At 46.3% G+C, this 144179-nt stretch overlaps 1 protein-coding gene across 6 annotated transcripts; it reads left to right on the forward strand.

Annotated features, from left to right (window-relative positions):
• The first annotated feature begins 30156 nt into the window (after positions 1-30156).
• Positions 30157-115311, forward strand: SPATA2 (spermatogenesis associated 2). Of its 6 annotated transcripts, none has more exons than XM_063958945.1 (4): positions 30158-30314; positions 32513-32633; positions 105113-105489; positions 113832-115311. In XM_063958945.1, exons 3-4 carry the CDS (start codon positions 105172-105174, stop codon positions 115080-115082), a joined length of 1569 nt encoding a protein of 522 aa, XP_063815015.1. In that variant the 5' UTR covers positions 30158-30314; positions 32513-32633; positions 105113-105171; the 3' UTR covers positions 115083-115311. The 6 variants fall into 6 exon arrangements, with proteins under 6 accessions (XP_063815017.1, XP_063815015.1, XP_063815016.1 ...); XM_063958946.1 differs by having other exon boundaries at positions 105117-105489; XM_063958942.1 differs by lacking the exon at positions 32513-32633 and having other exon boundaries at positions 30158-30388.
• Positions 115312-144179: the final 28868 nt, after the last annotated feature.

The raw sequence follows: 144179 nt of genomic DNA on the forward strand, positions 1-144179 counted from the left end.
TACAGCCGCAAACCTGCTGGGTTCACAGAATAGCAAAAGAACCCCAGCAGGTTAAACAACTGACTCCAGTCTTACTGCTAGGTCCGGATTGGCAGAATGAAGTACCGAATCCCAAGGCCTATTCGCAGTAAGCAACAAGTAAATACAAAGTCACACAGTACTAGCTAACTCTCTGGAACTGACTAACAAACAAAGATTCAGCAACATTTGCCTAGCCTGAGAGGATGGTTTATATAGCAGGTGCTGTCCATGCCCCACTCAGACCTCACAGACTGTGAGCACAAAACCAGCGCCGGATTCCCTGCCATGCACAGAGCCTGTAACCACTACACAGTAAAAACCCGGACCGGAGCATCAGCTGCGCTCAGGTTACTTCACTAACACTTGCCTCCCGGTTGCCATGGCGACGTGGCAGTACAGAACAGGAGATCCTAACAGTACCCCCCCTCTGATGAGGGGTCAAAGAACCCCTACCACCGGGTTTATCGGGGAACTGCGAGAAGAAAGAGCGTATCAGTCTGGGGGCATAAAGATCACAACTGCGCACCCACGACCGCTCCTCCGGGCCATACCCCTTCCAGTGCACCAAAAATGACAGCCGACCCCGAACCATCTTGGAGTCAAGAACCCTTTCAACCACAAACTCCCTCTGACCCTGTATCAGAAGAGGAGAAGGTCTTCCACTGGAAGAAGGATTACTAACCGCCAGTTTTAAAAGGGAACAATGAAATGTTTTATTGATACCCAATGAACGGGGCAGATCTAACTGAAATGCCACCGGATTGATAACCCTGGTGATCTTATAAGGGCCGATGAACCGGGGGCCTAACTTATGAGATGGCTGTCTCAACTTTAAATTCTTGGTGGACAACCAGACGAAGTCTCCTAATTTGAAGCTGCAGGGTCTTCTCCGCTTATCAAAAACCCTTTTGGTCACTAATGACACAGACACAAGGGCTTTCTTAACTTTCCTCCAAATACCCCTAAGGGCCGAAACCACAGAGGAACCACCAGGCGTGGAATCCAGGGGGTCAAAAGAATTGGCCTTAGGATGATGCCCATACACACAAAAGAAGGGAGAGATCCCTGTAGCAGAGTGAGCCGCGTTGTTATAGGCAAACTCCGCCATGGACAGATGAGCAACCCAGTCAGTATGACACTTGGAGACATAACACCTGAGGAACTGCTCCAAGGACTGGTTCACCCTCTCCGTCTGCCCATTAGACTGTGGATGGTAGCCTGACGACAAGCTGACAGAAATCTGGAGATCGGAACAAAATGCCCTCCAGAATTTGGCCACAAACTGGGATCCACGGTCAGAGACCACATCAAGTGGCAACCCGTGGAGGCGCACAACATGCTGCATAAATAACTCAGACAGGCGTCTGGCCGATGGCAACCCAACCAGTGGAACGAAATGCGCCATCTTCGAAAACCTGTCAACGACAACCCAAATGGCTGTCATCCCCGAGGATTTGGGCAAGTCCACCACAAAATCCATGGAAATGTGGGTCCATGGCTTAGATGGAATAGAGAGTGGATGTAATGGGCCGAAAAAAGAGAAAAAGGGGGGTCGCACAGACCTATATATGTATTAGACAATGATTATTCAGTAAGTCACATACGGTCCTTTCCCATATATTAAATCTTATTGTTTATCTATCACTTATATTCTATGGGAGGTGCTCCTGGGAATAAATGATACATTGTAGAAACCAGAAGAAGAAAGTATTCCCTATTATGGGCACACTCGGACTTTGTGACACTATACTTAAAGTCAAATATCTGAATGATATTTGACCACTAATGTTAAAATATTACTTTTATTTATTATCTTAAAACATCTGCGAAAATATTGTGCAAGTGAAAACAAGTGCAAAAATAATAAACAAAATGTGAAATGAAGCTAAAAATTCAGTCACTGCTGCCTTTAATTTTTCACTCTCTCAAGTGTTTAGAATGTATCCATTTTTGTTACAGAAATCGTTTCTTTACCATCCTATTGGAAACAAATGTATCCTTTGTAAGTGCTACTGTGAGAGCTGTAAAGGACTAGATTGCCATTCTTAGTTGACAATCTCTAATTCTTGGGAGTGTGCGCACCACTCTTTTCCAAGTTTTATAATCAGGCACTCATGCCCTGTATAATACCTGTAATAAGTCCTTTATTAAAGCTGTCTGTTTTGCAGAATAATCCTTTATAGCCCCCTATTTTTCAATTTCTATTTCTTGATAATATCTTCTACTGTATTAGATTTATAGTTCATCCGATAAAACATTTCAATACAGATGGAATATTAATGTGATGAGACTGAAGATAGTCGTACCATATGACACTACTGAGTTGACAATCTACACGTGCTATTTTTGCCTGCCTGAATTATTGATCTTAGTTCATGTTAAATACATTCAAAGGACAATTGTGTTCCCTGCCAATTGTTCAGGAATATTGCCCGTTTAATTTCCTATAACAAGCACTATGCTAATAGATGATTTGTGCCCCCCGATTGTGGCTTATACTCCCACATCCAAATTGAGGTGTATATCCGTGTTAGCACCTAGATCTTATACCTCGCCCACTAGAAAGGTATGATAATGGTATGTTATAAATACACTATATCGTATGGTATTTGGACAGAGCTAATATATTGTCCTTCTCTTACATACCCCAGCTAATACCTGCTGGTCGTGACGATGATATATTATAGGTAGTATGTTATATCATATACTGTTTTAGGCAAAGCTAAAATATTATCCTTCTGTTACGTGACCCAGCTTATACCTGCTGGTCGTAGCTTGTGCCTGCAGTTCCACACATATGGTCAGGGGTCCACATAGCATTCCCTTTCAGGGTAATAACACTATGTCCCACACGATTGTTAGTGTTTATTACTCAGGTTAAGTTCCTAGTGTAGACAGGTGTGTTAGAAAATACAGAGGTGTCACGGCTACCTGTTTATAATACCTTTCACATCTCCCATTTATAAATCTTGTTAGACAATGCTAATATAATAAAGTAAATAGATATATCTTTCTATGGAGATGTATTGTATTATAACATGCACCCAATTTCCAGCTTATATACAGTGTGATAGGGAGCCGTCTAGAGCACAGCTTGCTAAACCCGCAAGCTGTACTTCCGTGCAGCCGCTGACCCCCGCTTCCCGTTGCCCAGGGTGCGGTCACCAATAGTGGTATCCGTCAGTGCGGGCCGCCGGGTGAGTGTCCCGCTACGGCCGCTGACCGCCGCTTCCCGTCTAACAGGTCACACGCACTGCTGATGATATCCGTCAGTGCGAGGCCGCCGGGTGTATGTCCCGCCTCGGCTGCAGCTGCGGCTTTGCAGTACGCTACAAGATTATGTCACAACTAACAATGTATAAGGAACATTTATATTAAACAATGGATATTTCTATATGCAGTGACTGAACATTTAAAAATGCTATTTGACAGACACACTGCGTGTGAGCTGTCTCCTACAATGTAATGGGCCGACAGGAACCCCTCTAGGAGTTTTATTTCAGGCACAAACGTCACATGCCCGAACCCACTGATCCACATCCCTAGCCACCGAGGGCCACCACACCGCCCTAGACAGCAACTCCCGAGTTCTGGCAATACCCGGATGCCCTGCCGACCTCTTGGCATGGAATTCCAGGAACACTCGATGTCTTAACCTAGGAGGCACAAACAAGAGACCTACCGGAAGGTCTGGAGGAGCCTGCTCCTGTGCTCTAAGGACTAATGACAAGAGGTCCTGGGTAATGCCCACTTTAATACATGATGGGGACACAATGGGCAATGGCTCCTCGGTGGTCTCTTGGACTGGAGCAAAACTCCGCGAGAGCGCATCAGCCTTGATGTTTTTTGACCCAGGGCGATATGTTATCAAAAAATTAAAGCGAGCAAAAAACAAAGCCCATCGTGCTTGCCTGGCATTGAGCCGCTTCGCTGACTCTAAATATGCCAGATTCTTATGGTCGGTGAGATTTGAGACCACAAACTTAGCCCCCTCAAGCCAGTGTCTCCACTCCCCGAGTGCATCCTTTATAGCCAACAATTCCCGGTTACCCACATCATAATTCATCTCGGCAGACGAAAATTTACGGGAAAAGTAAGCACAGGGATGAAGGCGATTATAAGACACCCCCATATGAGAGAGCACTGCCCCAATACCTATCTCAGAGGCATCCACTTCTACCACAAAAGGACGCTCTGGATCTGGGTGTCGCAGCACCTTGGCCGAGACAAATTCCCTTTTGAGACGGGCAAAGGCCGCTTTGGCCTCACAAGACCAGTGAGCAACATCCGCCCCTTTCTTAGTGAGTGCCACCAAGGGGGCCACTATAGACGAAAATCCAGCGATGAACCGTCTATAAAAATTCGCAAAGCCCAGAAAATGCTGAAGCGCCTTCAAACTAGTGGGCTGCACCCAATCCAGGACTGCCTGTACCTTAGAACCCTCCATTTGGAAACCTTCTGAGGAGATAATATACCATAGAAATGCGAATTGCTGGACTTCAAATTCGCACTTCTCCAGCTTCGCCCCAAGCTGGTGGTCTCTGAGTTTCTGGAGGACTAAGCGTACATGCTTCCGATGTTCCTCCAGGGAATGGGAGAAGATTAGGATGTCATGAAGATTAGGATGTCATCTAGATAAACAACTAAAAATCTATCCAAATATTCCCTGAGCACATCGTTCATGAATTCCTGGAAGACTGCCGGGGCATTAGAGAGCCCAAAAGGCATCACCAAATATTCATAATGCCCTGAGTGGGTATTAAAGGCAGTCTTCCATTCATCCCCCTCTCTTATTCGGATTAGATTGTAAGCACCGCGTAGGTCAATCTTAGAAAAAATGGTGGCAGTACGAAGCTGGTCAAACAAGACCGAAATGAGAGGCAGTGGGTATGAGTTTTTAATCGTGATACGGTTCAATTCCCTGAAGTCGATGCAGGGTCGCAACGAACCGTCCTTTTTACCCACGAAGAAGAACCCCGACCCAACTGGAGACTGTGAAGGTCTGATAAATCCTTTAGCCAAGTTCTCCTGAATGTACTCTGCCATAGCCTGAGTCTCAGGACGTGACAGGGAGTACAACCTGCTCTTGGGAAGCTTAGCATTCGGCAACAAATCAATGGCACAGTCATAGGGGCGATGGGGAGGTAGTACCTCTGCAACTCTTTTGGAGAACACGTCCACAAAATCTGCATAACATCCTGGCAATCCTGGCAAACTTAGCTGCGAAAGCCTGACTGGAAGGCTCAAGCAACTCCTGAAACAATCAGTACCCCAACTAAGAATCTCCCCAGAGACCCAGTCAAATTGAGGATTGTGGGCCCTTAACCAGGGTAACCCCAACACCAATGGGGCAAAAGTACAGATAGTCACATAAAAGGACAATTTTTCAGAGTGTGTGGCTCCAATAAACAAAGAAATCTGGCTAGTGCAAGAGGTAATTTTACCCTGGGATAATGGTTCCCCGTTTAACCCACAAATCTCAATTTCCGATGCCAAGGATACTAAGGGAACAGAGTGTCTCAGGGCGAATTGGCGGTCCATAAAAACCCCGTCGGCCCCACTGTCCACAAAGGCCTCAGTCTTGACAGTTTGACCGAGGATCTTCAAGGTCACCGGAATGATAAAAGTCTTCTTGGGAAATTCCGACTTCTGACCTGACAGGATATTTCCCATCACCATCAGGCCCTGAAGTTTTCCGGCTTTTCTGGGCATGATACTACCACATGACCTTTATTCCCACAGTACAAACATAACCCCTGCTGTCTCCTCCGCGTCTTCTCACGCGAGGAGAGGCGGGTAGCCCCAATCTGCATAGGCTCCTCGGAAAATTCCTCAGAGTCTGAGGTTCCCTTGGAAAAGAAGGAAACCTCGGTCTCCCTTTCAAGCTTGCGCTCTCTCAGCCGTCTATCCACCCGAATGGATAACTGCATGAGCTGATCCAAGCTATCAGGCAAGGGATATTGTACCAGTTGGTCTTTTAACTGGTTAGAAAGACCTCTTCGGTACTGGTGTCTCAGGGCTGGGTCATTCCACTGGGTATCATGGGCCAACCTCCGAAACTCCGTACAATAAACCTCAACTGGCCTTCGCCCTTGCTTAAGGATCGAAATCTGAGCCTCGGCTGAGGCCGTCTTGTCAGGGTCATCATACAACATGCCCAGCGCCGTAAAAAAAGCATCAACACTTTTAAGCGACGGACAGTCAGGCTGCAACCCATATGCCCAGACCTGTGGGTCTCCTTGTAGCAAGGAAATCACTATGCCCACCCGCTGAATCTCTGACCCAGAAGACTGAGGCCTAAGCTGGAAATATAGCTTGCAGCTCTCCTTGAAACAAAAGAACTGCGAGTGATCTCCAGAAAAACGATCCGGGAGATTTACTTTCGGCTCCTTAACCCCTGAAGGTACTGCTGCTGCGGGAGCTCCGCCAGCGGCCTGCGAGGTGTGCATTTTAATGGACAAATCATTAAATTATCGTGTCAGGACATGCACCTGATCGACCACCTGTTGCAAAGTATTTTGAGGGGTATGCTCCATATTCCTACAAAATTTCAACAGGAGTATTGGGCTGCTGAATATGTTATGCACACCAATGCCAGCAGAAATGTACTGGTGTCTGAACGGTGAGGGATGCAAAACAAATGAACTCACAGACAGACTGGGGAATATGACATTACATACACAGAAGGTGATAGGGTAACAAAATAAACACAAAGTGAACAGAGAAGCCCAAAGGCTAAGAAACCGGGTGTCTCCCTAGTATTAAGAATGCTCAGATGGAAAGAAGCGAGATGTAGTGATTTAATACGTAGAGAACCCGAAATGCTGTTGCTAAGGGCAACAGCAAAACCCTAAAGAGTTACCAACGGGTGTGGCAGTAAACTCCTTGGTCAGAGATGGAATAATAGACACAAGGAGAGTCTCCACAATCCTAGTCCTCACTTGCAGTGCACTGGTTCAGCTTACTGCCACTAAACTGACACCTGAACACCTTGCACAGTGAGAAAGGATTTTGGCAGGCAAGTCTGAGAATACAGCCGCAAACTTGCTAGGTTCACAGAGTAGCAAAAGAACCCCAGCAGGTTAAACGACTGACTCCAGTCTTACTGCTAGGTCTGGATTGGCAGAGTGTAATACCAAATCCCAAGGCCTATTTGCAGTAAGCAACAAACAAATACAAAGTTTACACAGTACTAGCTAGCTTTCAGGAACTGACTAACCAACAAAGATTCAGCAGCATCTGCCTAACCTGAGAAGAGGGTTTATATGGCAGGTGCTGTCCACGCCCCACTCAGGCCTCACAGACTGTGAGCACAAAAACCAGCACCGGATCCCCTGCCGTGCACAGAGCCTGTAACCATTGCACAGCAAAAGACCCGAACCGGAGTATCAGCTACGCTCAGGTTACTCCGCTAGCACTTGTCTCCCGGTTGCCATGACGACGTGGCAGCACAGAGCAGGAGACCCTAACACTGTGAGGGTCTGATAAATCCCTTAGCCAAGTTCTCCTGAATGTACTCTGCCATAGCCTGAGTCTCAGGACGTGACAGGGAGTACAACCTGCTCTTGGGAAGCTTAGCATCCGGCAACAAATCAATGGCACAGTCATAGGGGCGATGGGGAGGTAGTACCTCCGCAACTTTTTTGGAGAACACATCCGCAAAATCTGCATAACCTCCTGGCAATCCTGGCAAACTTAGCTGCGAGAGCCTGACTGGAAGGCTCAAGCAACTCCTGAAACAATCACTACCCCAACTAAGAATCTCCCCAGAGACCCAGTTAAATTGAGGGTTATGGGCCCTTAACCAGGGTAACCCCAAAACCAATGGGGCAAAAGAACAGACAGTCACATAGAAAGACAATTTTTCAGAGTGTGTGGCTCCAATAAACAAAGGAATTTGGCTGGTGCAGGAGGTAATTTTACCCTGGGACAATGGTTCCCCGTTTAACCCACAGATCTCAATCTCTGATGCCAAAGGTACTGAGGGAACAGAGTGTTCCAGGGCGAATTGACGGTCCATGAAAACCCCATCGGCCCCACTGTCAACAAAGGCCTCAGTCTTGACAGTTTGACCGAGGATCTCCAAAGTCACCGGAATGAGAAAAGTCTTTTTGGGAAAATCTGACTTCTGTCCTGACAGGATATTTCCCATCACCCTCAGGCCCTGAAGTTTTCCAGCTTTTCTGGGCATGATACTACGACATGACCTTTATTCCCACAGTACAAACACAAACCCTGCTGTCTCCTCCGCGTCTTCTCACGCGAGGAGAGGCGGGTAGCCCCAATCTGCATAGGCTCCTCGGAATATTCCTCAGAGTCTGAGGTTCCCTTGGGAAAAAAAGGAAACTGCGGTCTTCCTTTCAAGCCTACGCTCTCTCAGCCGTCTACCCACCCGGATGGATAACTGCATGAGCTGATCTAAGCTATCAGGCGAGGGATATTGTACCAGTTGGTCCTTTATCTGGTCAGAAAGGCCCCTTCGGTACTGGTTTCTCAGGGCTGGGTCATTCCACTGGGTATCATGAGCCAACCTCCGAAACTCCGTACTATAAACCTCAGCTGGCCGTCGCCCTTGCTTTAGGACCGTAATCTGAGCCTCGGCTGAAGCCATCTTGTCAGGGTCATCATACAAAATGCCCAGTGCCGTAAAAAAAGCATCAACACTTTTAAGCGACGGACAGTCAGGCTGCAACCCATATGCCCAGACCTGTGGGTCTCCTTGTAGCAAGGAAATCACCATGCCCACCCGCTGAATCTCCAACCCAGAAGACTGGGGCCTAAGCCTGAAATATAGCTTACAGCTCTCCTTGAAACAAAAGAACTGCGAGCGATCTCCAGAAAAACGATCCGGGAGATTTACTTTCGGCTCCTTAACCCCTAAACTTGCCGCTGCTGCTGCGGGAACTCCGCTAGCGGCCTGCGGGGTGTTCATTTTAATGGACATCTCATTAAATTGTCAAGTCAGGACCTGCACCTGATCGACCACCTGTTGCAAAGTATTTTGAGGGGTATGCTCCATATTCCCACAAAATTTCAACAGGATATGTTACGCACACCAGTGCTAACAGGAGTATACCGGTGTATGAACAGAGAGGGATGCGAGGCAAAACGAACTCACAGACAGTATAACACAACATACACAGGAGGTGATGGAATAACTAATAAACACAAAATGAACGGGGAAGCCCAAAGGCTCAGGAATTGGGTGTCTCCCTAGTGTCAGGAATGCTCAGATGGAATAGAGCGGACAATGAAGCGAGATGTAGTGATTTAACATGTGGAGCACCCAAAATGATGTTGCTAAGAGCAACAGGAAAACCCCCAAAGGGTTACCAACTGGTGTGGGAATAAACTCCTTGGTCAGAGATAGAAATATAGACACAAGGGGGTATATTTACTAAGGTCACGATTTTGACCGAGATGCCGTTCTCGGTAATTTACTAAACTCAAATCACGGCAGTGATGAGGGCATTCGTATTTTTTGGGTAGTCCATGAAAATAATTACGAATGAATACACCATCGGTCAAAACGCGGCTGTTTAAGTATGAATCTCGGTCATTTACTAAGAAGTGCAAAGCAAAAAAAAATAAAACACTGCCGTGAAAAATTACAACTCGTAAAAAAGTGCTAAAAAAAACAGACCTGCTTTTTTAATCCGTGATTGTATAGGCATGCAGGGATCCATGAGATCCGTGCATGTATATCAGTGGGAAGGGGTGGGAAAATGGTTATTTTCTTTAAAAAAATTGTGTGGGGTCCCCCCTCCTAAGCATAACCAGCCTCGGGCTCTTTGAGCCGATCCTGGTTGCAGAAATATGGGGAAAAAATTGACAGGGGTTCCCCCATATTTAAGCAACCAGCATCGGGCTCTGCGCCTGGTCCTGGTTCCAAAAATACGGGGGACAAAAAGAGTAGGGGTCCCCCGTATTTTTAAAACCAGCACCGGGCTCCACTAGCTGGACAGATAATGCCACAGCCGGGGGTCACTTTTATATAGTGCCCTGCGGCCGTGGCATCAAATATCCAACTAGTCACCCCTGGCCGGGGTACCCTGGGGGAGTGGGGACCCCTTCAATCAAGGGGTCCCCCCCCCCAGCCACCCAAGGGCCAGGGGTGAAGCCCGAGGCTGTCCCCCCCATCCAATTGGCTGCGGATGGGGGGCGGATAGCCTTTTGTGAAAATGAAAAGATATTGTTTTTAGTAGCAGTACTACAAGGCCCAGCAAGCCTCCCCCGCATGCTGGTACTTGGAGAACCACAAGTACCAGCATGCAGCGGAAAAACGGGCCCGCTGGTACCTGTAGTACTACTACTAAAAAAATACCCAAAAAAAGACAAGACACACACACCTTGAAAGTAAAGATTTATTACATACATCCACACAAACATACAAACATACTTACCTATGGCCCCACGCAGGTCGGTCCTCTTCTCCAGTAGAATCCAAGGGGTACCTGTTGAATAAATTATACTCACCAGCTCCAGGGTCCCAGGCTCCTCGTAGCATCCATTTGTAATCCACGTACTTGAATAAAATAAAAAAACGGACACCCGAGCCACGCACTGAAAGGGGACCCATGTTTGCACATGGGTCCCCTTTCCCCGACTGCCAGAAACCCACTCTGACTTCTGTCTAAGTGGGTTTCTTCAGCCAATCAGGGAGCGCCACGTTGTAGCACCCTCCTGATCGGCTGTGTGCTCCTGTACTGACTGACAGGCGGCACACGGCAGTGTTACAATGTAGCGCCTATGCGCTCCATTGTAACCAATGGTGGGAACTTTCTGCTCAGCGGTGAGGTCACTTTCGGTCAACCGCAGGGCAGAAAGTTCCCACCATTGGTTGCAATGGAGCACATAGGCGCTACATTGTAACACTGCCGTGTAATACTCCTGTTGGTCATCTCTTCGTTCTTGAGAAGCAGTGTCCTCGCAGAGTTCCATGATAGTAAGGTTGCTGGGCATCCTGGTATTACTTAAACCTTGGAGTTAATCTCTCGCTCGGTGTGGTGGCTGGATCTTTCTATGGATGTTAGGGAATTTGTCCATTCCTGTCAGGATTGTGCTAAGCACAAAGTGTCCCGATCCTTGCCGGTCGGGCAACTCATGCCGCTTGCTATTCCACTCAGGCTATGGTCACACATTTCCATGGATTTCGTGGTGGATCTCCCTCTTTCATCTGGGTTCCAGGTAATTTGGGTAGTTGTGGACCATTTTAGTAAAATGGCCCACTTCATTGCTTTAGCCCGGTTACCCTCCGCTCAAGTTCTGGAAGTTCTGTTCCTCCGCCATGTCTTCAGGCTTCATGGTTTACCCGTGGATATAGTCTCAGACCGGGGACCGCAGTGTACTGCCCGTTTTTGGAAGCGTTTTTGTGCCTCGTTAAACATAAAACTCTGTCTAACGTCTGGATACCATCCACAGTCTAACGGGCAGACTGAACGTGTGAATCAGTCACTAAAACAATATTTACGTCTTTATTCTGCCAAACTTCAGAAAGATTGGTCAGATTTTCTTCCTCTGGCCGAGTTTGCCTACAATAAAGCTTGCCATTCATCCACCAAGGAGTCTCCGTTCTTTTCGTTCCCGGGCTTTCACCCTAGAGCCAATTCCTTTACTCCCCATTATCCAGCTTCTTCTTTAACCTTGACCTCCCGTCTCAGAGTTATTTGGAGGAAGGTACACCTTGCTCTTAAGAAAGCTGCTTTTCGGGAGAAATTTTTTTCTGATAGGTTCCGACGCCCGTGCACATTTAAGGTAGGGGATAAGGTGTGGTTGTCAACCCGCAACATCAAGCTCCGACAACCCTCGGCTAGATTGGGACCCAGATTTAATGGACTGTTCCTTATTGTTAAAAAAGTAAATCCAGTGGCTTTTTTTCCGCTACGCTTGCCTAAGTCACTTAAAATCGGCAACACTTTCCATTGTTCTCTATTGAAGCCATATGTTCTTTCCAGGAGATTCCCTTGGAAAAATTTCCAGGGTAGACCTCCGGTGGATGTTCAGGGTCAACAAGAATTCCTAGTGGAGAAGGTCTTAGATTCTACATTTTCTCATGGTCGGCTCTATTTTTTGGTTCATTGGAAAGGGTACGGGCCAGAGGAAAGGTCTTGGGTCCTGGACAAGGATTTAGGCTTAGGAGGTTGTTCTTTCAGGAATTTCCTCATAAACCCGGATATAGGGGTTCTTTAACCCCTCCTCAAGGGGGGTACTGTCAGGCGCGGTGGCTCGCGCCAGCGCCGACCGTTGCTAAGCAATGGTCCCGGCGTGTCACGTCCGCCGCGCCTCCTCCTGCTCCCCGCTCAGCACCTGGCAACGCCAGGACGCTGAGCACTCTGAGCCGCCGGGTCCTTGGCAACGGGGACGCTGTGTTAGGCGCCGAGGGTCCGCTCGTCAGTGCGGCCCGGCGCCTAGCAACTAGGGACGCCGCATGCGGACAGCCGCCGGCTCCCTAGCAACGCTAGACGCCGGGCGCACGGAGCCGCACAGACCCTAGCAACGGGGACGCCACTGTCGGACCGCGTTCCCCGTTGCTGGGTCTAAGTTAATCACCTCACTGGTTCCTGGCCGTGCAGCATGCAGCTGCACGGCATGTTGTAATTAGCCCTGTCTGGCTCCTGATTGGAGGGCTCCCATTTAAAGGCACTCTCAGGACTTCTCACAGACGCCGGTAATAGCTTCCTGTTTGCTGTGTCAGTTGCAGAGAGTTTTCCAGTCCTGTTCTATCCGGTCGTTCCTGTCCTCAGTGATCCAGTACTCGGAAGTTGTCATCTTTCCTGGAGTCCAGACCGAGCACCTTTAACATCCTGTGGTGTTCGTGAGTCGCGGCGTAGCCGTGTGTTGCGGCTTGACCGCTTACTATTTATTATTTGGTTATATTGTGTTTCGGAGCTTTTTGCGGAGGATTCCGCTCCCACAAATCCACTCTGGTATCCAGCGGTGCTGGATAGGAGTAACGGATTAGTGGATTTTTGGTTGTCCTTTTCCCTGGCGGTTTGTCCGCACATACTTCTGGTTTAAGTTAGTTAGCTTGTAGCCCCTGGCCTGGTTGCTTAGTCAGAGGGCCCCTTGTTATCACCCTGTCTCGGATTTCCCTTTGTCTCCCATTAAGACCTGAGGGGGCATCGGAGTTGGGCAGACATAATCCGCCCTTCAAACGCGGCTGCCATGGGCTCAAGCAACCATAGTCTCGCAGGGGATTTCTGATTACATGGGCGAGACAACGGAGTTAGGGCGCCAGGGGTTACTAGGCTTTCCCGCTCCCGTAACCAGCATTTCCTTCCAGTACTCTGGCCTCTGTCATAAGATCTCCTCTGGTCAGAAGTACTGGAATCATAACATTATTACCGGCCAGACCAAAACTTAAAATTAAACAGGGTTTGATTTTTTCCCTTATTCAGTTTAGAAGATTTGTCGGCCTCATGAATCCCACTGGTTTAGGGCCAAATCCTGGCCAGCTTATAGTTAGCCAGATTCAAGAACTTACTCAGATGGTTCAGGATCTTTCCCTTCGGGTGAGGTCACAGGAAGATCTTTTACGGACTTCCCCGAGGGTCGTTCCTGAACCGAAAATGCATTTGCCTGACCGTTTTTCTGGTGATAGGAAGCAGTTTTTTAATTTTAAAGAGTCTTGTAAACTTTATTTTCGTTTAAGACCAGTCTCCTCAGGTACGGAATCTCAGCGGGTCGGAATTATTATTTCTTTACTTCAGGGGGATCCCCAGACCTGGGCTTTTGGTTTAAGAACAGAGGATCCGGCATTGTTGTCTGTAGACGCCTTTCTGGGGTCTTTAGGGCTATTGTATGATGACCCTGATAGAGAGGCATCCGCCGAGAGTCAGTTACGTGCTCTCAGACAGGGTAGGAATCCCGCAGAGATTTATTGTACGGAGTTTCGCCGTTGGTCGAACGACTGTGGATGGAATGACCCAGCCCTGCGCAGTCAGTTTCGCCTCGGCTTATCTGAGTCTATAAAAGACAGTCTCCTTCAGTATCCCGCTCCTGAGACTCTCGATAAACTCATGGAGCTTTCTATTAAGATTGATCGTCGTCTCAGAGAGCGGAGGGCTGAAAAAGGAGCACCTGTCGGGTCTACCCCTTGTGTTTTTTCCATTCCTGTGGACATAGAGGAGCCCATGCAGATGGGTCTCTCCAAGCTGTCTCCCGAAGAAAGAACCAGAAGGCAAAATTCTGGTCTTTGTTTGTACTGTGGGGGTAAAGGACATTTTGCCCGTAATTGTCCGAGCAAGTCGGGAAACGCCTCGACCAAGTGAATTGTGAGGGGGTTCACTTTGGTCTGCAGCTTATCTCCTCGAATAATTCCCTGTTAGTCCCAGCTAAAGTTTCCTTTGGCAGCCTCTGTTCTTCGGTGTCGGCTTTCGTTGACAGTGGAGCTGCAGGGAACTTTATGGACTTCACATGGGCCAAGGCCTTAGGTATTCCTCAGTTAACCTTGGGTAGGCATATCACCATGCATGGTTTAGATGGGAGTCCCTTATCCAATGGGGTTATTTCTCTCTGTACACCCCCTGTTCTACTTTCGGTAGGAGCTCTTCATTCCGAAAAAATTGAATTTTTCCTTACCCATTGCCCAGCAGTTCCAGTGGTTCTGGGTCACCCTTGGCTGGCCTTTCATAATCCCATCATTGATTGGCAGTCGGGGGAGATCTCACAATGGGGTACCATCTGTAATAAGGAATGTATTACGCTTCCCCTCAGAATTGCTGCTGTCATTCCCGCACCCATTCCTGTGGAATACCAGGATTTTGTTGATGTATTTTCCAAGGGCAATGCGGACATTCTGCCTCCCCATCGGCCTTATGATTGTGCTATTGAGCTAATTCCTGGTGCCACATTGCCAAAGGGAAGGTTATATGCATTGTCCGGACCAGAAACTGTGGCCATGAATGAGTATGTTAAAGAGAGCCTAGGGAAAGGATTTATCAGGCCATCTAAATCCCCTTTAAGTGCAGGCTTCTTCTTTGTGGAGAAGAAAGATGGATCACTCAGACCCTGCATTGACTTTAGAGCCTTGAATAAGATCTCAGTAAAAAATACTTACCCTTTGCCGCTGATTTCTGTCCTCTTTGATCAGCTACGTTCGGCTGTGATTTTTTCTAAGATTGACCTGAGAGGAGCGTATAACCTCATCCGAATCAAGTCAGGAGATGAGTGGAAAACGGCATTCAGTACTCAATCGGGTCACTACGAGTATCTGGTTATGCCATTCGGCCTGTCTAACGCTCCGGCAGTTTTCCAGGATCTCATTAACGATGTGCTCCGTGATTTTCTTGGAAGATTCGTAGTCGTCTACTTAGACGATATCTTGATCTATTCTGACTCTATTGAACAACATGTTACCCAGGTGCGTCAGGTTCTTCAAAAATTACGTGAAAATCACCTATATGCCAAGCTGGAGAAGTGTGAATTTCATGTCACGGAGGTATCCTTTTTAGGGTACATTATTTCCCCTCGGGGATTCTGTATGGAACCAAAGAAGCTCCAAGCCATCCTTAGTTGGGCGCAACCCACCAACTTAAAAGCAATTCAGCGCTTTTTAGGGTTTGCGAATTATTATAGAAGATTTATTAATTCTTTCTCCGACCTGGTTGCTCCCATTGTGGCACTGACTAAGAAGGGAGCGGATCCAACCAACTGGTCACGTGAAGCTGAAGTATCTTTTCAGGCCTTGAAACAAGCCTTCATCTCAGCCCCAGTCCTCAGACATCCCAACCCAGAATTGCCTTTCATTGTTGAGGTTGATGCCTCGGAGGTTGGAGTAGGGGCTATCCTGTCTCAAAAGGATCCGGACTCTCTAGAATTACATCCTTGTGCCTTTATGTCCAGGAAATTCTCTTCTGCTGAATCCAACTACGATGTTGGTAACCGGGAATTACTGGCTATTAAATGGGCTTTCGAGGAGTGGAGGCATTGGCTTGAGGGAGCAACACATACCATTTCAGTTTTGACTGATCACAAAAATCTTCAGTACATCGAATCAGCTAAACGGCTGAATGCCCGGCAGGCTCGTTGGGCTTTATTTTTTACTCGTTTCAAGTTTTTTATCACCTACAGGCCAGGTTCCAAGAATACCAAGGCGGATGCCCTGTCACGCAGTTTTCTTCCAGTTCATGATAACAGTCCTGTTACTCCCATACTTCCGTCTTCAGTCATTCGGGCAGGTCTCACACAAGATTTATTCACCCAGTTAAAGCAGCTTCAACATCAAGCTCCTGGAAATACTCCTGCTGGTCGTCTTTATGTCCCTGAGTTTTTGAGAGCAACTGTTTTGACTGAGTTTCATGATAGCAAAGTTGCCGGGCATCCGGGGATCTCTAAGACTTTGGAATTAGTCTCCCGCTCAGTATGGTGGCCTGGTCTTTCCAAAGACATTAAGGAGTTTGTTTTTTCTTGTCAAGTCTGTGCACAGCATAAAGTTCCCCGTTCCTTGCCTATCGGTCAACTTATGCCCTTAAATGTTCCTCTCAGGCCATGGTCTCATATTTCCATGGATTTTGTGGTAGACCTCCCTCTGTCAGCCGGATGCCGAGTCATATGGGTAGTAGTGGACCGTTTTAGCAAGATGGCCCATTTCATTGCTCTTCCCCGACTGCCATCTGCCCAGGGATTGGCAGTTTTGTTCCTCCGCCATGTTTTCAGACTCCATGGATTACCCACTGATATTGTTTCTGATCGGGGTCCACAATTCATTGCACAATTTTGGAAGTCTTTTTGTGCCTCATTAAAGATGAAATTGTCTTTAACGTCCGGCTACCATCCCCAATCCAACGGGCAGACTGAGCGAGTTAATCAATCATTAAAACAGTATTTGCGTTTGTACTCGGCCAAACTCCAAAATGATTGGTCCGAGTTTCTTCCTTTGGCGGAGTTTGCTTACAACAATGCCTGTCATTCCTCCACCAATGTGTCTCCATTTTTTACAGTTTTTGGTTTTCACCCCAGGGCTAATTCCTTTTTTCAACATTCCTCTGTCTCCTCGCTGACCTTGACCTCTCATCTCAGACTCATTTGGAGAAAAGTGCACCTTGCTCTCAGAAAAGCGGCATTTCGGGAGAAAAATTTTTCTGACAGGCTCCGGCGGCCTTGCACTTTTAAAGTAGGAGATAGGGTATGGTTGTCGACTCGCAACATTAAACTTCGACAAACCTCAGCCAGATTGGGCCCCAAATTTATTGGACCATTTCATATTATAAAAAAAATCAATCCAGTTGCTTTCCGGTTACGTTTACCAAGAACTCTCCGGATCGGAAATACGTTCCATTGCTCCTTGTTGAAACCATACGTTTCTTCCAGTAGATTTCCTCGAAAGGTCTCTCAGGGGAAATCACCAGTAGATGTACAGGGTCAGCAGGAGTTCTTGGTGGAGAAGGTTCTCGATTCCAAGTTGTCCCGGGGTCGGCTTTATTTTCTGGTACATTGGAGAGGTTATGGTCCAGAAGAAAGGTCTTGGGTCCTGGATAAGGATCTCCATGCCCCGAGGCTCAAGAGGGCATTTTTTCGAGAATTTCCTCAGAAACCTGGCCTTAGGGGTTCCTTGACCCCTCCTCAAGGGGGGGGGTACTGTTAGGCGCCGAGGGTCCGCTCGTCAGTGCGGCCCGGCGCCTAGCAACTAGGGACGCCGCATGCGGACAGCCGCCGGCTCCCTAGCAACGCTAGACGCCGGGCGCACGGAGCCGCACAGACCCTAGCAACGGGGACGCCACTGTCGGACCGCGTTCCCCGTTGCTGGGTCTAAGTTAATCACCTCACTGGTTCCTGGCCGTGCAGCATGCAGCTGCACGGCATGTTGTAATTAGCCCTGTCTGGCTCCTGATTGGAGGGCTCCCATTTAAAGGCACTCTCAGGACTTCTCACAGACGCCGGTAATAGCTTCCTGTTTGCTGTGTCAGTTGCAGAGAGTTTTCCAGTCCTGTTCTATCCGGTTGTTCCTGTCCTCAGTGATCCAGTACTCGGAAGTTGTCATCTTTCCTGGAGTCCAGACCGAGCACCTTTAACATCCTGTGGTGTTCGTGAGTCGCGGCGTAGCCGTGTGTTGCGGCTTGACCGCTTACTATTTATTATTTGGTTATATTGTGTTTCGGAGCTTTTTGCGGAGGATTCCGCTCCCACAAATCCACTCTGGTATCCAGCGGTGCTGGATAGGAGTAACGGATTAGTGGATTTTTGGTTGTCCTTTTCCCTGGCGGTTTGTCCGCACATACTTCTGGTTTAAGTTAGTTAGCTTGTAGCCCCTGGCCTGGTTGCTTAGTCAGAGGGCCCCTTGTTATCACCCTGTCTCGGATTTCCCTTTGTCTCCCATTAAGACCTGAGGGGGCATCGGAGTTGGGCAGACATAATCCGCCCTTCAAACGCGGCTGCCATGGGCTCAAGCAACCATAGTCTCGCAGGGGATTTCTGATTACACGGGCGAGACAACGGAGTTAGGGCGCCAGGGGTTACTAGGCTTTCCCGCTCCCGTAACCAGCATTTCCTTCCAGTACTCTGGCCTCTGTCATAAGATCTCCTCTGGTCAGAAGTACTGGAATCATAACACGCTGGGGGCGGACCACATTCCCCGTTGCCAGGTAATTAAGTCCACCTGTCAGCTTTTGGTCGTGCAGCAGGGCAGCTGCACGACATCAGTTAATTAAGGGTCTCTGCTGTGATTGGCGGAGTTCTGGTTATATTCTGCCACACTGCCTGACACAGACGCCGGTGATAGCTTCCTGTGAGCTGTTCCTGCTCTGGAGAATTCCCTGTTCAGTGTTCTACCCTGTTCCAGTGGTCCTGAGTCCTGGTGTTCGGAAGCCGGTCAGAGGAGTCCATCCAGCCCTCCAGTCGATTTTAACCTGTGTTTGTCATCTCGGGGTCTCGTTCACCTGTGGTTACTTCCCCAGTGTTGTGAGTAGCGGCCTCTGCCGCATCTTGTGGCCTAAGCCGTAGTATTCTTTCGTTACATTTGTTGCTGGTGTTTTGCGGGGGTTTCCGCCCTAGCTGTCCTCCCCGGTACAAGATGGTGCCGTGTAGGGTGTGAACAGTATTACCTTTGTTGTCCTTTTCCTTTGGCGGCCGTGCCGCACATACATTTTGTTTGAGTTTAGTAGTAGCCCCTAGCTCTGTGCTTTATTTAGTTAGTAGTCCCCTTGTTACCGCCCCGTCTCAGTTTATGCCTTGTCTCCAATTAAGACCGGGGGGCATCGGAGTTGGGAAGACTTAATCCGCCCTTCAAATGCGGCTGCCGTGGGCCCAAGAACACATAGTCTCGCAGGCGTAGACAGACCACGCGGGTGGAACAACGGAGTTAGGTTCCTAGGGGTTGCTGCTAAACTTCGCTATCATTACAGCGTTACGTTCCTGTGCTCTGGACTAACCCACTCAGTATCTTACATTCTGAGCACAGAGAACGTAACACACGTCCAGTTTGTGATAATTGCCCAATTTGCAATTTTGCAACTGACCCTAAGACCCTAAGTCAGGTAGGAAACCCATTTATCAAAATTGCAAAAGAGTATAGGTACAACAGGAATGAGAGTTGGACTTGGTGACCTCTCTGATAAGCCTCATAACCTTATTCCAGAATCGGGCCACCTCTCTACATTCCCTAAAACAATGAAACAAGGTAGCTCCAGGCTGCCTGCATTTCGGACATAGTCCTTACTCTTCTGGTACAAAATGAAATATATGCTCTATTAATGAACTTAATATGTGTTTCCTCTAGGATAGTACAATAAAGATGCTTTAAGGTGCTGGCATAATGACTGAGAATACAATCCGATGACTCTTGGCCTGCTAAATGTGGGGCCCAGGTTTTAAATGTATTCAACCACACTTTAGACATATCTGTCTCTATTAATTCAGAGTAAGCAAGCGTTTCCCGGACAAAGGGAGCAAGACAATTAAATGCTCAGAGGAACTGCAGTATATACAAAGGTATTCTCGCTATCACCTCAGATGCTCCTCAGAAAGAGGAGACTGATTAATTTGCATAGGCTTCTCTCCAGTTGGTGGTGGACGACTTTTCTCCAAAGCATGCTCTCTGTGAGGTCACGGGAAGCAAGGTCATCTTTAAGCTTGTCGGATAGACCATTCCAGAGCACTGCTTATTAGTGCATCCTCATTCCAATTCAGCTTCCGATGCCAAGTTGCGAAACTGGATAACGTATTGACCAGCAGTCTTGCTGCCTTGATGCAAATGCATGATATCTATTGAAACAGATGCCGTACTTCTGGGTACAATGAATATTCTGTAGAAAGTGGAGATATATTTGGTATAATTCGAGAGGATTGGGTCCGATTTTTCCCACAGCAGTGTGGCCCACTCAAGCGCTTGCTAAGTCCACCTAGCTGTAGGAAAGTTTAGCAGCGTTCAGCTCAAAATGGATATCGCATTGATTAAAGAACCTACGGCACTGTTTAGGCTTTCCATCAGACTTGCTAGGTGGTGAGAGCTGAAGGTGAGAAACTGGCACAGGTGGAGAGACTGGTGCCATAGATGAAGGATTTGGCGAGGGGTGGATGGACCTGCTTGATTGCATGCTGTCCCTATGCAGAAATATCTTGAATGAACCGCACCAACTGTCTCTGCAAGGCTTCTTGTCTCTCCAAATGACTAAACACTTTCGATGCGGTTCTACTCCATAACCCTGACCACTTGCGAGTCCATCTGGCTAGTGCAAACTCTCAGAGCTTGGCTTGTTTGTGTTCCCAGACTGGTGTTGAGCTTTGGAGGATGAGACACGTCTGTATGCTGAAGGCTTGATGTAGTTTCTTTGCATGTATCAATAAGAGTTATATTTGTGCAGAATCTGGATAATAGGGAGGACAGACACTGCCACTGAAATGATAGTAGCACAACTGAACAGTAAGACCAGACTGGAATATTGGCTGGACTGCGGAGTAGATCCTTGACTGGACACCGGAGTGGATTTTGCAAGTCAGTGAACTAGATCTGATGGAATTGTGGCGGGACTGGTGAGAAGACTAACTGAACTCTAGGCAGGACCTGATGAGACTTTGGCTGACACCGAGCTGGTACTGGAGAGATCTTTGCTGCACACCGGGCAGGTACTGGTGAAGCTTTAAATGGACTCCAGACTGGTACTAAATATGCTTTAAATTGACTCTGGGCTGGTACCAGAGAGACTTTAACTCGACTTTGGGCTGGTACCAAAGAAGCTTTAGGTAGACTCCAGGCTAACACCAGACTGACTTTAACTGAAGTCCAGTTTGGCACTGGAAAGACTAACTGGACTCCGGGCTGATACTGGAGAGATCTTTGCTGCACATCGGGTTGGTACCGGTGAAGCTTTACCTGGGACAATATTAGCCGAATGACTAGTATTGATAACTGGATCAAAGGATTCAGAGAGAACACTCTGAGGAGCATAGGGACAGAGCTCATGCTGGGGGCTCCGAGTTTTGTTGCACTGGCAATTTGTAGCCTGCCCAAGAATACCTTTATAGGAGCTGACTGCTGCTGATTGGCTGTGGCTGTGGGAAAACCAGGAACTACCCTTCCATTGGTAGTTCCACATTCAGCTGGCATCCCAGAACATGATATCACCCAGACCCACAAGAAAGCGAAACTTCATTATGTGGAACACCAGGACAGAGCATGAAGAGGCCAGAGTGGAGAGAGAGAGAGACCCAACCTTTGCAGACCGGGTGATAGAAGTCGGAGTAACTTCAGCAAGCATCAGTAACCATGGAAACCAACTGCTCACTGACTCCCAATGCACCATGGAAGGGACCCAACAACGCCGGACAGGTAAGCATTGGGTTCTGATTCTGGGGTCTTTATTTCCTTGTTTTGATCATATTGTTTCTGTTTATGTACTTTCTTTACATTTACATTGTGCCACAAGCATTCCATAGCACTACCTATGGAACGCTTGTGGCACAATGTAAATAAAGGCTAATAATAATAATAATGATCTCCTTTGTAGCTTTTCTTCACTCTTAACCCTTCTCACCCTGTCAATCTGTTATTCTCATTTGCATCAGATTGTGTTTTTATCTTATTTCCAATATTAGTACCTGCCATTCCCTCACACGTTATTTATCTACCCTTCCCAGCTGTTCCACCTAGTCTCTCATACCTTCCCCATCTCAATTTCCCAGCTGTCACTGCTAGCTAACCGCTCATATCTTGTCTAAAAATGTGTGATTTAGGACAGATCTAGAGGCAGTGAAAAAGACCAGCCTACAGAGCATTGTATTTTGGGAAGAAAGGTTATCTGTTATCTAATAATTAAGAATCTATCTTTAACAGCATGGTCTAGCTGCTGATGATGCAGGACACACTCCATTGCAGCTCCTGCATTGGTCTGCTGTTACAAGCTGCAAATGCAGTTTGCATTGTTTATGTTTTTATGTTGTGAGTCTGTTGTATTTCTATTAGCATTCCAGGTTTTCTTATGTACTTGTTTGGGGTACTGTTGCCGGCCGCCTTTGGTGAGTCTGTGTAACTGCAGTCTGTCTCCTGTATGTGTGGCCTGTGCAATCTCACCTGTCAGATAATTTGGACATTACCTTGTGTCTGGTTTTCCAGCCATCCTGATTGGGGCTTTCGTCCTTTATTACCCAGCTTGCCCTTTACCTGAGGCCAGTTATAGCTTTAAGTTCCTGTTTGTACCTGGTCCCTGTTCCTTGGTGGAATCTAGAATCTGTGCAGTTAGTGCTGTCTGTTCCAGTTGCCAAGCCTGCTATCACTGCACACAGTGTAATCCTGCTCTGAAGCCGGTCTCAGTCTCAGTGTCTCTGGATCTCTGCTTCCCTTCAGGGGGTTCTGTTCCAGTTCCAAATTCCGGGCTTCTTCAGAAACCACATCAGACAGTTTAAGCTAAATCCTGGGATTTGTATTGGTTATTTTCAGAGTTTTAGTTACCTCTTGTGTTTCATTATTTCATCCTGTGCATGTTTTATCCATTGATATTTAGTAGAGATGAGCGGGTTCGGTTTTACTCGGATTTACCCGAATCTCATTATTGGCTCATGGACGTCACATGTTTTGGTTAGCCAATAAGAAAAATCCAGAAAAAAAAACTTGCAATAATTCTGGGGTAAAGAACCAAGTAAATCAGAACCGGCTCATCTCAAATATTTAGTTGCTTATATCATCCTGTGTATTGTTGCATTTACATACCATCTGTGTTTGATTATTATACCACCTTGTGCATTGTTGCATTTCATATACATTTAGTGTTTATTATTATTTCACCCTGTGCATTGTTGCACTCACGTGCATTCTGTTATTATCTCTGTGCATTTAGCAGCGTTACTAAGGTTGTTTCCAGTGAACGTCTCACTGTACTGCATTTACTCTTGCTCAGCCTCCAATAGTCGCCTTGTCCTTACATAAGACCTGGGGGCATCTGAGTATGGTGTGGACCTATTCACCCTGGAAAGGCGGCTGCTAAAGGTGAAGCCTAACATCACAGGAGGCTAATAGACTGCTGAGCAAAAGTTAATTGCATGAGCATCACCAACTACTACCTGGTAACCCTCTTAACTGAGTAGTCCACATAACAGCTGCAAATTGGATCATTACAAGTGGCTATCTTTTTCCTCACCTCCCCTATTGTGTCCCCACTACTTCCACATTAACCCAGCAGACAGAGGTGCGGTTTCCTGGATGATTTGTCAAGGTCCAGGAACCAAGCTTGTGGCCCACATAGAAACAGGAAGACTAATTTTGATGACCGTGAAAGCCGAGGAATGAATTCCCACACAATTAAGAAAACATACTTGTCTGGGAAGTTATGTCTAGAGTGAAAACTGTTTCCTTGGTCACCAAAGAGGTCTGCTCCTATCTCTTTCTGGAGGAGTAAGTATTGAGCTACGCACACACTGCACAGAATGGGAAAAACATTAGATGGTGAGTGTAAAGAAAAACACACTCACTACAGGGATATAACCCCCTGTAGTAAATCTGGAGCGCTGTCCGCACTAATTAAAGAAGACAATTAAAAATTAACAATTAAAAATAAGTATCATTTATTAATCTATAATGCTGCAGCATAGATGGCATTCAATCAACACATAATATGCATGTTAAATGTCATAATACAAACAATCCACATAAAACTGATAAATGGCTATACTTTACTATGATTCTGAGGCTTGGACTTTGATATTGCTGTATTTCACAGTGTCCACTCATTTAATGATGAACAGGCTTTTAGTAGCTTTTCAAACACTCAATGTGTTCAGAAGTCCTTAGTTCCTTAGTGTTCCAATTGAACATGTGTGCACACATACAATAAATTAAAATGGGTAATTACCATCCACTAGTAGCATTTGCGTCACCTCCAAAATATATTATACTGAGACAATCCCGATTTCAAGGCTCCCTCTGCTGGTACTCATCCGTTTATTGCAGAATATCTGGAGAAAATGTCATGGGGACTTGTCCACAGTGCTCCGGCTCCCTCTGCTGGTGGTTAGCCGTAATTGCAGATGCACTGATTAATGATCAAACCACAAGACGATGTTCATGTCAGTGAATGGGAGGTGAACGTCCCTGGTATCGGTCACTTCGAAAACGCGTTTCTCCGCCTTCTAGACACACTCAGCGGCTTCCTCAGTTCCTCAGAATCATAGTAAAGTATAGCCATTTATCAGTTTTATGTGGATTGTTTGTATTATGACATTTAACATGCATATTATGTGTTGATTGAATGCCATCTATGCTGCAGCATTATAGATTAATAAATTATACTTATTTTTAATTGTTAATTTTTAATTGTCTTCTTTAATTAGTGCGGACAGCGCTCCTGATTTACTACAGGGGGTTATATCCCTGTAGTGAGTGTGTTTTTCTTTGTCCTATATAAGGATTGCAATTATCCTTAATTAGGAGCAGCAGTCCGCACTATTATTTGATCTCCATCTTTCTGGTAGATACCAGCGCCTAAGGGTATATACACCTGTCCACACACGGTTGGTGTGGGGCGGTTGTGTATACGTACAAAACGGTATTTAGATGGTGAGTGTGATGCGAACGGTTTTGCAGCTGTCCACTGACTGAGGGGAATTTTAGTACACTTGCACAGGGCGAATTTTCACTCCCCCTGGGCGGCGACTATCTGATTGCAGGACAGTGTAATTTGCAGCACAGCGATCAGGTCTAAATCGGGCCCAATGTGCACTGCAGGTGTAGCAAATATAAGTGCAAAGAGAGTAAGATTTGGGTGGGGTTTGTTTAAACTGAAATCTAAATTGCAGTGTAAAAATAAAGCAGCCAGTATTTACCGTGCACAGAAACAAAATAACCCACCCAAATCTAACTCTCTCTGCACGTTACATTGGCCACACCTGCAGTGCACATGGTTTTGCCCATTAGAGAAAGATTTTGCTTTTGCGATCCATGCTGAATTAGGCCCTTTGGTTAATATAAACTGCTTTCACTTTCTCAATGTTCATTAGTCCAGAAACACCAATATGTGACCTCCATTTTTCTTGAGTAGGCCCTTGGTCTGACCTAGATGTAGAACTGTGTCCCTGTCTTGGTAGATGTCAGTTCTGGGTTAGTTTGTGTTCCTGGACAGAGGTCTAGAGTAAGAGTTGGAATGGAGGCTGTGTGCAGAAAACAGGGTGGCCTAATAAAGTTCCTGCATATGGGAGGTGCACCTGAACAGCGAGAATCTTGCAGAAGGCAGGTGCCGGAGAGAAATGTAAGAACAGAAGACTACAGACTCTAGAAGTAAGAGTTAGAACAGAGAGATAATTGTCAGTCTGGGACTGGTAATGAGTGGCTATGGAACCGGACTGGGACCAGTAATGCATAACTCTGGAACCATTAATGTGTATATCTGGAACCAGGCTGGGATCGGTAATGCATATCTCTGGAACCAGGCTGGGACCAGCAATGTTTATATTGGGAACCGTTGTGGGACCGGTAATACGTATCTCTGGGACCGGTAAACGTAATACTAGAGCTGAGTTGGAAGCAATATTTCAAAGGATCAGTGGTATCGGTAGTTTGACTGTAACTGGACTGGAACCGGTGGACTTGCTTACTGGACTGGAACCGCTGATGCTGGTGACCAGACTGAAACTGGTAGACTTGTTAACTGCAATGGAACCAGTGATGCTGTAGACCAGAATGGAACCAGTGGACTTGTTAACCGCTCTGGAACCAGGGACGCTGGAGACAATAATAGAACCGGTGGACTTGTTAACTGGACTCTAACTGGTGACACTGGAACCGGTAGACTGTGATACAGTGAAAGATACAGTGTTAAAACACTGTGAAGCACAGTCTTGAGCCTTCTGGCAAGGAGCGACGTTTATGAAAAGAATATTTAAAACACCTGTGCACCCTGCTTGCGAAAGACTGCTGGAACTGAGTGTGAATATCACCAATCACATGAATATGCATAGGGCCATCCTGGTTCCTCCAATTTTTGTAGGTATCGATACACTCTGGTCAGATGCCTTCACTTTTGTCTATTAGTCCTGAGATTCGGTACATGAAAGAGAAATAGTAGGAGATCATATTGTAGACCATACAAATTTAATGTTAAAAATCACAAGTAGTACATAAACATGCGTACCAGAAAGAACCTTCTAAGGAAGGCACAGTGTAAACATATAGGTTTTTTTTATAAAGCTTCCCCTATTAAGCTGTACCTCCTCCAGGTCCAAGGCAGCAGTTGCAGTAAAACACCTTGCACTGGTAACCAGCCAGCCCTCCAGGAAGTACTGCTGGAGGGCTGCTGGTCGATTATTGGTTGTTTGCACAGGTTTTCTGGAAATTGTGTTCCATTGGTGGTGCAGTAATCACCTCACCACTTTGAATATGGCGGTGCCCAGAGACCGGAGCCAGTGGGAGCGGCAGTGTGAGAGTAGCCTGCAACTTCACTATGCAAGTGTCGCTGCAGACAGCGCTAGAGTGAAGGCGGTGGCCAGAGAACAGCGGACCCCTGGAGAACCCTGCAATCACCCCGACAGGACCCAGAATTGTAAGTATCAGGATTGGGTTCCAGGGCTGTTATGCCAAGCTGTGATAATAGAAACATAGAATTTGATGGCAGAACCTCTTGGGTCATTTAATATAGGTGAGCACTGCCAGGTGGTAGCAGAAAAGTTGGAACAGGTTGCGCCCTTTCCACAGTAAAGGGCAATGTAACTCCATCATGGCCACAGATGTCAACAAACCAGTTTTTTATGAAGGTTTCAGAGTGCACGCTTTCCTCTTTCTCTGGAAGGCCAACAAACAATACATTATTATGACATGAGTGACACTCCAAATTGCCACAGTGAACTATGACTACCAACAACCAGTTTGAGTTCCCCACTGTTACATCACTGATCTTTCTAACTGTAGATAAAACTGAGAGGAAATGGAACACGCCCATCCCTTTAGAGCAGGGATGGGGAACCTTCGGCCCTCCAGCTGTTGTTGAACTACACAGCCCAGCATGCCCTGCAACAGTTTTAGCATGGCCAAATAGCAAAACTGTAGCAAGGCATGCTGGTATGTGTAGTTCAACAACAGCTGGAGGGCCGAAGGTTCCCAATCCCTGCTTTAGAGACTGAGGAAGATGTTGTCATTGAAAAAAGCGTGAGGTTAAAGAATGGAGGTGGAGATATCAAGCATGGGATAACTGCTACCAGACCTGATAAGTGGAAGCTGGGTACCACATGATGTCCCCTAACTTTACCCCCACTCTTAGTGGTGTGCTCCGCACACCTCTTAAAAGGTTTATGAGGGAAATGTACTTGAAACAGGCATAGAGCATGGACATCACTGGCTTTCAACCAACATCTTTCCTCTGGATCATATACTTTCCAGTTGAGCAGGAATTGTAAAGAAAGTTGTGTCTAAATTAGTTTCACCTCATTTTCCTTTTATTGGTGGACACAGTAGCAGGAGAGTATCTACATGCTTCTGTATTTTATGAAAAGCTGTTCTGTACTTAATTTTTTTCTGTACTATATTATGCTATGTACCTGTTAAGTGCCATGAGTCCTATTGGAGAAAGAGCACTATATAAATAAAATTATTATTATTAACATTATTATTATTATTATTATTATTATTAAAAGACGTGAACCTGTTAATGACAAGTAGTTTGAGTATTGAAAGGTGGGATATGCTGAAGTCACTTGTAGAGATGAAGGAAGGTGTAGATGGTATATGACCGGTCTAATGAGTTGTGATATTCTGATGAGTTGGCTGCCCAGTGTCTTTTATTTAAAAAAAAAAAAATATATATATATATTTTTTTTTTGGAGGGGGGGTCGCCAGTAGCCCTAATCCCCAGCTTTCCTTGCTGTTCACTTTTATAATCACGTTTACATTGCGAGATGGGTCTAAAGTTTTCCTTCTGTTATCAATGTTGCTCTTCCAAGGCTTTTGGGTACACAATATGTTTTGTCTTCCCACCTCCATTTGTCAGTTATATTTGTTCATTGATTTATGGTTATTTCAGTCAGTTATTTCAGGTCATTGAATTATGGTTATTTCCTGCAGTTATTACAGTTCATTAACAATTTCATCCAAATGTATCCAGTGGAAGGCCCAGAACAGGCTACCTGTGTCAAAGTTCTATCTGGCATACACCAGTACACCAACGGGAGGTCCAACCAGGACTCATCCCTTTAGTATATCTTCTTGGACCCATTGTTATCTTTCTGTGAAGTTTTCATCCACATCCATCCAGCAGAAGGCCCAAAACAGTCTCACCAGGTCAAAGCTCTGCCTGGTGAACACTAACAGGAGGTCCGACCAGGAACTCAATCCCCTAGTATGTCTTCTGGCATCCAATGTTACCATTCTGTGAAGTTTTCATCCAAATCCATCCATTGGAAGGCTCAGAACAGGCTCCCCTGCCCAGCGTACACCAAGCGGAGGTCCGACCGGGACACTAACCCCCTAAAACCTGGCCAGGATCCAACTGGACCACCTCACATTGGTTTCATCCCAATCAGTGCAAGGGTGTCTGAATGCAGAACAATGAATTTTATATATAAATGTCTAACTCTGGTATTCTATGTGGTTTTACACTCATATTTTGATAAGACTGCATCTGAGAGCTGATGTTTAAAAAATTGTTGCCCCATTTATCCTATAAAATAATTCTGAGATAAGTGGTAAGGGATAGCTGTCTTTGGGCCTAATTTATGTTTGTACGCGAATACATTAGCACATGTGATTTTATAGGCTACAGAACTGCTAATGTTGCAGCTCACACACAAGAACGAAGAACATCGAGGTTAACAGTAGCCCTATGGCTACGCAGACTGGACCCAGCAGTAGCGATTCAGACGCAATGCTTTTGCACATACAAGGTCACAGCTGACAACAGATACATGCCCCGAAAACAGCCCTGACAAACCTGCATTTTCCCAACCATTCCCCATAAACGTCCCCAGTTTGTTTACTGCACAAGTTGAGTTTAACGCCCTGCGCTAGTCAAACTCTACTCACATTCCCCATGTATTAACCCAGATTCCTGTCCCCGGAGGTACCATACCCTCCTACATTTTACACATAAAAATCGGTACAAATTAGAAAAGCGGGCGTGGCCACGAGTAAAGGTACAGTTGGAGGGTATGAGGTACATTTAACATGGACTTTTTTTTTACAGCTCCTGAGAAGGCGTGGAAAACCCGCCTTAAGGGGTGGTATTCATGTGACCGCCGGTCAGCTGACCGACAGTCACATGACCTCCTCCACCAGCCCGACGGGGCACTATCCCGATGGTCGGCATGCCGACCAACAGGGACTATTTCCACTCGTGGGTGTCCACGACACCCATAGAGTGGGAATAGAACCCGTGGCGACCGCAGGTCGCCACCGAGCCCGCAAGGCGCTTGCTGCACTCGCCCCTCCCCGCCGGGATCCCGGCGTTGGTATGCTGCCGGGATCCCGGCGTCGGTAAGCTGACCGGCGGTCTCCTGACCGCCGGTCTGCAGTACTACACCCGCCTTAAGTGCATCCTCTGGAGCTTAACGAGCAGTTATGCGGCAGTCAATTGAAATCCAGCGACTAACTGAATCTGCCCCTTTATTGGATGTCCAGTCTTCAGTGAGAGTCGGGTCGGCAACATGCATAGCAGGTAGGTGAGGAAACCATATTCCCCGTTACCGGCTTCTACATAGCCACAACCTGTTCGTTACCACATGCATTGCTGGATCCCCTCTTGTACTGAGTCTAGCCTAAGCAGCGGCGGGCACGCGCATCCCAGTAGCCAGTAGGAGGGGCCACGCTGACGAGTTCGCTCCCCACATGCTACGTGCTGACGTCGCAAGAAGGAGGAAGTGAAGCGTTCTCTCCCATAATGGCGGAGGTGAGGGCGAATTTGCGGTTCGGGATGTGAAGGGGAGCGCTGTGGCGGGTTCTCCTCCCTTATTCTTGGCTCGGGTGCGTATATCGGGCGGCCTGGGGGAGGTGTGCCATGGACGGTGCGTGTGCCCAGGTACTGCGCACTAGCTGGTGTGTTTCCCCAGCTAGGGGGAGGAGAGTGACAGGGAGCCGGCAGCAGCAGTAGCTCTGCCCCAGTCACCTGTATCCTACAGAAAATGCTCTGGCACTTTCACGCTTAGCCCTTATACGGCTGCTTTATGGCGTGCATTGCTAGGACAGGGCTTGCAGCATAGCTGTTAGATACGTAGCAGTGAGCTGCTGAGCATTGCCCCCTGTACACGGAATACAGGGACAGGGCTGGCTGTATAGCTACTACAGTGGTATACAGTCCCTTGCTGCGCATTGCTCTATACAGTTACAACCACCTGTATACATAATCTGTAAGGGGCCTAATAACTGTTATATGCTTCTTCCATGGCATACAGTCCCAGCTACTAAATTTTGTAATGCCACCTAAATTTCTGATTCTATATTATTTTGAATTGCTTTTGTTTACTGTCATATTTGCCAATTAATATTGTAATGGATTTCCAACATTAAATATCAATGTTCTGCCATTTTATGATAAAAAAAATTAACGGTACAGCTGGACTGTTTCCCTGTAGCTATAAAGATATTGGGGGAGATGGGTTGGGAAAGCGTGACCACCGGTCAGCATACCGATGCTGGTATCCTGGCGGAATGCCGGTGGGGGAAAGCACAACAAGCCCCTTGCGGGATTGCTGCACTCGCCATGCAGCGGGCTTGGTGGCTTGCTGCGCTTGCCACAGGTTCTATTCCCACACTATGGCTGTCGTGGACACACACGAGTGGGAAAAGTCCCTCTTGGTTGGCATGCCGACCATCAGGCTAGTGAGAGGGCGGGATTTAGGGCCGGTTTTGTGACCAGTGGTCTCATAACTGCAACCCATCTAGATGTATTAAGGGGCTGATTCAATTGTTTTGTGGGTGCCCGAATGTTTTCTGTGACCACTGGGGCTATTCAATTCATCGCCCCGTTGGGCACGAATGCCCGACTTAATCCGTCTAAAGTATAGGTTTTAGCGCCAAAACCCTGGTGTTTACACACATTTCAGCCTGTACCTCAGGAGGCTTTGAGCTGAAATCTCTCTCCCCGGCTGCATGCGTGCCTGAACGGAGCAACAATTGAATTGCTGTTAGGCGCCATCTAGTGGTGGCTGGAGAGACAAATAATTAAATCAGCCCCAAAGCAAGAGAAAGTGGAGAGAGTTATAGTACCAGCCATTCAGCTCCTAACCGTCATGTTGTGTTTAAAAAAAAAAAAATGACTGTAGCTGGTTTTTTTGGTTCTTGGTAACTTATCTCTCTCCACTTCATCACTTACCAAGGCTTAGTACATCTGCGTCTTTTTTTGTCACACAATTACAACACTACCTTCAAATGGTGTGTACACACTGAGATATTTTCTTACGATTTTGACTATATAGTCAAAATCATAAGAAAAGTTAGTGGAGATCGCAAGGTGAAGTCACCTTGTGGTTCCGCACTGTCTGCATTGCAAGCCTAGATAGACTGTGCAGGCAAGTCAATTTTGACTATCTCTATAGAAAAGATAGTCAAAATTGACACTTAGCCAAAATCGCACATAGTCAGTATCGCAAGCACAGTCATTATGTGCTTGCGATACCGACCTAGACCCTGTCGCAAAGTGAGAATCGGGGTTAGCCCGAATCTCACCATGTGTACACACCTTAAGTTTGGCATTTAATGGCAGGAGCACTGAATGATACGTATTTACAAATGAGTCTTGGAGCAAGCCATTGTATGTATTTTCAGGGTTTTGGTGTTTTTAAGTGCTTGTGTGACATTACCCTACTGGTGAACTATTTAGCATAGAGTTGTGACATTATTCTTACAAAATAAAATGTTTGCACTAGATTGTAATACATTTTAAAGGTAATGGTTACCTATATACAGTTTATTAATGCACCATGTTTCCTACATGAAAATAGCATTGCAATGTTGTTGTGATCCACTTATGTAGCTTGTCAAATAAACAGGCCTGTAACCCTGAGGCAAGCCTGTCACCAGTGATGTTGGCTTTATTTATTATAAAGTAGTAGCTGATGGAATGTTCTTTGTAATCTCCATACTACCCAGAGTATTGATCAGGTGAGTATACTGGGAAGCTCCAACCAGCAACAGGATCTTGCTTCAATTCACTGCTCTCAGCAATGCAGTCCATTATGGGATGATGACAGCAGCAATGTGAAGTATTAGGGTAAGCAAAGCCCAACTTTAACACGCAGTTCACTTCTTTGTCATGGAAGGCACAGTTATGTCTCCTTAATTCCTTCCTTCATGAAAGTCACCACTCATAGAAACATAGAAACATAGAATTTGTCGGCAGATAAGAACCACTTGGCCCATCTAGTCTGCCCCTTATTTTTTTTTTTTTTAATATTATTTTTTATCACTAACCTTATTTGATCCTTATTTCTTTGTAAGGATATCCTTATGTCTATCCCATGCATGTTTAAATTGCTCTACTGTCTTAGCCTCTACCACCTCTGATGGGAGGCTATTCCACTTGTCCACTACCCTTTCTGTGAAATAATTTTTCCGCAAATTTCCCCTGAACCTCCCCCCCCACCAGTCTCAGTGCATGTCCTCTTGTCCTATTGCTTCTCTTCATTTGGAGAATGTTTCCCTCCTGGACTTTGTTAAAACCCTTCATATATTTGAAAGTTTCTATCATGTCCCCCCTTTCCCTTCTCTGCTCCAAACTATACATATTGAGATTTCTTAGTCTTTCTGGGTATGTTTTGTGATGTAGGCCATGCACCATTTTAGTTGCCCTCCTTTGTACAGTTTCTAATGTATTAATATCCTTTTGAAGATATGGCCTCCAGAACTGAATACAGTATTCTAGATGAGGCCGTACTAATGACCTATACAGTGGCATTATTACTTCTTTCTTTCTGCTGCTGATTCCTCTCCCAATGCAGCCAAGCATCTGACTAGCCTTCCTCATTGCCTTGTTACATTGCTTACCTGCTTTTAAGTCATCTGAAATAGTGACTCCTAGATCCCTTTCCTCCTCAGTAGTTTCCAGTATAGTGCCATTAATACTGTATTTAGCTTTAGGATTTTTGAGACCCAAGTGCATGATTTTGCATTTTTTGGCATTAAACTGTAATTGCCAGACTCTTGACCATTCCTCTAGTCTACCTAGATCCTCAATCATTTGTTTTACCCCACCTGGTGTGTCTACCCTGTTGCATACCTTTGTGTCATCTGCAAAAAGGCATACTTTCCCTTTAATGCCATTTGCAATGTCACCAATAAAGATATTAAAAAGCACTGGTCCAAGTACAGATCCCTGGGGTACTCCACTGGTAACATTTCCCTCCTGTGAATGCACTCCATTTACCACAACTCTCTGTTTTCTATCCTTCAACCAAGATCTTATCCATTCAATAATCCTAATATCCAATCCCAAACTTTCAAGTTTATTTAGCAGTCTGCGATGTGGAACTGTGTCAAAAGCCTTACTAAAGTCTAGATAAGCTATATCCATGGCTCCACCTTTATCCATCACTTTAGTCACACAATCAGAAAAGTCAATAAGATTTGTTTGACATGATCTCCCCCCAGTGAATCCATGCTGTTTGGGATCCAGTAAATTGCCGGATTTGAGATAATTTACAACTCTTTCTTTTAAGAGTGTTTCCATCAATTTCCCTACTACTGATGTAAGACTCACTGGTCTGTAGTTGTTTGCCTCTTCCTTGCTTCCACTTTTGTGCAGTGGGACTACGTTTGCTCTTTTCCAGTCCCCTGGAATTTCTCCTGTAGCTAATGACTGGTTGAATAATTCTGTCAATGGTGCTACCAGCACCTCTTTAAGTTCTTTTAATATCCTTGGATGTATCCCATCTGGCCCCATAGATTTGTCCACTTTCAGCTTTGAGAGTTCTGTTAGGACCTTCCCCTCTGTAAATGTACTTGTTTCATTTTCCTGAATATCCCTGCAACTTAACTGTGGCCCCTTCCCCTCTCTTTCAGTAGTAAATACTGAGCAAAAATAATCAAGATGATCTGCTATTAAATTGTCTCCTTCAACAAGACTCCCAGTGTCCGTCTTTAGTTTTATAATTCCGCCTTTTGTTTTTCTCTTTTCGCTTATATACCTAAAAAAGTTTTGCCTCCTTTACCCACTGACTGGGCCATTTTCTCCTCAGCTTGTGCCTTTGCACATCTGATTACCTTCTTTGTCTCCTTCTGTCTAACAAGATATATCTTTTTGTCTTCATTATTTTGTGTCTGCTTATATTTCCTAAAAGCCATCTTTTTTGCTCTCACAATATTTGCTACTTCTTTTGCAAACCACACTGGCTTCCTTTTCCTTGTGTTTTTCCTAACCGTTTTGATACAAAGGTCTGTTGCCTTCAATATTGCACATTTGAATGTTTCCCACCTCTCCTGCACTGTTTCCAAGTTCCTCCACTCTGCCAAAGAATCGCTTACACATTTTCCCATCCCTACAAAATCAGCCTTCCTAAAATCCAACACCTTTGTTTTTGTATGGGACGAGTCAGTCTCTGTCTTAATGCTGAACCATACTGCTTGATGATCACTGGATCCCAGGTTTTCACCCACTTTTACGTCCGATAATCTGTCTCCATTTGTAAGTATTAAGTCTAATATTGCGTCTTTCCGAGTGGGCTCCCTCACCAATTGGTGGAGGGATGCTCCCTAAAGGGAATTTAAAATGTTCCTACTTCTAGTGGAACTAGCAACAGACACCTCCCAGTTTACATCAGGAAGATTAAAGTCTCCCATGATTATTACCTCTCCTTTTAATGCCATTTTAGTTATGTCCTGCAATAGGTTCTTGTCAAGTTCCTCTTCCTGACCTGGTGGCCTGTATATCACGCCAATACGAATAATCAACTTTTCCCCTGTTTCTATGGTCACCCAAAGGGTCTCAGTTTTTTCTTCAATACTTTGTATTAATGTAGTATTTATGGCATTTTTTACATACATTGCTACCCCTCCTCCGATTTTACCAATTCTGTCCTTCCTAAATAAAGTATATCCCGGTATTGCTATGTCCCAGTCATGATTTTCATTGTACCATGACTCTGTAATTGCCACAATATCTAGATCATCCCTTGTCATTATTGCAGTTAGTTCTGGGATTTTATTTCCTAAGCTCCTAGCATTTTCACACATAGCTTTTAGAGTTTTGTTTGTGCTTTTTCTGTTTCTAGCTATGTTCTTCTCTCTGCCTATTTTTATTTGGTTTTGATCTGAATTATCTTCTGTTGTTGTGGATATGCTTCCTATTCCCTTTGCCTGCAGAAACAATACCTCTGTGTTGGGGGAGCAGATTTCTTTATTCCTATTTGGTTCACTGCCCCCCTTTGTTAGTTCTTGATGAAGCATCCAAACTGTTCAGTTAGTATTCTCGTTCCCCTTGAAGATGGGTGCAGGCCGTCACTTTTGTATAAGCTCCTATCTTGCCAGATGGTGTGATTATGGCCTATAAATCCAAATCTCTCATCATTGCACCATGTCCTTAGCCAAACATTGAAGTTTCTGATGCAATGAGTTCTGTCTTCCCCTCTGTGTACTGGCAATACTTCTGAAAAAGATACAGTGGTTGCCACCTGCTTCAGAGCAGTCCCTAACTTCCTAAATTCATCTTTTACAGCCATGAGTTCAGCATTTGCCAGGTCATTTGTCCCTAGGTGGACAATGACATCCACCTCCCCATCTTTTCTGGCTGCCTTCACAATTCTTAGCATGCGCTCTTTATCCCTTGGAGATGTGGCTCCAGGTAAGCACCTTACTTGTTTCTCTACTTCATTTGCATTTCCCAGATGTATTCCTCTAATAATGGAATCTCCCAAGAGAAGTGCAGTCCTTTTTGGAGATTCAATTTTCCTGTTCCATTTCCTGTTCCTATAGTTGGTAGATGTCCCCATATCCTCCTGTAATGTAGTGCCTCTATTAGTTGTATCTTCCAGCCCTGCAAGAGTAGCATACGAGTTTTGCAGTGTCACCACTCGTCGAATCCCTGCTCATCCTGAAAGATGCAGTAAATGGCACAGTTCAGCAGTTTCATGCTGGGTGTGTTTTTTTTTTCTTAACACTTCCCTGAGGGAAATAAGAATTTATTTTTTTTCATGGTAAAAAAATTCTGCCTCTAACTACTAAAAAGCTGCCAATCATTCTGGTGGCAGGCTCTTTGTAATATATTGTTATTTTTGCTCCGTGTAATAGAAGGTTAGGTTTTTTTTTTTTTGTTAAACAATATTATCAGTAATACCAACATTGTCTTGAAATCCTTTTAAATACAATTACAATTGTCTAAATACAATTGGTAAAGGATGCAGTAGTGTAAGATGACCAGCAGTTAAGCTTGAGCTCTTTCAAATCAATTCAATTGTTTTATCTAGTGGCTACCACTAGGAGGTGCAAAATGGTGCATTTAAATTGTTGCTCCATTTAGATGCCCAGTAGCCGCAGGGATGACATTTCTTCTTGCAGCCTCCTGAGGTGCGAGAAGAAATGTGCTCTAAGTCAGCACTTTGTGCGTCCGAACAGGAGTTTGGACACCCAAAGCAGGACTTTTAACTGGTTTAGCCGTTTTAGGCGACTAAACCCGGTCTGTCTGGGTGCGATATGCTTGTGCGCCCAAACAACAATTGAGTTGTGACAATTGTTTGGTCATCTAAATAGTCCTGCCTAGATGCCCAAAACAATAAAATCTGCCCCATTGAATTTGACGGGAGAAAAGAACCACCACTTGGCCCATCTAGTCTGCCTCTTTATTTAACCTTTAGATAACTTGTACACTATTTTTGTCCCTTGTAAGGATTTTCATATGCCTATCCCAAGCATGTTTTAAATTGCTCTACTGACTTAAGGTGCGTATACACAGTGTGATTTTCTAACTTTTCGTAAGAAAAGTTAGCACAAATTGTATCATGTGTATACACTTGCAATGCCAATGCGCGGTCCTGCCGGATTGGCATCGCAAGGAAATACAGGTTGAGTATCTCATATCCAAATATTCCGAAATACGGAATATTCCGAAATACGGACTTTTTTCAGTGAGACTGAGATAGTGAAACCTTTGTTTTTTGATGGCTCAATGTACACAAACTTTGTTTAATACTCAGTTATTAAAAATATTGTATTAAATGACCTTCAGGCTGTGTGTATAAGGTGTATATGAAACCTAAATGAATTGTGTGAATGTAGACACACTTTGTTTAATGCACAAAGTTATAAAATATATTGGCTAAAATTACCTTCAGGCTGTGTGTATAAGGTGTATATGTGACATAAATGCATTCTGTGCTTAGATTTAGGTCCCATCACCATAATATCTCATTGTGGTATGCAATTATTCCAAAATACGGAAAAATCCCATATCCAAAATTCCTCTGGTCCCAAGCATTTTGGATAAGGGATACTCAACCTGTATAGTGTGTGCAGGCAGGGTCGGTACTAACTAGATCGGAGGTTCATGCCTCCGGGCAGTTTCTAGACGGTATCGGCCGTTAGCCAGAATCACACTGTTTGTATGCACCTTAAGCCTCAATTTACCTTCCAGGGGCTATCCTATTAGCCCCAATGCTGGCACTTATCGAGGGTATTGTTTTGCTTGCCTCGGCCAAGCGAAACCAAATTCGCAATAAGCAGGCTTTTTTCTTTCCCGATCACGAAAACACATAGGTCCCCACATTTTTGCGGATCTTATGTTTTTGTACGAAAAGTGAAGTATATTTGGATGGAAAAACGGGGTAATTGAATAGCCCAAAAAACACAATTTTTTGGCGTCCGAATTTTTTTTGGGTTTTCTTGAATGCCCCCCTAAAACTCCACCATGCTAATGTTCAATCTTGCTCTACTCTTACACTAGATCATCAATGCAGAGTAACCACTCCCTGTGGAAAGTCCCAAAAGATGAAGCAGAATAAAAAACATATAAGGGGGAATTCAAATGTTTGAAAAGTCTGTTGGATGTCTGTTTTTTCCTGTCTATTAGATAGGAAAAAACAGACACCCAACTGACTTTTCAAACAATTGAATATCCCCCATAGCGTAATATGTTTTTGATAAAATGATGATTATACAAATAACACAATAAAATAATTCGTATATAAAAATCAGCAAACACATCCTTGGTCTGGTGCATATCACCAGTAGTAGTAAATGAAAGCAATTTCCAGCTCAGTGAGTACCTGACATAAGTCAGTTCTGAATGCTTTGGGGGGCAATTAAGTTGTGCCGCGTTCCCCCTGCTGGGCGTCTATCGGAGCTACTCAATTGTTTCTTGGATAAGACTCCTTTTAGCATTTAACGAGCCTGGCATCTCCATGGTTACCTGCACAAAGCGGTTAAATACATCTAAAGTTCTTGTTTTGGCGTTTAAAGTTAGTATTTTGGGCTCCCAAAATATGGACTTTTCTCGCACCTCCAGAGGCTGCAAGAAAAATGTGTGTACCGCGGCTATTGGGTGTCTGATCAGAGCAACAGTAGCTATGATAGAAGCCCAGCAGTGGGCAGGTAGCACAATTGAATCACCTCCTTTGTGACTGTGGAGTAAATGTATGAAGCAATGTTAGGAGTAGAGAAGTTGCCCATGGCAACCAATCAACTGCTCTGTATAATTTTATAGTATGCAAATTTATAAATGTTACTTCAATGCTGATTGGTTACCATGCTCAACTTCTCCACTCTTGTCACTGCACCATACATTTACCCCTACGACACTCGGAAAAGAGTCCCGGATTTCTCGCTCCCAATTGTCACACCTGTGCTGGAGAAATCTTTCAGTAACAGCTACTGTTAGTGCACCATCCTCCACCAATGCGTTTCAACTGATATAGGTTTTTCTCAAGGCAAATGTTAGGATGTTTACATACTTCCCCCATACAATCTATAAATAACTGGTCGGCCAATCCCCATTAGCTGACACACCTGCTGTGTATACATAATCAAACTATATCGCAGTGGTGTTCAACATGTGGCCCTTCAGCTGCTGTGAAACTACATGTCCCAGCATGCCCTAATAAAACTGTGGAAGGGCATGCTGGTATTTTGGCTTTCCTGCTGGTGTGGAACTACATGTTTAATACCCCTGATCTATAGTAATTAGGAGGTTGGGCACTCCCAGGTATTCAGTTCTGTAGGTTGCTGCCAGGGGTAAATGTACATAAGTCTTTGAAGACACAGAACTTGCAAGTATTTCAAACACACAAAATGTTTATTTCTCTAACGTCCTAAGTGGATGCTGGGGACTCCGTCAGGACCATGGGGAATAGCGGCTCCGCAGGAGACAGGGCACAAAAATAAAGCTTTAGGATCAGGTGGTGTGTACTGGCTCCTCCCCCTATGACCCTCCTCCAAGCCTCAGTTAGGTTTTTGTGCCCGTCCGAGCAGGGTGCAATCTAGGTGGCTCTCCTAAAGAGCTGCTTAGAAAAAGTTTTTTAGGTTTTGTATTTTCAGTGAATCCTGCTGGCAACAGGCTCACTGCATCGAGGGACTTAGGGGAGAGAATTTCAACTCACCTGCGTGCAGGATGGATTGGATTCTTAGGCTACTGGACACCATTAGCTCCAGAGGGAGTCGGAACACAGGTCTCACCCTGGGGTTCGTCCCGGAGCCGCGCCGCCGACCCCCCTTACAGATGCTGAAGATTGAAGGTCCGGAAACAGGCGGCAGAAGGCTCTTCAGTCTTCATGAAGGTAGCGCACAGCACTGCAGCTGTGCCCCATTGTTGTCACACACTTCACACCAGACGGTCACGGAGGGTGCAGGGCGCTGCTGGGGGCGCCCTGGGCAGCAATATATAATACCTTTTATGGCAAAAGAATACATCACATATAGCCATTGAGGCTATATGTATGTATTTAACCCATGCCAAATGTCTAAAACTCCGGGAGAAAAGCCCGCCGGAATAGGGGGCGGGGCTTATTCTCCTCAGCACACAGCGCCATTTTCCTGCTCAGCTCCGCTGTGAGGAAGGCTCCCAGGACTCTCCCCTGCACTGCACTACAGAAACAGGGTAAAACAGAGAGGGGGGGCATATTTTGGCGATATTTTTATATATTTAAGCGGCTATAAGGAACAACACTTATATAGGGTTGTTCCCATATATATTATAGCGCTTGGGTGTGTGCTGGCAAACTCTCCCTCTGTCTCCCCAAAGGGCTAGTGGGGTCCTGTCTTCGATAAGAGCATTCCCTGTGTGTCTGCTGTGTGTCGGTACGTGTGTGTCGACATGTATGAGGACGATGTTGGCGTGGAGGCAGAGCAATTGCCGATAATGGTGATGTCACCCCCCAGGGAGTCGACACCGGAATGGATGGCTTTGTTTATGGAATTACGTGATAATGTCGGCACATTACAAAAATCAGTTGACGACATGAGACGGCCGGCAAACCAGTTAGTACCTGCCCAGGCGTCTCAGACACCGTCAGGGGCTGTAAAGCGCCCTTTACCTCAGTCGGTCGACACAGACCCAGACACAGACACTGAATCTAGTGTCGACGGTGATGAAACAAACGTATTTTCAAGTAGGGCCACACGTTATATGATCACGGCAATGAAGGAGGCTTTGCATATCTCTGATACTACAAGTACCACAAAAAGGGGTATTATGTGGGGGGTGAAAAAACTACCTGTAGTTTTTCCTGAATCAGAGGAATTAAATGATGTATGTGATGAAGCGTGGGTTAACCCAGATAGAAAAATGCTAATTTCAAAAAAGTTATTAGCATTATACCCTTTCCCGCCAGAGGTTAGGGCGCGCTGGGAAACACCTCCTAGGGTGGATAAGGCGCTCACACGCTTATCAAAACAAGTGGCATTACCGTCTCCTGATACGGCCGCCCTCAAGGATCCAGCAGATAGGAGGCTGGAAACTACCTTAAAAAGTATATACACACATACTGGTGTTATACTGCGACCAGCCATCGCCTCAGCCTGGATGTGCAGTGCTGGGGTCGTCTGGTTGGATTCCCTGACTGAAAATATTGATACCCTGGATAGGGACAGTATTTTATTGACTATAGAGCAATTAAAGGATGCTTTCCTTTATATGCGAGATGCGCAGAGAGATATTTGCACTCTGGCATCGAGAGTAAATGCGATGTCCATATCTGCCAGAAGGAGTTTATGGACGCGACAGTGGTCAGGTGATGCGGATTCCAAACGACATATGGAAGTATTGCCGTATAAAGGGGAGTAATTATTTGGCGTCGGTCTATCGGATCTGGTGGCCACGGCAACTGCCGGAAAATCCACCTTTTTACCTCAGACCCCCTCCCAACAGAAAAAGACACCGTCTTTTCAGCCGCAGTCCTTTCTGTCCTATAAGAACAAGCGGACAAAAGGACAGTCATATCTGCCTAGGGGCAGAGGAAGGGGTAAGAGAGGGCAGCAAGCAGCCCCTGCCCAGGAACAGAAGCCCTCCCAGGGTTCTGCAAAGCCCTCAGCATGACGCTGGGGCCTTACAAGCGGACTCAGGAACGGTGGGGGGTCGACTCAAGAATTTCAGCGCACAGTGGGCTTGCTCACAGGTGGACCCCTGGATTCTGCAGGTAGTATCTCAGGGTTACAGGTTGGAATTCGAGAAGTCTCCCCCTCGCCGGTTCCTAAAGTCTGCTTTGCCAACGTCTCCCTCAGACAGGGAGACGGTATTGGAAGCCATTCACAAGCTGTTTGCTCAGCAGGTGATAGTCAAGGTACCCCTCCTACAACAGGGAAAGGGGTATTACTCCACGCTATTTGTGGTACCGAAGCCGGACGGCTCGGTAAGACCTATTCTAAATCTGAAATCTTTGAACCTGTACATACAAAAATTCAAGTTCAAGATGGAGTCACTCAGAGCAGTGATAGCGAATCTGGAAGAAGGGGACTTTCTGGTGTCCCTGGACATAAAGGATGCTTACCTGCATGTCCCAATTTGCCCTTCACATCAAGGGTACCTCAGGTTCGTGGTGCAAAACTGTCATTATCAGTTTCAGACGCTGCCGTTTGGATTGTCCACGGCACCTCGGGTCTTTACCAAGGTAATGGCCGAAATGATGATTCTTCTGCGAAGAAGAGGCGTATTAATTATCCCTTACTTGGACGATCTCCTGATAAGGGCAAGGTCCAGAGAACAGCTGGAGGACGGAGTAGCACTAACCCAAGTAGTGCTGCAACAACACGGGTGGATTCTGAATTTTCCAAAATCTCAGTTGACCCCGACAACACGTCTGCTGTTCCTGGGAATGATTCTGGACACGGTTCAGAAAAAGGTGTTTCTTCCGGAGGAGAAGGCCAGGGAGTTATCCGAACTTGTCAGGAACCTCCTAAAACCAGGGACAGTGTCTGTACATCAATGCACAAGAGTCCTGGGAAAGATGGTGGCTTCTTACGAAGCGATTCCATTCGGCAGATTCCACGCAGGAACTTTTCAGTGGGATCTGCTGGACAAATGGTCCGGATCGCATCTGCAGATGCATCAGCGAATAACCTTATCGCCACGGACAAGGGTGTCTCTTCTGTGGTGGTTGCAGAGTGCTCATCTGTTAGAGGGCCGCAGATTCGGCATACAGGACTGGGTCCTGGTGACCACGGATGCCAGTCTGAGAGGCTGGGGAGCGGTCACACAAGGAAGAAACTTCCAGGGAGTATGGTCAAGCCTGGAGATGTCTCTTCACATAAATATACTGGAGCTAAGAGCGATTTACAATGCTCTAAGTCTGGCAAAACCCCTGCTTCAGGGTCAGCCGGTGTTGATCCAGTCGGACAACATCACGGCAGTCGCCCGCGTAAACAGACAGGGCGGCACAAGAAGCAGGACAGCAATGGCAGAAACTGCAAGGATTCTTCGCTGGGCGGAAGATCATGTGATAGCACTGTCAGCAGTATTCATTCCGGGAGTGGACAACTGGGAAGCAGACTTCCTCAGCAGACACGATCTACACCCGGGAGAGTGGGGACTTCATCCAGAAGTCTTCCACATGATTGTGAACCGTTGGGAAAAACCAATGGTGGATATGATGGCGTCCCGCCTCAACAAAAAACTGGACAGGTATTGCGCCAGGTCAAGAGATCCTCAGGCAATAGCTGTGGATGCTCTGGTAACACCGTGGGTGTTACAGTCAGTGTATGTGTTCCCTCCTCTGCCTCTCATACCAAAAGTACTGAGAATTATACGGCAGAAGGGAGTAAGAACGATACTAGTGGCTCCGGATTGGCCAAGAAGAACTTTGTACCCGGAACTTTAAGAGATGCTCACGGAGGATCCGTGGCCTCTACCTCTAAGACGGGACCTGCTTCAGCAGGGACCGTGTCTATTCCAAGACTTACCGCGGCTGCGTTTGACGGCATGGCGGTTGAACGCCGAATTCTAAAGGAAAAAGGCATTCCGGAAGAGGTCATTCCTACACTGGTAAAAGCCAGGAAGGAGGTGACTGCACAACATTATCACCGCATTTGGAGAAAATATGTTGCGTGGTGTGAGGCCAGGAAGGCCCCCACGGAGGAATTTCAACTGGGTCGATTCCTACATTTCCTGCAAACAGGATTGTCTATGGGCCTCAAATTGGGGTCCATTAAGGTTCAAATTTCGGCCCTGTCGATTTTCTTCCAGAAAGAATTGGCTTCAGTTCCTGAAGTCCAGACTTTTGTAAAAGGAGTACTACATATACAGCCCCCGGTTGTGCCCCCAGTGGCACCGTGGGATCTTAATGTAGTCTTGGATTTTCTCAAATCCCATTGGTTTGAGCCGCTCAAATCGGTGGAGCTGAAGTATCTCACATGGAAAGTAACCATGCTACTGGCCCTGGCTTCAGCCAGGAGAGTATCAGAATTGGCGGCTTTATCATATAAGAGCCCATATCTGATTTTCCATACGGACAGGGCAGAACTGCGGACGCGTCCTCATTTTCTGCCTAAGGTGGTGTCAGCGTTTCACCTGAACCAGCCTATTGTGGTGCCTGCGGCTACTAACGAGTTGGAGGATTCCAAGTTGTTGGACGTGGTCCGGGCATTGAAAATATATATTTCAAGAACGGCGGGAGTCAGAAAGTCTGACTCACTGCTTATATTGTATGCACCCAACAAGATGGGTGCTCCTGCTTCTAAGCAGACGATTGCTCGTTGGATTTGTAGCACAATTCAACTTGCACATTCTGTGGCAGGCTTGCCACAACCTAAATCTGTCAAGGCCCATTCCACAAGGAAAGTGGGCTCATCCTGGGCGGCTGCCCGGGGAGTCTCGGCATTACAACTCTGCCGAGCTGCTACTTGGTCAGGGGCAAATACGTTTGCAAAATTCTACAAATTTGATACCCTGGCTGAGGAGGACCTTGAGTTCTCTCATTCGGTGCTGCAGAGTCATCCGCACTCTCCCGCCCGTTTGGGAGCTTTGGTATAATCCCCATGGTCCTGACGGAGTCCCCAGCATCCACTTAGGACGTTAGAGAAAATAAGAATTTACTTACCGATAATTCTATTTCTCGTAGTCCGTAGTGGATGCTGGGCGCCCATCCCAAGTGCGGATTGTCTGCAATACTTGTACATAGTTATTGTTACAAAAAAATCGGGTTGTTATTTGTTGTGAGCCGTCTGTTCAGAGGCTCCTACGTTTGTCATACTGTTAACTGGGTTCAGATCACAAGTTATACGGTGTGATTGGTGTGGCTGGTATGAGTCTTACCCGGGGTTCAATATCCTTCCTTATTGTGTACGCTCGTCCGGGCACAGTATCCTAACTGAGGCTTGGAGGAGGGTCATAGGGGGAGGAGCCAGTACACACCACCTGATCCTAAAGCTTTATTTTTGTGCCCTGTCTCCTGCGGAGCCGCTATTCCCCATGGTCCTGATGGAGTCCCCAGCATCCACTACGGACTACGAGAAATAGAATTATCGGTAAGTAAATTCTTATTTTAAACATAATAGGTTTCTATGAGGGCTGCTTTTGCAATTGAAAATGGGAGACTGCAGCAGAGATCTCTGCAACTTGTGGTGTACCCCCACAAAAACCGTAAATGGGCTTCTCTAGCCCTTTTTATAGGCTTGTTTTTTTTCTCCTCCCCTTCAATTGAGGCAAGGGCAGAGGCATCTATATTGGCGATTAACAGAATCCTATGTTATTAGCAGTTTATTGCTTCAGAAATTATACACTCAGCGCTTGACACATTATACAACACCCTATGGCTACGTAGTGTGCTTTAAAATACCCATCCCAGTGTAGCTATTATGAACTATTATAAGAGGCTCCCAAAGTTTGGCACTTTTGAACCTGGCATTCACCTGAGCTGTAATCTTCTCTATAGGAAAGCAGCCACAGATATAGAAACACCTGCACACAGCACTGAACACTATGTTTAGTGGCTGAATGTTTTTAACCAATTTTATTGGTTCCTGCCAGATGCAGTGGAGATTCTACTGTTGTCAGAATTACTCGTCTCTGGTGAATGAGAATGGGGGAATTCAATTTAACGGCAAGTGCTGATCCTAGACTGTGTACATGTCAGGGACTTATGGTTGTGTCGCTGTAGCTAAATTTCCTTGAGTCTCTATCAGGGTGAAGCAAAACTTGTGATGTTGAAAGATGCAACGTGTACTGCAGTTTTGAAATGGGCAGGTCACATCTATATTTGGGAATTGAGTTCCCCAACAAACACTGGAGAAAGTTGGTAGTAATTTTTTTTTTTTTTTTTTTTGCATTATGGTTATTGGGATTTGTCCAGCCTTTGACTAAAAAAAAAAGTACAGAATTGTTAAAATGTGTACTAAAAGTCAAGGTTGTTTTACCCACCGGCAGCCACTAGATGGCGTCCAATGGACAAATTAATTTGTTACTCTATTCGGGCGTGAATGGCTGTGGCGCCAGCATTTAATCACAAATGAGACAAGTATCCTGTTTAGGCCCCCAAACGGCACTTTTCTCGTCGCACCCAACACTTTGGTTGAGTTAAGCCATTTTTGGCGGCTAAATCCGGCTGTCTGGGCACAATCAATGTAATACACCCCCCCCCAATCTCCGGTAACTTTAGACAGGAGATTGTTTATTGTGCCCAATTGAATTTCACCCTCTGTCTGGTGAGAGAGAAAGTGACGTGCAGGGCCATAACTAGGGGTATACAACCAATGGCACTGGCCTGCTCACTAGACCTAGGGGACAGCACCATTGCTGCCCTGGTCCACCTTTATTTGGCTAGTAGTGTGCCTGGAACAGCAGCCTAGGGAGTTTCCGAGAGCAGGAATAATAGCTGTGTACTCATTCACCTAATATATGATACTAGGCGCTCTTCACACCGTCGAAAGGGGCTACGCCCCCTTAACCCCTGCACGCCTTGCTGGGGTTCAATATTTGTATGAGTATTACCTGCATTCCTAGGTTTGTTACTGGTTAAATATTGCACGACGAAAGGGTTTCCAATGGTGAAGTGGGCGTAGCCCCTTGCGACGGCGTGAACAGCGCCTGCAGGGCACGATGTACAGAATGTAGCGGGTGCGGGGGGGACCGCAGATGAGGCTGCGGGTGGAGGGGTGGTGCGGGACCTATAACTATGTGATTGTCTGTGTAACAATATATACGACACGGCTAAGGATGTATGTGGTATAGACATACCCGCATGAAGAGGTATATGGTGTTATTGGACACAGAGGGGAGTGGTGGTACAATGAGGAACAGGGGCAGCTGTGTCCTCTCTACACCGTCTGATACTTCAGGTGTAGCAACGCGGACATGTTGCGCAAGCAAGGTCTCCACACGGCCGCTGGTGCACCAGTCCCTTGTGCTTGCGCTATGTGCGCGGCCCCCTCAGGTGCAGTAGGAGGAGGGTGCGCAGGCTGGCACTGCTCCCAGGGCCAATGGGCATGGGCAGCGCGGTCATCTGCTTGGTGCTGGGCTTGCGCCCTGCGTTTGGTGTGTGAGGGATAGGGAGAAGGCGGCAGAGCGGAGCATCACTGATATACCGGTAACTACGGTGAGCACCGCAGGGGGTTATGGCTCCTGTACTCCTGGTGAGGGTTTGTCAGGGAGGTATCAATGAGCCGGTGATATGGACACAGGAGGGTAGGGAGGGGATACAGAGACGCAGGGCGATAGGGAGGGGATACAGAGACGCGGGGCGGTAGGGAGGGGATACAGAGATGCAGAGTGGTAGGGAGGGGATAGAGAGAGGCGTGGCGGTAGGGAGGGGATACAGAGATGCAGGGCGGTAGGGAGGGGACAGACGCGGGGAGCTAGGGAGGGGATAGAAAGAAGCGGGCGGGATGGTGGGGATACAGAGGCGGGGCGGTAGGGAGGGGACAGAGACGCAGGGCGGTAGGGAGGGGACAGAGACGCGGGGCGGTAGGGAGGGGACAGACGCGGGGCGGTAGGGAGGGGACAGACGAGGGGCGGTAGGGAGGGGATAGAAAGACGCGGGGTGGCAGAGAGGGGATAGAGAGGGGAGGGGATACAGAGAGAGGCGGGGCGGCAGGGAGGGGATACAGAGAGAGGCGAGGCGGCAGGGAGGGTATACAGAGAGGCGGGGCGGTAGGGAGGGGATACAGAGATGCGGGGCGGTAGGGAGGGGATACAGAGATGCGGGGCGGCAGAGAGGGTCCCCAGTGAGGAAGCTGATGAAGAAGGGGGGGGGGGGGGGAGTAGTGGAGGGGGTGGACATGTGTAAAGTGGCGACCAGACATAGATACAGTGGGTTGGATGGCCGGAGGGACTCTCTGTTGGGGCTGTGGGCGGCTGCTGCAGGCTGTGAAATAGTATTCTATCCAGAGGCGTCACCAGGTGTGGGAGAGCAGTCTCTCCTATTACATTTCCCCCCAGTCGCGCGGCGAAAAGAGGCGTGGCCTCACAGTATTTTCTCTCTCGCTCCGGGGGTGTGTCCAGCTTGCCTGAAGAGGCTGGCAGCCCCCGGAGACTGGAGTGTGTGTGGCGGCTCTTCTCTGTGACAGGAGGCGAGTGCTGCAGGAGATGTCACTGCAGCACACTGCTCCTGTCACAGCTGGAGAGCTGACAGCTGGATGTGTGGAGGAGGTGGCGGGTCTGTGTACGCGGGGCAGGGAGGGCTATGAAAGCCTTCTCCTGCGCCACCTGTCCCTCCTAATGTCTATGCCTGTGGCAGCAGCTGTTGCTCCCCCTGCGCTGCGGCCGGGGAGTCGGAGACGCGGGGTTGGGGGGGTGAGATGGACAGGCAGCAGGAGCAGAGACTTGCTGCACATGTGGTGGGTGTGCTCTGTGACTCCACCCAGCGTTACGGCCAGGCACAGAGTCACAGACTTGGGCTAATATATAGGAGATGCTACAGAAAAGGGAGAATCTGAAATTCTTTAATGGCCTTATAATACAATCCATTTCATGCTGATGAGTTCATTGCAGAGGTCTTTTCTACTAGCCATTTGTAAATCACAACCAACAGAATATGCTTTTGCTATATAAGAAACAGTTATTAAATAGATATGTATATAACAGTAAAAAAATAAAATGAATGCTCCTGTCAGAACAATCATAGGTTTTGTTTTTATATATCAAATTGGTGCACTTGATTATCCTTAAAATAACAAAATAAAATTCGTTATGAGCTATTTGACCCAAGATTAAACTACATTTTAGAACTTGATATAGTCTAGATCAGTGGTTCCTAACCTCTGTCCTCAAGTACTCCCAATAGTGCGCGTTTTCCAGGTCACCTAGAGGTGCACAGGAGCATTCATTACTCACTGACAAATTTTAAAAGATCCTCAGGTGGAGCTAATTATTTCACTTGTGATTCTGTGGTAGACCTGGTGAACTGTTGGGGACCGCGTTTTTGAAACCACTTATATGCCAAAAATGTTCAAATGATGGTGTACATCCCTCCCACCCACACACAGATGCTTGTTATGCCCATTCATAAAAAGTAGGAAGCAAAGGAAGAAGCAATAGACCAGTGTTTTCTGCACTGTTAAGGCCCCTACACATTTGGCTATCCGCTGCCGACAGCGGGTACGGCCAACGGGCGACCCGGCGGCGGGGGGGCAGTGACGTGGGGGAGTGAAGTTACTTCACTCCCCCCGTCACCTGTCTCCATAGCAGTGCATGCTAATATGGACAATCTCGTCCATATTGGCCTGCATGCATAAGTGACTGGGCACCAACGATGAACGAGCGCGGGGCCGCGCATCTTTCATCGTTGGTTCCTACACACTAAACGATATGAATGCATTCTCGTTCATTAATGAACGAACGTTCATATCGTTTATTAAAATCTATTAGTGTGTAGGGCCCTTTAATCATCTACAGCAGATCTTCTTACCAATTTAATGGTGCGTGGGGGTCATGTTAATGAGATCTATGGTGACTGGTGAGGCCATTCGGTGGGTGGGAGGTAATTTTTCAGTGGGGGCCTATGGACCCCTAGCAGGTTTGGAAAATAACAGGTTTAGGGGTATATGCAATTCCGGGCGAATTGCGGCAATTTTTCGCCCGTTTTTAAATTCTACACAATTCGACCGTCGAATTCCGGCCGGCGGGTGCCGGAATTCGACATATTCAATAAAAAACGGATTCGACAGTCCCGCTGTCGAAAAACGGACCAATTGACGGATTTTGAAACGACTTTTCAGATGGTAAAAAAAAACGGTAAAAAACCCGAAAAAAAATTGCGTGGGGTCCCCGTCCTAAGCATAACCAGCCTCGGGCTCTTTGAGCCGGTCCTGGTTGCAAAAATACGGGGGGAAAATTGACAGGGGATTCCCCGTATTTTAACAACCAGCACCGGGCTCTGCGCCTGGTCCTGGTGCAAAAAATACGGGGGACAAAAAGAGTAGGGGTCCCCCGTATTTTTTGTACCAGCACCGGGCTCCACTAGCTGGACAGGTAATGCCACAGCCGGGGGACACTTTTATACCGCTCCCTGCGGCCGTGGCATTAAATACCCAACTAGTCACCCCTGGCCGGGGTACCCTGGAGGAGTGGGGACCCCTTAAATCAAGGCCACCCAAGGGCCAGGGGTGAAGCCCGAGGCTGTCCCCCCTCATCCAAGGGCTGCGGATGGGGGGCTGATAGCCTTGTTGAAAATGAAAGAATATTGTTTTTTGCAGAAGAACTACAAGTCCCAGCAAGCCTCCTCCGCAGGCTGGTACTTGGAGAACCACAAGTACCAGCATGCAGGGGGAAACCGGGCCCGCTGGTACCTGTAGTTCTTCTGCAAAAAAACTACCCAAATAAAAACAGGATACGCACACAGTGAAAATACAACTCTATTTCACACATGCCGACACACACATACTTACCTATGTTGACACGCCGACTGCCACATCTCCAATGTCGAAGAATCCGGGGTACCTGAAAATAAAAGTATATACTCGCCTAAATCCAGTGTCCTGTGATATTTGTAATCCACGTACTTGGCAAAAAAAAAAAAAAAACGCATACCCGATCCACACGGACTGAAAGGGGTCCCATGTTTACACATGGGACCCCTTTTCCCGAATGCAGAGACCCCCCCGTGACTGCTGTCACAGAAGGTCCCTTCAGCCAATCAGGGAGCGCCACGTCGTGGCACTCTCCTGATTGGCTGTATGCGCATCTGAGCTGTCAGACGCGCATCGCACAGCCCCCTCCATTATCTTCAATGGTGGGAACTTTACGGTCAGCGGTGAGGTCACCCCACCGCTGACCGCAAAGTTCCTACCATTGAAACTAATGGAGGTGCTGTGCAATGCGCTGTCTGCTGATAAAGCTAAATATTTATCTTATATAAAACCCTTTATGAGGTCTAAGAACACTGTACGCTATTTACGTATGAAGTACCGTAAGGGTACGCTCGTTGCGTAACAATCGCTTAGCCGTAGTCGAGACGCTCAAGCGTCACGTTCGCTCACGGCCAAGAGATCACAGGCAGGCACGCTATTGGCTGCTGACTAACGTAATGATTCGCTATAGCGTAGCGGACGCTCGGGACCACGAGGAGATCACCAGCGGCGCTGACGCTCACAATGTTAAGCCTTTAAATCTAAACCATAAACAATGTAATATGCTGTAAAACCTTAGTGTAGAGATAGGGTGTAGATGCAACACAGTGTAACCTTATTAACTCAAAAGCTGTTTGAGCGTCACCGACGCTCTGAGAATACTTAACACTATAAGAAATACACAGATACCTGGGCTTAGGGTCCAACGCCTAATATATATATATTATGAATGATATACTTGCAAAAGAATTAATACAAATACAAATCATACACTACAATATAACATAGACTACCTAACCAGATAACTACACAGGAAATATAATACAATTACTATTTAAGGGAAAATAAGAGAGAAAGAGGAGAAGAGAGAGAGAGAAATTGGCCCACAATAACAAGAAGATCAATATAGTTGCAGAGAAACACTTACGCACAAGGGGAAACGATCGCATGCGCCTCTGGACATCCAGCTCCCGATTTTCAGCAATGATAACCGTTGAAGAGTGAGAGCTGGATGTGATCGGCTTGTCTATTTATGCCCCACACTCAATACAATTCAATGGTCCCTACAATCTCATTGTTCATTGGACACAGGAATTCCTCCTCGCATCATAACAAAAGGTCATAGGTTGATTCATACAGGTGGGCTGTGACTATTTCCAACAGCTCAGGTGGGAGGGAAACTGGGTTTCCCGCCGCATGGATAAGTAAGTGCAAATACAGTAAATGTTCATAAACTTCTTATGTCCATAACTATTCGCACGAGCGATTAATCCGCTTCAAACCAACACCGGAATATTGCTAATTAAATACTCTTCCGATGGGTACTAAACACCACTGTATTACTCCTGTCTGACCCTTCGTATCAAACAAAGAGGGATTTCTCTGTTCACGAACATTCTATATTAACCAAACTTTCAGAATCTATCAAAGGGACCATGATCTACAAAATACATTATATAGTGAAAATATGTAACGATTGAGTCGCACGCTACGATCACATAAACTCTACCGTAAATACGCATACCGTGCGCCTGCGGGTGCCCGCGACTGTGAGTATGCGCACGTACGGGAGAGCGTACGCATGCGCAGCACGGACCTGTGTGAGGTGCAAATATGGTAGTGTGCATAGAGATATTTTTCTGACTTTGACAGTCCACCCTTTGGCAGTCAACAATAACTGCCACCTTCTAAAACATTTCAAAAAGAGAAAAATATATGTCAGGGGTTAATACATTTACATGGTTGGGTAGGGGAGGAGAGGAGAAGGTAGGAAAAGGGTATGACCTAGTGAGATAGCAGAAGCATGTGTGTATGAATCCGTGCTTGGGGGTCATGTATCATCGTGCCGTACGTGTTTTAAATCAAGCTTCGAGGTATTGCGAAGTATACATGTGAATTCCTTCTTATCCCGTGGTACGGGTCTGTGGATGGGCTGTCAAACTTTACCGAGCTCTTTTCGGCTTTGGTTGTAACAAAATGGGGGAGCACATTTTAGTTGATGATACATGAATGGGGGAGATATGTGATTGCTGATATCTGTGCCTGTATTCCCTATCGACTATGTGTGTCATTACCTGAGGGTTGTAGAAATGAGGAAAAGACATAATTACGGTAAATGCGGTGGTATTCTATGTCAGGTAAATGTACATTCGTCGATTGAGGTCTTGTTTGGTGTCTGTTGAATGCAGTCTTCTTTGTGCTTTTGCCCATAAGGTGCGAGCAAAAGCTGTCAATGTCCATAGATTTACAAAAGTGTTGGGCTAGCGTAATTTTAAAATTTCTCGGGAAACTGGGGATCCATGGCATAGTTCATCAAAAATCTGTGTATCAGGTTGTCAAAACTTCTTCTTTAATCCATCTGTTGTCTGTATATCGGCTCATCAAACTCCTCGTCCAAGTGGGTCTTTTTACCTTGGAGAAAACGGAAAAACAGGTGAAAGAAACGGACCGTAGAAATCGCATTTTCATCACATCATTGTTTCTACCGTTGGGTCATAAATCAAGTCCATTGGAATTACAGTTTCCTCACTCCTTAAACTCATTACCCTAGTACGACGATTGCACTTCATTAAAGCCTGACCGCATCTAAATATCAAACCAATTGATATGACAACACCTAAGATACATAGGAGAAACTTCCCAACATCCATTATGACTCCTTGAGCCCAGTCTCCTAAACCAGAGAACCAATTTCGCGGGTTCAACCATGACACCCAACCAGTCAGCTCATTACCTACAGCAGCAAGAGTGAGATTGTGTCTCCTGCGAAATTCCCACTTCAGTTGGAGAATATCGTCCATCTTTTGGTCTATGACCTCGACCGGGTCCTCGGTGCTATTCGTAATATATGTGCAACATTTCACGCCGTATTGTGTTGCCAGTGTGACACAATATCCGCCTGTCACTGCTGTGAGATAATTAAGAACCATTCTATGCTGTACCAGTTCTGTTTTATAAGCTTGAAGTTCTCTTCCAGTATACCTAAACGTGTCATCATACATTTCAGTGATAATATCTAACAAATTTGCAAGCGCAGATATGTATTTATAATTCAACACTCCTCTGGCGGTGCGAGTGATGTCTAACGTGATTAGAAACTGAATCCCGGTGGATTCATGGATCATGTCAGAGGCCGGATGCTCTGTTCTTTCTATCAGGTGCCGTTTAACTACGTGCTCGTAATGGGTGTGAGTATAAGGAGTTTGGGCAACACGGTGTATGTCTTTCATTTTGTCATGTGATACAGTCATTACCTCAGGCAGTACTTTTCCAATATAACACAATCCTTCAGAGTTTGGGGCAAGCCACTTATACGCCTTTCTCCCGCATATGAAATATGCATCATCGGGGAGAACATATGGGACGGAGTAGGACATAACCATATTACACACCTTCCATGTGAAATCTCCTAACCCTAATTCTTCCATCTGCTTAGTACACGTATCAGGTTGTACGATATGTGCACAGTATCCTGGTGATACCTCTCCAACTCTCGTAATCCTATTTCCTAAGGTATACCTATACCGGAAAGATTTTCCTCTACTGGCTATGTGGCGTATAAGCTATGTATCTGTAGGCATTCTATCTGCTCTATGCGAAAAGGTCATGGTTTGATTACTCCATGACACTTCCCAATTTCCTGGCTTTCGGGGATTGGAGATGTTAAAACATAATAGGGACCTATCCACATGGTATTGGTGGAGCTTCAAACTAGGAGGGCTGGAGATATTAAACCTCCTGTCCACCGGTCTCCCACCACTTAACTCAAGTACCTCCCCTAACGTTAAAGGAAATGGTACTAGCCCTGATTTGCTATGACCTTGAGGTACTTGAGAGCATACCCAACAATCTGTTTTATTTAACACACTACCCACTAAGGAGTGATAGTCACTCAATGGATGCCGGTCCATATGGATATTAAAACTGGATTGGCATTTCTTTATGCACCCATCCTCAATGACATTGTTACAGAGCCGACAGATACAGTTTTCTTCAGCTAACAATCCTTCACAATTCCTTCTATGGTCAATGCTATCGGATCGTTTTCTGATACTCGCCTTTGCTTGTTGATTATGTTGTTCTTGGAAAACTACGCCTCCATCTCTGTCATCATAACCCATTCCAGAACCTCTCTCGACCTCCATGGTACTCTCGCCGGAACAGACTGCTCTGGTCAACATCATGGTCAACAGGAAAATCCGGATCACAGTCTCTTGGGGCAAGTCCATCTTGTAGGAGGAAACGGAGAAGAATGAGAAGGGGGAAAAAAATAATTTGAGGGAGAGGGGATGGGAAGTTGGAGAAAAACAATAAAAGGGAACAGGGGATCGACAACTGCTTTTGGTCTTGTGATTTTCAATGCTCAGGTGCCGCCTCAATCCTCCTGGAACAGACACTCCAGTGATACAACCTCTACCGTCTGTTCCTTATCACGGGGCCTCTCTGGATCAGCAACCTTCTTACAGTGGGACGAATGAACCCAAGTCTCTCTCTCAGCAACCTTCAATGCTGTAGTGCTAGTCAATAAGACCTGGTATGGTCCTTCCCATCTGTCAATAAGGCAACCTGAGCGTAGAAAATTCCGTATCATTACATAATCCCCAGGTTCAATGTCATGACAATTACTATCTGGTAAATCAGGAATCACCAACTTCAGATTATCATTTTGATTCCTTAACTGTTTACTCATGTTAATCAAGTATTTTACAGTCACTTCATTGTTACACTTCAAATCATCCTGAGGGTTAATCATAACATGCGGTTGTCGACCAAACAAGATTTCAAAGGGAGACAGATTAAGAGGGGACCTGGGAGTGGTTCTGATGCTGTACAGTACAATGGGTAAAGCTTCTGGCCATGTCAATCCTGTCTCTGTCATCACTTTACTCAGTTTATTTTTAATAGTGCTGTTCACTCTTTCCACTTTCGCACTCGCCTGTGGACGGTATGGAGTGTGCAGCTTGCTATCAATTCCCATCAATTTACACATTCCTTGAAAGACATCACCTGTAAAATGGGTACCCCTATCACTTTCGATAATTCTAGGGATACCATATCTACATACAAATTCCTGCACAATTTTCTTAGCAGTAAACATAGCGGTATTTGTGGCCGCTGGAAATGCTTCGACCCAATTTGAGAGAACATCTATACAAACAAGTACATATTTCAAATTTCGACAAGGGGGTAATTGAATAAAGTCAATCTGTATTACCTGGAAAGGGCCGCCGGCAGGTGGGATATGAGATGGTTCTGTAGGTATTGCCTTTCCGATGTTCTTTCTCAGACAGGTAAGGCATGACATTGCTCTTTTACTCGCATGAGATGAAAATCCTGGGGCACACCAATATGCTCTTACCAACTTGCACATCCCTTCCTTGCCCAGATGAGTCAGCCCGTGAGCTGCCTCAGCTAAACATGGAAGGTATGCTCTGGGGGCCACTGGTTTACCGTGTCCATCCGTCCAGAGTCCTGAGGACTCCTGGCCATATCCTTTTGCCTTCCAGACTGCCCTTTCCTGTGTGGAACACAAATTTTGCATCTCACACAACTTCTGTGTGTTGATGGTATTAAATACCATCAGTGGTGTCTGTCTGTCTGGGGGTAGCAGCTGCTAATTTAGCAGCTTCGTCTGCTCGGCTGTTACCAAGTGATACTGGGTCTTGGCTATATGTGTGTGCTTTACATTTGATAACAGCCACTCTGTCGGGTTCCTGTATCGCTGTTAGAAGCCTTTTTATGTGAGCTGCATGCGCTACCGGTGTACTAGCTGCCGTCATGAAATTTCTGAGGCGCCATAGGGCTCCGAAATCATGGACTACCCCGAATGCGTATCTAGAATCGGTGTAGATATTGGCTGATTTGCCCTTAGCCAATTCACATGCTCTGGTTAGGGCGACCAGTTCAGCAACCTGGGCTGAGTGAGGTGGGCCTAGCGGTTCCGCTTCTATGGTGCCTTGGTCATCTACGACTGCGTATCCAGTACACAAGTCTCCCGAGTCTGACTGTCTATGACAACTACCGTCCGTGTAGAACGTAAGTTCTACATCTTCCAGTGGGTTGTCACTGATGTCAGGCCTTGCGGTAAAATTTTGGGTCAAATATTCCATACAATCATGTGTCTTCCTTTGTGTTAAATTCTCCTTCCCCACCACTCTCATCCTCCACCCTTTGTGCCTGTCCAGGCACACCTGGGAGATATGTTGCAGGATTTAATGCACTGCATCTCCTTATGGTGATGTTTACGGGGGCCATTAGTGCCAATTCCCATCTTGTAAACCGCGCTGATGAGACGTGTCTGGTTTGGGCAGAATTTAACAAGGCTGACACTGCATGTGGTGTATGAATTGTGAGGTTGTGACCTAGCACGACGTCTTCGCTTTTCGTTACTAGCAATGCTATCGCAGCAACGCTTCGCAAGCATGTGGGGAGGGATCGCGCTACCGTATCTAGCTGAGCGCTGTAATATGCTACTGGCCTGCTGGCATCACCGTGCTTTTGGGTTAGTACGCCTGCCGCGCAACCAGCACTTTCTGTTCCGTATAGTTCAAAGGGTTTCCCATAGTCTGGCATACCTAATGCTGGTGCCTGCGTTAGGCACTGTTTAAGTCTCTCAAATGCTGTCTCAGACTCGTCTGTATGCGAAATCCGATCAGGTTTGTTTGAGGAGACCATCTCCTGCAAGGGTAACGCTAGAATGGAAAACCCTGGGATCCAATTACGGCAATACCCACACATTCCTAAAAATGTTCTGATCTGTTGCTGGGTTTGTGGCAGAGTCATGTCTCTAATTGCTTGAATTCTATCAGCGGTCAGGTGTCTCAGTCCTTGTGTTAGACAGTGTCCCAAATATTTTACCTTAGTCTGGCATAATTGCAACTTGTCTTTGGAAACCTTGTGTCCTGTGTCTGAAAAATGAAACAGGAGCTGTTTCGTATCCTTCAGGGATGCTTCCAATGAATCAGAACACAGTAGTAGATCATCAACGTACTGTATTAATACTGATCCACTCACTGGTTGGAAAGACTGTAAACAATCATGCAAAGCCTGGGAAAATATACTTGGGCTATCTATGAATCCTTGTGGTAACCGAGTCCATGTGTATTGGACTCCTCTATGTAAATGCAAACAAATATTGACTGTCAGGGTGCAGAGGTACCGAAAAGAAAGCGGAGCAGAGGTCAATAACAGTGAAAAATTTCGCAGTGGGAGGGATTTGCATTAGGATGACAGCTGGATTTGGCACTACGGGGAACTGACTCTCAACTATTTTGTTAATCCCCCTTAGATCCTGCACTAGCCGGTAACCCCTCCCCCCACTCTTTTTAACAGGGAAGATGGGACTATTGGCAGTGCTGGACGTTCTTACCAGAATGCCCTGTTGTAGCAAGCGCTCTATTACGGGATACACTCCTAACTCCACCTCTGGCTTCAGAGGGTACTGTGGGATTTTTGGAGCTATCCTACCATCTTTTACTTGTACAACTACCGGAGCTACGTTTGCCATCAATCCAGTGTCTTGTCCATCTTTAGTCCAAAGTGACTCTGGTATCTGAGATGTCATTTCTTCTACTTGGGAGGGAGTCCTATTTGTCATAATGGTATGTGACATTAATTTTGATGGGGAGTCTAACATGTCTCGCACTTCCTGAGCGTGATTCTCAGGTATGTCCAAGAATACACCTTCAGGAGTACAATAAATGACGCACCCCATTTTACACAGTAAGTCTCTTCCCAGGAGATTAGTCGGTGCCGATGCAGCCAGCAAAAAGGAATGCTTGGTATGTAAAGGCCCTACTGTAATCTCGGCTGGTTTGCTAACAGGGTAGTGCTGGACTACTCCCGTTACCCCTATGGCTGGAATTGTCTTACCAGTGGTTCTCATGCCCACTGTCGAATTTATCACTGATTTGGCCGCCCCTGTATCTACAAGAAAGTTTAATGATTTACCAGCTACATTGATTGCAATTTCTGGTTCACTTCCAAGGCTTGCAATCAATTTTACTGGCTGCAGATTACAGGTATGGCCACACCCCTATTGGGTATGGTGACCTCCCTGAATCCCGCTGGCAGCAACTACTTGTGATGGAGTTAATTGGGAGCTACCAGAGGCTTGCCAGTCTCTGTTCGGGGGATATCTTTTTGTTTCCCCTGCATGTGGCTCATAACTCCGTTTCTGCGGACCCTGATCCCAATGTCGTGTGTCGTGTCGTTGTCTAGGGGGTTGATAAGATTTTTGTATATTTCTCGATCTACAGTCTCGTGCAAAGTGTCCCTGTTTGTGACAAGAATAACATGTTACCACATTTGACTTACCCACAGGGTTTGGTGATATTAACACAGGCTGTTTTGTGGTCAAGGCCTGTATACTTACTGCCATTAACTTATCACCTTGTTGTTCCCTGTGTCTGGTGATGTTCCTATCGTAATCAATAGCAGCCTCTCTCAAAGTAGCCACAGACAGACCTCGCCAACATGGTTGTGTGGTCTGTATCCTAGTCTTTAATGATTCTTTTAAACCATCCATCAGTACCGATACTGCTACTTCTCGATGGTTTATGTTTGTTTTAATGTCCTCTATGCCTGTGTATTTTGCCATTTCTAATAATGCCCTGTGAAAATATTCTGCAGCAGTTTCTGACTCTTTCTGTCTAATGGAGAAAATCTTGTTCCATTTAACTACCGCTGGGAAATACTCTTTTAACTGTAAGCTTATTCTTTTTACATTGTCTTTGTTGTACACATCTGTAAGAGGTACATCCTGATCTAATCCACAGTCAGCTAAAAATTGAGTTGCGTCAACATTGGAGGGTAAACATGCTCTCAGCAATATCTGCCAGTCTTTGTTGTTGGGCTCTACCGTGTTACCTAGGTCTCTGATGTATTTTTGGCTGGCAACTAAGTCTTTTCTAGGGTCAGGGAATTCAGACACTATGGTCCTCAATTCCATTCGGGAAAATGGGCTATACATGGCAATGTTCCTAACAGGAGTGACTCCTGAAGTGTCTGTTTTCCCATTTGGAACTACTATTACCTTAACAGGATTAACTCTAACAACCTCATTCTGTGTAGATTCTACAGGCTGTGGTGAAATAGTTTCAGCATAGTGTATGGTGCCGTACTTACCCGTTGATACGACCTCACCTATCCCTCCGCTAGGGGCTTTTGTTACTAATCTCGGGGGTGGAGCTGTGCCTACTGTGGTCTCTGCTATGGTGGCTGCTAGAGAGAGCGCTGAAATTGTTGCCGATTCGTCCTCTTGATCACACTCCTGAGGAAAGTTCAAAACAGGGTACAACTTGCACGGGTTAATACTTGCATTGGTTAATTTGTTAACATTATCTTTAACATTTACACAGTTGCTAAGTGTTTGTTTGTTACACCTTAGTGCGTCATTCTCCGCAACCAATTTCTCTCCTGATATGTATGGTGGCGGTGGGGCCGTGGCTATCTGTTTCCTGATCGAGCCAGATCCCGCCGCCTGAGCCAATCCTCTCTGTATGTCACCCTCCTGTTGCCACAACTGCAAATAATCATAATGCTTGATTCGTCTCTTTGCTGATTTAATGAGACATATCCTTCTCCTTAAATTCGTTAACACTTCTGTGCTGAAGCTACCTACTCTTGGGAATTTCTCCCCGTCATGTACTGTCATTCTCTCCCATTCATCACATAAAGCTTCTGTGTGACTTCCGTACTTTTCACACATTACGTACCTTGCCGACCCGACTGGTCGGTTTATGGAATCAACCCGAACCGAGGTTGATCGCCCCCTTCCTGAACAACTGGCCCCCATAATTTGCAGGTGTTACGGACCCTTACAAAAAACCAAGATATTCACGATAGGTTGACGGTAAGGTTTACCGAGCACCTTACTCACTCTGCCCACGCCGACCAATACGACCTGATCACACCGATATGGTGCTGGCGTACTCGACCCAGGGCACCTATTTAACCTTTGATTACTGGAACATGCGAGGGATATCCGCAGAACACTTACTCTTTCCAGTAAAGGTGAGGTTGTTGGATAATTCCTGAGTGACCAGCGAACTTCCCTTTGTAAAAATAAAAAATTACACAAATCACGTCAGAATGTACAAATAGCGTTTATGACCTTCGTACACAAATAGTACCGGTCAGGTTTACTAATGCACACAATTACGTGCGGTACAATCGTTCAGCACATAAGCAACTAATCTTATGTACGGAGCGACCAGTGGAATCGAAAATTGCGGCTGCGAATTCCTTCAGCAAGAGCTTGTAGGGCCTATATGGGTGTTGCACCAACCCTTTTTTTGGTGTTGTGCCTGTGGACTGTATAGCGGACTTCCTTGTCTGCTGTACCTGAACCTGCTGGTCTGCTATGACCTCCTGGTCTGCTACAGTATGACCTCCTGGTCTGCTATACTCTAATGCTCAAATTTTATGTTTAACCAAGGATGCCTCCCTAGCCACCGTGCATGTCACTTACACGTATGTACCTCACGAGAACTCGATGATTTCTTTTGGTTCAACCTCAAAATTGTATGTAAAAACACTCACTCACCACATGTACACTTTTGTTTCTATTTCTATTTCTGCGCAGAAATTTCTCTTTAGACCAGATGTGTTACAAATTAGGAGAAGGATCTATTAATTTAAATTTTGAATGTTAAAATAAATTTTCGCTATTTATCGCCTGTTGCGTTATTTATCGCGTGTTTGAGTTACGTGGGCGTACCCAGACGCTCCGTTGCGTAATTTACGCTGCGTGCGTCGGCCTTTGCGTACGCGAGTCTCTCTTTGTTAGAGACACGTGTACACCAGTCTTTGTCTACCGTAACACAACTAACACGTTTTATCAATGTAGATGATCCTTGACCATCTACCAAGCACCACACCAATCTCTCTTTATACCTTTAGGTAGAGTTGCGTGTATTTCTATACCTTAACTGTATTACCTTTACTTTTACACTTTAACTATGAAATAGCGACAACTCTCTCTTAGTACGTTTATCAATTATACAATGGCAAACAGGAGAGTGATATATGAAAATACACGAATGAAAAGAAATGCAGATATGCGTGCGTGTGTACGCAAGACAGAAATAAACAGTTTTAAAAGGACACTATCGTTTTGTTCTTACCTCCGGTCCCGGATTCCTTCAGCACCCTTTACTAAGCGAAGCAGACGCTTATCCAAACAGCACTACGAGGAATATGATCTCCCGCCCTTTGCTGCTGGATAATGTCTGCTGAAATTACCTAGTGCAGATATGTGAAGGACGGGCGAGCCGCCAATTGATAAAGCTAAATATTTATCTTATATAAAACCCTTTATGAGGTCTAAGAACACTGTACGCTATTTACGTATGAAGTACCGTAAGGGTACGCTCGTTGCGTAACAATCGCTTAGCCGTAGTCGAGACGCTCAAGCGTCACGTTCGCTCACGGCCAAGAGATCACAGGCAGGCACGCTATTGGCTGCTGACTAACGTAATGATTCGCTATAGCGTAGCGGACGCTCGGGACCACGAGGAGATCACCAGCGGCGCTGACGCTCACAATGTTAAGCCTTTAAATCTAAACCATAAACAATGTAATATGCTGTAAAACCTTAGTGTAGAGATAGGGTGTAGATGCAACACAGTGTAACCTTATTAACTCAAAAGCTGTTTGAGCGTCACCGACGCTCTGAGAATACTTAACACTATAAGAAATACACAGATACCTGGGCTTAGGGTCCAACGCCTAATATATATATATTATGAATGATATACTTGCAAAAGAATTAATACAAATACAAATCATACACTACAATATAACATAGACTACCTAACCAGATAACTACACAGGAAATATAATACAATTACTATTTAAGGGAAAATAAGAGAGAAAGAGGAGAAGAGAGAGAGAGAGAGAGAGAGAGAAATTGGCCCACAATAACAAGAAGATCAATATAGTTGCGGAGAAACACTTACGCACAAGGGGAAACGATCGCATGCGCCTCTGGACATCCAGCTCCCGATTTTCAGCAATGATAACCGTTGAAGAGTGAGAGCTGGATGTGATCGGCTTGTCTATTTATGCCCCACACACAATACAATTCAATGGTCCCTACAATCTCATTGTTCATTGGACACAGGAATTCCTCCTCGCATCATAACAAAAGGTCATAGGTTGATTCATACAGGTGGGCTGTGACTATTTCCAACAGCTCAGGTGGGAGGGAAACTGGGTTTCCCGCCGCATGGATAAGTAAGTGCAAATACAGTAAATGTTCATAAACTTCTTATGTCCATAACTATTCGCACGAGCGATTAATCCGCTTCAAACCAACACCGGAATATTGCTAATTAAATACTCTTCCGATGGGTACTAAACACCACTGTATTACTCCTGTCTGACCCTTCGTATCAAACAAAGAGGGATTTCTCTGTTCACGAACATTCTATATTAACCAAACTTTCAGAATCTATCAAAGGGACCATGATCTACAAAATACATTATATAGTGAAAATATGTAACGATTGAGTCGCACGCTACGATCACATAAACTCTACCGTAAATACGCATACCGTGCGCCTGCGGGTGCCCGCGACTGTGAGTATGCGCACGTACGGGAGAGCGTACGCATGCGCAGCACGGACCTGTGTGAGGTGCAAATATGGTAGTGTGCATAGAGATATTTTTCTGACTTTGACACTGCCAGCTCAGACGCGCATAGGGAATCAGGAGAGTGCCAGGACGTGGCGCTCCCTGATTGCCTGAAGGGACCCTCTGTGACAGGAGTCACAGGGGGTCTCAGCATTCGGGGAAAGGGGTCCCATGTGTAAACATGGGACCCCTTTTCAATCCGTGTGGATCGGGTATGCGGTTTTTTTTTTTTTGCCAAGTACGTGGATTACAAATATTACTGGACACTGGATTTAGGTGAGTATAATTATCTTTTCTTTTCAGGTACCCCATGGATTCTACTTGGAGAAGTGGACCGAACATCGTGTCAACATAGGTAAGTATTGTATGTGTCGGCATGTGTGAAATAAAGTTGTATTTTCACGGTGTGCGTGTCCTGTTTTTATTTGGGTATTTTTTTGCAGAAGAACTACAGGTACCAGCGGGCCGTTTCCCCCCCGCATGCTGGTACTTGTGGTTCTCCAAGTACCAGCTTGCGGAGGAGGCTTGCTGGGACTTGTAGTTCTGCAAAAAACAATATTCTTTCATTTTCAACAAGGCTATCAGACCCCCATCCGCAGCCCTTGGATGAGGGGGGACAGCGTCGGGCTTCACCCCTGGCCCTTGGGTGGCCTTGATTTAAGGGGTTCACCGCTGGCCCTTGGGTGGCTGGGGGGGGGGGCCCCTTGATTTAAGGGGTCCCCACTCCTCCAGGGTATCCCGGCCAGGGGTGACTAGTTGGGTATTTAATGCCACGGCCGCAGGGAGCGGTATAAAAGTGTCCCCCGGCTGTGGAATTATCTGTCCAGCTAGTGGAGCCCGGTGCTGGTACAAAAAATACGGGGGACTCCTACTCTTTTTGTCCCCCGTATTTTTTGCACCAGGACCGGGCGCAGAGCCCGGTGCTGGTTGTTAAAATACGGGGGGTCCCCTGTCATTTTTTTCCCGTATTTTTGCAACCAGGACCGGCTCAAAGAGCCCTAGGCTGGTTATGCTTAGGAGGGGGGACCCCACGCAATTTTTTTTCGGGTTTTTAACCCATTCCATAAAAAAAAAAAAAAATATTTAAAATTATATATAAATAATACTTGTGCCTCCTAAATAGACAAACCAAGTACCTAATCCCTTCTAATATAAATAGATATGCTATTAGCAATAAAAAAAAACACAAAAAAAATGTTTTTAAAATTTTTTATTACATTCCGCCAGCAAAGTGAGGCGGATTGAAAATGACGAATTTACTGTCAAAAAGCACTGTTGTCAAATTTACATTCTTCAATTGAATATACTTTTGTTGAAAAGCCGCATTTGTACCATTGCAGAAATGTCGAATTTGAATAAGTCGAATTTGAAAAGTCCGTTTTTTTTGACGAAAAGTACTGTATTGCATTGTCAAATTTTTTTTTTTTTTGGGCGAAAAAGTCCAGTTTTTCGACATTTTCGGGAATTCGACAGCAATTGCATATACCCCTTAAAGACCAAATGCAAACGTACAAGATAAATGAATTAAAAGAGCTTATCTGTCCACATAGAGCAGTGCTTTTCAACCTTTCTCTAACGTCCTAAGTGGATGCTGGGGACTCCGTCAGGACCATGGGGAATAGCGGCTCCGCAGGAGACAGGGCACAAAAATAAAGCTTTAGGATTAGGTGGTGTGTACTGGCTCCTCCCCCTATGACCCTCCTCCAAGCCTCAGTTAGGTTTTTGTGCCCGTCCGAGCAGGGTGCAATCTAGGTGGCTCTCCTAAAGAGCTGCTTAGAAAAAGTTTTAGGTTTTTTATTTTCAGTGAGTCCTGCTGGCAACAGGCTCACTGCATCGAGGGACTTAGGGGAGAGAATTTCAACTCACTTGCGTGCAGGATGGATTAGATTCTTAGGCTACTGGACACCATTAGCTCCAGAGGGAGTCGGAACACAGGTCTCACCCTGGGGTTCGTCCCGGAGCCGCGCCGCCGACCCCCCTTACAGATGCTGAAGATTGAAGGTCCGGAAACAGGCGGCAGAAGGCTCTTCAGTCTTCATGAAGGTAGCGCACAGCACTGCAGCTGTGCGCCATTGTTGTCACACACTTCACACCAAGCGGTCACGGAGGGTGCAGGGCGCTGCTGGGGGGCGCCTTGGGCAGCAATATTTAATACCTTTATGGCAAAAGAATACATCACATATAGCCATTGAGGCTATATGTATGTATTTAACCCATGCCAGATATCTAAAACTCCGGGAGAAAAGCCCGCCGAAATAGGGGGCGGGGCTTATTCTCCTCAGCACACAGCGCCATTTTCCTGCTCAGCTCCGCTGTGAGGAAGGCTCCCAGGACTCTCCCCTGCACTGCACTACAGAAACAGGGTAAAACAGAGGGGGGGCATTTTTTGGCGATATTTTGATATATTTAAGCTGCTATAAGGAACAACACTTATATAAGGTTGTTCCCATATATATTATAGCGCTTGGGTGTGTGCTGGCAAACTCTCCCTCTGTCTCCCCAAAGGGCTAGTGGGGTCCTGTCTTCGATAAGAGCATTCCCTGTGTGTCTGCTGTGTCGGTACGTGTGTGTCGACATGTATGAGGACGATGTTGGTGTGGAGGCAGAGCAATTGCCGATAATGGTGATGTCACCCCCCAGGGAGTCGACACCGGAATGGATGGCTTTGTTTATGGAATTACGTGATAATGTCAGCACATTACAAAAATCAGTTGACGACATGAGACGGCCGGCAAACCAGTTAGTACCTGCCCAGGCGTCTCAGACACAGTCAGGGGCTGTAAAGCGCCCTTTACCTCAGTCGGTCGACACAGACCCAGACACAGACACTGAATCTAGTGTCGACGGTGATGAAACAAACGTATTTTCAAGTAGGGCCACACGTTATATGATCACGGCAATGAAGGAGGCTTTGCATATCTCTGATACTGCAAGTACCACAAAAAGGGGTATTATGTGGGGGGTGAAAAAACTACCTGTAGTTTTTCCTGAATCAGAGGAATTAAATGATGTATGTGATGAAGCGTGGGTTAACCCAGATAGAAAAGTGCTAATTTCAAAAAAGTTATTAGCATTATACCCTTTCCCGCCAGAGGTTAGGGCGCGCTGGGAAACACCCCCTAGGGTGGATAAGGCGCTCACACGCTTATCAAAACAAGTGGCGTTACCGTCTCCTGATACGGCTGCCCTCAGGGATCCAGCTGATAGGAGACTGGAAACTACCCAAAAAAGTATATACACACATACTGGTGTTATACTGCGACCAGCCATCGCCTCAGCCTGGATGTGCAGTGCTGGGGTCGTCTGGTTGGATTCCCTGACTGAAAATATTGATACCCTGGATAGGGACAGTGTTTTATTGACTATAGAGCAATTAAAGGATGCTTTCCTTTATATGCGAGATGCTCAGAGAGATATTTGCACTCTGGCATCGAGAGTAAATGCGATGTCCATATCTGCCAGAAGGAGTTTATGGACGCGACAGTGGTCAGGTGATGCGGATTCCAAACGACATATGGAAGTATTGCCGTATAAAGGGGAGGAATTATTTGGCGTCGGTCTATCGGATCTGGTGGCCACGGCAACTGCCGGAAAATCCACCTTTTTACCTCAGACCCCCTCCCAACAGAAAAAGACACCGTCTTTTCAGCCGCAGTCCTTTCGGTCCTATAAGAACAAGCGGACAAAAGGACAGTCATATCTGCCTCGGGGCAGAGGAAGGGGTAAGAGAGGGCAGCAAGCAGCCCCTGCCCAGGAACAGAAGCCCTCTCAGGGTTCTGCAAAGCCCTCAGCATGACGCTGGGGCCTTACAAGCGGACTCAGGAGCGGTGGGGGGTCGACTCAAGAATTTCAGCGCACAGTGGGCTTGCTCACAGGTGGACCCCTGGATCCTGCAGGTAGTATCTCAGGGTTACAGGTTGGAATTCGAGATGTCTCCCCCTCACAGGTTCCTAAAGTCTGCTTTGCCAACGTCTCCCTCAGACAGGGCGACGGTATTGGAAGCCATTCACAAGCTGTTTTCTCAGCAGGTGATAGTCAAGGTACCCCTCCTACAACAGGGAAAGGGGTATTACTCCACGCTATTTGTGGTACCGAAGCCGGACGGCTCGGTAAGACCTATTCTAAATCTGAAATCTTTGAACCTGTACATACAAAAATTCAAGTTCAAGATGGAGTCCCTCAGAGCAGTGATAGCGAATCTGGAAGAAGGCGACTTTATGGTGTCCCTGGACATAAAGGATGCTTACCTGCATGTCCCAATTTGCCCTTCACATCAAGGGTACCTCAGGTTCGTGGTGCAAAACTGTCATTATCAGTTTCAGACGCTGCCGTTTGGATTGTCCACGGCACCTCGGGTCTTTACCAAGGTAATGGCCGAAATGATGATTCTTCTGCGAAGAAGAGGCGTATTAATTATCCCTTACTTGGACGATCTCCTGATAAGGGCAAGGTCCAGAGAACAGCTGGAGGACGGAGTAGCACTAACCCGACTAGTGCTGCAACAACACGGGTGGATTCTGAATTTTCCAAAATCTCAGTTGACCCCGACGACACGTCTGCTGTTCCTGGGAATGATTCTGGACACGGTTCAGAAAAAGGTGTTTCTTCCGGAGGAGAAAGCCAGGGAGTTATCCGAACTTGTCAGGAACCTCCTAAAACCAGGGAAAGTGTCTGTGCATCAATGCACAAGAGTCCTGGGAAAGATGGTGGCTTCTTACGAAGCGATTCCATTCGGCAGATTCCACGCACGAACTTTTAAGTGGGATCTGCTGGACAAATGGTCCGGATCACATCTGCAGATGCATCAGCGGATAACCTTATCGCCACGGACAAGGGTGTCTCTTCTGTGGTGGTTGCAGAGTGCTCATCTGTTAGAGGGCCGCAGATTCGGCATACAGGACTGGGTCCTGGTGACCACGGATGCCAGTCTGAGAGGCGGTCACACAGGGAAGAAACTTCCAGGGAGTATGGTCAAGCCTGGAGATGTCTCTTCACATAAATATACTGGAGCTAAGAGCGATTTACAATGCTCTAAGTCTGGCAAAACCCCTGCTTCAGGGTCAGCCGGTGTTGATCCAGTCGGACAACATCACGGCAGTCGCCCACGTAAACAGACAGGGCGGCACAAGAAGCAGGACAGCAATGGCAGAAGCTGCAAGGATTCTTCGCTGGGCGGAAGATCATGTGATATCACTGTCAGCAGTATTCATTCCGGGAGTGGACAACTGGGAAGCAGACTTCCTCAGCAGACACGATCTACACCCGGGAGAGTGGGGACTTCATCCAGAAGTCTTCCACATGATTGTGAACCGTTGGGAAAAACCAATGGTGGATATGATGGCGTCCCGCCTCAACAAAAAACTGGACAGGTATTGCGCCAGGTCAAGAGACCCTCAGGCAATAGCTGTGGATGCTCTGGTAACACCGTGGGTGTTCCAGTCAGTGTATGTGTTCCCTCCTCTGCCTCTCATACCAAAAGTACTGAGAATTATACGGCAAAAGGGAGTAAGAACGATACTAGTGGCTCCGGATTGGCCAAGAAGAACTTGGTACCCGGAACTTCAAGAGATGCTCACGGAGGATCCGTGGCCTCTACCTCTAAGACGGGACCTGCTTCAGCAGGGACCGTGTCTATTCCAAGACTTACCGCGGCTGCGTTTGACGGCATGGCGGTTGAACGCCGAATTCTAAGGGAAAAAGGCATTCCGGAAGAGGTCATTCCTACACTGGTAAAAGCCAGGAAGGAGGTGACTGCACAACATTATCACCGCATTTGGAGGAAATATGTTGCGTGGTGTGAGGCCAGGAAGGCCCCCACGGAGGAATTTCAACTGGGTCGATTCCTACATTTCCTGCAAACAGGATTGTCTATGGGCCTCAAATTGGGGTCCATTAAGGTTCAAATTTCGGCCCTGTCGATTTTCTTCCAGAAAGAATTGGCTTCAGTTCCTGAAGTCCAGACTTTTGTAAAAGGAGTACTACATATACAGCCCCCGGTTGTGCCCCCAGTGGCACCGTGGGATCTTAATGTAGTCTTGGATTTTCTCAAATCCCATTTGGTTTGAGCCGCTCAAATCGGTGGAGTTGAAGTATCTTACATGGAAAGTAACCATGCTACTGGCCCTGGCTTCAGCCAGGAGAGTATCAGAATTGGCGGCTTTATCATATAAGAGCCCATATCTGATTTTCCATACGGACAGGGCAGAACTGCGGACGCGTCCTCATTTTCTGCCTAAGGTGGTGTCAGCGTTTCACCTGAACCAGCCTATTGTGGTGCCTGCGGCTACTAACGATTTGGAGGATTCCAAGTTGTTGGACGTGGTCCGGGCATTGAAAATATATATTTCAAGAACGGCTGGAGTCAGAAAGTCTGACTCACTGTTTATATTGTATGCACCCAACAAGATGGGTGCTCCTGCTTCTAAGCAGACGATTACTCGTTGGATTTGTAGCACAATTCAACTTGCACATTCTGTGGCAGGCTTGCCACAACCTAAATCTGTCAAGGCCCATTCCACAAGGAAAGTGGGCTCATCCTGGGCGGCTGCCCGGGGGGTCTCGGCATTACAACTCTGCCGAGCTGCTACTTGGTCAGGGGTAAACACGTTTGCAAAATTCTACAAATTTGATACCCTGGCTGAGGAGGACCTTGAGTTCTCTCATTCGGTGCTGCAGAGTCATCCGCACTCTCCCGCCCGTTTGGGAGCTTTGGTATAATCCCCATGGTCCTGACGGAGTCCCCAGCATCCACTTAGGACGTTAGAGAAAATAAGAATTTACTTACCGATAATTCTATTTCTCGTAGTCCGTAGTGGATGCTGGGCGCCCATCCCAAGTGCGGATTGTCTGCAATACTTGTACATAGTTATTGTTACAAACAAATTCGGGTTGTTATTGTTGTGAGCCGTCTGTTCAGAGGCTCCTACGTTTGTCATACTGTTAACTGGGTTCAGATCACAAGTTGTACGGTGTGATTGGTGTGGCTGGTATGAGTCTTACCCGGGATTCAATATCCTTCCTTATTGTGTACGCTCGTCCGGGCACAGTATCCTAACTGAGGCTTGGAGGAGGGTCATAGGGGGAGGAGCCAGTACACACCACCTAATCCTAAAGCTTTATTTTTGTGCCCTGTCTCCTGCGGAGCCGCTATTCCCCATGGTCCTGACGGAGTCCCCAGCATCCACTACGGACTACGAGAAATAGAATTATCGGTAAGTAAATTCTTATTTTTTTTACTCGCCGCACACCGAACAATATTTGAAAATTGCCAAGGCACACCATCAGTTCCCCACAGAAAAAAACAAAACACACACATTGGCCCTCACAGTGAAAAAAAAATTTACACATACATTGGCCTACACAGAAAAAACAAACACATTACTCCCCACATAAATCATGTTGCTCCCTACATAAATCCTATTGCTCCACACATAAATTATTCACATTGTTCCCCCCCATAAATCCATAAATTCTTATTCTCCCCACATAAATCCTATTGAAATCCTATTGTACCCCACAGGAGAAATAAAATAACAAATATTATTACCAGCTGTCCTTCTCCCTGTCCCTCAGTGGCGGGGGTTGTTCATAGTGGAGTGCTGCGAATACTGAGCAGGGGACAGGTGTGGATGTGGGTGGGCAAGGATAGCTGTGTATGCAGGAAGGAACTGGAAGATGTGTATGCAGGCGAGTGGGCTGCCTGTCTGGTGAGACGCGGCGGCCGTGACCTATGATATCACACCGTTTTCAAGGCATAGGTCACGGCCGGAGCATGACTGATCCTCTAAGAAAAGCCTGGGCCAACAGTTCACTCTGAAGGTGCAGGAAGCTGCTCTGGCTCCGCGGCACACCTTGCAACTGGTCGCGGCACACTGGTTGAAAAAGCCTGACATAGAGGTTCAGGTACAGCAGTCCCTGAACTGCTGTACCTGAACCTCTATGTGTACAGATAAGCTCTTTTCATTAATTTATCTTGTACGTTTGCATTTTATCCACTGTTTTTAGAAAGAATATTGGAGATAGGATGTATCAAATCTTTTATGTGGACAGATAAGCCTAAATTTCTCTTTTATCTTGTACGCTTTCACTTTTACCATTTGTTTGTTTTGTATTAAAAATTGTGAAAAACCTTTTAATCCCTGACTGTGGATTTTAACTGAAATTTTTGGGAATTTATTTGCCCTTTAAAAAAGGTTGTTTCAAACTCAGAAGTCATTTGATATATACAAACGAGACAGTTTGAGTCAACAATGGTATAAAAACTGTACACGCTATGTTATGTATTTTTTATTTCTCGTTCATGTCATACCTTTAATGGTCATATGACCGAAGAAATTTTGTATCCGATAAGTAGTGTCCATTCATGAATATTGGCTTCCACATTTTCACATTACACACTTGAGACACTAGAAGGCGCCCTTTTCTTCACTATTTCTAAGTATTTTATTTAATTAAAAAATTATTTTGAACTTAAGTAAATGAAAAAAAAAATTGTAAAAATTCAAGGGAGAAAAGGTCAGCTTAATGTTGATAATAAAAAAAGATTATTTGCACTGTTTAGTTTTATCAACCACTATTTTATAAATAAGTCCTGACCACAGGGTGCAGGTAGTTTTAAATTTCTCTGACGTCCTAGTGGATGCTGGGACTCCGTCAGGACCATGGGGAATAGCGGCTCCGCACTAGACAGGGCACAAAATTTAAAAGTTTGACCACTAGGTGGTGTACTGGCTCCTCCCCCTATGACCCTCCTCCAAGCCTCAGTTAGGTTTTTGTGCCCGTCCGAGCAGGGTGCAATCTAGGTGGCTCTCCTAAAGAGCTGCTTAGAAAAAGTTTGTTAGGTTTTTTATTTTCAGTGAGTCCTGCTGGCAACAGGCTCACTGCAACGAGGGACTTAGGGGAGAAGAAGTGAACTCACCTGCGTGCAGGATGGATTTGCTTCTTAGGCTACTGGACACTAGCTCCAGAGGGACGATCACAGGTACAGCCTGGATGGGTCACCGGAGCCGCGCCGCCGACCCCCTTGCAGATGCCGAATAGAGAAGAGGTCCAGAAACCGGCGGCAGAAGACGTCTCAGTCTTCATGAGGTAGCGCACAGCACTGCAGCTGTGCGCCATTGCTCTCGGCACACTTCACACCAGCGGTCACTGAGGGTGCAGGGCGCTGGGGGGGCGCCCTGGGCAGCAATGTAATATACCTATTCTGGCTAAAATATATCACATATAGCCCCTGGGGCTATATGGATGTATTTAACCCCTGCCAGGTTCCAAAAAAACCGGGAGAAGAAGCCCGCCGAAAAGGGGGCGGGGCCTATTCTCCTCAGCACACAGCGCCATTTTCCTGCCCAGCTCCGCTGCGAGAAAGGCTCCCAGGACTCTCCCCTGCACTGCACTACAGAAACAGGGTAAAAACAGAGAGGGGGGGCACTTATTGGCGATATTTATAATATTTGAGCTGCTATAAAGGGAACACACTTTTCTCTGACGTCCTAGTGGATGCTGGGGACTCCGTCAGGACCATGGGGAATAGCGGCTCCGCAGGAGACAGGGCACAAAAGTAAAAGCTTTAGGATCAGGTGGTGTGCACTGGCTCCTCCCCCTATGACCCTCCTCCAAGCCTCAGTTAGATTTTTGTGCCCGGCCGAGAAGGGTGCAATCTAGGTGGCTCTCCTAAAGAGCTGCTTAGAGTAAAAGTTTTTTATTTTCAGTGAGTCCTGCTGGCAACAGGCTCACTGCATCGAGGGACTTAGGGGAGAGAAGTGAACTCACCTGCGTGCAGGATGGATTGGCTTCTTAGGCTACTGGACACCATTAGCTCCAGAGGGAGTCGGAACACAGGTCTCACCCTGGGGTTCGTCCCGGAGCCACGCCGCCGACCCCCTTGCAGATGCCGAAAAGTGAAGAGGTCCAGAAACCGGCGGCAGAAGACTTTTCAGTCTTCATAAGGTAGCGCACAGCACTGCAGCTGTGCGCCATTGTTGTCAGCACACTTCATAGCAGCGGTCACTGAGGGTGCAGGGCGCTGGGGGGGGCGCCCTGGGCAGCAATGATAGTACCTTATTCTGGCTAAAAATACATCACATATAGCCCCTGGGGGCTATATGGATGTATTTAACCCCTGCCAGGTCTCAGAAAAACGGGAGAAGAAGCCCGCCGAAAAGGGGGCGGGGCCATTTCTCCTCAGCACACAGCGCCATTTTCCCTCACAGAAATGCTGGTGGGAAGGCTCCCAGGCTCTCCCCTGCACTGCACTACAGAAACAGGGTTAAAACAGAGAGGGGGGGCACTTATTTGGCGATATGACTATATATATTAAAATGCTATAAGGGAAAAACACTTATATAAAGGTTGTCCCTGTATAATTATAGCGTTTTTGGTGTGTGCTGGCAAACTCTCCCTCTGTCTCCCCAAAGGGCTAGTGGGGTCCTGTCCTCTATCAGAGCATTCCCTGTATGTGTGCTGTGTGTCGGTACGTGTGTGTCGACATGTATGAGGACGATGTTGGTGAGGAGGCGGAGCAATTGCCTGTAATGGTGATGTCACTCTCTAGGGAGTCGACACCGGAATGGATGGCTTATTTAAGGAATTACGTGATAATGTCAACACGCTGCAAGGTCGGTTGACGACATGAGACGGCCGGCAAACCAATTAGTACCTGTCCAGGCGTCTCAAACACCGTCAGGGGCGTTAAAACGTCCTTTTACCTCAGTCGGTCGACACAGACACGGACACTGACTCCAGTGTCGACGGTGAAGAAACAAACGTATTTTCCTTTAGGGCCACACGTTACTTGTTAAGGGCAATGAAGGAGGTGTTACATATTTCTGATACTACAAGTACCACAAAAAAGGGTATTATGTGGAGTGTGAAAAAACTACCTGTAGTTTTTCCTGAATCAGATAAATTAAATGAAGTGTGTGATGATGTGTGGGTTTCCCCCGATAGAAAATTATTGGCGGTATACCCTTTCCCGCCAGAAGTTAGGGCGCGTTGGGAAACACCCCTTAGGGTGGATAAGGCGCTCACACGCTTATCAAAACAAGTGGCGGTACCGTCTCCAGATAGGGCCGCCCTCAAGGAGCCAGCTGATAGGAGGCTGGAGAATATCCTAAAAAGTATATACACACATACTGGTGTTATACTGCGACCAGCGATCGCCTCAGCCTGGATGTGCAGCGCTGGGGTGGCTTGGTCGGATTCCCTGACTGAAAATATTGATACCCTTGACAGGGACAGTATTTTATTGACTATAGAGCATTTAAAGGATGCATTTCTATATATGCGAGATGCACAGAGGGATATTTGCACTCTGGCATCAAGAGTAAGTGCGATGTCCATATCTGCCAGAAGTTGTTTATGGACACGACAGTGGTCAGGTGATGCAGATTCCAAACGGCACATGGAAGTATTGCCGTATAAAGGAGAAAAAGACAACGTCTTTTCAGCCTCAGTCCTTTCGTCCCCATAAGGGCAAGCGGGCAAAAGGCCAGTCATATCTGCCATGGGATAGAGGAAAGGGAAGAAGACTGCAGCAGGCAGCCCATTCCCAGAAACAGAAGCCCTCCACCGCTTCTGCCAAGTCCTCAGCATGACGCTGGGGCCGTACAAGCGGACTCGGGTGCGGTGGGGGGGGTCGTCTCAAGAGTTTCAGCACGCAGTGGGCTCACTCGCAAGTGGACCCCTGGATTCTACAAGTAGTATCCCAGGGGTACAGATTGGAAATTCGAGACGTCTCCCCCTCGCAGGTTCCTGAAGTCTGCTTTACCAACGTCTCCCTCCGACAGGGAGGCAGTAGTGGAAACAATTCACAAGCTGTATTCCCAGCAGGTGATAATCAAAGTACCCCTCCTACAACAAGGAAAGGGGTATTATTCCACACTATATTGTGGTACTGAAGCCAGACGGCTCGGTGAGACCTATTCTAAATCTGAAATAGTTGAACACTTACATACAAAGGTTCAAATCAAGATGGAGTCACTCAGAGCAGTGATAGCGAACCAGGAAGAAGGGGACTATATGGTGTCCCGGGACATCAGGGATGCTTACCTCCATGTCCCAATTTGCCCTTCTCACCAAGGGTACCTCAGGTTCGTGGTACAGAACTGTCACTATCAGTTTCAGACGCTGCCGGTTGAATTGTCCACGGCACCCCGGGTCCTTACCAAGGTAATGGCCGAAATGATGATTCTTCTTCAAAGAAAATGGACGATCTCCTGATAGGGGCAAGGTCCAGAGAACAGTTGGAGGTCGGAGTAGCACTATCTCAAGTAGTTCTACGACAGCACGGGTGGATTCTAAATATTCCAAAACCGCAGCTGTTTCCGACGACACGTCTGCTGTTCCTAGGGATGATTCTGGACACAGTCCAGAAAAAGGTGTTTCTCCCGGAGAAGAAAGCCAGGGAGTTATCCGAGCTAGTCAGGAACCTCCTAAAACCAGGAAAAGTGTCAGTGCATCATTGCACAAGGGTCCTGGGAAAAATGGTGGCTTCTTACGAAGCGATTCCATTCGGTAGATTTCACGCAAGAACTTTTCAGTGGGATCTGCTGGAAAAATGGTCCGGATCGCATCTTCAGATGCATCAGCGGATAACCCTGTCTCCAAGGACAAGGGTGTTTCTTCTGCGGTGGCTGCAGAGTGCTCATCTACTAAAGGGCCGCAGATTCGGCATTCAGGACTGGGTCCTGGTGACCACGGATGCCAGCCTGAGAGGCTGGGGAGCAGTCACAAAGGGAAAAAATTTCCAGGGAGTGTGATCAAGTCTGGAGACTTCTCTCCACATAAATATACTGGAGCTAAGGGCAATTTACAATGTTCTAAGCTTAGCAAGACCTCTGCTTCAAGGTCAGCCGGTATTGATCCAGTGGGACAACATCACGGCAGTCGCCCACGTAAACGGACAGGGCGGCACAAGAAGCAGGAGGGCAATGGCAGAAACTGCAAGGATTCTTCGCTGGGCGAAAAATCATGTGATAGCACTGTCAGCAGTGTTCATTCCGGGAGTGGACAACTGGGAAGCAGACTTCCTCAGCAGGCACGACCTCCACCCGGGAGAGTGGGGACTTCATCGGGAAGTATTCCACATGATTGTGAACCGTTGGGAAAGACCAAAGGTGGACATGATGGCGTCCCGCCTGAACAAAAAACTGGACAGGTATTGCGCCAGGTCAAGAGACCCTCAAGCAATATCTGTGGACGTTCTGGTAACACCGTGGGTGTACCAGTCGGTGTATGTGTTCCCTCCTCTGCTTCTCATAACCAAGGTACTGAGAATTATAAGACGTAGAGGAGTAAGAACTATACTCGTGGCTCCGGATTGGCCAAGAAGGACGTGGCACCCGGAACTTCAAGAAATGCTCACAGAGGACTCATGGCCTCTGCCGCTAAGAAGGGACTTGCTTCAGCAAGTACCAGGTCTGTTCCAAGACTTACCGCGGCTGCGTTTGACGGCATGGCGGTGGAACGCCAGATCCTAAGGGAAAAAGGCATTCCGGAAGAGGTCATTCCTACCCTGGTCAAAGCCAGGAAGGAGGTGACCGCAAAACATTATCACCACATGTGGCGAAAATATGTTGCGTGGTGTGAGGCCAGGAAGGCCCCACGAAGAAATTTCAACTCGGTCGATTCCTGCATTTCCTGCAAACAGGAGTGTCTATGGGCCTCAAATTGGGGTCCATTAAGGTTCAAAATTTCGGCCCTGTCAATTTTCTTCCAGAAAGAATTGGCTTCAGTTCCTGAAGTCCAGAAGTTTGTCAAGGGAGTATTGCATATACAACCCCCTTTTTGTGCCTCCAGTGGCACTGTGGGATCTCAACGTAGTTCTGGGATTCCTCAAATCACATTTTAAACCGCTCAAATCTGTGGATTTGAAATATCTCACATGAAAAGTGACCATGCTGTTGGCCCTGGCCTCGGCCAGGCGAGTGTCAGAATTGGCGGCTTTGTCTCACAAAAGCCATATCTGATTGTCCATTCGGACAGGGCAGAGCTGCGGACTCGTCCCCAGTTTCTTCCTAAGGTGGTGTCAGCGTTTCACCTGAACCAGCTTATTGTGGTACCTGCGGCTACTAGGGACTTGGAGGACTCCAAGTTGCTAGATGTTGTCAGGGCCCTGAAAATATAGGTTTCCAGGACGGCTGGAGTCAGGAAAACTGACTCGCTGTTATCCTGTATGCACCCAACAAACTGGGTGCTCTTGCTTCTAAGCAGACGATTGCTCGTTGGATTTGTAGCACATTTCAACTTGCACATTCTGTGGCAGGCCTGCCACAGCCTAAATCTGTCAAGGCCCATTCCACAAGGAAGGTGGGCTCATCCTGGGCGGCTGCCCGAGGGGTCTCGGCATTACAACTCTGCCGAGCAGCTACGTGGTCGGGGGAGAACACGTTTGTAAAATTCTACAAATTTGATACCCTGGCTAAAGAGGACCTGGAGTTCTCTCATTCGGTGCTGCAGAGTCATCCGCACTCTCCCGCCCGTTTGGGAGCTTTGGTATAATCCCCATGGTCCTGACGGAGTCCCCAGCATCCACTAGGACGTCAGAGAAAATAAGATTTCTCTAACGTCCTAGTGGATGCTGGGACTCCGTCAGGACCATGGGGAATAGCGGGCTCCGCAGGAGACAGGGCACATCTAAAAAAGCTTTTAGGTCACATGGTGCGTACTGGCTCCTCCCCCTATGACCCTCCTCCAAGCCTCAGTTAGGTTTTTGTGCCCGTCCGAGAGGGTGCAATCTAGGTGGCTCTCCTAAAGAGCTGTTTAGAAAAGTTTTTTTTTAGGTTTCAATCTCAGTGATTCCTGCTGGCAACAGGATCACTGCATCGAGGGACTTAGGGGAGAGATTTCCAACTCACCTGCGTGCAGGATGGATTGGAGTCTTAGGCTACTGGACACTTAGCTCCAGAGGGAGTCGGAACACAGGTCAGCCTGGGGTTCGTCCCGGAGCCGCGCCGCCGATCCCCCTTACAGACGCTGAAGAGACGGCAGAACGGAGGTCCGGAAAGCAGGCGGCAGAAGACTCCTCAGTCTTCTTGAAGGTAGCGCACAGCACGGCAGCTGTGCGCCATTGTTGTCACACGGCTCACTGACTCAGTCACGGAGGGTGCAGGGCGCTGCTGGGGGCGCCCTGGGCAGCAATATAATTACCTTTAGTGGCAAAATAAATACATCACATATAGCCATTAAGGCTATATGTATGTATTTTAACCCAGGCCAGTTTCTTAAAAACCGGGGAAAAGCCCGCCGAAAAAGGGGCGGAGCTTATTCTCCTCCGCACTCAGCGCCATTTTCCTGCTCAGCTCCGCTGGTGAGGAAGGCTCCCAGGTCTCTCCCCTGCACTGCACTACAGAAACAGGGTAACAAAGAGAAGGGGGGCATAAATTGGCGATATTTATATATTAAGAGCGCATATATAGTAAACAACACCTTCTAGGGTTGTTTATATACATTTATAGCACTTTTGGTGTGTGCTGGCAAACTCTCCCTCTGTCTCCCCAAAGGGCTAGGGGGTCCTGTCTTCGATTAGAGCATTCCCTGTGTGGCTGCTGTGTGTCGGTACGTGTGTGTCGACATGTATGAGGACGATGTTGGTGTGGAGGCAGAGCAATTGCCGATGATGGTAATGTCACCCCCTAGGGAGTCGACACCGGAATGGATGGCTTTAGTTATGGAATTACGTTATAATGTCAGCACATTACAAAAGTCAGTTGACGAAATAAGACGCCCGGCAAACCAGTTAGTACCGGTTCAGGCGTCTCAGACACCGTCAGGGGCTGTAAAACGTCCTTTACCTCAGTCAGTCGACACGGGTACCGACACAGATGAATCTAGTGTCGACGGTGAAGAAACAAACGTATTTTCCAATAGGGCCACACGTTATATGATCACGGCAATGAAGGAGGCTTTGCAGATCTCTGATACTGCTGGTACCTCAAAAAGGGGTATTATGTGGGGGGTGAAAAAACTACCTGTATTTTTTCCAGAATCAGAGGAATTGAATGACGTGTGTGATGAAGCGTGGGTTAACCCCGATAGAAAACTGCTAATTTCCAAGAAGTTATTGGCATTATACCCTTTCCCACCAGAGGTTAGGGCGCGCTGGGAAACACCCCCTAGGGTGGATAAGGCGCTCACACGTTTATCAAAGCAAGTGGCGTTGCCGTCTCCTGATACGGCCGCCCTCAAGGATCCAGCAGATAGGAGGCTGGAAACTACACTGAAGAGTATATACACACATACTGGTGTTATACTGCGACCGGCAATAGCCTCCGCCTGGATGTGCAGTGCTGGGGTAGTGTGGTTGGATCCTCTGACTGAAAATATTGAGACCCTGGATAGGGACAGTATTTTATTGACTCTAGAGCAATTAAAGGATGCTTTCCTTTATATGCGAGATGCTCAGAGGGATGTTTGTACTCTAGCATCAAGAGTAAGCGCGATGTCCATATCTGCCAGAAGAAGTTTATGGACGCGACAGTGGTCAGGTGATGCGGATTCCAAGAGGCATATGGAAGTATTGCCATATAAAGGAGAGGAATTGTTTGGGGTCGGTCTTTCGGACCTGGTGGCCACGGCAACTGCCGGCAAATCCACTTTTTTACCTCAGACCCCCTCCCAACAGAAAAAGACACCGTCTTTTCAGCCGCAGTCCTTTCGCTCCTATAAAAAGCGACCAAAAGGACAGTCTTATCTGCCGCGAGGCAGAGGAAAGGGTAAGAAAGGGCAGCAAGCAGCCCCTGCCCAGGAACAGAAGCCCGCCCCGGCTTCTACAAAGCCATCAGCATGACGCTGGGGCTTTACAAGCGGACTCGGGAACGGTGGGGGGTCGACTCAAGATTTTCAGCAATCAATGGGTTCACTCACAAGTGGACCCGTGGGTCCTGCAGATAGTATCTCAGGGTTACATGCTGGAGTTCGAAAGGTCTCCCCCTCGCCGGTTCCTAAAGTCTGCTTTACCAACGTCTCCCTCAGAAAGGACGTCGGTTTTGGAAGCCATTCACAAGCTGTATTCTCAGCAGGTGATAGTCAAGGTACCCCTCCTACAACAGGGAAAGGGGTATTATTCCACACTATTTGTGGTACCGAAACCGGACGGTTCGGTAAGGCCTATTCTAAATCTGAAATCCTTGAACCTGTACATAAAGAAATTCAAGTTCAAGATGGAGTCACTCAGAGCAGTGATAGCGAATCTGGAAGAAGGAGACTTCATGGTGTCCTTGGACATAAAAGATGCTTATCTACATGTCCCGATTTACCCCTCACACCAAGGGTATCTCAGGTTCGTGATACAAGACTGTCATTATCAGTTTCAAACGCTGCCGTTTGGGTTGTCCACGGCCCCTCGGGTCTTTACCAAGGTAATGACCGAAATGATGGTTCTTCTACGAAGAAAAGGCGTATTAATTATCCCTTACTTGGACGATCTCCTGATAAGGGCAAAGTCCAGAGAACAGCTGGAAGTCGGTGTAGCGCTAACACAAGTAGTGCTTCAGCAACACGGGTGGATTCTAAATCTTCCAAAATCTCAATTGACCCCGACAACACATCTGCTGTTCCTGGGCATGATTCTGGACACGGTTCAGAAAAAGGTATTTCTCCCGGAAGAGAAAGCAAGGGAGTTATCCGAACTTGTCAAGAACCTCCTAAAACCAGGAACTGTGTCAGTACATCAATGCACAAGAGTCCTGGGAAAGATGGTGGCTTCGTACGAAGCGATTCCATTCGGCAGATTCCATGCACGAACATTTCAGTGGGATCTGCTGGACAAATGGTCCGGATCGCATCTGCACATGCATCAGCGGATAACACTGTCACCGAGAACAAGGTTGTCTCTCCTGTGGTGGTTGCAGACTGCCCATCTGTTAGTGGGCCGCAGATTCGGCATACAGGACTGGGTCCTGGTGACTACGGATGCCAGCCTACGAGGTTGGGGAGCAGTCACAAAGGGAAGAAACTTCCAGGGCGTGTGGTCAAACCTGGAGACGTCTCTTCACATAAATATACTGGAGCTAAGAGCGATCTACAATGCTCTAAGCCTGGCAAAATCGCTGCTTCAGGGTCAGCCGGTGTTGATCCAGTCCGACAACATCACGGCAGTCGCCCACGTAAACCGACAAGGCGGCACGAGAAGCAGGAGTGCAATGGCAGAAGCTGCAAGGATTCTGCGCTGGGCGGAGAATCATGTCGTAGCACTGTCAGCAGTGTTCATCCCGGGAGTGGACAACTGGGAAGCAGATTTCCTCAGCAGACACGACCTTCACCCGGGAGAGTGGGGACTTCATCCAGAAGTTTTCCACATGATTGTGAACCGTTGGGAAAAACCAAAGGTGGACATGATGGCGTCTCGCCTCAACAAAAAATTGGACAGGTATTGCGCCAGGTCAAGAGACCCTCAGGCAATAGCTGTGGACGCTCTGGTAACACCGTGGGTGTACCAGTCAGTGTATGTGTTCCCTCCTCTGCCTCTCATACCAAAGGTACTGAGAATTATACGGAAAAGAGGAGTAAGAACAATACTGGTAGCTCCGGACTGGCCAAGAAGAACTTGGTATCCGGAACTTCAAGAGATGCTCACGGAGGATCCGTGGCCTCTACCTCTAAGAAGGGATCTGCTTCAGCAGGGACCTTGTATGTTCCAAGACTTACCGCGGCTGCGTTTGACGGCATGGCGGTTGAACGCCGGATTCTAAAAGAGAAGGGCATTCCTGAGGAAGTTATTCCTACTTTAATTAAAGCCAGGAAAGAAGTGACCGCACAACATTATCACCGCATTTGGAGAAAATATGTTGCGTGGTGTGAGGCCAAGAAGGCTCCAACGGAAGAATTTCAATTGGGTCGATTCTTACATTTCCTGCAAGCAGGATTGTCTATGGGCCTCAAATTGGGGTCCATTAAAGTTCAAATTTCGGCCTTATCAATTTTCTTCCAGAAGGAATTGGCGTCAGTGCCTGAAGTACAAACTTTTGTCAAAGGTGTACTACATATACAACCCCCAATAGTGCCTCCAGTGGCACCGTGGGATTTGAACGTGGTTCTAAATTTTCTCAAATCTCATTGGTTTGAGCCTTTAAAATCGGTAGATTTAAAATACCTTACATGGAAGGTAACCATGCTGTTGGCCCTGGCTTCAGCCAGGAGAGTTTCGGAGTTGGCAGCTGTGTCATACAAAAGCCCATATCTGATATTCCATTCGGACAGGGCAGAATTGAGGACACGTCCTCAATTTCTCCCTAAGGTGGTTTCGGCATTTCACTTGAACCAGCCTATTGTGGTGCCTGCGGCTACTAGCGACTTGGAGGACTCCAAGTTACTGGACGTTGTCAGAGCATTAAAAATATATATTTCAAGGACAGCTGGAGTCAGAAAATCTGACTCGTTGTTTACATTGTATGCACCCAACAAGTTGGGTGCTCCTGCGTCTAAACAGACGATTGCACGTTGGATATGTAGTACAATCCAACTTGCACATTCTGTGGCAGGCCTGCCACAGCCTAAATCTGTAAAGGCCCATTCCACAAGGAAAGTGGGCTCATCCTGGGCGGCTGCCCGAGGAGTCTCGGCATTACAACTTTGCCGAGCAGCTACGTGGTCAGGGGAGAACACGTTTGTAAAATTTTACAAATTTGATACTCTGGCTAAAGAGGACCTGGAGTTCTCTCATTCGGTGCTGCAGAGTCATCCGCACTCTCCCGCCCGTTTGGGAGCTTTGGTATAATCCCCATGGTCCTGACGGAGTCCCAGCATCCACTAGGACGTTAGAGAAAATAAGAATTTACTTACCGATAATTCTATTTCTCATAGTCCGTAGTGGATGCTGGGCGCCCATCCCAAGTGCGGATTGTCTGCAATGCTTGTACATAGTTATTGTTACAAAAATCGGGTTATTACTGTTGTTGTGAGCCATCTGTTCAGAGGCTACTTCGTTTGTGTTATCATACTGTTAACTGGGTTCAGATCACAAGTTGTACGGTGTGATTGGTGTGGCTGGTATGAGTCTTACCCGGGATTCAAGATCCTTCCTTATTGTGTACGCTCGTCCGGGCACAGTACCTAACTGAGGCTTGGAGGAGGGTCATAGGGGGAGGAGCCAGTACGCACCATGTGACCTAAAAGCTTTTTTAGATGTGCCCTGTCTCCTGCGGAGCCCGCTATTCCCCATGGTCCTGACGGAGTCCCAGCATCCACTACGGACTATGAGAAATAGAATTATCGGTAAGTAAATTCTTATTTTTACTTACCGATAAATCTATTTCTCGTAGTCCGTAGTGGATGCTGGGCGCCCATCCCAAGTGCGGATTGTCTGCAATACTTGTACATAGTTATTGTTACAAAAATCGGGTTATTATTGTTGTGAGCCATCTTTTCAGAGGCTCCGCTGTTATCATGCTGTTAACTGGGTTCAGATCACAGGTTGTACAGTGTGATTGGTGTGGCTGGTATGAGTCTTACCCGGGATTCAAAATCCTTCCTTATTGTGTACGCTCGTCCGGGCACAGTATCCTAACTGAGGCTTGGAGGAGGGTCATAGGGGGAGGAGCCAGTGCACACCACCTGATCCTAAAGCTTTTACTTTTGTGCCCTGTCTCCTGCGGAGCCGCTATTCCCCATGGTCCTGACGGAGTCCCCAGCATCCACTACGGACTACGAGAAATAGATTTATCGGTAAGTAAAATCTTATTATTAAGGTTGTCCCTATATATATTTATAGCGCTTGGGTGTGTGCTGGCAAACTCTCCCTCTGTCTCCCCAAAGGGCTAGTGGGGTCCTGTCTTCTATCAGAGCATTCCCTGTGTGTCTGTTGTGTGTCGGTACGTGTGTGTCGACATGTATGAGGACGATGTTGGCGTGGAGGCGGAGCAATTGCCTGTAATGGTGATGTCACCCCCTAGGGAGTCGACACCAGAATGGATGGCTTTGTTTATGGAATTACGGGATAGTGTCAGCACGCTACAAAAGTCGGTTGACGACATGAGACAGCCGGCAAACCAGTTAGTACCTGTCCAGGCGTCTCAGACACCGTCAGGGGCTGTAAAACGCCCTTTACCTCAGTCGGTCGACACAGACCCAAACACTGACACTGAATCCAGTGTCGACGGTGAAGAAACAAACGTATTTTCCAGTAGGGCCACACGTTATATGATCACGGCAATGAAGGAGGCTTTGCATATCTCTGATACTGCAAGTACCACAAAAAGGGGTATTATGTGGGGTGTGAAAAAACTACCGATAGTTTTTCCTGAATCAGAGGAACTGAATGAAGTGTGTGATGAAGCGTGGGTTACCCCAGATAGAAAACTGCTAATTTCAAAGAAGTTATTGGCATTATACCCTTTCCCGCCAGAGGTTAGGGCGCGCTGGGAAACACCTCCTAGGGTGGATAAGGCGCTCACACGCTTATCAAAGCAAGTGGCGTTACCGTCTCCTGATACGGCCGCCCTCAAGGATCCAGCTGATAGGAGGCTGGAAACTACCCTGAAAAGTATATACACACATACGGGTGTTATACTGAGACCAGCAATCGCCTCAGCCTGGATGTGCAGTGCTGGCGTGGCTTGGTCGGAGTCACTGTCTGAAAATATTGATACCCTGGATAGGGACAGTATTTTACTGACTATAGAGCAGTTAAAGGATGCATTTCTTTATATGCGAGATGCACAGAGAGATATTTGCACTCTGGCATCAAGAGTAAGTGCGATGTCCATATCTGCCAGAAGAAGTTTATGGACGCGCCAGTGGTCAGGTGATCCGGATTCCAAACGACATATGGAAGTATTGCCGTATAAGGGGGAGGAATTATTTGGGGTCGGTCTATCGGATCTGGTGGCCACGGCAACGGTCGGAAAATCCACCTTTTTACCCCAGGTCACCTCCCAGCAGAAAAAGCCGCAGGCTTTTCAGCCGCAGTCCTTTCGTTCCTATAAGAACAAACGAGCAAAAGGACATTCCTATTTGCCCCGAGGCAAAGGAAAGGGTAAGAGACTGCAACAAGCAGCTCCTTCCCAGGAGCAGAAGCCCTCCCCGGCTTCTACAAAGGCGTCAGCATGACGCTGGGACCTTACAAGCAGACTCGGGGGCGGTGGGGGGTCGCCTCAAACATTTCAGCGCACAGTGGGCTCACTCGCAGGTGGACCCCTGGATCCTGCAGGTAGTATCTCAGGGTTACAGGTTGGAATTCGAGAAGTCCCCTCCTCGCCGTTTCCTAAAGTCTGCTTTGCCAACGTCTCCCTCCGACAGGGCGATGGTATTGGAGGCCATTCACAAGCTGTATTCTCAGCAGGTGATAGTCAAGGTACCCCTCCTACAACAGGGACAGGGGTATTACTCCACGCTATTTGTGGTACCGAAGCCGGACGGCTCGGTAAGACCGATTCTAAATCTAAAATCTCTGAACCTGTACATACAAAAATTCAAGTTCAAGATGGAGTCACTCAGAGCAGTGATAGCGAATCTGGAAGAAGGGGATTTTATGGTGTCCTTGGACATCAAGGATGCTTACCTTCATGTTCCAATTTGTCCTTCACACCAAGGGTACCTCAGGTTCGTGGTCCAAAACTGTCATTATCAGTTTCAGACGCTGCCGTTTGGATTGTCCACGGCACCCCGGGTCTTTACCAAGGTAATGGCCGAAATGATGATCCTTCTTCGAAGAGAAGGCGTCTTAATTATCCCTTACTTGGACGATCTCCTGATAAGGGCAAGATCCAGAGAACAGCTGGAGGTCGGAGTAGCACCAACCCAAGTAGTGCTCCAACAACACGGGTGGATTCTGAATTTTCCAAAATCCCAACTGATCCCGACGACACGTCTGTTGTTCCTAGGGATGATTCTGGACACTGTTCAGAAAAAGGTATTTCTTCCGGAGGAGAAAGCCAGGGAGTTATCCGATCTAGTCAGGAACCTCCTAAAACCAGGAAAAGTATCTGTGCATCAATGCACAAGAGTCCTGGGAAAAATGGTAGCTTCTTACGAAGCGATTCCATTCGGCAGATTCCATGCACGAACTTTTCAGTGGGATCTGCTGGACAAATGGTCCGGATCGCATCTGCAGATGCATCAGCGGATAAGATTGTCCACAAGGACAAGGGTGTCTCTGCTATGGTGGTTGCAAAGTGCTCATCTGTTAGTGGGCCGCAGATTCGGCATACAGAACTGGGTCCTAGTGACCACGGATGCCAGCCTGAGAGGCTGGGGAGCGGTCACACAGGGAAGAAACTTCCAGGGCGTGTGGTCAAGCCTGGAGACGTCTCTTCACATAAATATACTGGAGCTAAGAGCAATCTACAATGCTCTAAGCCTGGCAAAACCTCTGCTTCAGGGTCAGCCGGTGTTGATTCAGTCGGACAACATCACGGCAGTCGCCCACGTAAACAGACAGGGCGGCACAAGAAGCAGGAGGGCAATGGCAGAAGCTGCAAGGATTCTCTGCTGGGCAGAAAATCATGTGTTAGCACTGTCAGCTGTGTTCATCCCGGGAGTGGACAACTGGGAAGCAGACTTCCTCAGCAGACACGATCTGCACCCGGGAGAGTGGGGACTTCATCCAGAAGTCTTCCACATGATTGTGGTCCATTGGGAAAGACCAATGGTGGACATGATGGCGTCCCGCCTCAACAAAAAACTGGACAGGTATTGCGCCAGGTCAAGAGACCCTCAGGCAATAGCTGTAGACGCTCTGGTAACACCATGGGTGTACCAGTCAGTGTATGTGTTTCCTCCTCTGCCTCTCATTCCAAAAGTACTGAGAATTATACGGCAAAGGGGAGTAAGAACGATACTCGTGGCTCCGGATTGGCCAAGAAGAACTTGGTACCCGGAACTTCAGGAGATGCTCACGGAAGATCCGTGGCCTCTACCTCTAAGACGGGACCTGCTTCAGCAGGGACCGTGTCTATTCCAAGACTTGCCGCGGCTGCGTTTGACGGCATGGCGGTTGAACGCCGAATCCTAAGGGAAAAAGGCATTCCGGAAGAGGTCATCCCTACCCTGGTAAAAGCCAGGAAGGAGGTGACTGCATAACATTATCACCGCATTTGGAGAAAATATGTTGCGTGGTGTGAGGCCAGGAAGGCCCCGACGGAGGAATTTCAACTGGGTCGATTCCTACATTTCCTGCAAACAGGATTGTCTATGGGCCTCAAATTAGGGTCCATTAAGGTTCAAATTTCGGCCCTGTCGATTTTCTTCCAGAAAGAATTGGCTTCAGTTCCTGAAGTCCAGACTTTTGTAAAAGGAGTACTACATATACAGCCCCTGGTTGTGCCCCCAGTGGCACCGTGGGATCTTAATGTAGTTTTGGATTTTCTCAAATCCCATTGGTTTGAGCCACTCAAATCGGTGGATTTGAAATATCTTACATGGAAAGTAACCATGCTACTGGCCCTGGCTTCAGCCAGGAGAGTGTCAGAATTGGCGGCTTTATCGTATAAAAGCCCATATCTGATTTTCCATTCGGACAGGGCAGAACTGCGGACGCGTCCTCACTTTCTGCCTAAGGTGGTTTCAGCGTTTCACCTGAACCAGCCTATTGTGGTGCCTGCGGCTACTAGCGATTTGGAGGATTCCAAGTTGCTGGACGTTGTCAGAGCATTGAAAATATATATTTCAAGGACGGCTGGAGTCAGAAAATCTGACTCGCTGTTTATACTGTATGCGCCCAACAAGCTGGGTGCTCCTGCTTCTAAGCAGACGATTGCTCGTTGGATTTGTAGCACAATTCAACTTGCACATTCTGTGGCAGGCCTGCCACAGCCTAAATCTGTCAAGGCCCATTCCACAAGGAAGGTGGGCTCATCTTGGGCGGCTGCCCGAGGGGTCTCGGCATTACAACTCTGCCGAGCAGCTACGTGGTCAGGGGAGAACACGTTTGTAAAATTCTACAAATTTGATACCCTGGCTAAGGAGGACCTGGAGTTCTCTCATTCGGTGCTGCAGAGTCATCCGCACTCTCCCGCCCGTTTGGGAGCTTTGGTATAATCCCCATGGTCCTGACGGAATCCCAGCATCCACTAGGACGTCAGAGAAAATAAGATTTTACTTACCGATAAATCTATTTCTCGTAGTCCGTAGTGGATGCTGGGCGCCCATCCCAAGTGCGGATTGTCTGCAATACTTGTACATAGTTATTGTTACAAAAAAAATCGTGTTATTGTTGTGAGCCGTCTGTTCAGAGGCTCCTACGTTTGTCATACTGTTAACTGGGTTCAGATCACAAGTTGTACGGTGTGATTGGTGTGGCTGGTATGAGTCTTACCCGGGATTCAAAATCCTTCCTTATTGTGTACGCTCGTCCGGGCACAGTATCCTAACTGAGGCTTGGAGGAGGGTCATAGGGGGAGGAGCCAGTACACACCACCAAGTGGTCAAACTTTTAAATTTTGTGCCCTGTCTCCTGCGGAGCCGCTATTCCCCATGGTCCTGACGGAGTCCCAGCATCCACTACGGACTACGAGAAATAGATTTATCGGTAAGTAAAATCTTATTTTTTCATAAATTAGGCGATATTCACTTGTTGTTTAGTGCCTGATCTCCCGTATAAAGTGACAGGAGATCGCAGGGCGATATTCAATTGACCGCGTAAAGTGGCTAAACCAAACTAATGGGCGCGATGTAAAATGTCCCATTTGGGCGCCAGTTTTTGTGTATTTCAGCTTGACACCCTGGGGGTGCTGAAATACCAGCACCAGCAGTCATCGTGCTCCAACAAAATTGCTCCATTGGGCAGCATTTTGTGGCTGCTGATGCGAAAACAATTGAGTATCGTCCATTGTGTAAATGTAAAAATAAGAGAAATTTCTGAGGTAACTGGTTACATTTTATTTAAAATTTACTTAATTCCTGATTCCATCTTTTTGCTCATGTTAATCCCACTTTCAATAATCACTTAGTACAGTGGTTCCCAAACTTTTTTTCACTCGCTGCGCCCTAGAGTATCATAATTTCTCTGACGTCCTAGTGGATGCTGGGACTCCGTCAGGACCATGGGGATTAGCGGCTCCGCAGGAGACAGGGCACAAAAATAAAAGCTTTAGGACTAGGTGGTGTGCACTGGCTCCTCCCCCTATGACCCTCCTCCAAGCCTCAGTTAGGTTTTTGTGCCCGTCCGAGCAGGGTGCAATCTAGGTGGCTCTCCTAAAGAGCTGCTTAGAAAAAGTTATTAGGTTTTTTATTTTCAGTGAGTCCTGCTGGCAACAGGCTCACTGCAACAAAGGACTTAGGGGAGAAGAAGTGAACTCACCTGCGTGCAGGATGGATTGGCTTCTTAAGCTACTGGACACCATTAGCTCCAGAGGGATCGAACACAGGCCCAGCCATGGAGTCCGGTCCCGGAGCCGCGCCGCCGACCCCCTTGCAGATGCCGAAAAGTGAAGAGGTCCAGAAACCGGCGGCAGAAGACTTTTCAGTCTTCATGAGGTAGCGCACAGCACTGCAGCTGTGCGCCATTGTTGTCAGCACACTTCACACCAGCGGTCACTGAGGGTGCAGGGCGCTGGGGGGGGGCGCCCTGGGCAGCAATGATAATACCTTGTTCTGGCTAAAAATACATCACATATAGCCCCTGGGGCTATATGGATGTATTTAACCCCTGCCAGGTCTCACAAACACCGGGAGAAGAGCCCGCCGAAATAGGGGGCGGGGCCTATCTCCTCAGCACACAGCGCCATTTTCCTGCACAGCTCCGCTGCGAGGAAGGCTCCCAGGACTCTCCCCTGCACTGCACTACAGAAACAGGGTAAAAAAACAGAGAGGGGGGGCACTTTTTTGGCGATATTGATATATTAAGCTGCTATAAAGGAAACAACACTTCTGTAGGGTTGTTCCTATATATTTATAGCGCTTGGGTGTGTGCTGGCAAACTCTCCCTCTGTCTCCCCAAAGGGCTAGTGGGGTCCTGTCGTCGATAAGAGCATTCCCTGTGTGTCTGCTGTGTGTCGGTACGTGTGTGTCGACATGTATGAGGACGATGTTGGTGTGGAGGCGGAGCAATTGCCGGTAATGGTGATGTCACCCCCTAGGGAGTCGACACCGGAATGGATGGCTTTGTTTATGGAATTACGTGATAATGTCAGCACGTTACAAAAATCAGTTGACGACATGAGACGGCCGGCAAACCAGTTAGTACCTGTCCAGGCGTCTCAGACACCGTCAGGGGCTGTAAAACGCCCTTTACCTCAGTCGGTCGACACAGACCCAGACACGGACACCGAATCTAGTGTCGACGGTGAAGAAACAAACGTATTTTCCAGTAGGGCCACACGTTATATGATCACGGCAATGAAGGAGGCTTTGCATATCTCTGATACTGCAAGTACCACAAAAAGGGGTATTATGTGGGGTCTGAAAAAACTACCTGTAGTTTTTCCTGAATCAGAGGAATTGAATGAAGTGTGTGATGAAGCGTGGGTTAACCCCGATAGAAAACTGCTAATTTCAAAGAAGTTATTGGCATTATATCCTTTCCCGCCAGAGGTTAGGGCGCGCTGGGAAACACCCCCTAGGGTGGATAAGGCACTCACACGCTTATCAAAACAAGTGGCGTTACCGTCTCCTGAAACGGCCGCCCTCAAGGATCCAGCTGATAGGAGGCTGGAAACTACCCTGAAAAGTATATACACTCATACTGGTGTTATACTGCGACCAGCCATCGCCTCTGCATGGATGTGCAGTGCTGGGGTGGTTTGGTCGGATTCCCTGACTGAAAATATTGATACCCTGGATAGGGACAGTATTTTATTGACTATAGAGCAATTAAAGGATGCTTTTCTTTATATGCGAGATGCTCAGAGGGATATTTGCACTCTGGCATCGAGAGTAAGTGCGATGTCCATATCTGCCAGAAGAAGTTTATGGACGCGACAGTGGTCAGGTGATGCGGATTCCAAACGGCATATGGAAGTATTGCCGTATAAAGGGGAGGAATTATTTGGGGTCGGTCTATCGGATTTGGTGGCCACGGCAACAGCCGGGAAATCCACCTTTTTACCTCAGGTCCCCTCCCAACAGAAAAAGACAGTCTTTTCAGCCGCAGTCCTTTCGTTCCTATAAGAACAAGCGGGCAAAAGGACAGTCATATCTGCCCCGAGGCAAAGGAAAGGGTAAGAGAGTGCACCAAGCAGCTCCCTCCCAGGAGCAGAAGCCCTCCCCGGCTTCTGCAAAGCCCTCAGCATGACGTTGGGGCTTTACAAGCGGACTCAGGGGCGGTGGGGGGTCGACTCAAGAATTTCAGCGCACAGTGGGCTCACTCACAGGTGGACCCCTGGATCCTGCAGGTAGTATCTCAGGGTTACAGGTTGGAATTCGAGAAGTCTCCCCCTCGCCGGTTCCTAAAGTCGGCTCTGCCAACGTCTCCCTCAGACAGGGCGACGGTATTGGAAGCCATTCACAAGCTGTATTCTCAGCAGGTGATAGTCAAGGTACCCCTCCTACAACAGGGAAAGGGGTATTATTCCACACTATTTGTGGTACCGAAGCCGGACGGCTCGGTAAGACCTATTCTAAATCTGAAATCTTTGAACCTGTACATACAAAAATTCAAGTTCAAGATGGAGTCACTCAGAGCAGTGATAGCGAATCTGGAAGAAGGGGACTTTATGGTGTCCCTGGACATCAAGGATGCTTACCTGCATGTCCCAATTTGCCCTTCACATCAAGGGTACCTCAGGTTCGTGGTGCAAAACTGTCATTATCAGTTTCAGACGCTGCCGTTTGGATTGTCCACGGCACCTCGGGTCTTTACCAAGGTAATGGCCGAAATGATGATCCTTCTACGAAGAAAAGGCGTATTAATTATCCCTTACTTGGACGATCTCCTGATAAGGGCAAGGTCCAGAGAACAGCTGGGGGACGTAGTAGCACTAACCCAAGTAGTGCTGCAACAGCACGGGTGGATTCTGAATTTTCCAAAATCTCAATTGACCCCGACGACACGTCTGCTGTTCCTGGGAATGATTCTGGACACGGTTCAGAAAAAGGTGTTTCTTCCGGAGGAGAAAGCCAGGGAGTTATCCGAACTTGTCAGGAACCTCCTAAAACCAGGAAAAGTGTCTGTGCATCAATGCACAAGAGTCCTGGGAAAAATGGTGGCTTCTTACGAAGCGATTCCATTCGGCAGATTCCACGCACGAACTTTTCAGTGGGATCTGCTGGACAAATGGTCCGGATCGCATCTGCAGATGCATCAGCGGATAACTTTGTCTCCACGGACAAGGGTGTCTCTTCTGTGGTGGTTGCAGAGTGCTCATCTGTTAGAGGGCCGCAGATTCGGCATACAGGACTGGGTCCTGGTGACCACGGATGCCAGTCTGAGAGGCTGGGGAGCGGTCACACAGGGAAGAAACTTCCAGGGAGTGTGGTCAAGCCTGGAGATGTCTCTTCACATAAATATACTGGAGCTAAGAGCGATTTACAATGCTCTAAGCCTGGCAAAACCCCTGCTTCAGGGTCAGCCGGTGTTGATCCAGTCGGACAACATCACGGCAGTCGCCCACGTAAACAGACAGGGCGGCACAAGAAGCAGGAGGGCAATGGCAGAAGCTGCAAGGATTCTTCGCTGGGCGGAAGATCATGTGATAGCACTGTCAGCAGTGTTCATTCCGGGAGTGGACAACTGGGAAGCGGACTTCCTCAGCAGACTTGATCTGCACCCGGGAGAGTGGGGACTTCATCCAGAAGTCTTCCACATGATTGTGAACCGTTGGGAAAAACCAAAGGTGGATATGATGGCGTCCCGCCTCAACAAAAAACTGGACAGGTATTGCGCCAGGTCAAGAGACCCTCAGGCAATAGCTGTGGACGCTCTGGTAACACCGTGGGTGTTCCAGTCAGTGTATGTGTTTCCTCCTCTGCCTCTCATACCAAAAGTACTGAGAATTATACGGCAAAGGGGAGTAAGAACGATACTCGTGGCTCCGGATTGGCCAAGAAGAACTTGGTACCCGGAACTTCAGGAGATGCTCACGGAAGATCCGTGGCCTCTACCTCTAAGACGGGACCTGCTTCAGCAGGGACCGTGTCTATTCCAAGACTTACCGCGGCTGCGTTTGACGGCATGGCGGTTGAACGCCGAATTCTAAGGGAAAAAGGCATTCCGGAAGAGGTCATCCCTACCCTGGTAAAAGCCAGGAAGGAGGTGACTGCACAACATTATCACCGCATTTGGAGAAAATATGTTGCGTGGTGTGAGGCCAGGAAGGCCCCGACGGAGGAATTTCAACTGGGTCGATTCTTACATTTCCTGCAAACAGGATTGTCTATGGGCCTCAAATTAGGGTCCATTAAGGTTCAAATTTCGGCCCTGTCGATTTTCTTCCAGAAAGAATTGGCTTCAGTTCCTGAAGTCCAGACTTTTGTAAAAGGAGTACTACATATACAGCCCCCGGTTGTGCCCCCAGTGGCTCCGTGGGATCTTAATGTAGTTTTGGATTTTCTCAAATCCCATTGGTTTGAGCCACTCAAATCGGTGGATTTGAAATATCTTACATGGAAAGTAACCATGCTACTGGCCCTGGCTTCAGCCAGGAGAGTGTCAGAATTGGCGGCTTTATCGTATAAAAGCCCATATCTGATTTTCCATTCGGACAGGGCAGAACTGCGGACGCGTCCTCAGTTTCTGCCTAAGGTGGTTTCAGCGTTTCACCTGAACCAGCCTATTGTGGTGCCTGCGGCTACTAGCGATTTGGAGGATTCCAAGTTGCTGGACGTTGTCAGGGCATTGAAAATATATATTTCAAGGACGGCTGGAGTCAGAAAATCTGACTCGCTGTTTATACTGTATGCACCCAACAAGCTGGGTGCTCCTGCTTCTAAGCAGACGATTGCTCGTTGGATTTGTAGCACAATTCAACTTGCACATTCTGTGGCAGGCCTGCCACAGCCTAAATCTATCAAGGCCCATTCCACAAGGAAGGTGGGCTCATCTTGGGCGGCTGCCCGAGGGGTCTCGGCATTACAACTCTGCCGAGCAGCTACGTGGTCGGGGGAGAACACGTTTGTAAAATTCTACAAATTTGATACCCTGGCTAAAGAGGACCTGGAGTTCTCTCATTCGGTGCTGCAGAGTCATCCGCACTCTCCCGCCCGTTTGGGAGCTTTGGTATAATCCCCATGGTCCTGACGGAGTCCCAGCATCCACTAGGACGTCAGAGAAAATAAGATTTTACTTACCGATAAATCTATTTCTCGTAGTCCGTAGTGGATGCTGGGCGCCCATCCCAAGTGCGGATTGTCTGCAATACTTGTACATGGTTATTGTTACAAAAAAATTGGGTTGTTATTGTTGTGAGCCGTCTGTTCAGGGGCTCCTACGTTTGTCATACTGTTAACTGGGTTCAGATCACAGGTTGTACGGTGTGATTGGTGTGGCTGGTATGAGTCTTACCCGGGATTCAAAATCCTTCCTTATTGTGTACGCTCGTCCGGGCACAGTATCCTAACTGAGGCTTGGAGGAGGGTCATAGGGGGAGGAGCCAGTGCACACCACCTAGTCCTAAAGCTTTTATTTTTGTGCCCTGTCTCCTGCGGAGCCGCTAATCCCCATGGTCCTGACGGAGTCCCAGCATCCACTACGGACTACGAGAAATAGATTTATCGGTAAGTAAAATCTTATTTTTTTTCACAGCACCCCTTTGCCAAAAGTTTCTGATTGAGGAATTTAAGTAAATTATGTTTATATGTCATCCTTAGGTTCAATAATGTGATGAGGGACAAGATTTGCTTCTGTTTGCCCACATTTTTTATTATTGGCAGCCACAAGCACTAGTTTTGCCTGTTACAATGGCAGTTTGAATTGGTCATGGACCACCAGCCTGAGGCACCACTGCAAGTGTCCCGCGGCACCCCAGGGTGTCACGACGCAGTTTGAGAACCACTGACTTAAATAGTAATGAGCTATGTAAAACTATTATTACATTTGTTGTGCTTATAATGGCAACACCCTGGTCTCCAGAGCAGAAACTGTATAAACTGATTTGTCATTTTCACATGTAGAAAAGAGTCAAGTATTTTGACTTAACGGTTTAGTTTAACTAAAAATAAAAAAAAGGATTTTTTTTTTTTTTTTTTAATCAATCAATCAATCAATCGAATAGTGTGACAGAGTTAGGGCCGTTCCATGAAAATTAGTAAAAATGTCCCATACGTGGCACTTCCTTTACAAAGCTAAGGTGGACTGGAATTGTCCCATATGTCACAGCAGAATTTTGTGATATTGGGCAGTATTTAATTAGCTGCAGTAATTTACTGCAGCTAATTGATTCAACGGGGGCTATCCAATTAGCCCCAATACCCAGCACTTATTATACTTAGGGTGTCTCAGGTACGCAAAGAATAATCCACGATAAACACCCCTCAGAACCGCAATTGGGCTAATTGGATACTTGCCGTTGTGTTAAGATATAGTGGATATTTAAAAAAAAAAAAAAATAAGCCTAGTTAGGCACTTTTATAGTATATTTATTTTAAAAAACAAAACAAAAAATAACTTCCTCACAGGGTTGGCTAGTGTAAACCAAATGGTTTTTTTTTAAAAAAAAATGTATTTTCAATTATGCTGTGACTACAAAGCCTATTATACAAAAAAAACTAGTGTTTTTATTCAAAATGTTTAATGCCAGTGGCATGCCCAGTGCTAATGCTCAACACCTCTTTTTTTGTTTGTTTTCCCTCTGAAAAGTGCTTTTGCATTTTCCATATTGTATTACTATTCAGATTTATTTTATTTATTTATAATAAGTAGGACCAATGCTTAACATTAACTTGTTCTTATTTTAAATTTAATCTACCTCTGAGTGTACTGTATGTATTATTATCCTTTATTTATATGACGCCACAAGGGTTCCCCATCACCAAAGTACAAAAAAGAACAGTGACTTACAGTACAAGACATTATAGGAGAAGTACAAGGTATATTAACATTTCTGAATCAATGGACATTACACTGATATAAGCAACAAGGTGGCTGTAACCGAGTGCTAGGTCTCGTTGTAAGGAGGAGTTAGGAGTATTGTGTAGAATAGGCATTCCCAACCACGGTCCACAAGGCACACCAACAGTGCAGGTTTTTGTGATATCCAGGCTTCTGCACAGGTGACTTAATTAGTAGCTCAGTTATTTTGATTTAACCATCTGTGCTGCAGCCTGGATATCACTAAAACCTGCACTGTTAGTGTGCCTTGAGCACCGTTGTAGAAGATAGTCTACAGGGCCCTACACATTGACCTATCCGCCGCTGAGCTGCCCGACGGCAGATATGGCCGACGGGCGACCCAGCGACGGGGGGCGGGTTTTCAGGGAAGGAGTGAAGTTGCTTCACTCCCCCCGTCACCCGGCTCCATAGAAGTGCAGGCAAATATGGACGAGATCGTCCATATTGGCCTGCATGCACAGCCGACGGGGCACCAGCGATGAACGAGCGCGGGGCCGTGCATCGTTCATCGCTGGTGCCTCCACACTCAAAGATATGAACTAAATCGTTCATATCTTTGAGTGATATCGCCCAGTGTGTAGGGCCTACGAGTAAGAGCAGGAAAAGCACATGATGAGCAGTCACCATAAGTGGCAGATGGAATGGATTGCAAGGTACTGTACAAATGGAAACAGAATATAAAACAGTATTTTGCAGGATTTACTATAAGAATGTCACAAGCGCATATATCCACATATATTCAGATGTAATAGGAATAATGGGGCAGATGTATTAAGCCTGGAGAAGTGATAGAGCAGTGATATGTGCAAGGTGATAACGCACTAGCCAATCATCTCTTAACAGTCAATTTACATATTGGAGCTGATTGGCTGGTGTATTATCATCTTGCACTTTTCACTGCTTTATCACTTCTCCAGGCTTAATACATCTGCCCCAATATGCTGTAAATTTTTTTTAAAAGATGTAAAATAAATCAAACCACAGCCTAATAACATTATTTCTCTAACGTCCTAGTGGATGCTGGGACTCCGTCAGGACCATGGGAATAGCGGGCTCCGCAGGAGACAGGGCACATCTAAAAAAGCTTTTAGGTCACATGGTGCGTACTGGCTCCTCCCCCTATGACCCTCCTCCAAGCCTCTGTTAGGTTTTTGTGCCCGTCCGAGAGGGTGCAATCTAGGTGGCTCTCCTAAAGAGCTGTTTAGAAAAGTTTTTTTTTAGGTTTCAATCTCAGTGATTCCTGCTGGCAACAGGATCACTGCATCGAGGGACTTAGGGGAGAGATTTCCAACTCACCTGCGTGCAGGATGGATTGGAGTCTTAGGCTACTGGACACTTAGCTCCAGAGGGAGTCGGAACACAGGTCAGCCTGGGGTTCGTCCCGGAGCCGCGCCGCCGATCCCCCTTACAGACGCTGAAGAGACGGCAGAACGGAGGTCCGGAAAGCAGGCGGCAGAAGACTCCTCAGTCTTCTTGAAGGTAGCGCACAGCACGGCAGCTGTGCGCCATTGTTGTCACACGGCTCACTGACTCAGTCACGGAGGGTGCAGGGCGCTGCTGGGGGCGCCCTGGGCAGCAATATAATTACCTTTAGTGGCAAAATAAATACATCACATATAGCCATTAAGGCTATATGTATGTATTTTAACCCAGGCCAGTTTCTTAAAAACCGGGGAAAAGCCTGCCGAAAAAGGGGCGGAGCTTATTCTCCTCAGCACTCAGCGCCATTTTCCTGCTCAGCTCCGCTGGTGAGGAAGGCTCCCAGGTCTCTCCCCTGCACTGCACTACAGAAACAGGGTAACAAAGAGAAGGGGGGCATAAATTGGCGATATTTATATATTAAGAGCGCATATATAGTAAACAACACCTTCTAGGGTTGTTTATATACATTTATAGCGCTTTTGGTGTGTGCTGGCAAACTCTCCCTCTGTCTCCCCAAAGGGCTAGGGGGTCCTGTCTTCGATTAGAGCATTCCCTGTGTGGCTGCTGTGTGTCGGTACGTGTGTGTCGACATGTATGAGGACGATGTTGGTGTGGAGGCAGAGCAATTGCCGATGATGGTAATGTCACCCCCTAGGGAGTCGACACCGGAATGGATGGCTTTAGTTATGGAATTACGTGATAATGTCAGCACATTACAAAAGTCAGTTGACGAAATAAGACGCCCGGCAAACCAGTTAGTACCGGTTCAGGCGTCTCAGACACCGTCAGGGGCTGTAAAACGTCCTTTACCTCAGTCAGTCGACACGGGTACCGACACAGATGAATCTAGTGTCGACGGTGAAGAAACAAACGTATTTTCCAATAGGGCCACACGTTATATGATCACGGCAATGAAGGAGGCTTTGCAGATCTCTGATATTGCTGGTACCTCAAAAAGGGGTATTATGTGGGGGGTGAAAAAACTACCTGTATTTTTTCCAGAATCAGAGGAATTGAATGACGTGTGTGATGAAGCGTGGGTTAACCCCGATAGAAAACTGCTAATTTCCAAGAAGTTATTGGCATTATACCCTTTCCCACCAGAGGTTAGGGCGCGCTGGGAAACACCCCCTAGGGTGGATAAGGCGCTCACACGTTTATCAAAGCAAGTGGCGTTGCCGTCTCCTGATACGGCCGCCCTCAAGGATCCAGCAGATAGGAGGCTGGAAACTACACTGAAGAGTATATACACACATACTGGTGTTATACTGCGACCGGCAATAGCCTCAGCCTGGATGTGCAGTGCTGGGGTAGTGTGGTTGGATCCTCTGACTGAAAATATTGAGACCCTGGATAGGGACAGTATTTTATTGACTCTAGAGCAATTAAAGGATGCTTTCCTTTATATGCGAGATGCTCAGAGGGATGTTTGTACTCTAGCATCAAGAGTAAGCGCGATGTCCATATCTGCCAGAAGAAGTTTATGGACGCGACAGTGGTCAGGTGATGCGGATTCCAAGAGGCATATGGAAGTATTGCCATATAAAGGAGAGGAATTGTTTGGGGTCGGTCTTTCGGACCTGGTGGCCACGGCAACTGCCGGCAAATCCACTTTTTTACCTCAGACCCCCTCCCAACAGAAAAAGACACCGTCTTTTCAGCCGCAGTCCTTTCGCTCCTATAAAAAGCGACCAAAAGGACAGTCTTATCTGCCGCGAGGCAGAGGAAAGGGTAAGAAAGGGCAGCAAGCAGCCCCTGCCCAGGAACAGAAGCCCGCCCCGGCTTCTACAAAGCCATCAGCATGACGCTGGGGCTTTACAAGCGGACTCAGGAACGGTGGGGGGTCGACTCAAGATTTTCAGCAATCAATGGGTTCACTCACAAGTGGACCCGTGGGTCCTGCAGATAGTATCTCAGGGTTACATGCTGGAGTTCGAAAGGTCTCCCCCTCGCCGGTTCCTAAAGTCTGCTTTACCAACGTCTCCCTCAGAAAGGACGTCGGTTTTGGAAGCCATTCACAAGCTGTATTCTCAGCAGGTGATAGTCAAGGTACCCCTCCTACAACAGGGAAAGGGGTATTATTCCACACTATTTGTGGTACCGAAACCGGACGGTTCGGTAAGGCCTATTCTAAATCTGAAATCCTTGAACCTGTACATAAAGAAATTCAAGTTCAAGATGGAGTCACTCAGAGCAGTGATAGCGAATCTGGAAGAAGGAGACTTCATGGTGTCCTTGGACATAAAAGATGCTTATCTACATGTCCCGATTTACCCCTCACACCAAGGGTATCTCAGGTTCGTGATACAAGACTGTCATTATCAGTTTCAAACGCTGCCGTTTGGGTTGTCCACGGCCCCTCGGGTCTTTACCAAGGTAATGACCGAAATGATGGTTCTTCTACGAAGAAAAGGCGTATTAATTATCCCTTACTTGGACGATCTCCTGATAAGGGCAAAGTCCAGAGAACAGCTGGAAGTCGGTGTAGCGCTAACACAAGTAGTGCTTCAGCAACACGGGTGGATTCTAAATCTTCCAAAATCTCAATTGACCCCGACAACACATCTGCTGTTCCTGGGCATGATTCTGGACACGGTTCAGAAAAAGGTATTTCTCCCGGAAGAGAAAGCAAGGGAGTTATCCGAACTTGTCAAGAACCTCCTAAAACCAGGAACTGTGTCAGTACATCAATGCACAAGAGTCCTGGGAAAGATGGTGGCTTCGTACGAAGCGATTCCATTCGGCAGATTCCATGCACGAACATTTCAGTGGGATCTGCTGGACAAATGGTCCGGATCGCATCTGCACATGCATCAGCGGATAACACTGTCACCGAGAACAAGGTTGTCTCTCCTGTGGTGGTTGCAGACTGCCCATCTGTTAGTGGGCCGCAGATTCGGCATACAGGACTGGGTCCTGGTGACTACGGATGCCAGCCTACGAGGTTGGGGAGCAGTCACAAAGGGAAGAAACTTCCAGGGCGTGTGGTCAAACCTGGAGACGTCTCTTCACATAAATATACTGGAGCTAAGAGCGATCTACAATGCTCTAAGCCTGGCAAAATCGCTGCTTCAGGGTCAGCCGGTGTTGATCCAGTCCGACAACATCACGGCAGTCGCCCACGTAAACCGACAAGGCGGCACGAGAAGCAGGAGTGCAATGGCAGAAGCTGCAAGGATTCTGCGCTGGGCGGAGAATCATGTCGTAGCACTGTCAGCAGTGTTCATCCCGGGAGTGGACAACTGGGAAGCAGATTTCCTCAGCAGACACGACCTTCACCCGGGAGAGTGGGGACTTCATCCAGAAGTTTTCCACATGATTGTGAACCGTTGGGAAAAACCAAAGGTGGACATGATGGCGTCTCGCCTCAACAAAAAATTGGACAGGTATTGCGCCAGGTCAAGAGACCCTCAGGCAATAACTGTGGACGCTCTGGTAACACCGTGGGTGTACCAGTCAGTGTATGTGTTCCCTCCTCTGCCTCTCATACCAAAGGTACTGAGAATTATACAGAAAAGAGGAGTAAGAACAATACTGGTAGCTCCGGACTGGCCAAGAAGAACTTGGTATCCGGAACTTCAAGAGATGCTCACGGAGGATCCGTGGCCTCTACCTCTAAGAAGGGATCTGCTTCAGCAGGGACCTTGTATGTTCCAAGACTTACCGCGGCTGCGTTTGACGGCATGGCGGTTGAACGCCGGATTCTAAAAGAGAAGGGCATTCCTGAGGAAGTTATTCCTACTTTAATTAAAGCCAGGAAAGAAGTGACCGCACAACATTATCACCGCATTTGGAGAAAATATGTTGCGTGGTGTGAGGCCAAGAAGGCTCCAACGGAAGAATTTCAATTGGGTCGATTCTTACATTTCCTGCAAGCAGGATTGTCTATGGGCCTCAAATTGGGGTCCATTAAAGTTCAAATTTCGGCCTTATCAATTTTCTTCCAGAAGGAATTGGCGTCAGTGCCTGAAGTACAAACTTTTGTCAAAGGTGTACTACATATACAACCCCCAATAGTGCCTCCAGTGGCACCGTGGGATTTGAACGTGGTTCTAAATTTTCTCAAATCTCATTGGTTTGAGCCTTTAAAATCGGTAGATTTAAAATACCTTACATGGAAGGTAACCATGCTGTTGGCCCTGGCTTCAGCCAGGAGAGTTTCGGAGTTGGCAGCTGTGTCATACAAAAGCCCATATCTGATATTCCATTCGGACAGGGCAGAATTGAGGACACGTCCTCAATTTCTCCCTAAGGTGGTTTCGGCATTTCACTTGAACCAGCCTATTGTGGTGCCTGCGGCTACTAGCGACTTGGAGGACTCCAAGTTACTGGACGTTGTCAGAGCATTAAAAATATATATTTCAAGGACAGCTGGAGTCAGAAAATCTGACTCGTTGTTTACATTGTATGCACCCAACAAGTTGGGTGCTCCTGCGTCTAAACAGACGATTGCACGTTGGATATGTAGTACAATCCAACTTGCACATTCTGTGGCAGGCCTGCCACAGCCTAAATCTGTAAAGGCCCATTCCACAAGGAAAGTGGGCTCATCCTGGGCGGCTGCCCGAGGAGTCTCGGCATTACAACTTTGCCGAGCAGCTACGTGGTCAGGGGAGAACACGTTTGTAAAATTTTACAAATTTGATACTCTGGCTAAAGAGGACCTGGAGTTCTCTCATTCGGTGCTGCAGAGTCATCCGCACTCTCCCGCCCGTTTGGGAGCTTTGGTATAATCCCCATGGTCCTGACGGAGTCCCAGCATCCACTAGGACGTTAGAGAAAATAAGAATTTACTTACCGATAATTCTATTTCTCATAGTCCGTAGTGGATGCTGGGCGCCCATCCCAAGTGCGGATTGTCTGCAATGCTTGTACATAGTTATTGTTACAAAAATCGGGTTATTACTGTTGTTGTGAGCCATCTGTTCAGAGGCTACTTCGTTTGTGTTATCATACTGTTAACTGGGTTCAGATCACAAGTTGTACGGTGTGATTGGTGTGGCTGGTATGAGTCTTACCCAGGATTCAAGATCCTTCCTTATTGTGTACGCTCGTCCGGGCACAGTACCTAACTGAGGCTTGGAGGAGGGTCATAGGGGGAGGAGCCAGTACGCACCATGTGACCTAAAAGCTTTTTTAGATGTGCCCTGTCTCCTGCGGAGCCCGCTATTCCCATGGTCCTGACGGAGTCCCAGCATCCACTACGGACTATGAGAAATAGAATTATCGGTAAGTAAATTCTTATTTATTGCATACCTCCCAACACGACCCCCTCCAGGAGGGACAGAATGCTCTGCTCTTGGACTTCCCTCTTAACGTATGATGGCCGGCACCTGTGTTGAAACACCTTATACCCCTTTCACACTGCCAATGCCGGATCCCACCCGGTAATTGGAAACTGGTCCTTCCCGGGTGGGATCCGGCATTGGCAGCTGCTGCAGGCTTCCCTGACCCGGCAATATGCTGGGCGGGTTACCATAGCCGCTGGAGGCGGCGCTGGGAGATTAAATCATCTCCGCGCCGCCCCTCCCTGCTGTAGTAAACGGGTCCCGGGACGCATCGACCCGGGAGCCCATTTACGCAGCCACTGACCCGGTATTCAACAAGGGTATAACACTGCTTTATTCCTGGTTGAATTGTTGGGTCAGGCGACCCATAGTTTCAGCAAGGCCCCTTTCACAACGCAAGCCGACCCGGCAATATGCCGGGTCGATACCAGGTTATTTGTGCGGTGTAAAAGGGGTATTGCTTATCCATTAACCTGTTCAAAACAGGTGCCAGCGATCATAGATTAGGAGAAAAGTCCAGAAGCAGATCATTTTGTCCCTCTTGCAGAGGGTCATGTTCGGAGGTATGTTAATGTTAGATCAAGGTTTTTAATACATGATTCAATGTTTTTCATTAAAACATTAATGCAAAGATAAATAAATAAAAAATAATTTGTTTAAAGCTGCCCCTGGGGGTGGCGAGCCGAAATGGGCGAATATAATTTTTTTTTTTTTAGGCAGGGAAGGGCACAATTTGTATTTCGAAATGCAGCATTTTGGACATGTCGCTAAAGCTGAAATTTACAGTTCTCATATTTAAATGTAAACTATTCCATTCAGCTTTATCTTTTTGTTCTTATGTACTTTTGACTTGATAGCAATGCACATCAAAACTTCTGGCAAACTACAGGACAACTAATTTAGCTATATAGTAAGGCTAATATTTTATTTTTGTTTCATTCACAGACTCAAAGGGGGGGATTCAATTGTTTATAGCTGCCTGTAAGTAATGGGCACCCTATGGGAGCTATTTAATTGCTTGTGGCGAGCAGATATCTGCCCAAAGTCTCCTGCTTGGACACCAAAGCTGTCGTTTCAGCAGCGCTTCCAAAATTTTGCATGGCCAAATCCAATGCATTTGGGTGCATCAAGCTCTATGGGAGAGATTCCATGGTTATATCCTGCCCGATCTCCCGTTGAAAGTGAAGGGAGAGCTCGAGGCGATATACAATTGATCTATTTTAGCGCCCATAGCTGTCTGGTTAAGCCGCGTAAAGCGAAAACTCGTTTGGGCGCCCAAAAGGGTAACTTTTAGTGCATTTCGGCTAGCCACCCTCAGGGAGGATGGAGTCCAGTCTTTTGTGCCATCAAAGTAGAGGAGGCGGCCCACACAGACCTTATCCAATTGGGTAGTAGAGAAGGTGGAACAAAAACTGCCTAATGCAATTACTGCTGACTCTGGACTCCGGAGGTCACCTCCTCCTTTGGTGTTCAGCTGCAGGTCTGTGTGCAGCGGGTAGCACGGTGGTCTTTTAGCGTGGGGAGGTAGAATATTAACATCAAATTTAAGCGGTTTTGTATCTTTATTTTTTACTATTTTACTTAACGTTAAGGACAATTTTCTCAAAGACTTGCACTTATCATGTGGCTTTGTATAGATTGCTTGTTTTTGATTCCTGGATGTTGGGTCCTTGATTTCCACCCAGTGATAAATCACTGTGGCCATTTCCTTTCTGAATGGTTCCTTTTCCTTAAAATGATTTTCCTTATGATATTATTGGAAATCCCTTTCTCATAGTGTGTAACACTTTTCAGGGGGGAGGGGGTTTACAGATTAGATCCTTAAACAGAACTGCAGGACCTTGGAAGAGTATTCCACTACCATGGACTGCTGACAAGTATATTTTTCAGTATGGACTGAAGTACTTATCTATAGATATTATACCATAAGTAAATAGTAAATATGATTTGCATGGATCATCACTGATGCTACCTCAGAATCCTGGTTTTAGTCATGACTTTCTATTCCATCCTCACCAGACAGACAAGCCATGGATGAGATGAGGTAACTGCAGACCAGTGACTATAACCACATTTCAATGGATACAAAGTACAAAGAAGACCTCTTCAGAAAATATGTACAGTTCCATGAGTCCAAGCTGGAAGCTTCAGACAGTAAGCAGCGAGCCATTAGCGATGAGTATCTTCGCACTGCCGCCTCTGCCTTACTCAGCCTGCCAAAAATTGATCCCATATATCGATTTCGGCTGATCAGGTTCTACGAAGTTTGTGAGAATTCCCTGAAATCCATGCGGACTTCCAATTTACGCTCCCTCCATAATGCAGCTGCTATGCTGGAGACCATCGGTATTAATCTCTTCCTGTATCCATGGAAGAAAGAATACAAAAATATCAAGGTGAGAACAGCATTTGCACTGCTTTAGTTTCATCTAGTTGTAATAGATAGATAAACATGTTACTGCTTTTGAAGTGACAGAGTTGTGCAAAATCATCTCATTTAAAGACTAGCCAACAATACCGTTCCTGTGTACATGACCAACTCCTTTTACCTTGTTTGTTTTTACCTTCCTTCTCTGGTGCACTTACCCCAATTATCTTAATTTTGCGCCTGAGTTTTAAATTGTTCAAGATGCTTCTATCCTGTAATATTATTTCTCTGACATCCTAGTGGATGCTGGGTACTCCGTAAGGACCATGGGGAATAGACGGGCTCCGCAGGAGACTGGGCACTCTTAAAAGAAAGATTAGGTACTACATCTGGTGTGCACTGGCTCCTCCCTCTATGTCCCTCCTCCAGACCTCAGTTAGAATCTGTGCCCGGCCAGAGCTGGATGCACCTAGTGGGCTCTCCTGAGCTTACTAGAAAAGAAAGTATTTGTTAGGTTTTTTATTTTCAGTGAGATCTGCTGGCAACAGACTCACTGCTACGAGGGACTTAGGGGAGAGAAGCAAACCTACCTGCTTGCAGCTAGCTTGTGCTTCTAAGGCTACTGGACACCATTAGCTCCAGAGGGATCGAACACAGGGCCCGACCTCGATCGTCCGTTCCCGGAGCCGCGCCGCCGTCCCCCTTGCAGAGCCAGAAGACGGAAGATTCCGGGAGAAAATCGGCGGCTGAAGACTCCGGTCTTCAATAAGGTAGCGCACAGCACTGCAGCTGTGCGCCATTGCTCCCACAGCACACCACACGCTCCGGTCACTGGTGGGTGCAGGGCGCTAAGGGGGGGGCGCCCTGGGCTGCAATTTGTATACCTTACTTGGCAAAATGCACATAATACAGTTCTAAACTGTATATGTGCCTAATCCCCCGCCATAAATATTATTAAAAAAGCGGGAGAAGCCCGCCGCTGAAGGGGCTATCTTCCTCAGCACAGCCAGCGCCATTTTCTCTTCACAGCTCCGCTGGAAGGACGCTCCCCAGGCTCTCCCCTGCAGTATACACTACGGAAAGGGTAAAAAAGAGAGGGGGGGGGACATAAATTTAGGCGCAAAAAGGTTATATAAGCAGCTATTGGGGGAAAATTCACTTTGTATTAGTGTACATCCCTCTGTTATATAGCGCTCTGGTGTGTGCTGGCATACTCTCGCTCTGTCTCCCCAAAGGACTTTGTGGGGTCCTGTCCTCAGTCAGAGCATTCCCTGTGTGTGTGTGCGGTGTGTCGTTATGGCTGTGTCGACATGTTTGATAAGGACGCTTACGTGGAGGCGGAGCAGGAGCCGATAAGTGTGATGTCGCCCCCTGCGGGGCCGACACCAGAGTGGATGGATATGTGGAGGGTATTAACCGACAGTGTCAACTCCTTGCATAAAAGGTTCGGTGACGTAACAGCTTTGGGACAGCCGGCATCTCAGCCTGCGCCTGCCCAAGCGTCTCAGAGGCCATCAGGGGCTCAAAAACGCCCGCTACCTCAGATGGCAGACACAGATGTCGACACGGAGTCTGACTCCAGTGTCGACGAGGATGAGACAAATGTACAATCCACAAGGGCCATCCGATGCATGATTACGGCAATGAAAAATGTGTTGCACATTTCTGACATTAACCCGGTTACCACAAAAAAGGGTATTATGTTTGGGGAGAAAAAGCAGCCAGTGACTTTTCCCCCATCTGATGAGTTAAATGAATTGTGTGAAGAAGCGTGGTGTTCCCCAGATAAGAAATTAGTGATTTCTAAGCGGTTACTAATGGCGTACCCTTTCCCGCCAACGAACAGGTTGCGTTGGGAAACATCACCTAGGGTGGACAAGGCGCTCACACGCTTATCAAAAAAAGGTGGCACTGCCGTCTCAGGATACGGCCGCCTTAAAGGAGCCTGCAGATAGAAAGCAGGAGGCTATCCTGAAGTCTGTGTATACACACTCAGGTACTATACTGAGACCTGCTATTGCTTCAGCATGGATGTGTAGTGCTGCAGCAGCATGGTCTGATTCCCTGTCAGATAACATTGATTCCCTTGACAGGGATACTATTTTGCTAACCATAGAGCATATTAAAGACGTAGTCTTATATATGAGGGATGCACAGAGGGACATTTGCCGGCTGGCATCTAGAATTAATGCAATGTCCATTTCTGCCAGGAGAGTATTATGGACTCGGCAGTGGACAGGTGATGCTGATTCTAAAAGGCACATGGAAGTTTTGCCTTATAAGGGTGAGGAATTGTTTGGGGACGGTCTCTCGGACCTCGTATCCACAGCAACAGCTGTCGAGTTTTTACCTCAGGTTCCCTCACAGCCTAAGAAAGCACCGTATTATCAAGTACTGTCCTTTCTGCCTCAGAAAGGCAAGCGGGTCAGAGGCGCGTCCTTTCTGCCCAGAGGCAGGGGTACAGGGAAAAAGCTGCACCAGACAGCCAGTTCCCAGGAACAAATATCCTCCCCTGCTTCCACTAAGTCCACCACATGACGCTGGGGCTCCACAGGTGGAGCCAGGTGCGGTGGGGGCCCGTCTCCGGAACTTCAGCGACCAGTGGGTTCGCTCACAGGTGGATCTCTGGGTTCTACAAGTGGTATCTCAGGGATACAAGCTGGAGTTCGAGATGTCTCCCCCTCGCCGTTACCTCAAATCAGCCTTGCCAGCTACTCCCAAGGAAAGGGAGGTAGTACTTGCGGCAATTCACAAGCTGTACCTCCAGCAGGTGATAATCAAAGTTCCTCTCCTTCAACAGGGACGATGTTACTATTCCACAATGTTTGTGGTACCGAAACCAGACGGTTCGGTGAGACCCATTCTAAATTTGAAATCCTTGAACACTTATATAAGGAAGTTCAAGTTCAAAATGGAATCGCTCAGGGCGGTTATTGCAAGCCTGGAAGAGGGGGATTTTATGGTGTCACTGGACATCAAGGATGCTTACCTACATGTCCCCATTTACCCACCTCACCAGGAGTACCTCAGGTTTGTGGTACAGAACTGCCATTACCAATTCCAGACGTTGCCGTTTGGTCTGTCCACGGCACCGAGGGTATGTACCAAGGTAATGGCCGAAATGATGATACTCCTTCGAAAGAAGGGAGTTATAATTATCCCGTACTTGGACGATCTCCTTATAAAGGCGAGGTCCAAGGAGCAGTTGTTGGTCGGAATAGCACTATCTCAGGAAGTGCTACAACAGCACGGCTGGGTTATGAATATCCCAAAGTCGCAGCTGGTTCCTACGACGCGTCTGCTGATATTGGGCATGTTTCTGGACACAGAACAGAAGAAGGTGTTTCTCCCGGAGGAGAAGGCCAAGGAGTTGTCATCTCTGGTCAGAGACCTCCTGAAACCAAAACAGGTGTCGGTGCATCACTGCACGCGAGTCCTGGGAAAGATGGTAGCTTCTTACGAAGCAATTCCCTTCGGCAGGTTCCATGCAAGGAACTTTCAGTGAGATCTGTTAGACAAGTGAGGATCGCATCTTCAGATGCATCGGCTGATCACCCTGTCCCCGAGGGCCAGGGTGTCTCTGCTGTGGTGGCTGCAGAGTGCTCATCTTCTCGAGGGCCGCAGATTCGGCATCCAGGACTGGGTCCTGGTGACCACGGATGCAAGCCTCCGAGGTTGGGGAGCAGTCACTCAGGGAAGAAACTTCCAAGGACAATGGTCGAGTCAGGAGACTTCCCTACACACAAATTTTCTGGACCTAAGGGCCATTTACAATGCCCTAAGTCAAGCAGAACCCCTGCTTCAAAACCAGCCGGTGCTGATTCAGTCAGACAACATCACGGCTGTCGCCCATGTAAACCAACAAGGCGGCACAAGAAGCAGGATGGCGTTGGCAGAAGCCACAAGGATTCTCCGATGGGCGGAGAATCACGTGCTAACACTATCAGCAGTGTTCATTCCGGGTGTGGAAAACTGGGAAGCAGACTTCCTCAGCAGGCACGACCTCCACCCGGGAGAGTGGGGACTTCATCCAGAAGTCTTCACGCAGATTGTAAACCGTTGTGAACGGCTACAGGTGGACATGATGGCGTCCCGCCTCAACAAAAAGCTAAAAAAGTATTGCGCCAGGTCAAGAGACCCTCAGGCGATAGCTGTGGACGCACTAGTGACACCGTGGGTGTACCAGTCTGTTTCTGTTCCCTCCTCTTCCTCTCATACCCAAGGTACTGAGGATAGTAAGTAAGAGAGGAGTAAGAACTATACTCGTAGTTCCGGATGGGCCAAGAGGAACTTGGTACCCAGAACTACAAGAAATGATCTCGGAGGACCCATGGCCTTTGTCTCTCAGACAGGACCTTTTACTGCAGGGGCCCTGTCTGTTCCAAGACTTACCGCGGCTGCGTTTGAAGGCTTGGCGGTTGAATGCCGGATCCTAACGGAAAAGGGCGTTCCAGATGAAGTGATTCCTACGCTGTTAAAGGCTAGGAAAGACGCTGCCTGAAGTTCAGACGTTGTTAAGGGAGTGCTGCATATTCAGCCCCCTTTTGTGCCTCCAGTGGCACCTTGGGATCTCAACGTAGTGTTGGATTTCCTAAAATCACATTGGTTTGAGCCACTTCAGACCGTGGAGTTGACGTATCTCACGTGGAAGGTAGTCATGCTGTTGGCCTTGGCCTCAGCTAGGCGTGTGTCAGAATTGGCTGCTTTGTCCTGTAAAAGCCCATATCTGATTTTCCATATGGACAGGGCAGAATTAAGGACTCGTCCCCAATTTCTCCCAAAGGTGGTATCAGCGTTTCATTTGAACCAACCTATTGTGGTGCCTGCGGCTACTCGGGACTTGGAGGATTCCAAGTTGCTGGACGTAGTCCGGGCCCTGAAAATCTATGTTTCCAGGACGGCTAGAGTCAGAAAAACTGACTCTCTGTTTATCCTGCATGCACCCAACAAGCTGGGTGCTCCTGCTTCTAAGCAGACTATTGCTCGCTGGATCTGTAGCACGATTCAACTTGCACATTCGGCGGCTGGACTGCCGCATCCTTAATCAGTAAAAGCCCATTCCACGAGGAAGGGGGCTCTCCTTGGGCGGCTGCCCGAGGGGTCTCTGCTTTACAACTTGCCGAGCTGCTACTTGGTCGGGATCAAACACTTTTGCAAAATCCTACAAGTTTGATACTCTGGCTGAGGAGGACCTTGAGTTTGCTCATTCGGTGCTGCAGAGTCATCCGCACTCTCCCGCCCGTTTGGGAGCTTTGGTATTATCCCCATGGTCCTTACGGAGTACCCAGCATCCACTAGGACATCAGAGAAAATAAGAATTTACTCACCGGTAATTCTATTTCTCGTAGTCCGTAGTGGATGCTGGGAGCCCGTCCCAAGTGCGGACTTTCTGCAATACTTGTGTATAGTTATTGCTTAACTATAGGGTTATTGTTCTGAGCCATCTGTTGAATGAGGCTCAGTTGTGTTCATACTGTTAACTGGGTATAGTTATCACAAGTTGTACGGTGTGGCTGGTATGAGTCTTACCCTGGATTCCAAATCCTTTCCTAGTAATGTCAGCTCTTCCGGGCACAGTTTCCCTAACTGAGGTCTGGAGGAGGGGCATAGAGGGAGGAGCCAGTGCACACCAGATGTAGTACCTAATCTTTCTTTTAAGAGTGCCCAGTCTCCTGCGGAGCCCGTCTATTCCCCATGGTCCTTACGGAGTACCCAGCATCCACTACGGACTACGAGAAATAGAATTACCGGTGAGTAAATTCTTATTTTTTTTAATGGCAGATTCATTTGTAATGGTCCAGTCTTGTTCGAAATCTGGTTTCTGTCATGAAATGTTTTATATGAATAGTGGGATATTAGTTTTGATATTAAATTGAAAAAAATAATAGTTTTAGTAATAATGCTGAATAGAAACTCTACGAATTGTTTTCATGTACATTCATTGTGGGGAATTCAATTGTTATTCTCGCCGGCAGCTACTAGATGGCACCTGATAGAGTAATTCAGTTGCTCCGTTCGGGCACGAACAGCCGCCGGCGCTGACATTTGAGCTTGCAGCCCCCCTGGCGAACAAGAAAAACCTATGATGCTGGCACTTAGATAAATGCCCAGTACAGTATGTACGCAGCTGGGCATCTCGATGCCCGACAGCACATTACACTAGATTCATTCGGCCCCTGTTTGTTTGATCCTTTTTGGTTGTATTTTAACTGGCAGCCTCATTTCCTTTAGGTAACGTTGTGGCACGCACAGTTCGTAATCTAAAACTACAATAAGAGCGATATTCAATTGTTTTGCGCCCGAGATCTTCCGTCTAAAGTGACGGGAGACAGCGGGTCGCCTAAACGGGTCACATTTTGCACTGGGAGCCATCGCGCCATCTGGTGACTGCCAAAGGACAAACATTTGAATTCCGTCCTATGTGTTCTTAAGTTTAGTCTATTATACAATAAATATAAACTAAAAATTCTGGCTTTATAAGAACACATTAGCGGCACCTAGCCTCAAGAGTATGTCTAACCCACGCATGCCTACATGTTTAGTTACAATTAGTGCAGATCATAATAAACAGACACAAACCTGAAAAAAATAGTAAAATTATAGTTGTGCCCTAGGTTTGAACCCCTATAGTGTTAGGTACTGCAGCAGAGTGGAGTCCCTTGCTGTGGGGCTGCAGCTTCATGCATTGATCAATACATAACTAAACTCCACTATTTATTATATGCTAAGCTGTATGATATCAGTAATGCTAGAGATTGTGCACCTACAACACCCCCTTTTTTCTGTAGAACTACGAGTCTCAGTAGGTAGCACCTCACATTACTGGCAGCTATAGGTGTGCAGTCTAAGGCCCCTCCCTAGCAAACTAAAAGTGTTTTATATAGACACACCTGAAGGAGTGAGACGCCTTCATTCTTAGACTTACACCTGACCCTCATTTATTTTAACTAGGGTACCTAGCATGATTGCACTTGTGAATATGGCACAGTTCTAGGTAAGTCCAATTATTCTGTATAATAAGTCAGCAATGGGGTGGCTCCTGGGGTGCGGGGCCTCCTGGACTGCCGTGGCTGGGTGACAACAGGGCATCGCAGCATTACATTTAATTTGGAACTTTCATTGTTTGTTTATTATACATGTCACAACTTTTCACTTATATTCACCCCAGAACACTTTTTTTTTCTCACCTAATCCTTTTCACTACACATAATCATTCCCTGTGATGCTCTGCGGTCGCTTGGCTGTGGTGGTTTGGGGGGTCCCGTGCCCTAGGTTTTAAACCCTATAGTGTTAGGTACTGCAGCAGAGTGGAGTCCCTTGCTGTGGGGCTGCAGCTACATGCATTGATGAATACATAACCAAACCCCACTATTAATTATATGCTAAGCTGTATGATATAAGTAATGCTAGAGACAGTGTTCCTACAACACCCCCCTTTTTTTCTGTAGCACTGCAAGTCTCAGTAGGTTGCACCTCACATTACTGGCAGCTATAGGTGTGCAGTCTAAGGTCCCTCCCTAGCAAACTAAAAGTGGCGGAATATAAGTAGTCAGAGGGCTCTGTATGAATGGTGCATACTACTTCTTAAAAATGTTGTTTGCTAAACATTGTAATATCTGTCACCCTTCAGGTTTCCTATATGATTAAAGGGCGAAATTCAAATGTAATTTGCGCTGGCAGCCAGCATATGGCGCTATTCAATTGTAGTTCTGTTTGGGCGCCTAAACCAGACACTAATGGACGTGATAATGGGGATCAATTGAATATCGCTCCTGCGATCTCCCATCACTTTAACCCGAGATCAAGGCGCAATAACGATTGAATTCCTCCCCCCACCCCATAGGGTGCTGACTGAACTGTAAACGCAACCAATAAAGTAGTACGTTGTTCTAATGCAGTGGTTCTCAAACTCGGTCCTCAGGACCCCACACAGGTCATGTTTTCCATGTCACCCAGCAGCTGCACTGTGTATCACCAACTGTCACATTTGAAAAATCTTCAGGTGACCTGCAAAACATGAACCGTGTGGGGTCCTGAGGACCGAGTTTAAGAACCTGTGTTCTAATGTGATAACATCTAAAGGGACACTATAACCTGAAGCAGAAATGACAGGTTTATGCTTAAAATAAGAATTACAAATGTTTTAGTTCTTTAAAACGTATTTATTACTGTGAATTTAAACTATCAGTGTATTGTTTGTTTGCCAGATGTGAAAAAAATAATATATGTATGTATATATATATATATATATATATATATATATATATATATATATATATATATATATATATATTTTTTTATTATTTTTTTATTTTGTCATTGTATCCTACCTTAATGCTTTTTTTTTTTTTTTTTCTCCTTATGTACTAGACATACACTGGGCCATTTGTTTACTATGTGAGATCTGCTTTAATTGATGAAGACATCATGCATATTTTGAATGATATGGGTTATGTGAAAGATCTGGGCACAGTCTACAGACTAAAAGAACACGTAGACACCACTCAAGTCAAGAGAGTTTCCTTTGAACTTTTTCTAGCAAGAGTTGAATGTGAACTTCTACTGGAAATATATTTGCAAGTAAAAGATAAAGGATACTTGGAGCTTGATGTAGTAAATGAGCGCAGGAACAGTAATGAAGATGTTAGAGGGTGTACGGATGAAATGAAGAGGCGTTCTGAGTGTAAAGAATCCTTAAACATATCCATGGCAAGGATGGTCCTTCAGAAATCTGCCAGCGAAAGAGCTCCTTCGAAAGATTATTTCAAACAGAAGGTAACCAAACCATCCAAGTCAGTTGATGCATATGATAGCTACTGGGATAGCAAGAATAAGCCTCCTCTAACAGCCCCACTTAGCCTGAGAAAAGAAGCCATTTTGGTAGATGGAGAAGATGACCTGAAAAATGAAATCATGCGTCCTTCGTCCTCTTTGCTGGCCATGTCTAGCTCTCTGCATGGCTGCTCCGATGAGTTTTTAAATCTTTCGTCCAACCCTAATGGACTTTTACGAGCGAATGCAACATTTGGTTATTTTCCTAATGAAGATGATGTAGATTTATATACGGACATGGATTCTAGAATGTTAAATGTCAAAAGGCAGGAGCTTGCAAAGCCCGATGTCTGGCTATTTGAAAACAAGATGAATCCGTCTTATCATAAGCGTTCGCATGTAGCCAAAGAGACCGTTTTGATGAAGTGCCAAAATTGTGGTGTGTCCTCCAGTGGCTCTATATGCCAAAAGTGTGACAGTATGCTTATTTATAGACCAGACTGTCCTCTGCTCAAACAGAGCAACTTGCCTATCAAAACTTCTGTTCAGAATGACAGTTACTCCTCTGGCTCAGTGTTGCGCGAGAAGCTTTCCTTTGGGACGTCGTCCCAAGACAGGGTTTCTCAGCAAAACCCCAAAATGAAGCCTTCCACAACACTCCGCTGTGGCTTTTGCAACCGAGCCGGGGCTTCCAACACCTGCACAGTCTGTTCCAAAGTCTCGTGCGATGCTTGTGTTGTTGCCTATTCCCACGAATATTGTTGCAGAAAAAGCGATCATCATAAATTTGCATCAAACAATCAGCTAAATTATAAATCCTCCCAACTATCACATATTGTGTACAGATAAATTTGCACCTATTAGTTTTCTCTTTTTTTTCTTTTTTAAGGGCTAAGGGACCGGACCTCCAGACTGGAATTTACCACTGACCGTTAGAACAAAAACCAGACTGAATATTTCAGGGGAAATTACAATCAGTGCTTTGTGGTTACTCCTAGTCATTGCTGCTACACCATGGAGCAATAAATCCTTGTGGGCTTGCTATTCAAATTAAAGTTCGTTTCATTAAGTAGAGAAATTGATGCATATTTTCAAGAAAAAAATGTATTATACATGAGGAAAAAAAAAGGTGTTATGTGGATTTGCTTCTGGTAATATAGTCATACAGTAAATGAAAATATGCTTTCTCCTCTCCAAAATATTGCTGTTAATTTCTATAGCAAGTAGGCACTTCCGAGGATTTGTTTGGTAAGCACGTGTTAAATGCTAATTTATAAGATACTTTATTTTTTTATTTTGCAGATATATATTCAAATACCTATATCGGCCCCAAGTGCTTAGTGCGTTTTTAATTATAATTTGAAGCAAGATATTTTGTGGCAACTGTAAACAAAATTGTGAGTTTCTTAATCTCGTTACTCTACTTCGCTGTTAATATCTAGTTTGCATGTAGTGTCCCTACAAAGTGGTATTTAAGATTTAGTGTCTGGCTCTTTGTCCTAAGAAGGTTGTGCCACGTTTTCTAATCTATAGCAGTTTTACTGTGTATACTGTAGGTAAGTAGTTTGGGTATAACTATTAATTAGTTAATACAGGAAGTGTTGCAGAAAAGGCCAGTGTATAAATTTCCAGGGTGCTCACTATAATTCACTGTATTCACAACTATGTTTTGCAGAGGAACGTACTAACATATCCCAAATAAAGCAAATGTAGAGTTATAAGGGAATGCAATATGCATACAGTTCATAAAATGTGCAAATATTGTGTTTGTTTACATATATAATATGCACCCACCCATTTGACAGGTTTGCTACAATTCACCCAATTTGACAGGTTTGCTACATTTTTGGTACGGTTTGACACTTTTTACTTCATGTTTGGTCTACGTTAGTAATAGTAATATACATAAGAACAGTAATGAACTTTTTTCCTCAATTCAATTAGGCACGACTATACGCCACAGATACTGTAGCTGTGGGCTTGTTGATCTTTATTTGTACCCCCTTAGGGCTCGGTGAAAAAAAAAAAAAAATCAGTGAGTTCAGGGGTTAGATTGGGCCGTGAGGGGGTCGAGTTCCTCTGGCAGTGTTTCTACGCTGTTGCAAGAGTAATGGTGTGTACACGGTGAGAGAGTTTCTTACGATTTTGACTATATAGTCAAAATCGTAAGAAAAGTTAGTGTAGATCGCAAGGTGAAAGTCGCCTTGCGATCCAGATTTGATGCCGAGGCGGTCGGCATCGCAAGCCTAGATAGACTGTGCAGGCAAGTCAATTTTGACTATCTCTATAGAAAAGATAGTCAAAATTGACACTTAGCCAAAATCGCACGTTGTCAGTATCGCACGTTGTCAGTATCGCAAGCACACTCATTATGTGCTTGCGATGCCGACCGAGCCCCTGTCGCTTAGTGAGAATCGGGAATAGCCGAATCTCACCGTGTATGGGCCTTAACTCTCCCTCCTCATCCCTAATTGTATGGACCCCTTGGAGTCTTTTGGGAACTGGAAGTTTGGAATAAGGGCAGAGAGGAAGTAACACTGTGTTTGAACCTTAACTTACAGACGTTAATTAAATGATAGCTTTAAACATTGGGTGGAGATGCCTTTTCATCCACCTCAAGTTATGTTGATGTGAGTAGTTGAGAAAGAACCACTGATAAACTGGTAATTGAGGGAAAGAAAATGGGGAATGGTTTTATTGTCACTCTTGTCCTTTACTGTAGGACCTTTAATGCCTCCGTGCAGCGTATATCACAGATACATTAGCAGTGCCATTTTATTTAGGAATACTCTTTCCAGGACGCACAGATTGATAGACCCTACAATAAGCGATCTCAACGTCGGTAATCAAGTGACAGGTCATGTTTTGTGGATTTCTTTAATTGTGCTGGGTTAGGAATGATCCCATCTGTTTCCACTAACATCCTCCAAATTTATATACATATATATACACATACATACATACATACATACATACATACATACATACATACATACATACATACATACAAGGGGGGGGGTTATAGCGACCAATGGTGTCTAAAAAGATAAAAGCTCACACTATAGGTGGATGAATATAAATATAAAATACAATTTATTCACATAAATAATTTTTTACAACAAATCTCTTTAAAAAAATGGGATAAAAGCAATATACACATAGAATATAATACCAGTTAAAATATATAGATAAGAAGATTTTTGTGTATCTAAGTTCATGCTACAGGGAACCGCCATCCCTGTTTGGGGGTCAGCAGACGCCCTTTTAAATCTCTAGGGAGTGTCAATTATACTTGCATGGTACATCATATACCTATGGTCTGTAATCGTTGGTGAACACAAGTGGCGCAATAATTCCTTTCTATTTTTATATACACACACACACACACACACACACACACACACACACACACACATGCAGGTTGAGTATCCCTTATTCAAAATCCCACATTTTTGGGTCCCCTATTGAGGTAATGACTTATTTATTATGTGTATATATAATATAAAATACATATTTCTGCTGCGGGGTACACTGGTCTCCACAAGGATTAAAATCGGGGTGTAGAGTAGGATCTTGATCTGAGTCACCAACAGGCTCAAAGCTTTGACTGTTCCCAAAATGCACAGCGCCGCCTCCTCTATAACCCCACCTCCGTGCACAGGAGCTCAGTTTGTAAGTTGGTGCCATGCAGTAAGCAGGAAATCAACAGGAGGGCTTATTCAGAAGAAGAGAAGAAATTTTGAAGACCTCAAGGGCTGCAGCTTTTATGTATGTCAGCTAAGACATCCTTTGCTGCAGCGCCATCACTCCCCCAGCGGCGCTGCATACTCTCGCGCCCTTGTTGCCGGGTAACTACAGCGGAGGCTCTGGTGTCCTTCTGTTAATCACACACACTCGCCGCTGACCTCCGGGACCTCCATGGCCGCAGGTACAAAGGGAGGTAAGGGGTCTCTTTGGCCCGCGATCCGGCACGCCCCTGGGATGCGGGCCGCGCGCGCTGGCGTGGACACTGTAAAGGGAAGCCGCTCCACTAGTCACTGGGACACAGGGCACATGTGGGGGGTTTTCTCTTATAAAAATCCCGTTTTTAACCAGCCCGCAGCGCCCGGTGGGGAAGCCAGCAGGGGGATGTGGTCTGACCTGTAGCCCCTCCCCCAGCCCCAGGGCGCCATTTGGGCAAATGTTCCCGCCCTGGAGCTGCATATCTCTCCCTCACTCCATGTCAGCCGCCATCACAACGGAGCTGCGCTGTTCCTGGGACTGCTGGGGCAAATCCTCCTCTGTAAAGCCGCCTGCTTGCCAGCGCTGTGCATTTTACAGGATATTTAACTAACACTGTCCCTTGACGACAGGTAGAATACTTAAGAAAGCGTGCATACAGTCAGGGCTGTGTGGTACAAACACCCTGTGATATAAGTCCAGTATCTACTGTGTTTTCTTATAACTACTGTTTACGTATATAGCTATACTGAGTATTACTTTGTATTGCTAGTCCAGTGCAGTTTTATGGTGTATAATTTCTGCATGGTACGTTTGTGACTGTGTGTGTGTGTGTATGTAGCTGCTGCGTGGCTGCCATATTGGGTATTTCACTCAGCGTGCAGCTCCTATATTCTGTAACCTGAAGGGGCTAAGTGTGTCAGGTTTCTAATCAATATAGGTATTTCACAGGATATACTTGCTGTGTATTTTTTCTTGTGATTTATAGTCACTTTCTCTCTCGCGCTGTCTCTCTATATCTATATATTTCTCTATCGTCCTAAGTGGATGCTGGGGTTCCTGAAAGGACCATGGGGAATAGCGGCTCCGCAGGAGACAGGGCACAAAAAAGTAAAGCTTTACTAGGTCAGGTGGTGTGCACTGGCTCCTCCCCCTATGACCCTCCTCCAGACTCCAGTTAGATTTTGTGCCCGAACGAGAAGGGTGCAATCTAGGTGGCTCTCCTAAAGAGCTGCTTAGAGAAAGTTTAGTTTAGGTTTTTTTCTTTACAGTGAGTCCTGCTGGCAACAGGATCACTGCAACGTGGGACTTAGGGGGAAAGTAGTAAACTCACCTGCATGCAGAGTGGATTTGCTGCTTGGCTACTGGACACCATTAGCTCCAGAGGGATCGAACACAGGCCCAGCCGTGGAGTCCGGTCCCGGAGCCGCGCCGCCGACCCCCTTGCAGATGCTGAAGCGTGAAGAGGTCCGGAAACCGGCGGCTGAAGACTCCTCAGTCTTCATAAGGTAGCGCACAGCACTGCAGCTGTGCGCCATTTTCCTCTCAGCACACTTCACTGGGCAGTCACTGAGGGTGCAGAGCGCTGGGGGGGGGCGCTCTGAGAGGCAAATATAAACCTTATACAAGGCTAAAAATACCTCACATATAGCCCATAGGGGCTATATGGAGATATTTAACCCCTGCCTGACTGGAAAAATAGCGGGAGAAGAACCCGCCGAAAAAGGGGCGGGGCCTATCTCCTCAGCACACGGCGCCATTTTCTGTCACAGCTCCGCTGGTCAGAACGGCTCCCAGGTCTCTCCCCTGCACTGCACTACAGAAACAGGGTAAAACAGAGAGGGGGGGCACATTAATGGCTATATATATATATATTAAAGCAGCTATAAGGGAGCACTTAATATAAGGATATCCCTTGTATATATAGCGCTTTGTGGTGTGTGCTGGCAGACTCTCCCTCTGTCTCCCCAAAAGGGCTAGTGGGTCCTGTCTTCATTAGAGCATTCCCTGTGAGTTTGCGGTGTGTGTCGGTACGTGGTGTCGACATGTATGAGGACGATATTGGTGTGGAGGCGGAGCAATTGCCAAATATGCAGATGTCACCCCCCAGGGGGTCGACACCAGAATGGATGCCTTTATTTGTGGAATTACGTGATGGTTTATCTTCCCTTAAACAGTCAGTTGAGGACATGAGGCGGCCGGACAATCAATTAATGCCTGTCCAGGCGCCTCAAACACCGTCAGGGGCTGTAAAACGCCCTTTGCCTCAGTCGGTCGACACAGACCCAGACACGGGCACTGATTCCAGTGACGACGGTAGAAATTCAAACGTATTTTCCAGTAGGGCCACACGTTATATGATTTTGGCAATGAAGGAGACGTTACATTTAGCTGATACTACAGATACCGTAAAACAGGGTATTATGTATGGTGTGAAAAAACTACAAACAGTTTTTCCTGAATCAGAAGAATTAAATGACGTGTGTGATGAAGCGTGGGTTGCTCCTGATAAAAAGTTGATAATTTCAAAAAAGTTATTGGCATTATACCCTTTCCCGCCAGAGGTTAGGGCGCGCTGGGAAACACCCCCTAAGGTGGACAAGGCGCTCACACGCTTATCCAAACAAGTGGCGTTACCCTCTCCGGAGACGGCCGCACTTAAGGATCCATCAGATAGAAAGATGGAAGTTATTCAAAAGAATATATACACACATGCAGGTGTTATACTACGACCAGCTATAGCAACTGCCTGGATGTGCAGTGCTGGAGTAGTTTGGTCAGAATCCCTGATTGAAAATATTGATACCCTAGATAGGGACAATGTTTTACTGTCGTTAGAACAAATAAAGGATGCATTTATCTATATGCGTGATGCACAGAGGGATATTTGCACACTGGCATCTCGGGTGAGTGCTATGTCCATTTCAGCCAGAAGAGCCTTATGGACACGACAGTGGACAGGCGATGCGGATTCAAAACGTCACATGGAGGTTTTGCCGTATAAAGGGGAGGAGTTATTTGGAGTTGGTCTATCAGACTTGGTGGCCACGGCTACTGCCGGGAAATCCACTTTTTTACCTCAAGTCACTCCCCAACAGAGAAAGGCACCGACCTTTCAACCGCAGCCTTTTCGCTCCTACAAAAATAAGAGAGCAAAGGGCTTGTCGTACCTGCCACGAGGCAGAGGAAGAGGGAAGAGACACCAACAGGCAGCTCCTTCCCAGGAACAGAAGCCCTCCCCGGCTCCTGCAAAAACCTCAGCATGACGCTGGGGCCTCTCAAGCGGACTCGGGGACAGTGGGGGGCCGTCTCAAAAATTACAGCGCGCAGTGGGCTCACTCGCAGGTAGACCCCTGGATCCTGCAGATAATATCTCAGGGGTACAGGTTGGAATTAGAGACGGATCCTCCTCATCGTTTCCTGAAGTCTGCCTTACCAACCGTCTCTTCCGAAAGGGAGAGGGTGTTGGAAGCCATTCACAAGCTGTACGCTCAGCAGGTGATAGTCAAAGTACCCCTATTACAACAAGGAAAGGGGTATTATTCCACTCTATTTGTGGTACCGAAGCCGGATGGCTCGGTAAGGCCTATTCTAAATCTGAAGTCCTTGAACCTCTACATAAAAAAGTTCAAGTTCAAGATGGAGTCACTCAGAGCAGTGATAGCGAACCTGGAAGAAGGGGACTTTATGGTATCCTTGGACATCAAGGATGCGTATCTACACGTTCCGATTTACCCCGCACACCAGGGGTACCTCAGGTTCATTGTTCAAAACTGTCACTATCAGTTTCAGACGCTGCCGTTCGGATTGTCCACGGCGCCTCGGGTCTTTACCAAGGTAATGGCCGAGATGATGATTCTTCTTCGAAGAAAAGGCGTATTAGTTATCCCATACTTGGACGATCTCCTAATAAGGGCAAGGTCCAGAGAACAGCTGGAGACAGCTTTAGCACTATCTCAAGAGGTGCTAAGACAACACGGGTGGATTCTGAATATTCCAAAATCCCATTTAATCCCGACAACTCGTCTGCTGTTCCTAGGAATGATTCTGGACACGGTTCAGAAAAAGGTTTTCCTTCCAGAGGAAAAAGCCAAGGAGTTATCCGATCTGGTCAGGAACCTCCTAAAACCAGGAAAAGTGTCAGTACATCAATGCACAAGAGTCCTGGGAAAAATGGTGGCTTCTTACGAAGCAATTCCATTCGGCAGATTCCATGCAAGAATATTCCAAAGGGATCTGTTGGACAAATGGTCAGGGTCGCATCTGCAGATGCACCTGCGAATAACCCTGTCACCAAAGACAAGGGTGTCACTTCTGTGGTGGTTGCAGAAGGCTCACCTATTAGAAGGCCGCAGATTCGGCATTCAGGATTGGATCCTGGTGACCACGGACGCCAGCCTGAGAGGCTGGGGAGCAGTCACACAAGGAAGAAACTTCCAGGGAGTATGGACGAGTCTGGAAAAGTCTCTTCACATAAACATTCTGGAACTAAGAGCAATCTACAATGCTCTAAGCCAGGCGGAACTTCTCCTGCAAGGAAAGCCGGTGTTGATTCAGTCGGACAACATCACGGCGGTCGCCCATGTAAACAGGCAGGGCGGCACAAGAAGCAGGAGTGCAATGGCAGAAGCTGCCAAGATTCTTCGCTGGGCGGAGAATCACGTGATAGCACTGTCAGCAGTGTTCATCCCGGGCGTGGACAACTGGGAAGCAGACTTCCTCAGCAGACACGATCTTCATCCGGGAGAGTGGGGTCTACATCCAGAAGTCTTCAACATGTTAATAGACCGTTGGGAAAGACCAATTGTAGACATGATGGCGTCTCGCCTCAACAAGAAACTGGACAAATATTGCGCCAGGTCAAGAGATCCACAGGCAATAGCTGTGGACGCACTGGTAACTCCTTGGGTGTACCAGTCAGTGTATGTGTTTCCTCCTCTGCCGCTCATACCAAAGGTATTGAAGATCATACGGCAAAGAAGAGTAAGAACAATACTAGTGGTTCCGGATTGGCCGAGAAGGACTTGGTATCCGGAACTTCAAGAGATGCTCACGGACGAACCGTGGCCTCTACCTCTGAGAAGGGACCTGCTACAGCAGGGTCCCTGTCTTTTTCAAGACTTACCGCGGCTGCGTTTGACGGCATGGCGGTTGAACGCCAGATCCTAAAAGGGAAAGGCATTCCAGAAGAAGTCATTCCTACCTTGATTAAGGCACGGAAGGAAGTCACCGTGAAACATTATCACCGCATTTGGCGAAAATATGTAGCGTGGTGCGAGGATCGGAGGGTTCCGACGGAGGAATTCCAACTGGGTCGTTTCCTACATTTCCTGCAATCAGGATTATCTATGGGTCTCAAATTGGGATCCATTAAGGTTCAAATTTCGGCCCTGTCAATATTCTTCCAAAAAGAATTGGCCTCTGTCCCTGAGGTCCAGACTTTTGTCAAGGGAGTACTGCATATACAGCCTCCTGTGGTGCCTCCGGTGGCACCGTGGGATCTAAATGTAGTTTTAGATTTCCTCAAATCCCATTGGTTTGAACCATTGAAAAAGGTGGATTTGAAATATCTCACATTGAAAGTGACTATGTTACTAGCCCTGGCCTCTGCCAGGAGAGTATCTGAATTGGCGGCTTTATCTTATAAAAGTCCTTATCTAATCTTCCATTCGGATAGGGCAGAACTGCGGACTCGTCCGCATTTTCTCCCTAAAGTGGTATCAGCATTTCATCTGAACCAACCTATTGTGGTGCCTGCGGCCACTAGCGACTTGGAGGACTCCAAGTTGTTGGACGTTGTCAGAGCCTTAAAAATATACATTGCAAGGACGGCTGGAGTCAGAAAATCTGACTCGCTGTTTATATTGTATGCACCCAACAAGTTGGGCGCACCTGCTTCTAAGCAGTCGATTGCTCGTTGGATTTGTAACACAATTCAACTTGCACATTCTGTGGCAGGCCTGCCACAGCCTAAAACTGTAAAAGCCCACTCCACAAGGAAGGTGGGCTCATCTTGGGCGGCTGCCCGAGGGGTCTCGGCATTACAACTCTGCCGAGCAGCTACGTGGTCGGGGGAGAACACGTTTGTAAAATTTTACAAATTTGATACCCTGGCAAAGGAGGACCTGGAGTTCTCTCATTCGGTGCTGCAGAGTCATCCGCACTCTCCCGCCCGTTTGGGAGCTTTGGTATAATCCCCATGGTCCTTTCAGGAACCCCAGCATCCACTTAGGACGATAGAGAAAATAAGAATTTACTTACCGATAATTCTATTTCTCGGAGTCCGTAGTGGATGCTGGGCGCCCATCCCAAGTGCGGATTATCTGCAATACTTGTACATAGTTATTGTTAACTAATTCGGGTTATTGTTAAGGAGCCATCTTTAAGAGGCCCTTTCTGTTGTCATACTGTTAACTGGGTTTAGATCACAAGTTGTACGGTGTGATTGGTGTGGCTGGTATGAGTCTTACCCGGGATTCAAAATGCCTCCCTTATTGTGTATGCTCGTCCGGGCACAGTACCTAACTGGAGTCTGGAGGAGGGTCATAGGGGGAGGAGCCAGTGCACACCACCTGACCTAGTAAAGCTTTACTTTTTTGTGCCCTGTCTCCTGCGGAGCCGCTATTCCCCATGGTCCTTTCAGGAACCCCAGCATCCACTACGGACTCCGAGAAATAGAATTATCGGTAAGTAAATTCTTATTTTCTCCTGGATTCCCAGTTTGTGCTGACAGGAAAGTCGCAGTAAACTGGGAGTTCTTGCTAGGTATATCGATGCTAAAGATTGTACCAGGTTGCCTGATATTGTGCTTATATTATATCAGCTACATGAGGCAACGGAGCTGGGGCTTCTCCCACATTGCGTGGTGGTGATGCCACAGACATTTTGGAGGAAAATATGGCAGCAGAGAGTTCAGGTTCACGGGGTTCCTTACCCCCCAGTGGGTCTGTAGCACCGGGGGTAACAAATGACCCACCTTGGGCTACCTTTTCCACGCTGTTGAATACGCTAGTAACTAAACTGACGCCCCCTGTGGGACCACCTGTGCCAGTGCAGCAGTTTATGGTCCCTGCAGTTAATCCGCCATGGGTGGATCAAATTTCAACTCGGTTACAGCACTTGAACCGGTCACTGACTAAATCCAAATCTCACTCTCGCCCACCTAAGACGTCTTCTAAACGGGCCGCTACTTCCTCACAATCCACTGCTATTCCGGACATATCCTCTGAGGAGGATGGTGCATATACTGACCCCACAGACACTGACTCAGATGCTTCTGATGGGGAAGGGAAGTCAATGGTGGATGTCCCTGATTTGATTGAGGCTATCGGGCTCATTCTTCAGGTCTCTGATGAGCCTGTGGCTGTCTCTAAAATTCCGGACAGACTTAAACGTAAAAGTGGTTAAACAAGTTTTACCTCATTCTCAACACCTGGCTGACATTCATCAAGAATCCTGGGAAAACCAGGGAACGAAATTCACACCGCATAAGAGACTGTTGGCTCGCTATCCTCTCTCTGCGGAGCTATGTAAAAATTGGGAAACTCCTCTGCCTGTAGATTCTCATATGGCACACATGGTAGTTTCCTTCACTCTGCCAGTAACTACCGTCACCTCTCTGAAGGAACCGACGGATAGACGTGTGGAGGGTTGTTTGAAAGCGATTTACACCCTAACGGGGGCTGTGCAAAGGCCAACCATTGCAGCAACATGAGCTGCTGCAGCTGTTGAGACGTAGGCTCAGGAGCTTGAGGCGGAGCTGCCTACCAACGCATCTGAGCATGCTCGACAATGTCTCTCATATATTACCACCGCTTGCTGGCGGCCAAGGCTGCTACTACGTCCGTCTTGGCCAGACGTATCCTTTGGTTGAGATCCTGGTCATTGAATATGTATTCCAAGAAAGCCCTGGAGGTGCTTCCGTTCAAGGGAGACATTCTCTTTGGAGAAGACCTCAATAAGATTGTAGCTACTGCTAAAACAGCTTGCCTACCTAGTACGGCTCCTTCCGCACAGAAGGCTAAAAGTACTTTCCCTCGGCCCTTTCGTACTCCTCCAAGTAAAGCAAAAGGTCAAGCGTACCCAAAGCAAGCTCGTGCTTCCAGACCTGCAAAGCCCAGACCGAAGCGAGCCTGGGCTGCCCGTCAGCCTGCTTCCAAAACTGATGAGCCTGCCGCATGACGGGGCGGGCCTCCCTCTGGGGGATCCCAGGGTGGTGGGCCGACTTCTAGGTTTTGCCCAGGAATGGTTGAAGACCACTTCCGATGCCTGGGTAAGGGAAGCCGTCACTCGAGGTTATGCCGTACCCTTCAAGAATCGTCCCCCTCATCAATTTTGCCTGACAGATGTTCCTCTGGATCCGGCAAAAGCAAGCACTCTACATTCGGTGGTACATTCCCTCCTGACCACAGGAGTGGTAGTACAGGTGCCTCTGGCTCAGAGAGGCATGGGGTCCTATTCACCGCTGTTTCTACTCCCGAAACTGAATGGGTCCTCGCGGCCCATTCTCAATCTGAAGTCCTTGAACAAGTATGTTCGGGTCTGCAAGTTTCGTATGGAAACTGCGCTCCATTTGTTCTGGCCTTGGAGCCTGGGGACTATATGGTCTCCCTGGACATACAGGATGCCTACCTGCATATTCCTATTGCAGTGTCTCATCAGCAGTACCTGAGGTTTGTGGTGGGCAACCTTCATTATCAATCCGGGCGTTGCCCTTTGGTTTGGCAACGGCTCCCCGAGTTTTCACCAAAGTAATGGCGGTCATGACGGCTACACTCCGCCGTTAAGGGGTCAGGATCCTACCGTACCTAGATGATTTGTTGATCCTGGCAAATTCCCCAGAAATTCTCCTGAGTCATCTAGATCTGACTGTCCAGGTCATGACAGCCCACGGGTGGCTTGTCAACTGGAAGAAATCATCCCTGGTTCCGGCTCGGAGCATGGTACACCTGGGAGCGTTATTGGACACTCATAACCAGTGGTTGTTCTTGTCTCAGGAGAAGGTCCTGAAACTTCAGGACAGGATTCGATGCTTCCTATCTCGTCCGCAAGTGTCTATTCATTCGGCAATGCAAGTGCTAGGTCTCATGGTGTCGGCTTTCGACATGGTGGAGTATGCTCAATTCCATTCTCGCCCTCTGCAGAAGTAAATTCTGACCAAGTGGGACGGCCTGCCTTACCAGATCAGACCTCACATTATCTCCTTGTCTCCGGAGGTCCACCTGCCACTGAGCTGTTTGCTTCAGGACCATCGATTGAGCAGGGGCCGCCCCTACTGGATATCCGACTGGGTCCTGCTGACGACGGATGCCAGTCTGAGAGGTTGGGGCGCGCGGTGTTGGAACAACACTCCCTTCAGGGTCGGTGGACCGAGGAGTCTCTCTACTGATAAACATTCTGGAACTGCGGGCGGTGTTCAATGCGTTGACAATGGCCCAGCATTTGATACAGAACAGACCTGTTGAAGTACAATCTGACAACGCCACCACGGTGGCGTACATCAATCATCAAGACTGCACTCGAAGCCACATGGCAATGAGGGAAGTATCAAGGATTCTTCAGTGGGCAGAACGCCATCTGCCTGCCATATCTGCAGTGTTCATTCCAGGGATCCTAAACTGGGAAGCGGACTTTCTCAGTCGTCAGGACGTACACGCCGGAGAATGGAGCCTCCATCCAGAAGTGTTTCAACTTCTCGTGGACAAGTGGGACCTTCCAGATGTGGACCTGATGGCGCCTCGATACAATCACAAGGTTCCGGTCTTCGGAGCAAGGACAAGGGATCCTCAAGCAGCGTTCGTGGATGCTCTGTCAATCCCATAGAACTTTCGGCTGCCGTATGTGTTCCCTTCGGTGTCATTACTGCCCAGAGTAATACGGAAGTTCAAGCAAGAAGGAGGAAACCTACTTCTAATCGCTCCAGCGTGGCCCAGGTGGCACTGGTTCTCCGATCTACAGGGCCTCTCGCTAGATCGTCCCCTTCTACTTCCACAACGACCGAACCTCCTCGTTCAGAGCCCTTGTTTTTACCAGGACTTGGCCCGTCTGGCTTTGATGGCATGGCTCTTGAAATTTCCATCCTGAGGGTTTTTCTGAGGCAGTCTTTCAAACTATGTTGAAGGCCCGTAAGCTGGCTTCTGCTCGGATTTACCATAGGGTCTGGAATGCTTACTTTACTTACTTTGTGTGCGTCTCACAATCCTGACGTTTTCAAGTTTAGTACGGCCAAACTGTTGGCCTTCCTGCAACAGGGCCTGGACTTATGCCTTCATCTGACCTCCCTCAAGGTTCACATTTCTGCCTTGTCGGTTTGGTTTCAGAGAAAGATTGCTGCTTTACCTGATCATAAATTCAGTCAGGGCGTGTTGCGGATTCAGCCTCCTTATGTGCCACCTGTGGCCCCTTGGGATCTGTCGGTGGTTTTGGAGGCCTTGCAAGAGTCTCCGTTTGAACCTCTTGCCTCTGCTGACCTTAAGTGGCTTTCCCTTAAGGTCCTATTTTTGCTGGCTATTGCTTCAGCTAGAAGGGTCTCGGACTTGGGTGCCTTATCCTGTAAGTCTCCCCATTTGATTTTTCACCATGACCGGGCGGTTCTTAGAACGTGGCCAGGTTATTTACCCAAGGTGGTGTCTTCCTTCCACCTTAACCAGGAGATTGTGGTTCCGGCCTTTAATTCTCCTGAGTTGTCTTCCAAAGAGCGGTCTTTGGATGTGGTATGGGCTGTCTGTATCTGTGAAGAGAACATCCTCCGTTAGGAAATCTGATTCTCTTTGTACTGTTTGGTTTTCACAAACGTGGCTGGCCTGCTTCCAAGCAGACACTGGCCAGATGGATTAGAATGGTGATTGCACATGCTTATGTATAGGCTGGTCGTCCGGCTCCTGCTACCATCAAAGCGCATTCTACTCTGTCAGTTGGACCTTCTTGGGCGGCCCACCGTGGTGCGACCCTTGAATAATTGTGTAAGGCGGCTACGTGGTCCTCAGGGAACACGTTCATTAGGTTCTATGCCTTCGATACTTCCGCCTCACAGTATGCTTCCTTTGGATGCCGGGTTCTTGTGCCCACTACAGTGCGTACCCTCTCATAGGGAACTGCTTAATCCTTGTGGAGCCCAGTGTACTCCGCAGCAGAAAACGAGATTTATGGTAAGAACTTAGAATGTTAAATCATTCTGCGAGGTACACTGGGCTCCACAAGGCGCCCACCCTGACGCACTTTGCTTCTTTGGGTTGGTATGGCATTAGCTGCTGACACCCTCTCCTGTGGTGAGTGTGTGGTGTAATTGGCTACGAGCGATTGTCGTCTCTAGTACCTGCTACTGCTTTGGGCTGATTAACGAAACTGAGCTCCTGTGCACGGAGGCGGGGTTATAGAGGAGGCGGCGCTGTGCATCTTGGGAACAGTCAAAGCTTTGAGCCTGTTGGTGCCTCGGATCAAGATCCTACTCTACACCCTGATGTTAATCCTTGTGGAGCCCAGTGTACCTCACAAAAAGATTTAACAACGGTAAGTTCTTACCATAAATCTCGTTAATGTGTCATTAGCTCAGTAGGGGAACCAAAAATGCGTGATTTTTGGATAAGGGATACTCAACCTGTATGTAGATATGTATGTATATATGTGTGTGTGTATATATATATATATATATATATATGTGTATATATATATATATATATATATATGTGTATATATATATATATATATATATATATATATATATATATATATAACGAAATAGAGGAGATGGCGCCAAGGGAGTTATATCAACGCCCTACCTAAAAACGGACCCTTACAGTACTCTCCGGATAAATTGCGTCAGATAACAAATACTAACATAAAAATTTATTAAAACAACATATAAACCCGACACAAATGTTCATAAGTATACAGAGTTGATACATTTACATTTGTCGCACAATTTGAACAATCAGTTTGTAGTGATGAGGAAAAAGCGTAGATATATCACTACGATTTCCTCCTCCTCCTTATTGTAGATTCGGAGGTAACATCAGATAATAGATAGATAAATAACCCAACCCGTTTCGTCTTGTTCCAAGACTTCATCAGGGGTAAAATCTACAATTGTAGAATAATAAGTCAAAACAAATACATAGCAATAAGCATCTTACACTCGCATATAACATGACATATTGGTATCAAAAGAACATGACATAGCAACATGAGGAGGAAAACAGAATAAATAACATGAACAAAGAGGAAAAAAGAGAACCAAAAAGCACAGGTTGTGAAAAACATACCTCTTCATTTCAGAACATATTGTCAGCACATAAAAGGTCATTCAAAGATGTATGAACAACGTTTCAATATTTCAATGGGACTTGATTGATACAGCGAGGACCATACCTAATTAAAAAACGTTTAATAACCTTTATTAATTAAAGTACACTTTTTGTTCAATTAGGCAGAGATTGGGATTAATTCAATGGAATGGCACATACCTCATATATCATCAGCTTGAGTCTGACATTCAGAAATTCGAATATGGGGAAGATTCATATGTGTATAGAATCTAACTGGTTCGCAAGCATAAGGAACCTAATAAAATAATTAATTGGGTATTAATTATAAGAACACCTTAAAGTGTCCTTTAATTAATAAAGGTTATTAAACGTTTTTTAATTAGGTATGGTCCTCGCTGTATCAATCAAGTCCCATTGAAATATTGAAACGTTGTTCATACATCTTTGAATGACCTTTTATGTGCTGACAATGGGGTATATGCAATAGCGGGCGAATTGGCAAAATAGGCGAATTCCGGGCCGTTTTCGCCTCCAAAAATCAATTCGCCTATGCAGTGCAGTCATTTTTCGCAAAAAAACGGCCCGTCAAAATTCGCCTTTTCTCAATTCGCCTTTTTCCGAATTCGCCTTTTCTGCAATGGTACAGATGCTGCAATTCGCCTCCAGCATATTCAATTCAAGTTTGGAAATTCGCCTGCAGTGCTTTTAGACAGCAAATTCGCGATTTTCACTCCGCCACACTTTGGAGGGTGAAAACAAATAAAAAATTTTTAAACATGTTTTTTTTTGTGTTTTTTTTTTTAGGAATAGCAGATCTATTTATATTAGAAGGGATTAGGTTTTTTTTTTTTTTTTGGGGGAGGCACAAATATTATTTATATATTTTTTAAAATAATATTTTTTTATTTATTTTTTTTTTTATTGCTGGAACGGTAAAATCCGGGAAAAAAATGGCGTGGGGTCCCCCCTCCAAAGCATAACCAGCCTCGGGCTCATTGAGCTGGTCCTGGTTCTAAAAATGCGTGGAAAAAATTGACAGGGGATCCCCCGTATTTTTAAAACCAGCACTGGGCTCTGCGCCTGATGCTGGTGCCAAAAATACGGGGGACAAAACGAGTAGGGGTCCCCCGTATTTTTAACACCAGCATCGGGCTCCACTAGCTGGACAGATAATGCCACAGCCGGGGGTCACTTTTATACAGTGCCCTGCGGCCGTGGCATCAAATATCCAACTAGTCACCCCTGGCCGGGGAACCCTGGGGGAATGGGGACCCCTTCAATCAAGGGGTCCCCCCCCCCAGCCACCCAAGGGCCAGGGGTGAAGCCCGAGGCTGTCCCCCCCCCCCATCCAATGGGCTGCGGATGGGGGGGCTGATAGCCTTTGTGTTCAAAAAAAAAGATATTGTTTTTTCCATTAGTACTACAAGTCCCAGCAAGCCTCCCCTGCAAGCTGGTACTTGGAGAACCACAAGTACCAGCATGCGGGAGAAAAACGGGCCCGCTGGTACCTGTAGTTCTAATGGAAAAAAAAATACCCAAATAAAAACAGGACACAGACACCGTCGACAGTAAAACTTTATTACACACTGCCGACACACACATACTTACCTATGTTCACACGCCGACATCGGTCCTCTTCTCCATGTAGAATCCCGGGGTACCTGAAAATAAAAGATCAATTATACTCACCTCAACAGGCTCCAGAGATAAATCCACGGACTTGGCAAAAAAAGAAAGCGCATTTACCCGCACCAAAAACGGACTGAAAGGTGTCCCATGCTCATGGGACACCTATCCACGATTAAGATCTGTCAGTGACAGTTGTCACTGACAGGTCTCTAAGCCAATCAGGAAGCGCAACTTCGTTGCGCTAACCTGATTGGCTGATCGCTGTGACAGCGCATCGCACAGCTCCCTCCATTATATTCAATGGTGGGAACTTAGCGGCTAGCGGTGAGGTCACCCGCCGGTCAGCGGTGACCGGCGGGTGACCCCACCGCTAGCCGCTAAGTTCCCACCATTGAAAGTAATGGAGGGAGCTGTGCGAGGCGCTGTCAGAGTACAGACGGCGTCCAGCCAATCAGATGAGCGCCACGGCAGTAGCGCTTCCTGATTGGCTGAAGGGACATCAGTGACAGGAGTCACGTGATGTCCCGGCATTCGGGGAGAGGGGTCCCATGTGTCAGCATGGGACCCCTTTCGGTCCGCAGGTCCGGTTGTTCGTTTTCTTTTTTTGCCAAGTCCGTGGATTTATCTCTGGAGCCTGTTGAGGTGAGTATAATTGATCTTTTATTTTCAGGTACCCCGGGATTCTACATGGAGAAGAGGACCGATGTCGGCGTGTGAACATAGGTAAGTATGTGTGTGTCGGCAGTGTGTAATAAAGTTTTACTGTCGACGGTGTCTGTGTCCTGTTTTTATTTGGGTATTTTTTTTCCATTAGAACTACAGGTACCAGCGGGCCCGTTTTTCTCCCGCATGCTGGTACTTGTGGTTCTCCAAGTACCAGCTTGCAGGGGAGGCTTGCTGGGACTTGTAGTACTAATGGAAAAAACAATATCTTTTTTTTTTAACACAAAGGCTATCAGCCCCCCCATCCGCAGCCCATTGGATGGGGGGGGACAGCCTCGGGCTTCACCCCTGGCCCTTGGGTGGCTGGGGGGGGGGGACCCCTTGATTGAAGGGGTCCCCATTCCCCCAGGGTACCCCGGCCAGGGGTGACTAGTTGGATATTTGATGCCACGGCCGCAGGGCACTGTATAAAAGTGACCCCCGGCTGTGGCATTATCTGTCCAGCTAGTGGAGCCCGATGCTGGTGTTAAAAATACGGGGGACCCCTACTCGTTTTGTCCCCCGTATTTTTGGCACCAGCATCAGGCGCAGAGCCCGGTACTGGTTTTAAAAATACGGGGGAACCCCTGTCAATTTTTTCCCCGCATTTTTAGAACCAGGACCAGCTCAATGAGCCCGAGGCTGGTTATGCTTTGGAGGGGGGACCCCACGCCATTTTTTTTTCGGGTTTTTCCCCGTTTTTTAAAATCGCGGTAAAATCCGCAAAATCGGCCGATTTTCGCCCGCGACTCTGGCGAATCCGTTTTTCATTGCATATGGTGAATTCCGGAAGCCACCTTCCGGAATTCACCTGGCGAATTTGGTCGAATTGAAAAAACGGCGATAATTGCCGCGATTTCGCCCGCTATTGCATATACCCCAATATGTTCTGAAATGAAGAGGTATGTTTTTCACAACCTGTGCTTTTTGGTTCTCTTTTTTCCTCTTTCTTCATATTATTTATTCTGTTTTCCTCCTCATGTTGCTATGTCATGTTCTTTTGATACCAATATGTCATGTTATATGTGAGTGTAAGATGCTTATTGCTATGTATTTGTTTTGACTTCTTATTCTACAATTGTAGATTTTACCCCTGATGAAGTCTTGGAACAAGACGAAACGCGTTGGGTTATTTATCTATCTATTATCTGATGTTACCTCCGAATCTACAATAAGGAGAAGGAGGAAATCGTAGTGATATATCTACGCTTTTTCCTCATCACTACAAACTGATTGTTCAAATTGTGCGACAAATGTAAATGTATCAACTCTGTATACTTATGAACATTTGTGTCGGGTTTATATGTTTTAATAAATTTTTATGTTAGTATTTGTTATCTGACGTAATTTATCCGGAGAGTACTGTAAGGGTCCGTTTTTAGGTAGGGCGTTGATATAACTCCCTTGGCGCCATCTCCTCTATTTCGTTTCATATTTTCACACATTTAGTTCCTCCTAACAGGGAACTTAGAGGTTACAGGCAGCCATATAATTAATTAATTTTAGTGTTTTATTTGAAATAGCGCAGTGGGAGAGTAATTCTTGTTATATATATATATATATATATATATTATATATATATATATATATATATATATATATATATATATTGTAGACATACTTTATAAACACACTATTTTTAACATGTGTGCATATAAGTGATATTTCATAAAATGCTATTCAAGTGAGGCACCGTCCTTGGCTAGTGGCTTCTTTGAACTCCATTGCATGACATACCAGCTGCTTGTGGGTATGGTTGGTCTGAACACACATATACCTTTTTTGGCCTATGCGTTTAGTGGTTCCAAGCATTTTTTCTTTTTTTTAGTGTTGTGACCTATCACAGATGAGACAATCTGCACTTAGTGTGGGGGGCAACTTCATTGTTTTCTCTGGTCTGCTGCTTCCATGTAAAGTGATAGGAGATATTCAATTGCTTGTGCTGCTGGGCATGATTTCCACAGGCGCCTATTTCTTATATCGCTTATCATGCCTAAATGCATCGGGGTTAGCCACGTAAAGAAGCTAAGCCCGTGCAAACCCCTGGGCACGCTGCACATAGGCTGGCTTTGGGCGGATTTTTGTTCACCACCTTAGTAGGGTGTGGGCACAAATGATGGACTTCTGCGGCACTCGCACCCAACGGCACAAGCACTTGGATAACTCACATGCACTTTAGACTTGAGCTTTGTCAACGCTTAATTGAATTCCTCCCATTGGGCCAAATGTTTAAAAAAATTGCAGTAACACCATAATTATGGCTAAATATAGTGTCTTAAATCTAGCGAAATAATTTTTTTTTTCATTTCAGTGCAGATAATTAACTGTTGAACAACTTGAGTTACATTAAGTTTATTCCACAATGATAAATTCTTAGAAACCATCTAGCCTGGTGTTGTGGCATAATGATGGTATTAGAGACAGTCAACACTGACTTTGTATTCGTGTCTTCCTTATGACCATGGATTGTTAGTGTGCAAGATAGGTGATTTGTGTAATGGAATACTTAGACTGCACACTCTATTTCTAAACATAATGAGAGGTGCTTCAATGCTGAGACTTGTAGTTCAACAAAGAAAAAAGATAAAATACAGACGTACACCCTAAATACTAAGCACTGCTAATCCACATAAATAAATAAACTACAATATAACTGAGTCAATTTGAGGTGCTTAGCATAATTTTGGCCAAATTATGGATCCACCGACCGTGACCAGGTGACCTCATTTGGTGGGTCCCTAACACTAAGGTTCAAGTCCAAGGCATGGCCCCCCCCCCAGGCCAGTTTTGTGTAAAGGATTTACCCGAGTCTTTCATAATATTAGATAATTCGAAGTTAATATAAGGGTTTGTTAAGGGAAAATTGACACTAAAGCTGATATTTGCACCACAAAGAAATTACATAACTAATGTAGTGTCGTATGATCACTAGAGGAGGGACAGACAAAATAATGACATCTAATCAGGCTCAGTAGAAGAGGAACCAAAAACAGAATTGGTTGTCGAGTATCCATGATTGAATATAAGATTTGTAAATGTATGTTTTAACAATATAGTGGAAAATAAATAAAAGCAGAAAAGTGAACTGATCATTTGTTGGAAAAGGTGCAGTTTGCAAACTCTGCTCTTGCCACTCCTAGGTCTGTACTTTCACAAAGATCTTGTATCATAGATGAACTGCTAATGACCAGTCCAAGAGCTTCAGTGTAGTAAGCCGCATTATTATCCTGTTTCTGGATATTTTGTTGTAGGCAAAAACAAATAATTATGCTCGCCTCTCTTATCTGACCTTAAAACAGACTGTGCCCACATAGGGCATCACTTTTATTGGAAGTGTTAAGTATGGTTGTCAAGTATGGTGGTCGTAAAAGCAGACTACATCTAGCTAATGCCTTTGTTTCACATTTGGTAGTAGCTGAGAACTATGTATATTTTGTTTCCTCCAGAGCTGTTTTGGAAGTAGCCATCCTATATTTGAAATATAGATATTCATTGTGCCATATTAAATCCATTATAGACACTGGGGCAGATGTATTAACCTGAAGAAGGCATAAGGAAGTGATAAACCAGTGATAATTGCAAGGTGATAAACACACCAGCCAATCAGCTCCTAACTGGTAATTAACATATTGGAGCTGATTGGGTGGTGTGTTTATCACCTTGCACATATCACTGGTTTATCACTTCCTTATGCCTTCTCCAGATTAATAAATCTGGCCCTTTCTTACAAGTGACCCTTTTTTAGGTAAGTGACGAAAGGGGATTTAGAGGGGAATTCAATTAGCCATGGTAATTTACTGTGGCATAAATTGATTTCCCGGGGTTATTCAATTAGTCTCCGAAGTGAGCCCACAAGCTGCACTTAGAAGGGATTTCTTTTTGCGACTGAATAGACGCGAAAAAATAATCCTAAATTAGCCTGCTTTCAGGCACCGCACAGTGTTTACACACAGTTCTGGAAATTTATCCCCATGTGTTTAACGCCCGAAAACTGGTTAATTTAACAGGCAGATAGTTTGCAATTGAATATCCCAAGGCGTTAAAGTTCGAAGCGGCCTCCCTTTTTCACCCCGGTTAAATTAACGGGGCTTATCGAATCAGGCCCTTAGTCATTATAAAGTGCTTTCTTGTGTACTCAAGTTACTCTTTGTAGCACAGTGAGTTCAACACTTTATGGGCTTCAACCAATGCACATGAGGCACAAAAAATGGCTGCTGACAAAATTTTCAGGTGACAGATACGCTTTAAAAAAAATTTATTCGGGCAATGGTTGGATTCCTGTTCTGGTACATAATATTGACGTGTGCTCCGGTTCTGCTACATCATTTATAGTTAATCACAGTGAGCATAATGTTCAAACCTCATTTATTTTATAGTGCACACGAATACAGAAAACCTCAGAGAACCCCCTGCAGACCACTTAGCCTTTGTACATCTAATTTACAGTAGCTGTGGAATAGGATAAAATATAAAAGGAATTTGCCTTGCAAAAACATTAAGTCCAATTTCCCCCCCCCCCACGTACAGCTGGAAAAAAAAATATCTAGGCTATATGGTGGTTTGATATGATTGTTTAACAGTCAGGGGGCAGTATTCAAATGATATTTCACGTCCAATCTCCTTTCTAAGGTGATCACTGTTATCGCCATATTGCGCCCATAGTAATCAGGTTTAGCTGCGTAAAGGGTTGGGCGCCTTCGATATCCCGGAGGTAGCGATCTTAAATGATTATACCATGCCCATCAGCAGAAACAACGGGTGTGGATGGGGGTGAAAAGAATTGAATACCGGCCATGATGTATACAGCTGTTATGGGGACACTGAAATGCTGGTGTAGCGTCACAGTTGTAATACTAATTGCATTTTAAAGTGGACAGCATTAGAATTTTAACATGCTGGTAAAAGAGCATGTTTATTCTTAGTGTCATCCCCTTTAACTGTGTCTCTCTAACCGCATCTGCATATATCAGTGTGCCCATATAGACTGTCGAATACATGACCTAAGACTGTCTAATTACTTTCCTTATGGATATGTAGTATTACAGCAACAACAAACATAAAAGGATTGTACAAGTCTGGTTGATTGCAGTACATGTTAAAGTAAATGAACTTGGTATAAGCAATCGATTGCTTTAGTCCACTGACCCCTAGTGTCAAATGAGGGCTGGTGGGGTTATAGGATTGGTTGCCCATAAGTTGGGAACAACTCTAAGGGGAAGCCTCTGCATATTAAAGTGGCTACTCCACTATATTTTTATTTTGTTGTGGTTCGTACTTGTGAAGAGCAATAGGCATACAATTAAGTTCTTTTAAAGTCCTCTTAATGCGTATTTCCCTATGTGATAACATTTCTCAGTTAAGCACGCTGGATATTGTATTTTGCAGTGATTCAATTGAATCTGTTACTGCCCCTTTGCTTGCAAACAGGTAAATATTGTGTTGAATGCAAAAAGCATTTGTGCATTCAGCAGCATTGAATGCAGTGTAACCTGGTGCCAATGTGATGGTGTCATCACAAATTTCCTGTGTTTTGGGGTCCCCTATTGCAGTGTAGGGAAACTTAAGATCTTTCCTGCCCTTAAAACTATTAGGTCAAGTGTTACCTTGATGTTAATAGCTTCTGTGTAAAAATTGGTGTAAGGGGAAAGATCCACATTTAAATCGAAATATTTGCTTTAGCTCAGAGGTTCTCAAACTCGGTCCTCGGGAGCCCACACAGTGCATGTTTTGCAGGTCTCCTCACAGAATCACAAGTGAAATAATTAACTCCACCTGTGGACCTTTTAAAATGTGTCAGTGAGTAATTAATACACCTGTGCACCTGCTGGGTTACCTGCAAAACATGCACTGTGTGGGCTCCCGAGGACCGAGTTTGAGAACCTCTGCTTTAGCTCATGGGTCTTACAAATGTGTAAAACCCTGTATAAAGTACATATGTTATCCAAGTACCTACAAAAGCTAGTATGATTATGTTTAAGGGATGAACATGTGGTGATTGTAATAATGTAAAGTACACTGAGCAGAATCTTGGAAGAGACATGCTTGTTAACTTATTTACTCCCACATGATTACCAACATAATACCAAATGTGTGCCCTATACAGTATGTCCTGGAAAAGATAAACTTTACTTGCATGGATTAAGAAATAATAGTTATGGCCATCTGAATTGTCGCAGTGTGAAATGGTACTGAAAAGAAATGTGACGCAATGTGAAATGGTGCCTGGTCATGAATGGGTGAGAACCCTGCATTCTTGCAATGGGTAGATTGTGATGCCTCATAAACATGTAAATTGTAAAGCCTCAATACCTTGGAACTTACATCTGGTTTGTATTTTGATTATTTGTTGCCCTAATTTACTGTATTAATATGTTACAGTTGCACTACGCACATTAAAAATTCATAACCTTTAAAGTACCACTAGTGAGTTTCAAAACTTGTTTCGCTGTCCAGTTTGACTTAAGTTGACAGTTGTAAATCCTGATGTCACGAAGTTTTAAATCCTGATGTCAGTGCAGCTTTTGTACAAGTCAGCACTTGGTGACTATTCGTTACAACTATAAATAAAATGTTAACAATGGCCATCAGTTTTGAAATAAAAAAAAAATTTCAATGTACATATATAATGTGTATATAAAGCATATATTATTTTAAAAAGAAATGATCCCTTATAATATATCTGTACAGTGACTATCACGTAATGTTACTTCATATGGCTGCTTGCTGGTCCAAATATACTAACAGTTGTAGAACTACAGCACTACATAGCTGAACCTGCAATGCCACGTATCCTGTACAGCGAATACAGCTAGGGCGCCTGAGTCCGGTGTGTATGTAGTGCCAAACAAATAGTTGAATCGTGTTAAACTGCGAGTTATACTATGCTATTTTTGTGTATATTTTGTTGTATGGGATTGCTGTGATGGCAGTGAAAAAAATCTAAAATATAAATAATTTAAGATTTGGGCGTTTTGGATTTTTTATTGTCAACACATGGATTTGTAAATACGTATGCACATAAACACACAAATGGTACAGAATAAGGTGTATGTGATTAATGCACCAATATGTAGCAAAAATGAAATAAATATATCTAAATCAGGCATACCATTAAAACCATTGCCAGGTGAAGTGAATGTCAAGGGGTGGGATATACAGGTTGAGTATCCCTTATCCAAAATGCTTGGGACCAGAAGTATTTTGGATATCGGATTTTTCCGTATTTCGGAATAACTGCATACCATAATGAAATATTGGGGGATGGGACCTAAGTGTAAGCACAGAATGCATTTATGTTTCATATACACCTTATACACACAGCCTGAAGGTAATTTTAGCCAATATTTATAATAACTTTGTGCATTAAACAAAGTGTGTGTACATTCATACAATTCATTTGTTTCATATACACCTTATACACAGCCTGAAGGTCAATTAAGACAATATTTTTAATACCTTTGTGTATTAAACAAAGTTTGTGTACATTGAGCCATCAGAAAACAAAGGTTTCACTATCTCACTCAAAAAATTCTGTATTTTGGAATATTCCATATTTCGGAATATTTGGATATGGGACACTCAACCTGTATTATGTAGAAAGTGAACCATCAGTTCTTGAAGTAGATGTGTGTTAAGAGATGGAAAAATGGGCAAGCATAGGGATCCGAGCGACTTTGCCTTTAGCCAAATTGTGATGGATAACTGTGTCAAAGCATCTTCAAAATTGCAGGTTTGTAGGGTGTTCCAAGTATGCAGTGGTTTAATACCTGGCAAAAGTAGCCCATGGAAGAACAACCAGATACTGGGTCATAGGCGCCCAAAGCTCATTTATGTGCATGGGGAGCGAAGGCTAGCCCATCTGGTCTGATCCTACAGAGCTATTGTAGCACAGATTGAAATAATTAATGCTGGCTATGATAGGTGTCTGAACACACAGTGCATCCCAACTTGCTTTATATGGAGCTGCGTAGCTGCAGACCGATCTAAGTACCTATGCTGTCCACCATCCGAAAGTACCTACAATGAGCATGTGAGCGCCAGCTGGTTAATGGCAGAAGATGGCCTAGTCTGATGAATCACATTTTCTTTTACGTAATGTGGATGGCTGGGTGAGTGTGGTCTCTTTTTACCTGGGAACATATGGTACTCAGATGTACTGTAGGAAGAAGGCAAGCTGCTGGAGGCAGTGTTGTGCTCTGGGAAATGTTCTGCTGGGAAACATTGGGTCCTGGCATTCATGTGGATGTTTTTTGACATCTACCTAAACATTGATGGAGACAAAGTACACCTCTACATGACATTGGCCTCTTTTAGCAGCATAATGTGCCCTGCCACACTGCAAAATTGTTCATGGTTTGAGAAACATGACAGAGTTCAAGGTGTTGCTTGGCCTCCAATTTCCCCAGATCTCAGTCCTATCAAGCTTCTGTAGGATCTGCTGGAAAAACAAGTCAAGCCATGGAGGCTCCATCTTGGAACTTAAAGCTTAAAGGATATGCTGCTAACCCATTGGTGCCAGATACCACATCTTCAGAAGTCTCATAGAGTCCATTCATTAATCAGTCAGAGCTGTTTTAGTGGCACAAGGGGACATAAACAATATTGGGTAGGTGGTTTTACTGTTATGGCTGACTGGTGTTTAATATTGTATGCTATATGCTTGAAAGAAGCGTTCAAGATATCCAGTAAAATACAAGCTAGTTGGTATATTGGTGATTTTTACTTAGTTTGCTAAATAGTACATCACCCAAAAAATCTTACTAAGCTAATAGTACATCACAAACAAAATATCTTAATATGAAATAAGCAATGTTAGCAGCGAAAGATACAAGAGTTAATGCTACATACTATTATCCCTCTGTGTAGATATCAATGCATAAAAATGATTTAAAACATAGGTAATTAGTGGTCATATTTTAATGTAGTGTGGGAGTGTTTCATGCAATAAATGCATGTAACTTGATCCACTGGCACACTGAATATCACTAACATATTTTTCTTATGTATACAAAATAGCATGCAAAGAAAACACCTCAACTGCATAGTTGCGATGATGCATGCCAGTAGGAAGTGTAACACCTTAACATCCATGTCATTTTTTAATTAAGTCTCTCTTCGGCAGGGTCCACAGGTTATCCACAGGATAACATTGGGATACAATGGAGCGACAGCAGATTGGTACCAAACGATCACAAGCTTTCTGGCCTCCCAGGATGCAACTGGCTCGTCCATATATCCCCACCCACTGGCTCAGTCAAATCAGTTTTTTGTTTGGTACGGCAGGAGTCAGACCATGGTCACAGGTCTGCTGAGTTTGGCAGCCATAAGCTTTTTTTTATTTTACGGTTCCGCTTAGAAGGGGAATACGGACACAGCCGCATGTTTGGGAGGAGACTACCAAACAGTACCTGGCGCGCCGCCACCACGGGTGCTCCAGCGCTATGCCTTAGGGATCAGTAGGCACCAGGATTAGTTTGAGGCTGCGATCCCTAGGGTTGGTGTCAGTGGTGGGGAGTCGGACGCTCTCCTGGTCACCCCTCCCCCCAGTTCATGACCAGTTTCTGTGCATCTCCCGCCATGAACTGATTGCCTCACTTCCGTCTCAGACGCTGCCACGAGGGGACTCGGTCGCAGCATAGGCCGCTGTGTCCGTGTACACTAAATGTTACCGCTAGAGATTGGGTCACAGACGTGTGCGTCTGCATGCACTGGCGTTCACTGAGCGTCTGTGTACACTAAAAAGTACCTGAGCGGCAGTGTACACTAGTAGCGTCTGGATCCACTCAGCGTTTGCGAACTTATTGATCGTTCCTGGAAGTGGGGTGAGTCTCCCTGTATCCCACTCTACGGAGTAAGGGTTATACAGCACTAAATTTCTATCTACTTTTGTTAGTATGAATAGTTAACTTTAGTGCCTATTACATGAGTCTGTATACATTACTGTGGTTTGAATATGTTAAATAACTGTATAGAACAGAATGTAGTAAATGTACTCCTACATACTTGAAATGTGTTCGTAGTTGATAATATGCTTATATGACTAATATATAACGTGACTGACTGCTAGTGTGATTGCTGACTTTATATATGTTTGTCAGTGTCTCTTCTGAGCCTAAATACTGGTGCTTGGGTTGTGGTCAGATTGATATCACTTTAATACAAGTAAAGCGATTACAGTCACAGATTGTGTAGTATACTGTGTAAAGCTGATTATCATGTCTAAGAGTGGCAAAGGTGATGAGGTTACATTAACAGTAACACCAACACTTATAACATGTTTATCCTGTAAGGTGGGGTTATCAGCTCAGCATCTGGCACATGATGGGTTATGTGCTAATTGTTTTCCGTTTCAGTAGATTGCAAGGCAGATCCCTGTTCAACGACAAATAGATTCACCTTGGGCTATGTTTGCACAAACCTTAGCCAGTATAGCTGACATATTGGTCCCTACAGCTTCAACCTCAGGAATAGGGTATACTATTAACCCATACATGCAGCTCCCGTCTTATGGTTTAGCCCCAACAGCTTCTATAAATCAACAAGCTGATAAACCAAGGGTAAATATATCAAATTCACAGGCTACACATGATGATACATCAGATGAGGATAACTCCATTTACTCTACTTCACCATATGAAGAACAGGTAGAAGGTTTCAGCTCAGAGGATATAGCTGAGTTAATTAGAGCAATGAAGGCTATTCTGTCTCTAGAGGATTCAGCAGAACCAATAATAAAAACTAAAGTACCTGTGTTTAAACGTCCCAAAACAGTTAGGGTTGAGCTTCCAGGGTCAGAAGAACTGACGGTAATTATGGAGGAAGCTTGGGCTACATAAGAGTATAAGAAATATAGAATTCCAAAAAAATGGGATTCCTATTACCCTTTTCCAACTGGGGACTGTTTAAAAAGAGAAGTGCCTCCTAAGGTAGATATACGCACGTCATTCGATTAGTGCGAAAATCTATTTTGCCGTTACCATCAACATCATTAAATGATGTCGCAGACAGAAGAGTGGATGGTTTTTTGAAAAACATATTTTCTCTGTCAGGGGCAGTCATAAGTCCAGCTATCCTGGATGGCAAAAGCGGTAGCTGAATGGGCTGACGAACTGGAAAACGGGCTTTCAGCACCTACTAGGGAGCAGGAATCCCATATAGCTCCTATGAAACAGGCTGCACTATTCTTAGAAGAAGCAGCAATGGATATGGGTACAATCGCTTCCAAAGAGTCAGCCTTAACACGGTAGCTGCTCGCAGAGCAATTTGGCTACGTACATGGAAAGCTGATTCAGACTCCAAGAAGGTTCTGGAAGCTTTGCCTTTTGTTGGGAATATTCTTTTTGGTAAAGAATTGACCGATATTCTGGAGTCAGAAGCCGAATCCAAGATGGTCAAGTTTTGTGCCAGTTATAACCCTAGGCCTAGGGGTTCGGGGTTTCGGCCATTTCGGTGGCAAGGTAAAACAAAAGGCAAAAATTATTCTAAACAGACCCAGTACAATAAGTCGGCTAAAGCAAAGAAGCAATGGACCACCAGAGGGCCAGCTTCCAAACCAGAACAGAAACCATCAGCCTGATGGTGCGGGCCTCCACCTAGGGGACCCCAAGGTGGTAGGGGGCCGACTTCTTCAGTT

This window comes from Pseudophryne corroboree, chromosome 3, assembly GCF_028390025.1.
Source record: "Pseudophryne corroboree isolate aPseCor3 chromosome 3, aPseCor3.hap2, whole genome shotgun sequence".
NCBI lineage: Eukaryota > Metazoa > Chordata > Amphibia > Anura > Myobatrachidae > Pseudophryne > Pseudophryne corroboree.

Coding starts and splice junctions, on each gene's coding strand:
- SPATA2 (XM_063958942.1), top strand. CDS start 105,172: ATGGATACAAAGTACAAAGAAGACCTCTTCAGAAAATATGTACAGTTC. Junction 105,490..113,831: donor AAGAATACAAAAATATCAAG/GTGAGAACAGCA, acceptor CTTATGTACTAG/ACATACACTGGGCCATTTGT.